This window comes from Stomoxys calcitrans, chromosome 4 (genome assembly GCF_963082655.1).
Source record: "Stomoxys calcitrans chromosome 4, idStoCalc2.1, whole genome shotgun sequence".
Lineage (NCBI taxonomy): Eukaryota > Metazoa > Arthropoda > Insecta > Diptera > Muscidae > Stomoxys > Stomoxys calcitrans.
In genome coordinates, this window is record NC_081555.1 from 158,121,713 (window position 1) to 158,265,891 (window position 144,179).

General features: G+C 37.7%; 7 protein-coding genes, 1 long non-coding RNA gene and 1 other non-coding gene across 12 annotated transcripts in view; 4 read left to right on the forward strand and 5 right to left on the reverse strand.

Moving 5' to 3' along the window:
• Window positions 1–3,685, forward strand: part of LOC106081979 (adenosylhomocysteinase) — a 5,889-nt gene extending 2,204 nt beyond the window's left edge. For both annotated transcript variants that reach the window (XM_013244267.2, XM_013244275.2), the window contains exons 4-5: window positions 2,374–2,715; window positions 2,813–3,685. In XM_013244267.2, coding sequence (XP_013099721.2) covers window positions 2,374–2,715; window positions 2,813–3,553 — 1,083 coding nt within the window. In that variant the 3' untranslated portion in view covers window positions 3,554–3,685. The remainder of the gene's footprint in view (window positions 1–2,373; window positions 2,716–2,812) is intronic.
• Window positions 3,686–7,651: 3,966 nt separating this feature from the next.
• LOC106081577 (P3 protein) lies at window positions 7,652–15,671 on the forward strand. 2 transcript variants are annotated; one of them, XM_013243640.2, is made up of 4 exons: window positions 7,652–7,749; window positions 14,299–14,663; window positions 14,726–15,208; window positions 15,268–15,671. In XM_013243640.2, the coding sequence occupies exons 1-4, from the start codon at window positions 7,722–7,724 to the stop codon at window positions 15,574–15,576; spliced, it is 1,185 nt and encodes a 394-aa protein (XP_013099094.1). In that variant the 5' UTR covers window positions 7,652–7,721; the 3' UTR covers window positions 15,577–15,671. The 2 variants fall into 2 exon arrangements, with proteins under 2 accessions (XP_013099094.1, XP_013099085.1); XM_013243631.2 differs by lacking the exon at window positions 7,652–7,749 and adding an exon at window positions 7,867–8,304.
• Window positions 15,672–19,418: 3,747 nt separating this feature from the next.
• LOC106081839 (P3 protein) lies at window positions 19,419–32,593 on the forward strand. Its single transcript, XM_013244060.2, has 4 exons — window positions 19,419–19,956; window positions 30,505–30,869; window positions 31,451–31,933; window positions 32,109–32,593. The coding sequence occupies exons 1-4, from the start codon at window positions 19,740–19,742 to the stop codon at window positions 32,424–32,426; spliced, it is 1,383 nt and encodes a 460-aa protein (XP_013099514.2). The 5' UTR covers window positions 19,419–19,739; the 3' UTR covers window positions 32,427–32,593.
• On the reverse strand, window positions 20,505–49,108 carry LOC106081831 (anaphase-promoting complex subunit 1). Of its 2 annotated transcripts, none has more exons than XR_009398030.1 (16): window positions 48,506–49,108; window positions 48,243–48,401; window positions 47,690–48,175; window positions 47,356–47,476; window positions 47,134–47,295; window positions 46,576–46,768; window positions 46,138–46,427; window positions 42,271–42,862; window positions 41,946–42,206; window positions 41,721–41,883; window positions 39,722–41,342; window positions 37,931–38,365; window positions 37,615–37,869; window positions 33,147–33,474; window positions 32,532–33,085; window positions 20,505–20,565 (listed from the first exon to the last, which is right to left on the reverse strand). XR_009398030.1 is itself a non-coding variant. In XM_059366904.1 (16 exons), exons 2-16 carry the CDS (start codon window positions 48,900–48,902, stop codon window positions 32,663–32,665), a joined length of 5,886 nt encoding a protein of 1,961 aa, XP_059222887.1. In that variant the 5' UTR covers window positions 48,903–48,948; window positions 49,002–49,094; the 3' UTR covers window positions 32,288–32,662. The 2 variants fall into 2 exon arrangements, 1 of the variants encoding a protein (XP_059222887.1); XM_059366904.1 differs by lacking the exon at window positions 20,505–20,565 and having other exon boundaries at window positions 32,288–33,085; window positions 48,506–48,948; window positions 49,002–49,094.
• A 2,033-nt stretch (window positions 49,109–51,141) lies between these two features.
• LOC106081945 (sorting nexin-25) lies at window positions 51,142–81,573 on the forward strand. Its single transcript, XM_013244227.2, has 11 exons — window positions 51,142–52,074; window positions 52,640–52,736; window positions 67,678–67,812; window positions 67,885–68,061; window positions 68,158–68,330; window positions 68,392–69,524; window positions 69,598–69,759; window positions 73,267–73,404; window positions 73,636–74,036; window positions 75,904–76,186; window positions 79,943–81,573. The coding sequence occupies exons 1-11, from the start codon at window positions 51,732–51,734 to the stop codon at window positions 80,270–80,272; spliced, it is 3,372 nt and encodes a 1,123-aa protein (XP_013099681.2). The 5' UTR covers window positions 51,142–51,731; the 3' UTR covers window positions 80,273–81,573.
• On the reverse strand, window positions 71,828–72,684 carry LOC131997379 (uncharacterized). Its single transcript, XR_009398227.1, has 3 exons — window positions 72,588–72,684; window positions 72,205–72,518; window positions 71,828–72,131 (listed from the first exon to the last, which is right to left on the reverse strand). It is a non-coding gene; the product is annotated as an uncharacterized LOC131997379 (long non-coding RNA).
• Window positions 72,938–73,010, reverse strand: Trnam-cau (transfer RNA methionine (anticodon CAU)). Its single transcript has one exon. It is a non-coding gene; the product is annotated as a tRNA-Met (tRNA).
• A 9,713-nt stretch (window positions 81,574–91,286) lies between the features above and the next one.
• Window positions 91,287–120,588, reverse strand: LOC106081568 (17-beta-hydroxysteroid dehydrogenase 13). Its single transcript, XM_013243602.2, has 5 exons — window positions 120,431–120,588; window positions 95,823–96,116; window positions 95,555–95,732; window positions 92,238–92,420; window positions 91,287–91,792 (listed from the first exon to the last, which is right to left on the reverse strand). Exons 1-5 carry the CDS (start codon window positions 120,454–120,456, stop codon window positions 91,532–91,534), a joined length of 942 nt encoding a protein of 313 aa, XP_013099056.1. The 5' UTR covers window positions 120,457–120,588; the 3' UTR covers window positions 91,287–91,531.
• Window positions 120,589–141,663: 21,075 nt separating this feature from the next.
• Window positions 141,664–144,179, reverse strand: part of LOC106081668 (calaxin) — an 8,508-nt gene continuing 5,992 nt past the window's right edge. The window contains exons 2-4 of the mRNA XM_059367330.1: window positions 142,772–142,889; window positions 142,354–142,713; window positions 141,664–142,279 (exon numbers count right to left, since the gene is read on the reverse strand). Of these exons, the coding sequence (XP_059223313.1) occupies window positions 142,160–142,279; window positions 142,354–142,713; window positions 142,772–142,889 (598 nt within the window). The 3' untranslated portion in view covers window positions 141,664–142,159. The remainder of the gene's footprint in view (window positions 142,280–142,353; window positions 142,714–142,771; window positions 142,890–144,179) is intronic.

Here is a 144,179-nt window from a genome sequence, read left to right on the forward strand (position 1 = left end):
CAACATGACATCTGAGCAACAACATGGAATCTGAGCATACAGGTCATTTCAGTTCGTCAAGCAGCATTCTGCTAGGTGAGGCTAGGAAGGTTGTCCTCGGCACGGGATAGCTGTGAGCACCACACAAGCTGGAACATTGAGGTCCGATCTGTGTGGTGTTCATTGCTGTCACGAGAAGCTTAGCTGCGAGCTACCGGGCGCGTTCACAGGTTACGAATAGTGGAGTGCTCCATCCGGAGTAGCTATAACGGCAGTCGCGGACAATCAGCGGTATCGAGCGGAGAGTCTCAGTGGGGTGGCACCGGATCTTGCACAAATACTGTGTGCCTACGATGCTCGATATGACAAAGCGATTTATTGGCGCCTTCAAATAACCAATGGCCACCATGTTTCCACGGCGATCGGTCCTTTAAACCGGAACGAGCTTGCTCACCTACAGGAGCTTGATGAGGATTGCCACCTCCACATGGTTGCAACAAGAACAACAAGATTGGATGGAAGAAAAATGGAACAGTCAACTCTCCTGGTGGCTGCTCAGGAGATACTGTTGAGGGAGAAACTCACCATGATTTGATCTCTTAACAGTATCTCCTGAGCCGGGACCTGGAGAACCAACCTCACTGAACTAGAACCCCCTCCGAGACAGACATGTCAAGAAGAGTATCTGGTTGTTTAGGGACGTGATCCGCCAACACCTTACCTCTCCACCCGCAACCTCCTCACACAACTGGGTTGCAGGATATTCATCGGGATACTATAACCAATGCGACTTGTTTGCATCAGCCGTATATAGTCCTTGGTGGACGAACACCACCAATAGCAGATGATGAGAAAGACATACCAAGAAAATCATGAGCTGCTCTGTCCCTATAAAGGTCCGAATGGTCCAGCAAACTGAACTCATCTCTTAAGGTTAGACGACACCATACCCATTATCTTTCCCAAATGCAACACAAGACCCCATGAAACCTATCTGCAGTCGCATACAATCAGCGGTATGGAATGGAGAGTTTCCTTGAGGACCTAAATACCTGAACGAGTTTGGCCAACTGTGTGAGATATACGAGGATCGCAACCACCAAATACCAATGTTTCTACAACACCACCAATCACCTTTTGACATGCCCGAAAAACTTATTAATCTGACTGCAGAATCACTATGGGCCTAGTCGGTAGCGGTTTCAGAATGAATTCTCCTCGCAATTAGGGGGAAAATACACAGGAGTTGATCGACCGTCTCCAACTCCACCCCATCATTGTAAATTGGCAAGTAAATTGAGGACCTTATTTCACAAATTGCAGTCGCATGTGTGGAACATCTATAAAGGCTTATAAAATGCTAAGGGACACTCGTTATAAGGACGTTTACGCTTGCAAACGTGCAATTGTGGCAGATATCTTCAATGATCGTCCGCATAATTCTAATGGATGATGTTGAATAGGGGATAGCTAGAGGTTAAACAATGCCGAAGATAACTCCCTGCTTTGGAGAATTCCTTTTTCATTAAAAGGGGGTTCGACTTCTTTCCTTTTATATCACTACGATCGGCGATTACAAAAGCAATTCGCGATCTATAATTGTATGCCTAGGCGGAGGAACTTGTTAGCGACGGCCTCAATAAAAGTGGCTTTACTGACCGTATCGGAAGACTTTGATAAAGCTTGACCTAAGAGTAACGTCCAATGTTAACGCCCATGAACTGGTCAAGACCTCGGCTAATATTTGCAGTAACGACAAATAAAACATTCGCCGTGCATTGTTATTTAAGACATCCAGGCGGATGCTCAACATTTTGGGAATTTTGTAAACAACAAGGCTCGGGAGAAGTTTTTCCCCTAGCGTCTTTGCTATTGGCGAAAGAAGAGAAATCGGTCTGTACGATCTGAAATACTTTCCAGACTTTAGTAACGGCCGGTTTGCCAAGTATCGGCTACTTTAAGAGGGACACGAATCACGGTACATCCAGTTGTTGAGATTTCGTTGGGGACCTTGGATTATTTGGCGCTGTGATTGAACAACCTGGCACGTCTTTTTGGATCAGCTTTTCGCCAAAAGAGCTATCATATCTTCTGCCGGAGTTTGTAGTACGTGCTTCAAGCGTCTGACCTACCTGTGAGAGACGGGAAATTGTTCGGTATGGTTCTCGCTTACTCGAATCCTTACCTACCTTCGTAGTAAGCAGATCCCTTCGTCTTCGCGTCCCCTTCTTCGTGTCCAGAGACAGATTAAGGATTCGAGTCAGCTATCCGACTCCGATTACACCATAATGTCTAACTCGGCGCCATTTTTAAAAGATATATGACCCTTCCCGAAATATCCTTGTTTGGCCATGTATGACTTATTCTTTGATTTTTTCTGTTATATTTTTTCAGGTTCAATGGTCCAGTTGTAATATTTTCAGTACCCAGGATCATGCTGCTGCAGCTATTGCTGCCACTGGTGTACCTGTGTATGCCTGGAAGGGTGAAACCGAAGAAGAATATCAATGGTGTATTGAACAAACTTTGGTCTTCCCCGATGGCCAGCCTTTGAATATGATTTTGGATGATGGTGGTGATTTGACAAATTTGGTACATGAGAAATACCCACAATTTTTGAAGGGCATCAAGGGTTTGTCCGAGGAAACCACCACAGGTGTGCACAATTTGTATAAGATGTTCAGAGAGGGTCGTTTGGGTGTACCAGCAATCAATGTCAACGACTCTGTTACCAAGGTAAAGCTAATAAAAAATAAAAAGCCCATTAAAAAAACTTTTAAACATTTCTATGTGCCTGTATATGTAAATATTTGTTTGTCTTATTTATTTCCAGAGCAAATTTGATAACTTGTATGGCTGCCGTGAATCTCTTATCGATGGCATTAAACGCGCCACCGATGTCATGATTGCTGGCAAAGTTTGTGTTGTTGCCGGCTATGGTGATGTAGGCAAGGGGTGTGCCCAAGCTTTGAAAGGCTTTGGAGGTCGTGTTATCATCACCGAAATCGATCCCATCAATGCCTTGCAAGCCGCTATGGAAGGCTATGAAGTTACCACCATGGAAGAGGCCAGCAAGGAAGCCACCATCTTTGTTACCACCACCGGCTGCATTGACATTATCCGTGGTGAACATTTCCTGAATATGAATGATGATGCTGTTGTTTGCAACATTGGTCATTTCGATTGTGAAATCGATGTGACCTGGCTCAATACCAATGCTGTGGAGAAAGTGAATGTCAAGCCCCAAGTTGATCGTTATACCCTGCCCAATGGTCGCCATATTATTGTCTTGGCCGAAGGACGTTTGGTTAATCTTGGCTGTGCCCATGGCCATCCCAGTTTTGTTATGTCCAATTCCTTTACCAATCAAGTTTTGGCTCAAATCGAATTGTGGACCAAATCGGGACAATATGCTGTTGGTGTACATGTTTTGCCTAAGCTCTTGGACGAAGAAGTTGCCAGTCTGCATTTGGAGAAATTGGGTGTAAAATTGACCAAGTTGACGGACAAGCAGGCCAAATATTTGGGCATTCCTCAAACTGGTCCCTTCAAACCTGATCATTATAGATACTAGATTTATGCAGATATTGTTTTAGTTTTATTTTGGAAATTTTTATTTTTTAAAAGTTTTTTTTCTTTTGCAGCTGGCAATTCTTTTCTTTTAAGTGAAAAAAAATATACAACAATAAAATATTTGGAAACTATATATGAATGATGTTTAAATGGTTATTGGTAGGATTTTCCATAGTAAGCAGGGCTTTTTTGTTTATGAATTTTTATTTTTTGCTCATAAATCGCTATGAGACTTCCAAAACCTTCGACATTTATTCTAATTTATATTAGAAAAAACACTTGTATTTACTTAACAGCAATGGTTTCATAAACTATGTACTTGACATAGTACAATTTGTTGTAGCCACATAGTTGTGCATGTGGAGGTTACGATCATTCGGTAAGGTGAAACTCTAATTCTAATTTTGTGGGCATGCCCATTTGATTTCAAAGGTTTTGTTGGATTTAAGTTTTTTTGTGGACCGCTGCAATCCAGGAAACAGAGCTGACAGCTTGCACAGTTGTTACGGATGACGTGTGGATTATACACGAAGTGGAAGTTGGGATCTGACTCACTCGATATACAGTTTCGTGCAAAAACCTATCTTGCCTACGACAAACTCTAGGGGCCCTTTCATTGAATGTACGTACGCATTAGTAAAGTCTGGGACTAGGTATATACTTTCGCTTCGTAGCATCAGTTGCCTGCTGTCCAACTTAAACCCCTTGGTACTAGACGACTTGCATGCGCATCATAGGTTATGGCAGTCTCTCCTAGGTAACGAACAAGGCTTATGTTCTTGCAGGAGCAGATAGATAGCTCCACATTTTGCACGGTAAATAAAAATGCTCCCGCCCAAAGGGTGATTACAACAGTTCGCCAGACATCTCTATTACGTGATGGTTGCTGTTGTAGCAGTTTATTGTGTTCTATCTTTCGTCTGCTTGATTCTGTTGAGAGTCAAGACCCAGAAACTCTGCGACTAAGATTGGGTTCGTCCACAGGGAATTGGGTCTGAGTCGGGTGGGTGTGGCTGGGCAGTTAAACAGGTGACGCGTATCGAGCGGACATTCATTTTGCACGTCGGCATCAATCCTTGCTCTGTAGGAGTCGAGGCGTCTGCATCTGCCGGAACGTAATTGAGCCAGAACTACTCTGGTTTGCCGGAGGTGCAATGGGAGGCGGTTGTTCTCCAAGGACTACATTCACCCGGTAGCCATTTACCGCATCTGCTACTGTGTCTGCAAGAATGTTGTCTAGACCTGATTGATATGCCGCTTGATCTAGATGTTCTCTCTTGTAGCGCTGAACCTCACGTTCTAGATCATGTAGATCTACCGTAAGGCTTCTGGGCAGTGGATATCTATCCACAAGATGATGATTTGGATGGTCTCTGCGATATCTGCCCAAAAGGTATTGCTTTGCACTGGTAGACTCTTTGTCTTCCACTGCGTATCACAAAGTTGACGAGACCACACTGACGCTGCATAACTTACCACAGACCGGCCAATTGGTTTGTACGTGATCAACAAGCTTTCTTTGTCTGCACCCCAAGTGCTGCCAGCAAGTGACTTGAGGACCTTGTTTCTACTTTTAACTTTATCGAAAATTGCTGTGGCATGTGGGCAGAATGTGTAAGAGCTGTCAAATGTGACGCCAAGTATTTGGGGCACTTGATGGTCGGAGTCATTTCTCCATCGACCATCATAGTCAGCTCTGTACTCACCTCTGTACTCAACCGCCTCCCATTGCACCTGGTTTGCCGGAGGTGCAATGGGAGGCGGTTGTTCTCCAAGGACTACATTCACCCGGTAGCCATTTACCGCATCTGCTACTGTGTCTGCAAGAATGTTGTCTAGACCTGATTGATATGCCGCTTGATCTAGATGTTCTCTCTTGTAGCGCTGAACCTCACGTTCTAGATCATGTAGATCTACCGTAAGGCTTCTGGGCAGTGGATATCTATCCACAAGATGATGATTTGGATGGTCTCTGCGATATCTGCCCAAAAGGTATTGCTTTGCACTGGTAGACTCTTTGTCTTCCACTGCGTATCACAAAGTTGACGAGACCACACTGACGCTGCATAACTTACCACAGACCGGCCAATTGGTTTGTACGTGATCAACAAGCTTTCTTTGTCTGCACCCCAAGTGCTGCCAGCAAGTGACTTGAGGACCTTGTTTCTACTTTTAACTTTATCGAAAATTGCTGTGGCATGTGGGCAGAATGTGTAAGAGCTGTCAAATGTGACGCCAAGTATTTGGGGCACTTGATGGTCGGAGTCATTTCTCCATCGACCATCATAGTCAGCTCTGTACTCACCTCACGCGTATTTGTGGTGAACAATGTGGCTGAAGATTTGGTGGCAGATATCTTCAGATTCTTGCAGCGAAATATGAGGCAAGTTCGTTGAGGTAGACGTTCAACCTTTTGCAGATGTCACCAATGATCGTACAATCGTCCGCATATGATACGATCTCTATGCCGTCTGGAGGGGGTGGAATGGAGGTTAAAAAGTGCCGGAGATATCCGCCCACCTTGGGGAACTCCCTGTTTCACTCTGCGGTGCTTCGACTTCGTATCCCTAAATTCCACAAATGACTAGCGACCACACAGATAATTCGCGACCCAGCGTTTCAGGCTTGGCTGGAGGGACGTGTTGGCGATGTTCTCAAATAATATGGCATGGCTGACCGTGTCGAATGCCTTCGATAGGTCCAGTGCCACGAGGACCGTCCTATCACATGGCCTGGGCTAATTGAAGCCACGGCAAATGTATGCGGTGATGGCATGCAAAGCTGTTGTTGTGCTATGCAGTCTTCGAAATCCATGTTATGCTCGGCGAATGTAAATTCTCCTATGAGGCTCGGGAGGAGTAATGCTTCAAGCGTCTTTGCTATTGGTAAGAGATCGGTCTGTACGACTCCCCCAAACTCGGGTCCTTTCCCGGCTTCCGTAGCGGGATCACTCTGCCCATTTTCCAGACATCGGGAACTATCAGAGTGTTCAAAGACAGGTTGAGTACAGTAGTAAGGTACTCAACTCCAGTTGAATCCATATTCTTCAACATCAATGTAGAGATTCCGTCGGGCCCAACGCCTTAGATGATTTGGCGCTACGCTAATTGTGATGGCTGTTCATCGGCTTGGAGACCACGAATACGGCGAATGGCTCTCCTCCTTGCCCTGTCACTCTCGGGATGCACAATAAATTGACTGTTGAACAACCTGATGCATCTCTTCGGATCAGTTACGGGTATTTCGCCAAAAGTGACTGAGGTCCTGTCAACCCGTCCACCGGGGTTCGAGAGTGATTTAACAGTAGACCACGCATTGTTGTCAAGACAACAAGACAACTTCACTTAGTTGATCGCCTGGGTTTTACCGCCCCTCGTACAAGCACAATTTCGTCTTTTCAACTGTTTTAGTGTGCCCATCACTGATCTAGAGCGTCAGGTTCGGCGCTACAGAGGTGGACCTTTAGAATCTACTCGACTTACAACAGATTTTACAAAATCTGTGGAGTTTCTAGGTCTGTATATAATATATTGTTACAACAACAACCCAATACCATGGCAGCCGGTTGTACGTACCGGATTGACCTGTTGAAGTCCTTCATCGGCAAGGGCTGCCGCGTCAGTATACAACGTACTGCTACAACAACCAGAAAGTCTCAAAATCCTATTGCTGCTAGAAAACGCCGGCACTTAAGTGGGGACACAATAACAGTCATGAACCAACTTAGGGGCGTGGTATGGAAAATAGTTAGGGATTTTGTAAGTTGCACGGAATTCCTGACTTAGGTTTCTTTTTTTCGAGGTTACTTTTTAGTTTTAGAGCGCACAACAAGCCGATTACTGGCTTAGGTGTATGTCCATAGTGGCATGGGGCGAATTAATACCCGCACTCTCTTTTCAACTTAACCTACTGCTGCTTCCATATATTCTTGATCTCATTCAACATAGAGGATTAAACTTAAAACGGTCTCAACTGTTCTGTTTAAAAATTCTTGTTGGCCACCCTATGCATACAAATGCCTGACTAGTTCTACAAAATAATAAAAGATTATGGCTATTTAATATTAATAATTTCAATTTTGTTTCGACATAATAATTTCGGTTATATGTTTGACATTAGCTACTGACTAAACCGTTACGGTTTAACTAACTAACTTCTAAAACATCAATATGCTAACATACTCTGAGAGCAAAGAGGGTGAGTCTGAGAGTCAAAATTGAATCATAACAAATAAACCCACCAACAACAAAATTACCTCTTTGCTTTATTAAGATGAGAGAGAGAGAGAGAGAGTAACACTCAATTTAGCTCTACGAAGTCGCAATAGTTGATTTTTGTTTGGTGGGTCGGTTGGTTTGTTTTGTTCAGTAAACTTTATTTTTGATCATAGTGTCGTTGATTGCCTTTTAATTCTAAAAAAAAACTATAAAAAGATAAATCAATTGGTGTACATGTAAAACAAATGCCGAAAAGCGCATAGAATTTGAAAAATCACCTGTGGTCAAAGATCAGCAAAAATGTACTTTCTAAAGAGTGCAGCCACAGCATTTACAACTACAACGTGGATGTTACTAACATTTCTGTCTACGTATTCGTTAATGGTTGCAGCAACACATGTTAATTCTCAATTACAGTCAACGGCTACAATTAGTTCGGCTTTTGCAGCGACACCGCACTGGCATGTACAATTCAAGCCGACTAATGTAACCGCTCATATGGACACGACAGTTAAGATTTTTGTGGAAATAACAAGTACGTTTGCTATTGAATTATAGTTTAAATCATTAAAATAGCTCGTGGGCAAAAACGCAAAATGCTTTAATGTTTGTTTAACCCTTTAAGGAGGAAGAACTTGCCGCTGTATAAAGTTTTGATTTTATTACATATGTTATTCATACTTAGAATGATTCTTTTTACAAAGTAAGGTGTCGCCAAAATGGTAAAAATGTTGCTACTTTTATGAAAAAAAAACACATGAGACATAAATATCCCATTCCCTTGTTGGTCATCTATTGATCAAATGCAATTTTTCGTAAATACAAAATGCAACATATATGTCCCATTTATCCTCAAAGGTTTAAAAACAATAAATACCGGTGTGTTTTGCAGTGTTTAAAAGAATGTAACAGTTTGCAACTTATGCAACAGACAAGAATGTCTACAGCATTTTAATTATATACTCAAAGAAATGTAATGAAAAATATCATGCAAACATTTTTAACACTACACTGAAAGAAAAATGTTCATGATATTAATGATTTTGTCATCACATTTATGAAACAAATAAAAGTGCGCTTAGTTCGGCCGGGCCGAATCTTGGGAAACCACCACCATGGATTCTGCTAAAAATTTATACGATATAAATTTAGTTGAAGGGCATAATTTCATTCTACATACTAAACTTCTGTCAAATCAGCAAAAATTAATGCCTCTAGGAATCGAACAAGGATGATCGGCTTCAGGGGCTCAAGAAGTCAAATCGGGAGATTGGTTTATATGGGATCTATATCAGATTATGGACCGATTTGGACCGTACTCGGCACAATTTTTGGTAGTCATAACAAAACACTACGTATGAAAATTGCTGCTTCCAGGGGCCCAGGAAGTCAAATCGGGAGATCAGTTTATTTGGGAGCTATATCTAAATCTGAACCGATATGCCGACATTTACAATCCCTAAAGTATCTGTGTAAAATTTCAAGCGGCTAGCTTTACGTCTTCGACCGCTATCGTGATTACGACTGACGGACATACCTAAATCGTCTTAGACCAATATTTCGAGGTGTTACAATCGGAATGACTAGATTAGTATACACCCATCTTATGGTATAAAAAATGTTAAAATACGTTTAAATGAAACTTTTCATAACATCTATGAAACACATTTCATAAATCTCAACTCAATGAAACATGTCATAATATTTATGAAAATCAAACATATAGTCTATGAAAAGTTGGCATATTACGAAAAACTTTCATAACATATATGAGTATTTTTCATAACGTTAAAAAAATATAAAATTTATAATTCTATTCATGAAAACCTTTTCTACTGTTTATAGAATGTTCTCATTACATTTATAAAAAAGAAAAATAAAACCAAAAGCTTGGCTATTTAGTTAAATTTATTGAGATAAAATTTTTACATAGATCTAGGTACTGTGTTGTTGTTGTGGAAGGGGGTAACGATTATTGACCTTGAAAAATGTTCATGATATTAATGATTTTGTCATCACATTTATGAGAAAAATGTTTTCATAAAATTTATGAAACACATTTATTTCATAAATCTCAATTCAATGAAACATGTCATAATGTTTATGAAATTCGAACATATATATTATGAAAATCAAACATGTAGTTTATGAAAAGTTATCATAACATTTATGAAAAGCTTTTATATCATTTATGAGTATTTTTCATAACATATAAGAAAAAAAATATGACATTTATAATAATATTGATTATATTCATGAAAACCTGTTCTGATGTTTATAAAATGTCTTCATTACATTTATAAAAAAGAAAAATAAAACCAAAAGCTTGGATATTTATTTAAATTTATTGAAATAAAATTTTTAAATAAATCTAGTTACTGTGTTGTTGTTGTGGAAGGGGTGTAACAATTCTTGACAAGCCTCTGGGAAAGCTTGATCGAAACGATACATAAAACGTACGCTGTACACGAAAACAAGTGTTCCACAGTTGAAAAAAAAATATTGCTTCACTGTTAGCTTTTTTGTGAAAATTTTGATGGTCTATCAATGGCTTCACTTGGCAAATTATGTACCAAGTTCTTACACTTCAATTTCTCGTACAGGCGATAGACAAAAGCTAAAAGTGTAAAAATGTGTTATTAGATTATGAAATTCTAATGAAATATCGCGTATCCTTGGGTTTATTTCATGTTGGAAAATTTATGACTCAAAAAACACTATATTACTGTATTATGTACTTACTTTTTAAAGTTTTCAAGTTAAAAACACCATATAGTATCAAGATGTTACGTATAATGAATGACGCAGAGATCTAACTGTGCGTGCTGTCATGTTGTGCATTGTTGTAATGTAAAGCATGCATGTGGGTATGCGTGTGTGTGTTTTTTCATTCATTCTTTTGCACACAGCAAAACCATGTGAGCAAAAATGGACAACAAACAAACGAGAAATAGCGACAAAATGCTGACCCTTAACAGTAAAAAGTGAAGCCATTGATAGATCATCAAAATGTAAACAAAAAAGGAAACCGCGAAGCAATCCAAAAGATTGGATATTTAAGCTTTTGGTTAAGGCATATTTTATAAATGGAATGAAAACATTTTATAAACAGCAGATAAAGGTTCGATGAATATAATAAATGCAAAATGCAAATTTTGCCCATGAACATACCGCTAAGGAACAGGGGCAAACTTCTCACTAATCCATGAGGGCAGTCCGATTCAAGTTTAAGCTCAATGATAAGGGGCCTCCTCCTTATAGTCGGGTCAGAACGGCGTGCCGCAGTGCGACACCTGTTTTGAGTTTTTACATGGAATAGTACCTTACAAATGTCGCCAGCATTAGGAGGGGATAACCACCGCTGAATATTTTATGATGGTCTCGCCAATAGTCAAACCCAGGCGATAAGCGTTATAGGCGGACATATTAAACTCTGCTCTTTGATATCATTATAAAATCACAAAAAAAAAAAAATATTGACCAATTTTTCTATGAAAATCAAATTCCGACGAAATTTTCTATAAAAATCAAATTTTGACCAAATTTTCTATCAAATTATAAAATCAAAAAAAAAAAATGTTGACCAATTTGTCTATGTAAATCAAATTTCGACAAAATTTTCTATGAAAATCAAATTTTGACCAAATTTTCTATAAAAATCAAATTCGACGAAATTTTCTATGAATATCCATTTTCGGTAGAAAATCAAAATTTGAAAAAATTTTCTATGAAAATCGAATATCGACGAAATTTTGTATAAAAGTATAATTTCGGCAAAAATTTCATGAAAATTATTTTTTGGAAAATTTTTTGCATTTTTTTAATTTACAATTGAAAAATAAATTTCAAAAAAATTTGCCAGAAAATAAAATTTTGACAAAATTTTTTATGAAGATTGAGTTTTAGAAAAAAATTCTGGAGAAATCAACTTTTGAAGAAATTTTTATGCAAATCAAATCGTTTATGGAAATAAAATGTTGACGAAATTTTTAATGACAATCAAATTTCCGCAAAATTTCGGAACAGGGGCAAACTTTTCACATATCAATGAGTGCAGTCCGATTCAAGTTTAAGCTCAATGATAAGGGGCCTCCTTCTTATAGCCGGGTCAGAACGGCGGGCCCCAGTGCGACACCTTTGTGGAGGGAAGTTGTACATGGCACTGTACCTCAAACATGTGTCAGCATTAGGAGGGGAATTCGGATTCGAACCCAGGCGTTCAGCGTCATAGGCGGACATGCCAACCCCTGCGCTACGGTGGCCTCCATAATAAATATTATTATAATTTTTATGAAATTTTTTCTTAAATGTTATGAAAAATACTCGTAAATATTATGAAAGTTTTTCATAAATGTTATGTAATTTTTTCATTAACTACAATATATGTTTGATTTTCATAAATATTATGACATGTTTCATTGAATTGAGATTTATGAAACGTTTTTCTAAATGTTATGAAAAGTTTCATTGGGACCTACTTAAAATTGTTTTTTCATAAATATTATGACATAATCATTAATATAATGAACATTTTTACTTTTGTATAGTTAAATCAAACCGATCAAAATGACCGGGTTAATTTTTAGCGACAAAATTTTAAGATTGAAACAATTTTCATACCCTCCACCATAGGATGGGGGTATACTAATTTCGTTATTCGATTTGTAACTCCTGGAAATATTTGCCTAAGACCTCATAAAGTATATATATTGTAGATCGTCATGACATATTAAGTCGATCTAGCCATGTCCTTCCGCCTGTCTGTCCGTCCGTCTGTCTGCCCGCGCGTCCGTCTGTCTGTCGAAAGCACGCTAACTTTCGAAGCAGTAAAGCTAACCGCTTGATATTTTGCACAAATACTTCTTATTAGTGTAGGTCGGTTGGGATTGTAAATGGGCCATATCGATCCATATTTTGATATAGCTGTCATATAAACCGATCTGGGGTCTTGACTTCGGGAGCCTCTAGAGGGCGTAATTCCCATCCGATTTAGCTGGAATTTAGCATGACGTGTTTCGTTATGACTTCCAACAACTGTGATAAGTATGGCTAAAATCGGTTCATAACATGATATAGCTGCCATATAAACCAATATTGAATCTTGACTTCTTGAACCACTAGAGGGTGCAATTCCTTTCCGATTCGGCTAAAATTTTGCATGACATGTTTTTTTGTTACTACTTTCCACAACTGTGGTAAGTATGGTTGAAATCGGTCAATAACCTGATAGAGCTGCCCTATAAACTGATCTGGGGTCTTGACTTCTTGAGCCACTAGAGGGCGCAATTCCTATCCGATTTGGATGAAATTTTGGACGACTTGTTTCGTTATGACTTCCAACAACTGTGGCAAATATTGTTCAAACCGGTCCATAACCTGATATATCTGACTTCTTCAGCCTCCAGAGGGCGCAATAATTTTCTGATTTAGCTGAAATTTTGTGCAACGGCTTCTTCCATGACCTTCAACATACATGTCAAATATGGTTTGAATCGGTTATAGCCTAATACAATTCCCCTATAAACCAATCTCCCTATTTTAATTTTTGAGCCCCTAAAGGGGGCACAATCTCTATTCGATTTGCCTGAAATTTTACACAATGACTTCTTTTATGGTTCCTAACACTCAATTCAATTATGGTCTGAATCGGACCATAACTTGATATAGCTTCAATAGCATAGCAATTCTTTTCTTTTATCCTTTGTTTGCCTTAAAAGAGATACCGGAAAAAAAACTCGACAAATGCCAACCATGGTTGAGGGTATATAAGATTCGGCCCGGCCGAACTTAGCACGCTTTTACTTGTTTTTATTAATTATGCTCCTTTATCAAAACTGAATATATTTCGGTTAAAAAAATATAGATGTATATATTTACAGAAAAATATATAGATTTTCTTTATAAAATTGTTTGTTTCGTATAGACCCAAAAATGGCTGAACAGACTTTCTTGAAATTTTCACAGATTGTGTAGGTTGGTCCAAAAGGAGAAATAAGCCATATAATTTTTTCATATCGGAAGGGGGGCGGACCCTCCCAAGTACCTTGGGAGCATCCCCAACCCCCAAATAGGCATATTGTACGATCATGTCAATATGGAACTCAAATGAAAGGTATACGGGAGTAAATTAAAAATATGACATTAAAAATGAGGTCCTAGTAATTGGGGCCGTCCCGCCCCAAAACCCCCTCCAAAAACTCCCAAATGGTAAAATTCCCCAATCATCTTTATATGGGGTTCAAATGGAAGCTATTTTGGAGTAGATTACGTATATAACAATAAAATGTATGTCCAAATATCTGAGGGCGTAGCGGAACGGGCAACTAGTACTCATATAAAAGATGTATTCTTACTAAATTTTTACATTTATAGAAAAATTAAATACCATTAAAATGTGCTTCGATTTGGGTTCCTATATAAATAATAAATTTTGAAAAATCGATCAAAATGACCGGTAGGTCTTTCTAGTTTTAAGTCTGTTTAAAAAAATTTATTTTATAAAAACACACCTCTCTTGCTTAAATTTCAGATATTGATGCAACCTATTTGAATGACATCAGTTTTCGTTTTTGCAGCGACAATAATCGCTTGGCTCAATCCAATGACCTTGTTTTGGGTTCACAAATAAATCCAGCAACTCGAAAATGGCAAGGAGACATTACCATCGATGCGAAACTTTTGGGTTATGCTCGTTTACATGTGGAGATGAGTAATAGCAGGGATAATACTAAGGAGATAAGCAGAGAATATTTAACATTGATAATAATCAGAAAGACACGTATAATAGATCATATATTTACGGGATCTGTGGCATTATTTGTTTCATTGTTGTACATTAATTTTGGAGCAGCACTGGACTTGTCGGTATTGAAGGGATTAATCATAAAACCAGTGGTAAGTTTTGGGCCAGAAATGTTGAACATTAAACATTTTAAATAAATTCCATTAAATTCCAGAGTGCTTCGATTGGCTTCTTGACACAATTCCTGCTGATGCCCCTCATAGGCTATGGTGTGGGTTACTTCTTATTTCCCGATAATGTGGAAATGCAATTGGGGCTGTTTTTCACTGGGGTGTCGCCCAGCGGAGGTGCCTCCAACATTTGGGCCGTACTTCTAGGCGGTAACATAAATTTATCCGTATTAATGACCACCATCAGTAATATTGCTGCATTTGCCATGATTCCTTTGTGGATTTTTACCTTGGGTCACTTAATATTCGCTAGGGGCCATATGACAATTCCCTATGCAAACATAGCCACTTTTGCTGTGGCCTTGGTGGTGCCGCTTACCATAGGTGTAATTATACAAAAATATTCACCACGCATGACAAGGATTTTGGTGAAACTGCTCAAGCCCATCTCCACCTGTTTGGTATTGTTTATAATCATATTTGCCACTGTGACCAATTTATATCTGTTTCAATTATTTTCATGGCAGGTAAGGTAAAACACCTTCTTCAATAAACAAATCATTAAGTAAATATTTTTTTCTTATAGATTATCTTAGCAGGACTATTACTACCCTGGCTGGGCTATATAATCGCTTGGAGTGTTGCTACTATCCTTAGACAAAATCCTGCAGATGCTTTAACTATAGCCATTGAGACGGGTATCCAGAATACCGGCATTGCTATATTTTTGTTACGAAGTTTGCCTCAACCTCAGGCTGATTTGACCACAGTTATTCCTGTGTCAGTGGCCATAATGACCCCCTTTCCTTTATTGTGTTTATATTTGTACAAAAAATGTAGTGAAAGAGAAATAAGATATGGTCTTTTAATAGATGATCGATCAACAGCATATTAGAAGTTATTTACATTTTTATAGTAAAAAATCGGTTTGTTATGTTTTTAAATGTAATTCGAAAACTATATATATATAAAATTAATTACAACACATTACTGTGGCATTATATTTATAAAGGACGTCTAGGAATTTTTATCAATCGGCCAGCCTAGTTCTTAAGGTCAAAATAGTCACATCAAGACGTAGATCGGTATTCACAAAACTTAATGCAACCTTAAAGTAGGTTTATTTGACAGCTCTATAAAGGAAATCTGTCAAATAAACCTACTTTAAAGCTGCAGTTTTTTGAATATGAGCAATAGACTGTAGAGTGACTTTTCATTTGAGCCCCATATTGCTATGCTCGGTAAATTTGTCCTCTTTGGGGGGTGCTTTGGTGGAGGGCAGGCTTTCCAAATGTGGGACACATTTGGATATCACATTCGTATTCTATTCTCAAATATCTCGTATTCTATTCTCAAATATCGTCAAAATGTTGGGGTTATGGCGGCCTGCATTGTTTTTTGTCCCTAACTTAGTTAAATCACACAGTATCTTGTTGTGTCATTATGATTGATCGACTGTTTTGGGATGAGGTGGTATCCCTAGATATATGGCCACAATAAATGTATAAAATTTGCAGTCTGCAACCTCTTTGAATTCCATATTGTCGTTTGGTGGGGAGAATCTACACCCTTATGCCACTTGAGCCCAAATTAGAATTGTCTTAATAGATCAATTAAAATATTTTTGGCGCTTTTAGAAAATCTAATCTACTCCCAAATACGTTTCCTTTGAATCTCACATAGCCATGATCGGCTAACATCCCCATTTGGGGGGCTTTTCGGGGGTGGCCCAATTACCTGGACCTCATATTTTAATTCATATTCGTAATCTACTCCCAAATACCTTTCATTTGAGTCCCATACTGATATGTACGTCCAATATGTTTGTTTGGGTGAGTTATGGGGTTGGGGTGGCCCCCGTGTCAATTGGACCCAATTTTAAATTCCTTATTCGTATTATACTCTCTAATACCCTTCATTTGAGACCCATATTGCCCTTATCGGTCAACCATAATTTTGGGTGGTGTTTTTGGGGTAACGGGGGAGGGTCTGCCCCTTCCGCTATCAATTAATTATAATTCCTCCTTCCAGACCATATTTGTAATCTACTCCCGAATACATTTCATTTGAGTTCCATATTGTCATGATCGTGCAATATGCCTATTTTAGAGGGTTTCGGGATTGGGGCTGCCCAAGTTACTTGGAATCAATTTTTATATCCACCACCATAGGATGGGGGTAGACTAATCTAGTCATTCCGTTTGTAACACCTTGAAATATTCGTCTAAGACCCCATAAAGTATATATATATTCTTGATCGTCTCGACGTTCGGAGTCGATCTAGCCATGTCCGTCCATCCGTCTGTCAAAATCACGATAGCGGTCTAACGCGTAAAGCTAACCGCTTGAAATTTTGCACAGATACCTAATGTCGATGTAGGTCGTTGGGGATTGCAAATGGGCCATTTCGGTTCAGATTTAGATAAAGCTCCCATATAAAACGATCTCCCGATTTGACTTCTTAAGCCCCTGGAAGCCACAATTTCCATCCCATTTATCCTAAATTTTGCACATGACGTTCTCTAATGACCTCCAACAATTGTGCCCAGTAAGGTCTAAATCGGTCTATAACCTGATTTGGCTCCCATATAAACCGATCTCCCGATTTGACTTCTTAAGCCCCTGGAAGCCACAATTTTCATCCAGTTTGGCCTAAATTTTGCACATAATGTTCTCTAATGACCTCCAATGAACTGTGCCAAGTAAGGTTCAAATCGGTCTACAACCTGGTATAGCTCCCATATAAACCGATCTCCTGATTTAACTTCTTGAGCCCTTACTTGCCGCAATTTTTGCCCCTGGAAGCCATAATATTTGTTCGATTTGGCTGAAATTTTGCACATACTTTTTTCTTATGACTTCTAACAACAGTGGCAAGTAAGGTCCAAATCGGCCTATAACTTGATATAGCTCCCATATAAACCGATCTCCCGATTGACTTCTTGAGCCCCTGGAAGCCTCAATTTTCATCCGATTTTGCTTAAATTTTTTACATAATACTCTCTTTTGACTTCTAACAACTGTGCCAAGTAAGGTCCAAATTGGTCTATGACCTGATATAGCTCCCATATAAACCGATCTCCCGATTTGATTTCTTGAGCCCCTGGAAGCCAAAATTTTCATCCGATTTTGCTTAAATTTTGCACATAATGTTCTCTAATGACTTCTAACAAATGTGCCAAGTAAGGTCTAAATTGGTCTATAACCTGATATAGATCCCATATAAACCGATCTCCCGATTTGACTTCTTGAGCCCCTGGAAGCCAAAATTTCCATACGATTTTGCTTAAATTTTGCACAAAGTGTTCTCTTATGACTTCTAACAACTTTTCCAAGTAAAGTCCATTTCGGTCTATAACCTGATATAGCTCCCATATAAACCGATCTCCCGATTTGACTTCTTGAGCCCCTGGAAGCCAAAATTTTTGACCGATTTGGCTGAAATTTTGCATGCGGTGTTCTATTTTAACTTTCAACAACTGTGCCTGATATAGCTCCCATACAAACCGGTCTCTCAATAATCCTTGTTCGGTTCGTAGAAGCTTTAATTTTGCTGGTTTGGCAGAAGTTTGGTATGTAGACTTAAATTTTGCCCTTCAACTAAATTTAGTTGAATAAATTTTTAGCAGATTTCATGGTGGCGGGTTCCCGATATTCGGCCCGGCCGAAGTTAGGAAGCTTTTACTTGTAATATATGTAGATTTAAAATTTTATTTTATTATTAATCACAATAAATTGGTATCATATTTGAATTTAATGGGTTTTTTTAAAATTATTATTGGGTTGCCCAAAAAGTAATTGCGGATTTTTCATATAGTCGGCGTTGACAAATTTTTTCACAGCTTGTGACTCTGTAATTGCATTCTTTCTTCTGTCAGTTATCAGCTGTTACTTTTAGCTTGCATTAGAAACAAAGTGTAAAAAAAGTATATTTGAGTAAAGTTCATTCTAAGTTTTATTAAAAATGCATTTACTTTCTTTTAAAAAATCCGCAATTACTTTTTGGGCAATCCAATATTATTGTTCTTTTTTAATTATGTTTTTTGACGATTATTATTATAATGGAGCTACTATTTGGTCCCACATTGGGATATCAGATTCGTATGCTACTCTCCAATATCTTTTTTTTAAGCCCGATATTGCCATGGTTGTTAAATATGTCCGACTTAGGGGTATTTTGGGGGGCTGGTCCTTCCCCCCCCCCCCCCCCCCCCCCTTCAATTTTTCATTTTCACCATGGAACCATTCTGCACCATATGCCAAATTCAAGAAATCGTTTTTTTTTAGTCTAAACGGAACATATAAACAAATAAACAAACCAACACAAATTAATTTTTATATATAAGACTAGCTCAGCCCGGCCCGCTTCGGTGCGCCTTTATCGTTCTTAGTCTATTTGTCTAGTCTAAAATTTGACATTTTATTTCTAAAGATTTTTATATCCACCCCCTTAGGTTTTTCTTTTTTTAATTCTGTTTTTTGACGATTTTCATAAATACTATAACGGAGCTTGTTGAAATTGCAAGTGAATGGACGGTCTTCTTATTAATTACATCAAAAAACGCATTGATCTTGCTCTCACTCCCAATCTCTTGCTCTCTCTCAAATCACTTTTAAACTCTCCCACACATTCACATTCACAACACACTTTCTCCACTCAAGTATTAAAGCATTTTTTTTTCTCCCAAACAAACAAGTAATTCAGATGTGAACAGTGACGATGGCGACGACACGATGAGACAGTAGAATCTCAATTGTTAAAACATTCGGTTGTGGTGTCTTATTTCATTCGCACGAGCATACATTTCAGTGGAATCAATTCGCCTGAAAAAATCCAATAAAATGTCTTAAAAATGTCTAAAACAATCCCCAAGTTTATGTGATAAGAATAAAAAAAGGTTTAATATCTATATTAAATCAAAATTTTTACAATGCAACTCAAACTTAAAATAATACAAAAGTGCCCACAGAATTAGAGAATTACGCATTGTGAATAGATTTTTCTATAACCTGTAATTAGCTCATTTAACATATTTCCGCCAATTTGAGCGAGCAGTCATGCATCACACAACAAAAAATGCATTCGATAGAACGTTTTTCATTCTCACAATGGCAATTTTGTTGACGCCGGCGTGTATGGAAATGACTTTGGGCGAGTCCCCTGTAGCAACTGCTGATCGAAATGAGGTCAATCCACTATGGCATGCGAACTTTACTCCAGCCAATATGACAGCACATATGGATAGCATGGTTACAATTAAGGTGGTAATAACGAGTGAGTTGAATGTAACCACAAATGTAATTGATATTGAAACTATCTGTTGAATAACCATTGCCATAGAGTTAGCATCGAAACATACCGGAGAAAAGTTTTCATTATTCAATCAATGAACTGAACTGAATAACTGAAAACACTACCTTTCTGCAGGGTAATAGAAATGTTTGCATTTTCCTGCAATAACATGAAATGAGTTATACCCATTGTTAAACATATTGATCGGAATAGCATAATGTGCCTCTATCTGTCCATGTATTGCTGACAGAAAGTGATATCAATTCAAACGACCACAATTTGCGTTTTTTTTTTTTTTGCGTAAAAATATTTTTTTATTGATTTAGACAAAAATATGTTTTCTAAAGTAGCAAGAAATCTTCATTTTATCCATTCACTTTTGCTCGATGTGATTACCTTTTGTCTTGACTATTGCTTTGAGTGATCAAAAAAAATTGCAAGCTGTACGAATCTAATCTGCCGGTATTTTAGTCCATTCCCGTACAATGACTTTTTTCAGTTCATCCTTACTGGCATTTAGAGAGCAACTCTATCTAAAATTATCCAAATAGGAAAGTCCATCGGTTTACCATTTGGCGAATTGGATAGCCACTGTGTGGAAGAAATAAAGTTCGCAACATAGTTGTAAGCCATTTTAGGTTTACACGGGCTTTATGTGACGGTGTCGTGTCTTGATCGATCAAAATATTGGGTTGCCCAAAAAGTAATTGAGGATTTTTCATATAGTCGGCGTTGAAAAATTTTTTCACAGCTTGTGACTCTGTAATTGCATTCTTTCTTCTGTCAGTTATCAGCTGTTACTTTTAGCTTGCTTTAGAAAAAAAGTGTAAAAAAAGTATATTTGATTAAGTTCATTCTAAGTTTTATTAAAAATGCATTTACTTTCTTTTAAAAAATCCGCAATTACTTTTTGGGCAACCAATATTTTCGTGTCAATGGCTCCAAAGCAACTTCCAAAATCTTTTCCCGATAAAAGGCCGCATTTACTTTGACGCCAGGCTCGATGAATACGGTTGGAGAGCGGTCATCGGCTGCCACAACCGCCCATACCATCACATAATGTAACAAGTAAAAAGACGTTAAGTTCGGCCGGGTCGAACTTTGGATACCCAACATCTCGGGTATATATGTAAACCACCTTTTGTCATAAATCTGTGAAAAATGCATAATTTATGCCCCCATAGCAGATTTATCGAAATATGGTTCGATTTGGACCAAATTCGACACGGATATTGAAAGGTGTAATAAGTGCAAGTCATTGTTCAATTTTGTAGAACAAAATATTAGTCTTTTGGGTAGCCATATCCAAATATAGACCGATCTGAACCATATACGACACGGATGTCGAAAAGTCTAACATAAATTACTGTGTCAAATTTCAGCGAAATCGTATCGGAGAGATCGGTCTATATGGCAGCTATATCCAAATTTGAACCGATCTAAGCCAAATTTAAGAAAAATGTCGAAGATTCTAACACAACTCACTGTCCCAAATTTCGGCGAAATTGGACAATAAATGCGCCTTTTATGGCCCCAAAACCTTAAATCGAGAGATCAGTCAGCTATATCCAAATCTGAACCGTTCTGGGTCACATTGAAAAAGGATGTCAAAGGGCGTAACATAACTCATGGTCCCAAATTTCGGCGAAAGCGGACAATAAATTCGCCTTTTTTTGGGCCAAAACCCTTATATCGAGAGATCGGTCTATATGGCAGCAATATCCAAATCTGGACCGATCTGAGCCAAATTAAAGAAGAATGTTGAAGGGTTTAACACAACTCACTGTCCCAAAATTTTGGCAAAATTAGACAATAAATTCTTATTTTATGTGCCCAAGTCCTTAAATCGAGAGATCGGTTTATATGGCAGCTATATCCAAATTTGGACCGATCTGTGTCATATTCCAGAAAGATGTCCAGGGGCCTAACTTAATTCACTGTCCCAAGTTTCGGCGACGTCGGACAATAAATACACCCTTTATAGGACCAAAACCTTAAATCGAGAGATCGGTCTATATGGCAGCTATATCCAAATCTGGACCGATCTGGACCAAGTTGAAGAAGGATGTCGATTGGCCTAACACAACTCACTGTCCCAAATTTTGGCAAAATCGGACAATAAATTCACCATTTATGGGCAGCTATATCCAAATCTGGACCGATCTGTGCCATATTCCAGAAAGATGTCGAGGGGCCTAACTTAACTCAAAGGCAAATTTTGCAATTTTTTCAATGAACATTCCACTAAGGAACAGGGGCAAACTTTTCACATACCAATGAGTGCAGTCCGATTCAAGTTTAAGCTCAATGATAAGGGGCCTCCTTTTTATAGCCGAGTTTGAACGGTGTGCCGAAATGCGACATCTATTTGGAGAGAAGTTTCAGCGTCATAGGCGTACATGCTAACCTCTGCGCTACGATGGCTTCCACTTAACTTAACTCACTGTCCCAAATTTCGGTGAGATCGGACATTAAATGTGCCTTTTATGGGCCCAAGACCTAAAATCGAGAGATCGGTCTGTATGGCAGCTTTATCCAAATCTGAACCGATCTGGGACAAATTGAAGAAGGATGTAGAAGGGCCTAACACAACACACTTTCCCAAATGTCAGCAAAATCGGATAATAAATGTGGCTTTTATGGGCCTAAGACCCTAAATCGGGGGATCGGTCTATATGGGGGCTATATCAGTATATAGCCCGATATAACCCATCTTCGAACTTAACCAGCTTATGAACAAAAAAAAGAACCTGTGCAAAGTTTCCGCTCAATATCCCTATTTTCGAAGAATGTAGCGTGATTTCAACAGACAGACGGACGGACATGGCAAGATCGTCTTAGATTTTTTCGCTGATCAAGAATATATTTATATACTTTATAGTGTCGGAAATGGATATTTCAATGTGTTGCATACGGAATGGCAAAATGAATATACCCCAATCCTTTAGTGGTGGGTATAAAAACGATCATTTTGGGATTTTGGGAATTGCTCAATTGGGAAATTCTTGTCATCAATAAACAGAATGTTCGTAAATTCAATACGAGTGTGCAAGCGCAGCAACTCCTTTGCCCTATCTAACCTAACTGTTTTTGGATTTAAAGGGTGATTTTTTTGAGGTTAGGATTTTCATGCATTAGTATTTGACAGATCACGTGGGATTTCAGACATGGTGTCAAAGAGAAAGATGCTCAGTATGCTTTGACATTTCATCATGAATAGACTTACTAACGAGCAACGCTTGCAAATCATTGAATTTTATTACCAAAATCAGTGTTCGGTTCGAAATGTGTTCATTCACCGTAACGTTGCGTCCAACAGCATCTTTGAAAAAATACGGTCCAATGATTCCACCAGCGTACAAACCACACCAAACAGTGCATTTTTCGGGATGCATGGGCAGTTCTTGAACGGCTTCTGGTTGCTCTTCACTCCAAATGCGGCAATTTTGCTTATTTACGTAGCCATTCAACCAGAAATGAGCCTCATCGCTGAACAAAATTTGTCAAAATTTGAACACATTTCGAACCGAACACTGATTTTGGTAATAAAATTCAATGATTTGCAAGCGTTGCTCGTTAGTAAGTCTATTCATGATGAAATGTCAAAGCATACTGAGCATCTTTCTCTTTGACACCATGTCTGAAATCCCACGTGATCTGTCAAATACTAATGCATGAAAATCCTAACCTCAAAAAAATCACCCTTTAGGTAAGGTGGTGTGCCTTTTGGCGCTTTTTGGGCTTTACCTTGAACTAATTTTTGTATATCCTTTTAGGAGATATTTATAGATTTTCAGCCATTTGATTGCCACTATGACGTGGATTACGTCGAAATCCAGGATTCACTTACCGACCATTTCAGTAGTTGTTGAAGATTTTTTGACAACCACCATGACGTTTGGCAATGCTACTACTAACGTTATAACGGTTTTTGGTGCGATACACATACATTTTGTTTACTTTGAGATGTTTGAATCCCCCAACAATAGCCGGTTGTATTTCTCCAGCCAAATACAACGTTTAAACACACGGTTGAACTATATCACGAATAACTTTTTTTAGAAATAAATTATATGCTTTTGGTGGCTTGTATACAATAGGTCTGTTCGCGTACTTTCCCAGTAAAAATTTGCTAGTAAAAATTTGTAGGAGAGTAAGGATAGACTTTTTTTTGACCTGACCATAACACGGTCCTACAGGCGGAGATCCGGGCGATCACGGAATGTGTGAAGTGGTGTGGTGCTAACGCGAGGACGTCGAGTGTGAACATCTTTACGAACAGTAACATGGTCATAAGGGCAATAACAAGCAGGAGGGTCAGGTCACGAACAGTCTTGCAGTGTAAGAAGGAGACTAACGCCTTCTCTGAGGATGGCAAAATCCGCATCGTTTGGGTGCCGGGCCATAACGCAGTAAGGGGGAATGAAAGACAGACGATTTGGCAGTGAAGGCCAGAGAACTGCCGTCGATAAACTTGGTTATCCCGAAGCCTTTCGGGTCGACGCAGTCCGATTTAAGGGAGTAGGCGGCAAACGAGCATGTAGCACTGTGGAACAGCGAAACAGTCGTTAGAACGGCGAAAATCCTATGGGGTGATCCAGATCGTGAGAGGACGAGGCTATTACGGAAAGGAAGTAAGAAGGAGGTCAATATAGCTGTTGGAGTCATAACGGGGCACATAGGACTACGAGTTCAGTTATGTAAAATCGGTGCGGCAAGTGATAGCATGTGGGCATGTGATGAGACGTTGGAGCATTTCCTATATTATTGCCCGGTTTTCGCGGCCAACAGACACCGGTACTTACGTGGGGACACGATACCACACATGAACCAACTTAGGGGTATGGGGAGTAGCACGGAATTCCTAACTTAAAATTTTCTTTTTCGAGGTTACTTTATAGTTTTTAAAGCGCACAACAAGCCGATTACTGGCTTAGATATATGTCCATGGGACGGATTAATATCTGCACCCTCTTTTCAACCTAACCTAACCTAAATGAAAATTAAAATAATTTCAATCACGATTGTTGTTGTTGTAGCAGTGTGTTGTACACCGAGGCGGCAGCCCTTGCCGATGAAGGGTTCCATCGGGTCAATCCGGTACGTACAACCGGCTGCCATGGGATTGTGATTGAAAATTGTTTCAGATTCAGTTAACAATTGTAAAAATTTCAATCAAAATTGTAATTAAAAAATGAAAAAATTCGGCAGAGCCCGGCCGGGATTCGAACCTGGTCACACGGATCAACAGTAAGAGCCGTTGCCGTTGTCTAGCGTTCGAAGCCATCAATACAACTTCCAACAGATGCACAAAATCATATGTACTACGGAAGAAGTGTAATTGTCACAGAAAAATAGACTGTCATTACACAAAAACACATGCATTGGGAAAAAGTACAGCTAATAGACAGGGTTGTCGAGCGTGGTTAATGTGGTAATTGTATCATAGATGCGTTTTCACAATTAATACGATTCAAATACAACATACCAACGCACGGCCCTTGAAGCCATCACACCTAATATGGTCTTCTAACCAAAGACGAAACGCGTTCTATAGTGGTTGGTGTGTGTTGCTATCTTTGGCTTTCCTTTTCCATTTGCAATCTCCGCTCATTAAGCTCGTCTCGAAAGGGAAACAAACAAAAATTGTAAAATTTAATGATCTTCGCCCTAACAGGCGTAAAAATTGAAAAATAGAAAAAAATTATATTCAATTAAAAAATGATTGAATCAATAAATTTTTTAACTGAAAACGAATTTATTTTCAATTGAAAATTTGTTATCGATGTTATTAGTTTCAATTGTGGAGAAAATTGTTAAAAAATTTAAATGAAGAAAACAATGGGAGAAATTTATTCCGAAAATAAAAATCATATGTAATTGTCAGAAATATTTCATAAAAAAAAATTAAAATTTGGAAAAAAAAATTATTCAGAGAAAATTTTTTTTGAAAACCAAATTTTGAAAAATTATCGATATTGAAGATATGGAAACAGTGTGAGATTGTGGTTTTTTCAATGTTTGCAATGAAACGTTTGTAAACTACAGATGAAAATTGGCCATTCCAGCTAAAGTTTGTAACATCATGATATAAAAATATTGATTTTGATATAGCAGTGTAAATTTGCAATCAGATGAGTCTTTAAAAACTTACTCAACCATATAATCTAGTCATGCGATGTTAGTTAAGAAGATTTTTGATGTATTTACGTTGCCTATATGGAATGCACGTTCATGTGGTGTTACTGATATGCTCGTACGAGTATAAGTTTCCTTCAAATGCAATAAAATATAGATAATGCATTATCTCAGATAAAGAGGTGTTATCCAAACGTACATAAGAAACTATTAGCACTTGTTTAAGTGAAAACATTTTTTTTAACTCTCATTCAAAAGTAAGTTCCCTTAAGGTAGGTAAGATAGTAGCAATGATTCATGCTTACATTGTTTTTACTCTACATATATCTTAAAGAGACATTTTCTTATCAGTTATAATCTAAAGATGACACTGAATGAGTCAACGTCATTCAATTGCTCTTCAGATGTATACACAAAAAAAAATTCAAAATTACATTCAATTAAGAAATTTTTACATTCAATTAAAAATTTTGCTGAAATCGATCCTATAAAGGAATTTGTGTTATTGATTAATAATTTTGCAATTTGCTCAAAAATCCAATTAAAGTGGTTATTAACTCATAAACTTGTTATTTGAAAGTTGCGCAAATTTTTTACTGTTTTAATAAAAATAAGTAATTGATATTTTTCCCATAGAATAAAAAACTTTTAATCTCATTTGATTAGATTGTTTATAAAACATGAAATATATTGCCTAACAATTACCACTCTGTTCCCGCGGCGATCGGTTCTTTTGACCGGAACGAGCTTGCTCACACACAGGAACTTGACGAGGATCGCCTCCAAAGGAAAATGTGGTTACAACAACAACAATAACAGGATTACTTTGAATTACGTCATAAGTAGAAGAAATGGGTTGCTCATTTTATGTGTAAACAAGTAAAAGCGTGCTAAGTTCAGCCGGGCCGAATCTTATATACCCTCCACCATGGATCGCATTTGTCGAGTTCTTTTCCCGGCATCTCTTATTAGGCAAAAAAAAAAGGATAAAAGAAAAGATTTGCTCTCCTATTAGAGCGAAATCAAGATATGGTCCGGTTCGGACCACAATTAAATTATATGTTGGGGACCTGTGTAAAATGTCAGCCAATTCGAATAAGAATTGCGCCCTTTGGGGGCTCAAGAAGTAAAATAGACAGATCGATTTATATGGGAGCTGTATCAGGCTATAGACCGATTCAGACCATAATAAATACGTATGTTGATGGTCATGAGATGATCCGTCGTACGAAATTTCAGGCAAATCGGGTAATAACTGCGACCTCTAGAGGATCAAGAAGTCAAGATCCCAGATCGGTGTATATTGCAGCTATATCAGGTTATAAACCGATTTGAACCTTATTTGGCACAGTTGTTGAATATCGTAACAAATACTTAGTGCAAAATTGCATTCAAATCGGATAAGAATTGCGCCCTCTAGTGGCTCAGGGAGTCAAGATTCAAGATCGGTTTATATGGGAGCTATATCAGGTTATTGACCGATTTGAACCTTATTTGGCAAAGTTGTTGAAAGTCAAAAAAAATACGTCATGCAAAAATTCAGCCAAGTCGAATAGGAATTGCGCCCTCTAGAAGCTCAAGAAGTCAAGATCCTAGATCGGTTTATATGACAGCTGTATTAGGTTATGAACTGATTTGAACCTTATTTGGCACAGTTGTTGGATATCGTAACAAAATACTTAGTGCAAAATTGCATTCAAATCGGATATGAATTGCGCCCTCTAGTGGCTCAGGGAGTCAAGATTCAAGATCGGTTTATATGGGAGCTATATCAGGTTATTGACCGATTTGAACCTAACTTAGCACAGTTGTTGAAAGTCATAGCGAAACACGTCGCGCAAAATTTCATTCAAATCGGATAAGAATTGCGCCCTCTAGTGACTCAAGAAGTCAAGACCCAAGATCGGTTTATATGGCAGCTATATCAGGTTATGGACCGATTTAAACCATACTTGGCACAGTTTTAATATCACAACAAAACACGTCGTGCAAAATTTCACTCCAATCGGATAAGAATTGCGCCCTCTACTGGCTCAAGGAGTCAAGATTCAAGATTGGTTTATATGGGAGCTAAATATATCAGGTTATTGACCGATTTGAACCTAACTTAGCACAGTTGTTGAATATCATAACAAAATACTTCGTGCAAAATTTCATTCCAATCGGATAAGAATTGCGCCCTCTAGAGGCTCAAGAAGTCAAGACCCATTATTGGTTTATAAGGCAGCTATATCAAAACATGGACCGATATGGCCCATTTACAATCACAACCGACCTACACTACCAAGAAGTATTTGTGCAAAATTTCAAGCGACTAGCTTTACTTCTTTGAAAGTTAGCGTGCTTTCGACAAACGGACGGACATGGTTAGATCGACATAAAATGTCACGACGATCAAGAATATATATAAAGGGTGATTTTTTTGAGGTTAGGATTTTCATGCATTAGTATTTGACAGATCACGTGGGATTTCAGACATGGTGTCAAAGAGAAAGATGCTCAGTATGCTTTGACATTTCATCATGAATAGACTTACTAACGAGCAACGCTTGCAAATCATTGAATTTTATTACCAAAATCAGTGTTCGGTTCGAAAAAGATTCCTTAACTCTCGTACCAGTTACAGTCAATATCAGAACTTACACCCTTTTTACCGAAATTTAAAATAATGAGACTCCTTGTAACTGTATGTGGTCTCTCGACATCCATTGTTTTGTTCTGCACTCTTAACAAATATGCAGAAACGACAAGAAGTGAAGTAATTTTGAGTTATCCCCAGCGATTTTTTCAATAATTAATTTGGTATTTATTTTTGTTTGGAAAAACCTACCAAAAATTGAGGTCAGTCTACCAACCTACCAAGAGAATTAAAACCTAACTGATTTGGTAGGAACCTACCAAAAATGGCAGTACTGCTGCTTTTGATGGAAAATAACGTGAACCAGGTGGCGTATGACGTATGGTATATAAAGGCATAATTATCGCATAGCAAACATACGCACCCATGTTCAATAATTTTAATAAAGCATTTTAGTGGTATTGTGTCAGAGTTTTGCGCCAATTCATGGGAGTTACGAATTTTAACTTTTAAACTTGACCATAATTTGGGATATACCACGCATTTCTGACACAATATGAGGAAATCATTACTTGTCCCTATGACCAGAATTTTAAATAGAAACACTAAAAAATCGGAGCATTACTGTTACTCTATATATTTGGTAGAATTTCCAGATTACATTTTGGACATCTCAATTCGGTCACTTTCACATCTTTCCATTTCTCTCTTCGTCCTGTGGAATAGATATTTCTCAGCTTCCTTTTTTTGTCAAGACCCAACGTAAGCGGAGGGTCCGCCCCCTTGCGAAATCAAAAAATTATATAGCCTATGTTTCCTTCCAGACCAATCTACACAATCTGTGAAAATTTCTAGGTAATCGGTTCAGCCGTTTTTGAGTCTGTACGGAACAAACAAACCGACAAACAAACAAACACAAATTCAATTTTATATATAAAGAATTTTATTTGAAGAGAATTTGATTTTCATTAAAAATTTTGGCAAATTAATTTTCTACAAAATTTTGGAGAAATTCAACTTTCTAGAAATTTTCGTCAAAATTTTATTTCATAGAAAATTCCATTGGCATTAATATTATAGAAAATTTGTTCAAACTTGATTTTAATAAAAAATTTCCTCAAAAAAATGATTTTCATAGAAAATTTTGTCAAGTTTGATTTTGATACAAAATTTCTTCAAAAATTGTTTTTCCCAGAAAATTTTGTGGAAAGTTTTGCTAAAATTCGATTTTTATGAAAAATTTTGCCAAAATTTTAATTTCTGGCACATTTTTTAGAAAAAAATTTTGTCAAAATTTAATTCTCAAAAAAACGTCAAAAAATTTGATTTGTATAGAAAATTTTGTCGAAATTTGATTTTTTTAGAAAATTTTGTCGAAATTTGATTTTTTAGAAAAATTTTTCAAAATTTGATTTTCATAGAAAATTTTATTTAATTTTATTTATTTCATACAATGTCCAAAATTCTCTAGACCTAATTTCGTATTACAATCCGCGAACAAATTTCTTCAATATTCGATTTTCATAGAAAATTTGACCAAAATTTGATTTTCATGGAAAATTTTGTTTAAAGTTGATTTTCATACAAAATTTGGACAAAATTTGATTTTCATAGAAAATTTCGTCCATTTGATTCCCATGGAAAATTTCATCGAAATTGGATTTTCATACAAATTTTCATCGATATTTGATTTTCCAGAAATTTTCGTTAAAGTTAGATTTTCATAATAACTTTCCTCGGAATTTGATTTTCATAGAAAATTTCGTTGCAATTAGATTTTTTTAATTCAAAACCATTTTTGTTTTACTTTACAGATATCAGTGTTGCCAACTTAAATGAGGTTAATTTTCGATTTCACAGCAAAAATGAACATCTGGCCCAAGTAGATGATTTAGTTCTGGGCACAGAGATAGATAAAAATACACATTCGTGGCAGGGGAATATCACCATCGATGTGAAATTTTTGGGATTTACACAAATTCAAGTGCAGATGATCAATGAAAAGGATAACACCACAGAGATTGGTAAAGAATTATTGCCGTTGATTATAATACGAAAGAAGCGAGTAATCGATCATGTATTTACGGGCTCTGTGGCCCTGTTGGTATCCTTATTGTATATCAATTTTGGGGCAGCCTTGGATTTGACGGTGCTAAAGGGACTCATAATAAAACCGGTGGTAAGTGTGTTATTAATAGGTCTTTTCGTGTACTTTTCCAATTCTAATTTACAGGAGAGTAAGCACAGACTTTGCTCTTTTTTGCCATTTAATTGAATTAAGCAGCTAGTATTCCTTAAACAGCTGTTCGATGCTGGTAATTTCTGCTGGCAAAAACACCTCCAGTAGACATTTGCAAGCTCTCAATTATCAATCATATATTGGGTTGGCCAAAAAGTAATTGCGGATTTTTTAAAAGAAAGTAAATGCATTTTTAATAAAACTTAGAATGAACTTTAATCAAATATACTTTTTTACACTTTTTTTCTAAAGCAAGCTAAAAGTAACAGCTGATAACTGACAGAAGAAAGAATGCAATTACAGAGTCACAAGCTGTGAAAAAATTTGTCAACGCCGACTATATGAAAAATCCGCAATTACTTTTTGGGCAACCCAATATTATATGTGTTTTAGGAAAACCTGCTGCTTTAATCCCAAAAAAAATATCAAAAGATAATAAAGTCTGAGCTTACTCTCCTGCAAACACACCTAATGTTAATTATAAAAATTTAAAAACTTTAAACCATATCTCTTTTTTCCAGGGCCCCTCAATTGGCTTTGCTTCCCAGTTTTTGCTTATGCCTCTGACAAGTTTCGCTATTGGCCTTTTTGTATTCCCTCATAACGTTGAAATGCAATTGGGTCTCTTCTTCACAGGAGTTTCTCCCAGTGGTGGTGCTTCCAACATATGGTCGGTGTTACTGGGAGGAAATATCAACTTATCGGTGCTGATGACTACGGTCAGCAATATTGCAGCCTTTGCCATGATGCCTTTGTGGATTTTCTCTTTGGGCAGTTTGATATTTGCTCGAGGAAATATGGAAATTCCTTATGGAAATATAGCCACCTATGCGGTTGCGTTAGTGGTGCCCTTGGCCATTGGTATAGCCATACAAAAATGTTCGCCACGCTTGACAAGGATTTTGGTGCGCTTCCTTAAGCCCATATCAACGTGCCTGATATTGTTTATAATTATATTTGCAATAGTAACAAATTTGTATATGTTTCAACTGTTCTCATGGCAGGTAAGTTTGGTTGAAAAACTAAAATTTAAATTCCATAGCAGCATACTATCCGGTTATAGACCTATTTCTATTAAAAGAATAATACAACTTTTTATAATTTCTTCTACACTGTAAATAATTTTTGTTTTTTTCTTTTTGTTAAACTTCTAATTTGTTTCGTATTTTTATCTTTAAGATTATTTTGGGTGGTTTATTGCTTCCCTGGCTGGGTTATTTATTTGCCTGGACTTTGGCCAAGACCCTGAAACAAAACCCTTCCGATGCTTTGACCATAGCCATTGAAACGGGTATACAAAATACAGGAATATCAATTTTTCTTCTACGCAGTTTGCCACAACCGCAGGCGGATTTGACTACTGTAATACCTGTTGCGGTGGCCATTATGACACCGTTTCCTTTATTAGCTTTATATTTGTATCAGAAATTTACAGGCCATGTCATAAAGGGCGACAACTCACTACAGGAGGAACACGAAAATATGAGGACATCGTAAAAATCTACACTCCATTAAGGGTTGAATTGTTTTGTCATGCCTTGCATGTAACTCTACCAAATGCAAATCTGTATATATACCAAGTGCACATATGTACATACATACCTTTTTCTAAATGTATTTTGTTTTCTTGTTAATAAATTATATTTCTTTTGAGTTTGTCTTCATTTGTAATTGTTTGTTTTCTTATATCATAAATGTTGTGCTGTCTGGGTGTGAGTCATTCATTGTACATCTCAGGCACTGGTGGCTTGTAGAATCTTTAACAAACATTGTGTGGTATTTGCCTCCAAATCCAGTTTTCTGAATTCCTTTATGTAGCCCACATAATTTGTAGGTGCTTGCACCAAACTGTTTAACAGATTTGGTGTTAGCTGATAGTAAATGACCACAGCCACTAAATGGGCCAAGTCCTGTTGTGTTAGATTTGCTATAACATGAGATTCGAAATCATGTGAACTTAAAAATTGTCTTAGCGGTGCCGATAGCTTTTGCCGGCAAGTCTCCATAAAAACTTTAAATTGTTCAATATAAGAGGATATAAGTTCCTTCGGGAATAATATATGCGGATGGGAATACTGATCGAGATAACAATTTAATAATTTCAATTGCCAGACATCATTGAAATTGGACTCTTGGGTGGTGAGGCGTAAAATATGCTATACGAAGAAAGGAGCTTTAAATAAAGTTTTAAATTGTAATTCCATGGCAAACACTTACATTATAGGTGGCCATAAATATGGGCAGCACATGCATTTTATCCTTGACCACTGCATTGTAGAATAGCATGGTCAAATGCTGCTTCAAAGCCAATTCGGTATTGGACGATTCAGGCTCATCTAAGTGTAGAAAACGATCTGTAAAACCTATAACATAAGGTTCATTGGAAAATCGCTCCAATGTCTTCGGATCAATCTCCCAGCAAATGTATTGCTCTGTGGTCAATGTTTGCGAAAATAAACTCTTCAGACGATCAGGATCCTCTAGGTGAGATAGGCAGCCAGAGCGTTTCTTTATCTCAATGCAGGCGGAGTTTTCCAAGGCTTTGCTAAAAAAGAAATAAAATAAAATATTTTCAGTAATGTTTAAGGCAATGAAATGTCTGAGAAAAAATGACTCCTGCCAGGCCAAATATTAAGGCTCCAGAGGGCGATGGGTTGCCATCTGAACTATGATAGCCGTTGTAAGTGGGCCCTAGACCTCGTACATCTGCAATCGACCAAATGATAACACTACTACATCACATCATGGAAATGACCCCTGAGAAACATGGACACCTTCCATTTATTTACTGAATACAAGGCACCTTTTGATAGTCTCATATCTTTAAACACATTCCAAACCATGTCTGTTGCAACACTGAGTTAGCTGTGTTTTCATCCTTAGTTTTTTAGGTAAAATGCAAATTTGTTCATGAACATTCCATTAAGGAACAGGGTCAAACTTCTCACATATCTATGAGTGCTGCCCGATTCAAGTTTAAGGTCAATAATAAGGGGCCTCCTTTCTATAGCAGAGTCCGAATGGCGTACCGCAGTGCGACACCTCTTTGGGGAGTTGCTTTGACATGACATAGTACGCAACAAATGTTGCCAGCACTAAGAAGGGATGACCACCACTGAAAAAAAATCTGAGGTTTTCGCCAGGATTCGCTATCCTCTGCGCTACGTTAGCATTTGTTAGCTGGGTTCTGTTACATATTCAGATCTAGGGGCAGTGCAACTCGATACGTTTGCCAAATCCTCGATACGTTTGCCAAATCATCTAAATTAGCTTTTTTTCTCTAATAAATCAGCTGATTTCGTTGAGTGGCGAACGAATCGTGTGACAAAATGTTATTTGTCCTGGCTGTTTGTTGTTAGTCGAGTAGAAAAGGACTGGCAAGTAAACAGGGACCTAATTGTCACATCCGTTATCAAGCGAGTTTTTTTGAAGATTAATTCCGTTCCGTAAATACAAATTGAATTATGGCTTACAAACGATGTTTGTCTTAAAGTTATCGATTTTGGAGCAGAGAAATCGATAAAAGGTAATCAAAGCAAATTGCGGTTGTTTAAAAAAGTTATTACAGGTAACAAAATATGTTTTCGCGTATTTAAAAATTTGTGCAAATTTGCACAACTTGTTACTGAAAGTCGTTCGCGTTCTTTATTTGCCAGCAGAAGAATACGTGAGAGTGAGGGCAATGATGAGTGTTTTGGTAATTGAGAACTTGCAAATTTCTGGACCAAATATATGGATATATTGTAAATATTGTTTTATTTTACAAAATAAATACTTCCATGTCCTTTTATTACCCAATTTATTGAAAACAGTCGAAAATTGGTTGTTTACATTAGGTAAACTGCTGCGGGCAAAAACTTGCACATATCTATTCGAAGTTTCAAATAGAATTAATCGATAATGGATGCCATCATCCAAAACATGGAATAATCGATCGCAATAAGTCGATTGCGTATGTGAGAATTAGGCTCCAGATGTCGCTTGTTACGATACAAAAGGAACACACATCCAGAATGTTGGCAAAAATCCCAACCCAAGAAAATGGAAGATGGCGTCATCTACCGAAACATAGTTGAGCAAACTATCCTGGTTTGCCAAAGTAGATTAACTTCACCATAAGGGAGAAGAATGATCTACAAAAAATGTCCATAAAGATAAAGTTAACATTAACTAGCAGAGACACCAACCCATTCACCTAGCAGCGCTCTGTTACGAGCATAACAGAAAAGAACAAAAGATAAAAAATAATAACAAAAAGAACACTAAAGAGGCCACAAATATTTCGAATTTTGTAAAAAATTAAGTTACAATGTAAAGAATGCATAACGGACAGACCTAAAACACTTAAAGTCCAAACCGATGAATGCAAAAACTGGGAGGGATGCGAGGATGATCTCGATGCCTACAATATAAATCAAAAAGCAGAATATCAAAAAAAAACAGTATTTGAGATATTTGGCATTTAAAGTTTACAGTCGAATTCGACTAACGTGACACCAAAAATGTAAACGAATTTTCGTCGTTTGACAACCATAATACCATTTGGTAACAATTTCGAAATTCGTCTACGCCATCGCCAGACGGAGTAAGGGGAACTATGTGTTTTGATTTTATTTTTTGACATTTCATGTTAGATTGTTAGAATAGCTCTGCTAAGCTCGTAACAGAGCACTGTTAAGTGAATGGGTTTGTATCGCTGCTAGTTAAAGTTCACTTTATCTTCACAGATATTCCAAAAACTGCATTCAAATGGCAAGTTCAATATCATTTGAATCAGTCTTTTAGTCGGATTGGTGTAGAAGCTAAACTTCTTGGTTCTAGAACATGAAGATCCAACCTGACGTCTCTGGCCAGTGATGGTCTCCTGATGGAGGAGGTTAACATGATAAATACGGAGACAGCTTGTTTCTGGTGGTAGACCGCTCCGCTTTCTATGTAGTTAACAATGTGGCACACAATAAGCGTCAAGATTGGTGAGAAAGACGGTCATTACCTAGAAGAGACTGCCAAAACTCGTGATGGGCAGTTTAGCATTTTGACCATTCAGTCAGCCATGATTTTCATCTACTTGCTATCAGCTATAATCTCAAATACCTTTTAATTTTGAGGCGATGACCTTGAGACCTGACTCCAAAATATCTTTCATCTGAGTCCTATATTGTCCTGATCGGTTTATTTTTTCCATTAGTCTTCACGGGAAAGAACTGCCGCAAGACTGAGCATGACCGAGGTCAGAAGGTAGCCAGCTCCGGAGGGGATTGAACCAGATGGGTGGATCGTCACATTAATTAAATGGAGGTCCCTTGTCACGCAACTTAAACTTGAATCGGACAGCACTCATTGATATGTGAAAACTTTGCCCCCTGCTCCTAAATGGAATGTTTGAGGGCCAATTTGCAATTGTACGTTTTCTACAATGACCGCGCTAATGAGACATTGGATGGTGTTGTAGGTTGCAGGGTGGCAAATGTCCTTTGACAGAGTATTTCGCTAAACACGACATCACTTATGCTTTGGTTGGGGAAGAGTTCTGACTGATCATTTTAACACAGGCGGATTTTTCCATGGTAAGTGATGACGAGGAAAATTTAGAGGCGGTCGTGCAACTTTTGCGTCCCGGCACGAGATAACTAAGAGCGCCCTACGGGCTGAACGTTTGAGATGCGATCTGTGTGGTATTCATCCTCATCAAGACAAGCTTAGCTGAGAGCTACCAGTCGCGTCCACGTGTTGCGGAAAGTTGAATGCTCCTTACGGAGCAACTGCAATTGCAGTAGCGGACAATCATCCGTATTGTGGGAAAGGATCTCAGTGAGAGGCCGGATGACTATGGCTCTTGCTTAAATATTGAGTGCCTATGATACTCGATATGACAAGGCAAACTATTAGCGCTTGTTCACCTGCAGGAGCTTAACGAGGATCGCTACTTCTACATGCAAATATGGCTACAACAACATCAACCTTTTTTTTTTGTCACTGCCCAGAAAATTCAGGGAGAACACATAGCCCATGTGGTCACATATTTCCACCCTGGCCGTTGTAGAATACATCAGGTCATCCCGGCGCATAGAAAGGCTGCTATGGGATTGTTTGTTTTTCTTTGTTCTATCTGGTAGCGGCCATGTGGAGTTATGCTGGGAATACGAACACGGTAAGCAAGTAAGCTTGAACCTATACTGTCACCCATCCTCCAAAAGCCTTTCAAAGCTTATGATCTGACTTCAGTAAATCTTGTGCTCAATGTTGTTGTGGTATCCTTTAGTCTTTTAGTTTGTGTCGAAAAAGAACAAACTAAAAGACTAAAGGATACCACAACACTAACCATGGTCATCATTAAAAACCTTTAGGTGTATATATTTCAGGGTATACACAACGTCTGTACATCGTTTGTGTAGATGGCTTTGACGACGGTTACCTCAGGAACACGAATCAGAAGTAAAAAAAAAACTCTTGGGGGAAATTGACCAACATAAGCAATAAGGGTATAAAATGAAAGATATTGTCGCGTAGGTTTGCCCAGGAGCCTTTACCCCAAAAACGGACTTCAGATTCGTGTTCCTGGGGTCAAAATTAGGGTGGGTGCAAAAAATGAAAAAGATCGGGGGTACGCCCTGTAAAGTCAATTTTTCCTCAATTTCTTCTTTTTCTAGACGAGCTACATAATCGAGATCTTAATTATACTTACATTAATTGATTCCAATTGCGTTCCTTCTCAAATGAAACTGGCCAATAGTTTGGATCATCCACCACAACCTTTTGCAAAGAACTCAATTCAGGCAACATACAAGGGGCCATGGGTAAACGTCTCAGTTCCTTAGAGCCCACCTCTAATACGGAAATGTTGCACAAACACAACTTTTGGGTATCAATATCACGAGGCAAAAATAGGCGAGGTTCCACAGCCAAAACATATAAATGGCGAAAAGCTTGAAGATGATATCTACAAGAAAAATAAACCTCCAATAAATAGTCAAAAAATGTGTTTGTCACTTCTTTCTTACCTGTTGTCATTACTGTGCGTGGGAAACTTTGGAAATAGTGCACACACTAAAGCGGCCACTGCCTCGGGAGTTTTCGAAATGGTAAAACGTCCAGCTCCTAAAAACAAAAAGCCCAATGACATATGTATGGCCATGTGTGAGCCATAAGTAACATGAGGATGTTGAGAGCCAATGCGAGATCTAAGGTAACGTATAATACGTAGAATTTCCAAATCACCAGAACCAGCAAACACCAAGGAAATGGCCAGCAATATGACCATAAGGCTATTTTCAATTGTTGTGCGTCCAGCAAATTCTCCAACATATTTTCCAGGAAATCCCAGGAATAGTTTAATGGCACGCCTAAGAGTCTTGAAGGCTGTGGGATTTTCAGAGCCAGCATACTTTAAGCCTATGCAGAAGGCAGCACCAGCAATAATGTTGCAGTAAGCTTGACTGTAAAAAACAAAAACAAACAAATACGAAAAATTATTCGAAAAATATAAAAATTTGTTAATTTGAAAGAGCCGAGCACATAGTCCCTAGAAGCTTAAAAATGTTGTTGGCGGCCTCAAACACCCCAAAGTGAACAAAATGTTTGTGTAACGCACCATGAATCGTTAAAATGATTCTGGTAGCGTTGCCAAATATGACAATACCTGAAATGTATATATATACTTGATCGTCACAACATTTTAAGTCGATCTAGCCATGTCTGTCTATCTGTCCGTCCGTCCGTCTGCCGGTCGAAAGCACGCTAACTTTCGAAGGAGTAAAGCTAGGCGCTTGAAATTTAGCACAAATACTTTTTATTAGTGTAGGTCGGTTGGGATTGTAAATGGTCTTAATCGGCCCATGTTTTGATATAGCTGCCATATAAACCGATCTTGGGTCTTGACTTCTTAAGCCTATAGAGGGAGCAATTCTTGTCCGATTTGACTTTGAATTTTGCACGTGGTATTTTGGTTTCACTTCCAACAACTGTGCTAAGTGTGTTTCAAATCGGATCATAACCTGATATAGGTGCCATAAATACAGATCTTGGGTCTTGACTTCTTCATCTTTTAGGGGGAGCAATTATTATTCGATTAGGCTGTAATTTTGCACGTGGTGTTTTGGTATCACTTTCAACAACTACACTAACTATGGTTCAAATCGGTTCATAACCTGGTATAGCTGCCCTATAAACCGATATTGGATCTTGACTTCTTGAGCAGCTAGAGGGCGCAATTCTCATCGGATTTGGCTGATATTTTGCATGAATTGTTTTGTTATGACTTCCATCAACTGTGCTTAGTATGACGCAAATCGGTACATAACCTGATACAGCTGCCATATAAACCGATCTGGTATCTTGACTTTTTGAGCCTCTAGAGGGCGCAATTCTCATCCGATTTGGCAGAAATTTTGGACAACGGCTTCTCCCATGACCTTCAACATACGGGTTCAATATGAATCGAATCAATCTATAGCTTGATACAGCTCCCATATAAATCGATCTCCCGATTTTGCTACTTGAGCCCCTACAAGGGACAATTCTTATACGAATGGACTGGCATATTACACAATTACTTTTACAATGTTCAGCATTCAGTTTATTAATGGTCTGAATCGGACTATAACTTGATATAGCTTCAATAGCATAATAGTTCTTATTCATTACACTTTGTTTGTCTAAAAAGAGATAACGCCCAAAGACTCGACAATTGCGATCCATGGTGGAGGGTATATACGATTCGGCCCGGCCGAACTTAGTACACTCTTACATGTTTACACTTCGTATCAGCTAGCCTGTATCATAAAACTACTTACGTTATAGCCTCATGATCAATATCCTCATTGTCATTCACTTGAGCACCCTTCTCGACATCAAAACGCAAGTTCGCTGGAAACTGCTGGTGTAGCCACTCTTCGTCGGCTTTAATTTCGGACCACATAATCAGGCCATGAGCAATGGTGCGCAGTAGCAATAGATCTGGTCTAACTAAATCCAATAAATATCTGGTATTGGGAGGATTCATCCATTCCGCTACTGCTTTATTGTCTGTATTGAAGAACATTAAACCCAGTGCCAGAGTAGCTCCCGGCGCAGTGACATCAATGTTAACCTGTTCACCTTCGCGAACTTGGAATGAAGGTAGTTTATACTTCTCTTTCTGTGAACCAGTCAGCAACCGTTTATTGCCTCCCACCATATAATAATGTAAAGTGTCAGGCAATTGTAAATCTCTAAGGCCTGCCGGAGATTCGCCCTGCCCAAGTGTTACTAAACCCAAAGCCAGACCAGCTGTCAGGGCATATGATTCACGTTCTATACTATTTTCCATTTCTGGTCCGGGAGGCCGCCCAACTTCTTGCAGCAAAACCTCAGCTATGTGACGCTTGGCCGTTCCCTGATACAATAGGCCAATGCCCATTAGAGCAGCTACTTGTATATTCTGAGGAATATCCAGCTCCAAAGCAGTGGCCGGCAATAAGGCCTCTATATGCACACTTAGCAATTTTGTGGTAGTATTATTCATGGTGCCTCTGTGTGTGGCGGAAAATCCCAGTAGCAAGCCCACACTAGTCATTTCATCACATTTCACCAGATACTCATAAATGCTCATGAAGGACAAAGTCTTAAGATGGCCATTTAGGCCCAAAGCCATAAGAAAACCAGCATGCTCGGTGGAAATATCCGCCTGACCCTTGGGCTTATTGTAAACTATCCATGTAGAATCTACGTCGCGGGCATTGGGTGAAATTTTAAGGCCAGCTGCTACCCCATTGTGAAATGTGGGCCAAAGGCTCATATTTTGGGGAAATTCAATTTGCTGCATTTCCACGGTGGCACCCTTAATGGGTTCTTTGCCGGTCAAACACAGCTTGGGTATGGGCATAGATTCGGTAGGTGTGGGTATTGAGGTTCGCAAAGTAAACATGCCTCTACCCAAAGGCAGAGTCATAGTTCTGGTGCATAGCGTAAATAATTGCTTCTCTTGTTCCTCTATAAACTCATGATCTGAAGTGCCCGGTGATTGTGTTATATCGATGATAACCGGTTCTGAAGATGACAGCAGCCTTCTTACCTCAGCCACACGCATATCATCGGGAAATCGCAGACTCAATAGTTTCGTATCGATGTTGTCCATACCGTCATCGAGAGCTGCTTCCATTTGAGAAATTCCATTTTTCGATGGTGGACAACGGGCCGACAAGGAATCTTCTGTATCGATATTTACCTTTTGCAGATATCCAGAGTTATGATTAAGCGATTGGGTAAAATTATGATTTTGTAATTTAGCATGGGCCACTAAATCGGAACGCAATATCAATTCATATGTTGTGGGCGAACAGCCAATGGGTGGTTCAAGTCTTGAATACTCTAGGCATTCTGCAATACATAGATGTATGCCTACCGGTAGACGCTCAATATCCTTGCGAGTCATTTCTATCAATGGAAAGGATGTAAAGAAAGATAAGATAAAAAAAAATCAGTATTTTAAATCAAAAATTGTTTCACGATTTTTAATAAAATGCAAATTTGCCCATGAACATGCCATTAATCAGTGCTGTCCGATTCAATTTTAGGCTCTATGATAAGGGACCTCCTTTTATAGCCGAGTCCGAACGGCGTGCCGCAGAGCGATACCTCTTTGGCAAAGTACCTAACAAATGTCGCCAGCATTAAGAGGGGATAACTACCGCTGAAAATTTTTCTGATGTTCTTGCCAGGATTCGAACTCAGCCGTTCAGCGTCATAGGCGCACATGCTAACCTATGCGTTACGGTGGCCTCCGTAAAAACGAAATTAAAATTTACAACTTACCCATGTTTATTAACATTTGTATGACTTGCTCCGATCGCGAAACATTCACCGAAATAAAACGTTTGGGTTTCTTGGGAAAATGCGACTGTACAGACTCGGGAAATTCCAAAAGCTTAATCCATTTTTTAATTTTCTCATGGCCATGTATTATCAGGGATACCACCTATTATTAGGAGAAGAAATTTAATGTAAATCATCCAAGGTGTTTTGCTAAAAACCATATACCTGCAGCACATTACGACTTAAATCATTTATGCCATCCACATAGTTATAGGGTATATTGTCCTTATCCTTAAGTATAAACTCCATTTGTTGGAAAACATTTGGTGCGGCAACCTGCAAAAGTTCTTTGTGCAACATTTGAGCACCATGTTGTTCTGTGAGAATGCAGGTTTTGGATGCATTCTTAATCAGAAAAGGAAAATCAAGCGAGTAATGGAAAGTATAGGACTGCAATTGCATATCAAAGGCCAATTGATGAAGGAACTGTAAAGAGTTAAAAAAAACACATGAACAATAACATGATTTACGCTAGTATTTTTGTAATCACCTTTGCCAAGGGCCTTAAATGTTGATGCATGGATTCATCCAATTTAAAATCTTCATAGAGCAAATGAAAACTATAGAATATGGCCGGTATGGTATTGAATAATATCGCCGAGGTTTCAATATTATTACACATTTGCTGACTTTGAGACTTTCCAACATTTTCCATGCCAACATTACCATCTAGAATATTTAGCATAAACTGCCAATCCTCTTCGGTGCCCGAATGAATCTCATCATTTTTCTTTCGTTTTTTTGGTTCCTCGGCATAAAATGAAGTAGCTGTGCCACTGCTAACATCATGCATGGTCGCTGAATAGCCCATGAGATCTAACAACACATTGCGAAATATATCCCATTCTTGCTCGATACAATAGTCACTGGACCCAGGCGGATTACGTGCCCCATACCATTTTGTTATCATGTGTATAAATTGATCCCTTTTCAGGACTTGCTTCAATGCACCAATGCAGCGTGATACCAATTTTGTCTCATTAATGAGGGGTAATGTTATGCGTAACATTTTTCCCGAGCTATAAGTTAAAGTTAAACGATTGCCGGCAGGATCTCTAAGACCTAGACATACGTTATTGGATCTGAAAGTGAAGGTTACAAATTTATGAAGCATATATTATTACTCCTTCTTCTATTATTACTCCTTCTATTATTCTATTATTATTATTACTCCTTCTTCTATACAATTACCACTAATTATTGTAAGAGTATCGTTTAGTTTAGTTGGACATAAAATAAACCAAAACATAGTTATTCACTCTGCTTTTAAACCTTTTGCGATTTACTTACTACACACATATCAGCGAAGAGTAATGTGATAAAGCTTAGTGCATCCCAAATTTAATATCAAAGTGTATCCGTCAGATTAACATTACCGTTAGTCATTAGCGATAACAATTGTTATTGTCAGTTGTCATTAGAGTTGCCAATTTCCATCAGTGTTGTTAATCAAAGACATCCATTATGTAAATATACAGTTTTTCACCTTTTGGACACCAGATGCCGTTAGTAAAAAATGGGCCCAACCTTTCAGTTATTTTTTAGTTACAAGTAGTAGTCAACAGATGTCGTTGGTCAAAATGGACCCAACCTTTTTTAGCGATTTTTCTAAAATTGGATATTTTAACCGTAATTTTGCAACAGTGAGCACTAGGCTAGTATTTATACACTGGGCTAGTATTTATACCCTTTTCATAGAATGCGTTCAAAATTATGCCTTATCGACTCTTCCAAATGCGGTATCTTATTGTATTATAGGTATTTGTGTCAATTATCATTAGTGTTGCTAATTGTCACTAGAGTCGTCAATCAAAGACGCAACTACTAAAATCAATTGCACCTTTTGAATGCCAGATGTCGTTAGTAAAAATGGCCCCATCTTTTAGTTATACGAGGGTTGCCTTTTATGTTTCAGGATTAGAGAACACTAAAACAAATATTAATCATCGAAAATTGCTTTATTGTTTTTTTTTGGCGCCTCTTTTCATGTGTATTGGTTTCTTTATTTTAACTTGTTTCATCTTTTTTTCGAATACATTTGGTTTTAATGTCATTTACCAAACATAAAGAATGACTCGATTGTCCGATAATCGGTTCACATTTTTCGTCGGGGTCTTTTGTATTTTGGGTGACTCCCTTCAGAATCACCGACTCGATTGTCCGATAATCGGTTCACTTATTTCGTCGGGGTCTTTTGTACTTTGGTTGGCTCCCTTCAGACGCTTGGCCCCAAATTTCTATGTCAAATTCGTACTCTGCTCTCAAAGTCTTTTCGTAATCCATGTTGATCCGAACGAGATGCATATCCATGCGAACTCGCAGATCTTTGTTTATGAATTCCATATAAACACAAACGTGGCGGAACAGATTTTCCGAAAATAATCACAGATGTTGCAAAACGGTCCCATGCTAAAATAGGGTACTTAATTCTTTGATGTATGATGGGGGCGGACCCTCCCCATTACTCTAATTTTCAAAAGCACCAGATCTCAGAGATATTTGTGGCGATTCACGCGAAATTTTGTTAGCACTTTAATAGTAACCTAAAAATTTAAATTTGGTATACAAATTTGGGGGAACTGCCCAACAGCTCCAAAACACGCCAAAGGGATGCAAAAACCAATCATGAAAATATGGGACCCAAATGAAAACAAATCTGATATCCAATTTTGGGCCTAAGTGTTTGGGGGACCAAACAGTCCAGAGAGAGCCATAGCGATATGGAGCTCAAATGAAAGATATTTGGGAGTAGAGTACGCATCTGGCGTCCACTTGCGAAACCAAGTATCGCAAAACACCCCTAAATGGCACATATTTAACGACCATGGTTATATGAGGCTCAAATAAAAGATATTTCGGAAACTTAAATAATTTCAAGGCCAAGATTCTGCTTGGCTACCCCATCCCCAAAATATACCCCAAACCGGACATACTTACCGACCATGGCAATGCAAATTGCAAATTTGCCCATGAACATTCCATTAAGAAACTAGGGCAAACTTCCCACAGATCAATGAGTGCTGTCCGATTCAATTTTAAGCTCAATGATAAGGGGGCTCCTTTTTATAGCCGAGTACGAACGGAGTGCAGTGACACCTCTTTGGGGAGAAGTTTTTACATGGCAAAGTACCTCACAAATGTCGCCAGCATTAGGAGGGGATAACCACCGCTTAAATTTGTTTGTGACGTTCCTGCCAGGATTCGAATCCAGGCTCAGCGTCATAGGCGGACATGCTAACCTCTGCGCTGCGGTGGCCTCAACCGACCATGGCCATATGGGGGCTTAAATGTCTGAGGGCCCATCCCATCCCCAAAAATACGCCCAAACAGGAATTATTTACCGACACTAGCAATCGATACAGGGCTAAAATAAAATTTTAGAGAATGAAAGAAGGCGCAGCGGAGTGGGACCAGTTCAGCTTATATCAAATAAACGATCGTTGAGTTTAAAGTATAAATATTCACACCTTGTACATCTTTCATTTGCAAGTTACCCCAATGATCGTGTCTTTGCACTGAAACTAACTACAACAACCGTTTATTTTAATCCTATACTGTCCCAATCGGGGAGGCCACCGTAGCGCTGAACGCCTAGGTTCGAATCCTGGCGAGACCATCAGTAGAAATTTTCAGCGGTGGATTTCCCCTCCTAATGCTGGCAACATTTGTGGGGTACTATGCCATGTAAAACTTCTCTCCAAAGAGGTGTCACACTGCAGCACGCCGTTCGGACTCGTCTATAAAAAGAAGGCCCCTTATCATTGAACTTAAACTTGAATCATGGGCAAAATTTGCATTTGCATTGTCCCAATCGGTCTATATGTCCGCCTTGTAGGTATTTGTGTGTTGCCCTACACCCGTTTCCTTGGGCTCAAATATTTATATCAGATTTGTACTCCTTTTTAAAAACCATGTACGCTTTGTTTCCTTATGGGGCTGTTCCTCATCTCAATCGCAGGATATCAGATTCGTACTATACCACTAAATGCATTTTGTATGACACCTAGAGACATCGTCCAAGGTTATTTGCATGCAAAATTTTGTTACCAGATTCAGGGTTTTGAGGTTGCCCATAATGGCGCAAACAAAATATCGCTTAATTCACTTCAGCCTTTCCAGAGGTCGACGCTTTTTTACCAAAAAAAAAGGCATTTTGACTTGTTCCAAACCTGTTGGTTTTATTCAAACACATACTCGATCAGTGTTCGCTATGTATGTTTTGTAGTGGCATCAACTATCTATCATTAATATGTAATATACATACAAAGGTCTATGTTTTGTCTGTCCACCAAAAATTTGTTAACATTTGAACTGCAGGCTGAATTTATAGCTGTTTTGTTCTTTTGTTCAAACTCACCTGCTAAATAGTTGCGGCTGTAGGGGATGAACGGGAGACAACATATGAAGTTCATCTTCGAATGTTGTATCGCCAGGCTTTTGTGCTGAAGGCAATAAACTACTCCGTCTAGGAAATGAAGTATTTGGAGATTTGCTTGGATGATTAGAAGCTGTATTCGGGGCAGCCTTTGAAGCAGACGAAGTATTGCCCGCTAGAGTATTAGGAATATGAACTTTTGACACCAGAACTCCTCCAGTATAAAGTATTAATGTTCCAGCAGGATCTAAAACTGCAATCATATTCATGCGCTAAAAATAAAACAAAAACAAAAAATATTTAATTTTATTTGTTTGTGGCTTTGCGAAGGGAAGCAGTCGTTGGCTAGGAGTGATTCAGGACCGATCTCAGTGCGCAAGCTGGGGAAGTGGGTCGATTTTAATATGGAAAAAAATTTACCTCCAAAGGCACAGCATCCTTTGCCACAATCGATGTGCATTTGGTTGCAATTTGCAAATTCTTGCTGTCATAATTATTCAATTGAACCATTTGCAGTTTGCATGACCTAGGCAACAGGTAGCACAAATAGGTTTGCCCCACCAAATCGGTATGTATGAAGGCTTTTGAAGACATTTCACCAAATTCACGATTGCTAAAATAGAAATTAATGAAAGATGTATATATATTAATACTTTTTCCTAAGATTATGTAATATCCAAAGAAAATAATGTACTGATTATACACCCGGGAATAATGAAAATTGTTAAAAAAAAAATGTTTGTTTCGTAATTTCATTCAACATTTCACTTGCAGACGATTATGAGATTGCTAATCCCGCTGCTCGTATGTCAAGATAAACCAAACAACATTTACGGGTATATGTTTTTTTTGGTATATGTTGTAGTTGTTGTTGTTGTAGGAGTGTGCAATACCCTGAGTTGGCAGCCCTTGCCGATGAAGGACTCCATCAGATCAATCCGGTGCATACAACCGGCTGCCATGGGATTGCTTACTTACTTGCCATAGGTATTTTCAGTCCATATATGTTCCAAACACAATTCCGGTACTATCGGCTTGGATGGTTGAGATTGGCCACACTTACGTATATCCTGTACCGATATGGAATGTTGACCAATAGTTGATTGTAAATTACTTAAGGGTGATGCAGGTGTAGAACGACTATGCAATGGAAATTTAAAATTTTATTTAAAATTTACAATTCTTCTTCTCAATACCTACTTAAAATTGCCAAAAGCTCCACTTAGCGAATGGGCACTGTTCAAAAATTTGCTTATGTGTGTTGTATAGTTTGAAGTTCCCAAACTGGTGCGTCCCAAATGAGCAGTGCTATTTTTTTGAGCTATAGTAAGCAGAAACATGGTTAAATAAGTTAAAAGATTAAAAAAATCTAAAAAAGCTACTAAATTGATACGCTAGACGGCTTGTTGTTGGTCACATAAAAAAATTTTGTTGTCTAAAATCTTGAATTTTTCGTAAAACAACGATCATGTGTTCCTTTTTGACATGCTTGACTAAAGTGTGGATCAACAATTTGTACCAAACTCTTACTTACCTCCAGTAAATTTCATGCTACTCTGTGAAAAACTTCCCTGACCACCGACAGTTACACCCAAATTCGGTTTATGCACACTAAACTGATGACTGCTACCCAAAACAGTTTCATTTTGTGTTCCAATATATTGTATTTCCTCTGTCGAAGCCTTACGCAGACGTGCTATAAAATGTTTTCCAATTTTTGTATCGCATAAAAGTAACAAATCTGAATTCTCATCAGAAAATATAATCTTATAATCCGATTCGATGAGATACGATATGACATTGGTTGCTGATTTGTTAAGTACAGGGCAAATCTCATCCAAAGGGTGTCCCAAAGAGAAAAGTCTAGGCATGGAAATTGAGTGATTTTGTATGACAGTAGTAGAGGACACTTTCTCCAGTAAAATGCCAAAACGTGTTGGCCAAACACTGGAAATGGGAAATTCAAGATTGGACAAAAAATCTTCACCATTGCTGCAGTAAACTCTAAGGGAGTTTTGATCTGTAATAACATAACAGAGTAAATAAATAGGTCTAGGATCTTGAAAATGTAATATATGATTAACAACCTATTAAACATATTGATGTTATATTTTGTTCATCTTCCTCCGGCGATGATTTCTCTTTAGAGGCACCTATGAATGCCTTGTTGCAGAAAAAGGCAAATTTTATAGGAGTCTCACAAGTAAAGCACAAACGAGGAAGGACACAGCGTTCATCGGATATACCTAGTAGAAAGTAAACAAGTCATAAAGAGTAAATGATAAAGAGAATTTAATTAGATTGGGTCTCAATCTAAATAAGAAACAAATATTCTACATATTCATCTCACCTCTAGTCCATACAGCTGTATGCTTTTTAACATACAATTCCTCCTCCGAATTGACAACATATTCGCACATATACTCAGGTGGACCATGGCGCAATTCCGATTTCTTTTCACCGGCACATAACGATGATGCCATTCCCTTCTTGTTACCATTGTGTCCTTTACTGCTATTCTTTGTTGTTGTTGTCTTTTGACAGCATTCTTCATAAATTTCACGAACACACCAATACTCATTGTATTCATCCTTGGCCGATATATTCACATTTTGCAGGCGTAACAACAATATATTCTCAGATGGTAGGTGAGGGTGCTGTTTTATCTCAGTGGGTCCGGGATGCTCATCGACCGCCAGTCGACCTCGTGGAATATATTCCAATAGAGGTTCTGATACGGCGATCATCACTTCAGTTTCATCCAGATTTGCAGGTATTTTTCTTTATTTCAAGCTATAACATTCAATAATAAAGAGCAATGTGTGCCGGATAATTGTATCAGTCACCAAAAAAGCAGCATTAAGAATCCCGGCTAGGGATCAGGATCTGGAATTCTAACTACGAGTATATGTGCGTGTTTGTGTGTGTTTTGTTTTGGTTCTATGCAAAACTGTCGATAACTCGATTTTAGATTCGATTCTTTTTGCATTTGCCGGTAATTCGCAATAGGGTTGCTGCTCTAAATAACTAATTCATAAAACTGCTCTTATTGAAGACTAATCAGTGACTGCGTAACGTGGCTAATGTCGCAATCCTTGATTGGGACAATATAGGACCCCGTTTCTACTGCTTTTTAAATACGGATTTAATGGCTCGAAGATCTGTTTTCCCTTTATAAAATCAGTTGACGAGAGCTTTAAATCCGCATTTAATGAACAGTGTAAACTCTAATAAAAGAGTTTTGTTGTAGTTAATCCCACATGCAAATATGTGCGTGTGGGGGTAACGATCCTTGGCAAGCTGACATAGGACACCAAGGTCCATCGGGTGCGCGTCCACAGGTTGCGTAGACCAGAGAGCTGCAACGAGTATCAAAATTTTGAACCACAATTTTTCATTGACTCGATTTATGTTGATGTTTCTGTTTGGATGTATGAAAGAAAGTGATTGATTTCGTATTTGCTCGAACCGAACATTCAGTTCGAATCGCTTCATCGGTAATCAAAAATTAATGTTCGTACTCGTTCGTTTCATTCAGTTACAAGGGATGATCGAACAACTTATCTGGAATTGAATAACGTTTCTGCTTTCATTCTGCATTTCATATGTTTTGGATTAATTAATTGCCAGGTAATGTATCGTTAACAGCTGAGAACAATTCTTTCTCGAGAAGTACACTATCTGCCAAGTTTGGTTGTTGTGTGTATTAGAGAAGAAGCATAACCACCACACACAACGAAAAATGGCGCGGACTAGTAACATACTCAAAATCGAGTTGCACTAATCACTGATTTTGACAGATAGTGCACTCAATATTTTGTTGTTGGGCAACTGCCACTACCTGTGTCTATTCCATGGTTGAATTAAGAAGGCTGGATCACCTGCCCAACAACAACGAAATCGACCACGTGAACCCTAGTCTATTCAGTGCTACGTTTGGTTAGGCAAAAACAAAGAAGGAGCGCCTTTATCATTGATGGATATGTTTTTGTAACGCCAATCAGCAACTGTTTAATTGACGCCCACACGACACTAGGCTGGCGCTGAACCAAGCAGCCAACGTCGGACAACGGTAAGTACAAATATTATCCTCTTGGAGTACTTTCCAAGATCTCCTATGATCCTTTTCTGATGCTTGTTGGAATGCCTACCCTGGTCCTCTAGCTATTCAATAAAACCCTAGCATACCTTGATCACATTCTCTTGCCTTAGATTTCCTGCTCGTCCTTGAGTACTTACTAAGGGCTCTCGGCGTAGGTTTCCTCCTCGCCCTTGCTTGAGTACTTACTAAGGTCTCTTGCCGCAGAATCCCTACTCGTCCTTACTTGAGTACTTAATCGTTTTTCAAAACAGATGATCAAGCCTACACAATCATATTCGTTGCAGCTCTGTGCTCCAGAGGAGCTTCAACTGCAGTCACCGGATTCGATTTGAGAAACTCAGTATCAGTCTTGAGGTGCTTGAATACATATTGATGAGGGTCGAGGATATTAGATTTGACGAGAAGAGTTGTTGTCGTCTTTAAAAAACCAACAGCCTTGTTTTTTCCGTTATTTTTTTCACATTTTTAGGGCTGTGTATATTAAGCACAATTTAGGCTTTTACTTGGGCTCGAATGCTTTGAATGACTCGTTTTTGTGGCAAACAAGTCGTTTTTCCCTTATAAATTGTAAAAGAAAAATGAGTCGTTTTAAGAGCATTAGGGAAAACGAGTCGTTTGCTCAAAACAGCTTTGGTTTGAACATAGTATAACACTGCTCATTGAATGCGCTATAATATAATGCTCATGTCAGCTGATTTCATAAAGGAAGGAACAGATGGTAAACTTGCTTTCATTTATGACGTCAAAATTGACAAAACTGGATCTAACAATCGATTATTAAATTTTTTTACCCACTTAAAATCGACTTCAAGTTCTTCACACAAAAAGCGATAACGTTATCGATAACGATTTTATCAGCTAATTGTGTGTGTTTGTGCTTTATTTTGTATACAATAATTTCGGCCGTCAAAGGGATAGAACGGAAAAACGGAAATAAAACAATTAAAAAATAATTACTGTGAAAGTTAATAAGTTTCTGTGTGTGCGTATGCATTACTTGGCTGTTGGAGAAAACAAAGCTGACCAATTTCCCACAAGTCAGTGGGTGCGTGTGTGTTTGTGCTACATTTTGTATACAAAAAGAAATTGTAAAGAGGAAAAATATCCTTGAGGTTGTTTTGAAAGAAATTTTCAAGAATTTATCATTGGTAGATTATTTGGTTTTATGTAACAACTTGTTGCCTGCTATCTGTAATAAAAGGACGATAAGTTTATACGAAAAATAAATCTCCTTATGTGAACGACGTAAATATTGATTTTCATATTGAATATTGAATATACCTGCTGTAAAACCACCCCCGCCCAACACATACTCGTAGTCAAAACTAATAACACAGCGCATAGAATGTGGGCATCGCGTATAAAAATAAAATGTGAATAACATCGTTGGTCATAGCCCCAATAGCAGTAGCAGCAACAGCAGCGGGGGTGAGGGTGCAGTAGCACTATTAGCCCAGGAGGAAAGCGGCAACTGATGAAGGACAACGAAAGGAAGTGCCCAAAGCTTAATAGTCATTCTAAGAAAATGCCTGCAATTGATGCCATAGAAAACTTTCCACATCAACGTCCTCTTTTCCCCTTGGATCATACGCCCCACGAGAATGGTGGCAGCAGCAGTCACGGTAGCTCCAAAAACTCCTCCACCTCCTCCTCCTCCAAACTGAGGACATGGTCGGCACTGCTGCGTGTTATACAACTTAATTGGAAAATATTTTTGTCCGCCTTGGCAGTGACATTGCTGGCCATCATATGGTATTATCCCATATTCTTTCTGTTCATACTGTTTGTTTTGTATTCGCTGCTTCTGGTTGTTGCCGGTAAGTATCAATATGCATGTACATAATGTGAGCATCCACATCGTCATCATAATCACCACCATTACCATCGCATTCATTATTATTCTTCTTTTTATCGTTATTGTCATGAGGCAGGCTTTGCAAAGCAAAGTTTGTCGTTCACATTAGGTCAGAGTGAAGTATTATGCAAAAAATGCGTTTAATTTTCCTTGTTTCTTTGTTATTAAATTACGCCCTATTTTACATCATCATCACCATCCTCTCACCCCTATCTTCCCAACTCGTTTAAAACACTCTGCTGCCGTATGGTATTTAATTTCATTGATATTTACTGCCACATGAGCTTATCATTCTATGATTTTTTTTTTTAATTTTTTTTCTTAATCACGGCCTCTTTTCCGTTTCAATTTAATTGGCATTGGAAAAGAAATGTAATCGTATTTATTATTTTGGTCAATTAAATTAATTTCTTATCTTCCCATATATCCTATAACCACCACTTGACTTTGGAGTAATTCCGTAATGCCTTATCTTAAGATTTTGTTTATTTGATTATTAATTAACTGATTTTGGGCCTTTCTTTCAGCTGTGGCTGGGACAGTTTACATTCATTACTTGTTTACCACAAAGGAGCCGCCAAAGCCAAACCGCGAACCACTAAATGTTCTATACAATGCCACACAGTAAGTAATCACAAAAAAAAAAACATGAAAGCAATCACTACTTACTACACGTTTCAGTTGATTGGAAAGTATTAGTCACCAAATCGTGTAGAGTTTTAATAGGATACTAGTTTCAAATACATACGAAATAAAAAAGGTTCAAATTCCACAATGGAATGCCTAGACAAATAAATTACGGTTTACAGCTTGTTGTTGTTGTTTGGATATAACAGTCTATCGCTATATCTATTATCGTATGACTGACAAACAAAACCGAAAACGTTTAAATTGAATTTGGATATTCTATGAAATTCCAATTTGGGCCTTATCAGCCAATATCTGTGTGACTAAAGCCCGTTGGGATAACGTTGCATTGACTTTTATGCATAGTTTATGAACATCTTTTAAACAAAGAGAATTATCAACGCTAGATATCAATAGTGAAAGGTATCTACTCAAATTGAGGTTTTTATTTTAGAATTGGAAAATACTGAAGATCTTAGCGAAACTTTATCCATATAATATATCATCTCACTTTTTATAAGGGATTATGGTATTCGTTGAAAGTTCGTCTGCCCGGATGTTCAATAATAGGTTTAGGTTAAATGGGTAGTCTTGAAAGGTGAGTTCACTCGGAGGCCAGTCTGGTCCATTGTGATACCCTAGTGTGTGGGTAAAAGGTAGTGAAAGTGTGTAAAATATGCGAAAAATAGGAAGAAAGGGTCTATACGGCACACCTACACGTATGTGCATGCCTCCATAAGATTGAAAGCATGTTCCCCTGTAGACACAGCCACGAGCAGTGTAAGTCTTTCATCGCCCCCTTCTGATCATGACAGCTTCTGCTTCAATCATTATGCAGCGGAAATCCCCATGTAAAGCAAATAATGCAAATTCAATTTAAAAAGTTAAAAATGTATAAAAAGGCTTCATGTAAAAAAAGGTTTATGTACATACACTCGCACATACATAAAAGTGCATCCCTAATCTATTATCCCAGACAGCAGCTAGACAGCGACCAGATAGAAATGCGCAGGCGTATGTGTGAAAGGGCATGCTTGCATTTAGATTGGAAGGCAGGAAATAAATAGATTTGAGATGTTGCACAAAAGCAATAACAGCAGCCAAACCGAACAGGGCCGGACTTGCGGTTAACATTGGTCTAGAACCTTCCAATAAGGAACAGGGGCAAACTTCTCACATACCAATGAGGTATAGACATTCCATTAAAGAACAGGGACAAACTTCTTACATACCAATGAGGTCTAGAACATTCCATTAAGGAACAGAGGCAAACTTCTCACATACCAATGAGGCTGTCCGATTAAAGTTGAAGCTTAATGATAAGAAACCTTCTTTTTATAGCCGAGACCGAACGGCGTGCCGAAGTGCGACAACCCTTTGGGGTGAAGTGGTTCCTTTGCATGGCATAGTTCCTAAAAAATATCATTAGGAGGGGAAAACAACCGCTGGAATCTGTGGTATGTGCTCGCCAGGATTCGAACTCAGACGTTCAGCGTTACGGTTATCGCCAATATAGCCAAACGTATAGTGCCCAGTTTTATCTGCTTTAATAGTACTTAGTGACCACTTGTCAAAGGCTTGCCGTCCCTTTGTCCTCATCCGGTTGTCTGTTCTGGCAGTTTGGCATACTTGAACTGCCTCCCACCCAGTGAACAAAGCTGAACCAATAACAACAGGTCGAGCGCCTCAGCCGTTATCATCTGTTTGTGTGGCTTAGATTGAGCCAAAATCAACGAATTTTTCTTCTTTCTTTGAATATTTTTCGACCAAAAATATTCAAGGATTAATCGTCTAGAGTTATAATTTATACAGACGTAATTTTGAATCAGCGCAGTCAACGAGCCCCGGCCGCCGAACAAGATTTTGGCCAAGCCACCAAGCCACCTAGCGACCACCCCGATCACCCTCTCTACAAAACTAAGGAGTTCGACAAATAGCAACTATACATCTCCGGCGACTGTTTCACTCTCATTGAAGGAGCTCTTCCTATCATATTCATCCGCCATTTTGTTTCCCGGAATATCATCATGTCCGGGAGGCAAAGTTAGAGCTATGTCATGAGCCTGGAGTCTATTCAGGAATTCTAAAATCCGTCACGCTCACTGTTCTCCATTCCAAGGCCTTAGGGGCCGCCATACTGTACACATAAATCCTGAGTTTCCCATCCCAGAACTTCTTTTAAAGGTATTTTTATGACATAGTCCTAGGATAGGCTGTTGACGAGTGAGCCGTATCACCGACATACCAATGTAAAGTGACTCGGAGTATATCCCCAGTCGAGTCCCTGAATCCATCTTGGAGCCATTTCTGAAGACCGATGTCTCATTCTCTTCCAACACCCTGCACCTTCTCTCTTCTGGGAAACTGAATGCCGAAGATCAATTCTCGAATCGGTGTGGTTGTTGTAGCAGTGTGTTGTGTTCTATCTATAAGATGGGGTGCACCCAAAGGTATCTGGGTCTAAGACGAGTGGGTCGGGCTGGGCAGTTAAACAGGTGACGTGTGATCCCTGGTCACAATTGGGACATACATCCTGCACGTTGGCATCAATCCTTGCTCTGTAGGAGATGAGGCGGCTGCATGTGCTTCTGCTCTGGTTTGCCAGGGAAGGTCAATTTATCCAGGTGCATTGAGAAGCGGTCGTTCTCTAAGGACCATATTCACCCGGTAGCTATTTATTGCATCTGATACAGTGTCTGCATGAATGTTGTCTAGGACCGCTTGATACGCCGCTTGATCTAGTTGTTGTTGTTGTTGTTGTTGTAGCAGTGTGTTGTACACTGAGGCGGCAGCCCTTGCCGATGGATAACTCCATCGGGTCAATCCGGTACGTACAACCGGCTGCCATGGGCACCGCTTGATCTAGTGGTTCTCTCTTGTGGCGCTGGGCCTCACGCTCCAGATCATGTAGATCTACCTTAAGGCTTCTGGGCCGTGAATACCTATCCATATGATGATGATTTGAATGGTCTCTGCGACAGTCCAGAGGATATTGCTTAGACAGCACATAGTAAAGTCTTCGCACGTATAGGATCTTCGTCTCCTGATGGAGGTGGTCCACATGAGAACTGGGGACACAGCCCGTCACAATTCGAAAGGTGGTATTCTGACAGATCTGTATATTAATCCACTGCGTGTCTCAAAGCTGTCACGTCTTCATAATTGGTATCGACATCTTTTTTGGCCTAGAGACGAAGCCTATTGAAATTCGAAAAAATCAGTTCAGATTTGGATATAGGTCCCATATATATGTCCATCCGATTTTGAGTAATATTTCAATTATGGGGTCATTTGTTAACCGATTCTTCGAAACTTGGCAGGAAGGATTTTCATACGACTCTTAATACTACTGATGAATTTCATACAAATCGGTTTCGATTAAGATATAGCTCTCATTTATATATTTCCCCCAATTTTCACTTCTAGAGCCACTCAACAATCTTTCCAACAGTTTGTTGAACGCTTTTCTCGACAGCAACTACAATAACTAAGAAGTTTGCTCGAAATCAGTTCAGATTTAGATATAGCTCCCATATTTAAGTTCGTCTGATTTTGAGAAATATTGCAATAAAGTGCTCATTTGTCATACAATTCTCTCGAAATTTGGCAGAAAGTGTTTTTTTAGGACTCTCGACATTACTGGTTTATTTCATAGCTGCCGTACATGTATTGGGTTGCCCAAAAAGTAATTGCGGATTTTTCATATAGTCGGCGTTGACGAATTTTTTCACAGCTTGTGACTCTGTAATTGCATTCTTTCTTCTGTCGGTTATCAGCTGTTAATTTTAGCTTGCTTTAGAAAAAAAGTGTAAAAAAAGTATATTTGATCAAAGTTCATTCTAAGCTTTATTAAAAATGCATTTACTTTCTTTTAAAAAATCTGCAACTACTTTTTGGGCAACCCAATATATCGCCCGATTTTCACTTCTACAGCCGCTGCTAGCACATTTATCGACAAATCTTGCCAAAAAATTTGCACAACGCATTCCTCGACGACTACCACAATATTAAAGTTTGGTCGAACTCGGTATAGATTTAGATATATGTAGCTCTCATATATATGTTCCCCAGATTTTGGGCAATTTGCAATGCAAACGGATTGTTTAAAAACCCATCTAAAAACATCCACCGAGGTCCATCAAAATTGGTTCACAATTGGATATGGCTTTGAACTTATAGGGTAGGTGTAGGGTATTATAGCGGGATCGCCCGACTTTTGCCTTTCCTTACTGTTTTTTTTTTTGAGTATTTTCTCAAATAAATGAAAAAGAAATATGAAAAATTACCATTAGTTAATTTTTTTAATAAAAATGTTTTACCCCAGTATACCTATTTGGTTTTTACGACATATTTTCCTGCACTTTGTCTTCGTACTACTCTAAAAAGGCAACGAATACTTAGCGAATGGCAGGAGTGGTTTATTATTTTTGGTGTGACATCTGTCATTTACTTGCTTGAGATGTAACGGTATTACAAATAAAGTTCGTCAAAAAGCATCAAAGACAATGAATGAAGGCAACAGTCAAGGCGTATTTATGAGTTGGCCGCATCGACGAATTGCTAAAACAAATCATCTTTTTTGGGAACTTGATATGTCAAAATTTGTAAACAGGGCGAAGAAAATTCAATTCGCCGTGACATTTAAAAACTACGACCAATCAGAGCAAGAATAAAGAAGTTTATTAATTTTTGAGTGTCAAATAAAAAAAAATAAAAATTTCCTATTAGCTCGAGACAAAATCATCAAGATAGCAGGTTTAAATAGCTTTCACTAGGTTGTTGTAGCGGTAAACTAGCTGCTTATAGCTAAATAGAGTGCATTTAACCTTCCACAGTAGACCAGGGTACCCTGGGATTGATTCCAACATCATAGACATTTGCCTCTATTGTAAGGAGGGGCCACACATCACATGTGTCAAATGCACGACATGAGGATTCCTCCTGAATTGAGTTCATACGATGTTGATGGCCAGGATATTAGCGTACCATTAGCAAAGGGCTCCAATAAGAATATTGTGACTACAGCTCAAGGACGGTTTTTGTAACCCTTTTAGGGCTTTTTGCATAATTTTGGGATTTTTAAGGTCATTTGAAAATGAGGGGGCTAAAGTTTGTTGGCTACGAAGATGACGTTTTCATCTTAGTATGTCGCCGTTCAGAGAGCTATAGTATGCTGCCAATGGGTTTTGCAGCCCTCCTGTCCTACCATTATTGTCATGCATGTTGGGTCCTTATCTTCTTCATTATAATATCTGGGATTGTACCGCTGTAAATTTTGTATTTATTCTTCAACGTTTTTTGAATCTATTTCGGGGGCGACGCAATAAACCCAAGTTCCCTGAGTGAAGCTGATAGCGATTGAGGTAGTTAGAGACGTACCATTATATAACCTAAGTTTAAAAATCAAAAGAGCAGCAAACACAAAAATCAATTTATAAATTATTTATTTTGAAGATTAAATTTGTATAAGGCGAATTCAAAAATGATTTGACATATCAAATTCCATCAGCTGTGCTGATGCGGCCACCTTATTAAATTCGCCTTGGCAACATCAGTAGTTGCTGTTTGATTGAATGCAAGTGAAAAGCAATGAACTTATTCATGCTTAATACAAGTGAATGGTTTCATTCTTTTCTCCAAAGTACACTGTTCCTTGGCAACCGACTCTACAACCGAACTGACACGATCCCAACTGCAAACTGTGTTTTTGATGTTCCTGCCAGTAACCGAATCCATGCGGTTGGTGACTTAGGTGGACACGATGAGATCAATTGTCAATATGTTGTATTTGATATTTTTGAGTATGACATTGCTGGCCTAGGTTTTTAGCTTTTCACTTTCATAGTGTGTAAGATAATCCGTTTCGATTCTGACACATTTATTCGATCATCTCAAAGACTACAAAAAAAATTGTAACCTTAGCTACAATTATAACATTTATGTAGCGTAAGTATTTCATCATCTACACTGCACTAAAATATAATAAAAAATTTATTAAAATACCTATGAAATAGACAAATATTTTGTGCATTTATGCATGCCATCTGTGTTATAGGATATCAAACGTATGCTTGGCCCCAGTATATTGCCTGCTTTTTTAAGTGTTACATTTAATATCTCAATTACGATTTTTCAATAGCTTTAAATAATCAAAGTTCAATTATTATGAGCATTTGTAAAAAAAAAACTTGGTAGGTCAAAAATGAGCTACCAGTTCAGTATAAAAAACTGGTTTACATTTTTTTTTTGTAAATTTTAATTCTGATTTTCAGTTAAACAATGTGAATTGTTAATCGATTTGCTTGTGTACATTATTTGTATGGTGTATTTAGAATTAAAATGGCTTTAAATATTTGTAGCCAAATGCGTTTAATATTCAAGGCAGCATCTTAATCTGGCTTTCCATACAAAAAACATATTTGTGACTTTTTTCACGCTTTTTACGTGTATTACTCAGCCAAGCTAACATCGCAAACGTTATGCTGAATAGGGCGATAATCAAACTTGGCATTAGTCAAATTGTATGAAGCTTTAACAGCATCAACACGGATTTTGTTATGTTCTAAATACGACACCGCCATGAACATACAAACAAATTTCGTTCTATATTGAAGATGTGACGGGGATGATGGTTTAGATTTGACTGCGGGTAATAGCATGGATGAGTTGTTAAAAAACGACTTTACCGAATTCATTTGAAACAAATTGCAAAACCCGTACAACTCTCCATAATGGATCCATCCGTTGAAAAACTTTGAAGTGATTTTCTTTTACTGTGCCATATTCTCCTCTTAGTACTTCATAATAGTCGTTGTTGTAGCAGTGTGTTGTACATTGAGGCGGCAGCCCTTGCCGATGAAGGATTCCATCTGGTCAATCCGGCACGTACAACCGGCTGCCATGGGATTGTAACTATTTGTGTTATATCGTCTGATTCGATGTCAAAAATGTCGCCGAATATCCGTGCTACCGTTCCGTAACCAGTAGCATGTTATCTTCCTTAAAGTATGTATGAGCGGATATGTGCTGGTGTCCATCTAGGATCTAAAGGCACATTCAGCAAACAATGTTTTTTATAAGTCAGAATCCAAGAAGCTTTTTTTCAATAGTGTTGTGTCACAATTTTTGTGTATCCGGAATTGGGATAGGCTGCGCGGATGAACAATTTACTTGTGGAGAAAACTGCACTTTGGCGCAACCTCAATTTTTTTTTATTTTTTGCACCCTCCCTAATTTTGACCCCAGGAACACGAATCTGAAGTCCGTTTTTGGGGCTAAGGCTCCCGTGAAAGTGGTCCAACCCAGGTAATATAGGTATCAAATGAAAGGTATTGTCAAGTAGAAAACTTGGACCCGGGAAACACCTAAGGGGTCTTGAAATTTTTATCTTGGATCAAATAAAAGGTAGTTCGTTTAGAGGTTAATTATTTTTTTTTTCATATCTATCGTAATCTACTCCTTCGTACCTGTCATTTGATACCCATATTGCCTACGTTAACAAAGTGAAAAATACTCAAGACCCCATAGGTCCTTTCCGGGTCCAATTTTTAGACATGTTTTTGCATATTCGGAATCTATTCGACAATACCTTTCATTTGATTCCATTTTGCCTTGGTAGGGCCACTTTGCCTCTAGGGGCCCGAGGGCCTTTGTCCCAAAAAAGGACTTCGGATTCGTGTTCCTGGGATCAACCCACATCTTCCCACTAAATTTCAATGAAAACGGATGTACGCCCTATAAAGCTCAATTTTGTCGTTTATTCGCACTAAGTTGTTTTAGCCACATTTGCATGTGGAGATGGCGATCCTCTTCAAGCGAGCAAGTTCTTTCCGGTTTATACGACTTCGCCGCGGGTACATGATGGCCATTGGCTATTCAAAGGCGCTAATATCTTTGTCGTAACATGCATCGTAGGCACTTAGTATTTAAGCAAGAGCCGGTGCCGTCCTCTCACTGAGACTCCACTCGATACTGCTGATTGCCCGCGTCTGCAGTTCTAGCTACTCCGCAACCTGTGGATGCACCCAGTAGCTCCCTGCTAAGCTTCTCGTGATAACGAAAAACACCACACAGATGATCATAGCTATCCCGTGCCGGGATAACCATACCAAGTAGGGTCTCAATGAATGGTCCCTTAATAAAGGGTTTTCCAAGAGGGACTTGATTTATTTATTGATTTATTTGTAAGTAATCAATCAAACTCCCTTAGTGGAATATACATTAATAGGATGGAAGTTTCATTACACAAAATAAAAAAGGTATATATAAAAATTTAGAATTTAAACACATGAATATATTGGGTTGCCCAAAAAGTAATTGCGGATTTTTCATATAGTCGGCGTTGACAAATTTTTTCACAGCTTTTGACTCTGTAATTGCATTCTTTCTTCTGTCAGTTATCAGCTGTTACTTTTAGCTTGCTTTAGAAAAAAAGTGTAAAAAAAGTATATTTGATTAAAGTTCATTCTAAGTTTTATTAAAAATGCATTTACTTTCTTTTAAAAAATCCGCAATTACTTTTTGGGCAACCCAATACAATGAAACTGACGACAAAATTGAATGTAATTTGTGAACGCTCTCTTACACTAATCACTGAAATGTCACTGCCAATTTATACAGTAAACTAAACATTTTCGTCATGTCAAAGTACACGAAAGAACAACGTTTGCAAATCGAGAAAATTTACTACCGAAATTCGGAGTCGGTGACCGCTACTTTAAGAACAAAATTCTCTCCAGTGACGAAGCTCATGTTTTGGCTTAATGGGTTCGTCAATAAGCTAAATATGCGTTATTGGTCGGGTGAAAATCCACATGTGCTTCACGAATCAAAACTTCATTCACAAACAATAACTGTTTGGTGCGATTTGCATTCCGGCGGCGTCATTGGACCATACTTCTTCTGCTACAGTATCATGCTCACTGTTTATTTTTGGTCTGAATTGGACAATATTGATTTGGACGACATGTTGTTTCAACAGGACGGCGCCACAAGCCACACAGCACACGCTACAATCGATTTATGGACGAGTAAGTTTGATGTTATCCCAAGAAATGACCCATTCGATTGGCCGGCTCGTTCATGTGATTTTACGCCTCTAGATCATTTTCTTTGGAGCTCAAATCATTGATTTATGGCTACAAACGATGTTGGGGAGCACAGAGCCAACATTGAACAGGAAATAGCGACCGTTTCAATTGAAATGTATCGGGAAAACATGATACATGGTAGAAGGAGTTTGCGCCCTGACCATTTTTACGCGTAGCAACGCAATATTTTAAGTTCCCGAAAAATCTTCAGGCTCATGACATAGCAATGACAAGGACATGTCAAACTACTGCACATAGTAGAAAAGATGGCAGGTGCAGATTCGGTGTCGGTGGAAGCCGAACGGACACCACACTTTGGTCCAACGTCGATAGTCCATAAGGTGGCGTACATAGGGAGTTCAATATGCGTTAGTGTTGGAAAGTACGAAGTAGTCACAACCATTATTTGTATTGCAACACTGTGTTCTCTATTCCCTTTTGTGTATATTAGTTTTTACTATTCCTTTTTGATATTTCATTCTTTATTGTATTCGCTATTACATTGTACTCATATTCAAATTTACCAGTCAGTCTGGAATAAACTACAAATGAATTAACAACAGGTTATGGGCCCAGGCTCCGTTTTCAAGAAGACGCGTAAAGAATTAAATCGATTTTTATTTGCGAAGAGTACGGTTATGAAAAATAAATATGTCGGGCAACGTAATACGGATTGAGCCTTTAAATTCCCAGAATTACGATACATGGAAATTGCAAATTCGTGCAATTCTTATAAAAAATGACTTGTGGGCATATGTCAGTGGCGCATCACAATGCCCGTTAGCTGAAGCTGCCGAAATCGAGAAATGGAAGATCGCCGACCAGAAAGCTAGCGCGGATATTTTGTTATCAATGGCACCATCGGAATTGGGGCTCATATCCGAGTGTAAAACATCTAGGGATATATGGCTGAAATTGGAGTCCACATTCCAGTCGAAGGGGCCTGCCAGGAAGGCAACGTTACTAAAGCGTGTTGCTTTGGCACGTATGAAGGAGGGTGAGAGTGCTCGCGATCATATGAACGAATTCTTCGACGCAGTGACCAAACTCAAAGAAATCAATGTAACCATCGGAGATGATTTACTGGCCATTTTGCTTCTGTACAGCTTGCCAGACTCGTTCGAGACATTTCGATGTGCATTGGAGACAAGGGATGCACTGCCAACGCCCGATGTGTTGAGAGTGAAAATACTCGAAGAGGACCAATCACGTAAAGCAAAAACAGAACGAGATGAGCAAAATGCAATGTATGTAAGGCCAAAGAAAAACAACGTCAACGGAAGATTTGAAAGAGTAGCGAGAGAGGATAAAGTCGAAAATGCAAAGGCACAAAAGCAAAGGCAAAAACAGGGTTGTTTCAAATGTGGAAGATTTGGGCATTATGCCAGAAACTGCAGATCAAACGCAAACCATGCTGAGGAGAGCGAGGGCAGAAAAGAGAAGTCGCTGTTTAATTGTGTTGATGTGACATTAAATTGTTTTGACATCTCTAGCGAATGGTGTTTGGATAGCGGCTGCACCTCTCATATGAGCGCATACAAAGAAGGGTTTGTTAAAATGAAAAGCATAAGGAAAAGCTTATGTTTGGCAAACGGTGAGATGAGCGAAATATCTGGTATTGGTGACGTCAAAATAAAAGTTGCTAACAAAGGGCAAATGCAACCTTTTATAATAAGAGACGTAATGTATGTTAAAGATTTACGCACCAATTTGCTGTCCATCTCAAAACTGACGAATAAGGGATACCAGGTGCACTTCCATAGGGATGAAGCCTTTATAATGGACGGTAAAAATGAAGTTTGCAGAGCAACTCGTAAAGGTAATCTTTACTTTATAAACTCGATTGACTCTGTTAATTCAGCTGAAGAGAAAATAGGTGAGATCGACCTGTGGCACCAGAAATTAGGCCATCTTAATGAACATGATTTGAAATTGCTTGCCGATACTAAGGGCGCACATGGGATTGAAATCAAGAAAGGCCAACGATTGTCAACATGTGCGGTGTGCTTGAGTGAGAAACAGACACGAAATAGTTTCAGCAGTCGAGGTGATAATCGTACCAGTGAATTATTGGAAGTGGTTCATAGTGATGTCTGTGGCCCCATGAGAGTTAATTCACATTCGAACGCAAGGTACTTTGTCACTTTCATCGACGACTATTCTCGATACTGTGAAGTCCATTTCTTGAAGCAGAAATCTGACGTGCTGGGTGCTTTTAAGAAATTTAAGAGTTCATCGGAACTATTAACTGGCAAAAAGATTAAATTTCTCCAATCGGATAACGGCACCGAATATCTAAATAAAGAATTCAATGATTACCTGGAAAAGGCCGGCATTAGACGAAGGTTGACGGCACCTCATACGCCGCAACAAAATGGCGTGTCGGAGAGGAAAAACCGGACGTTGCTAGAGATGGCTAGGTGCATGATGAAACAGGCAGGAGTACCTCCGGTATTTTGGGCGGAGGCCGTAAACACCGCTAATTATTTAAGAAATCGATGTCCCACTAGATCATTGAATGGAAAATTACCAATAAAAATTTGGACAGGTAAGACTCCATCGATTAAACACTTGAGAACTTTTGGCACCCGGGCATACGTTTTGATCAAGGATAAGACGAATGGGAAATTGGATTCGCGTTCTGATGAGTGTATTTTGGTGGGTTACTCTGAAGAGGCGAAAGCATATCGTTTGTGGTCGCCAAAGAAACGTCATGTAATTATTAGCCGTGACGTCAAGTTTACAGAAGACTTTTATGGAGAAGCGTTTGAGCCAATAATCAGAGAAGACTTGGAGCCACAATACGAGTATGAAATGCCAATAGGAGAACAGGAGTACCCGGAACAGCGAGAACGACAGTCCCAGACATCATCTCAAAACGCGAATGATGCATTTCAGACCCAGAACACAAATGCTGACGCCATAGAGGATAGTGAAGAGGACATGGATGATTTCGAGGGGTTTGAAGATTGCGAATTCATTAATGCCGTTTTTAACGACGAACCTACTACCTGTGGCGAGGCGATGAATTCCCCAGATGGTCTCAAATGGCGACTGGCAATTGAAGACGAATTTTTAGCACAGATATTAAATGGTACTTGGGAAATTACCGAACGACCAGATGACAAGAGGGTGATTGCCAATAGATTCGTTTTTCGCACTAAAATGGACGATAAGAAGAAAGCTCGTCTAGTCGCAAAAGGGTGCTCCCAACGGCCAGGGGAGGATTTTTCGGACACCTACTCACCCGTCGTTCGATCGTCGACCATTCGACTAATGTCTGCTGTAGCTGTCGAAAATGACCTGGAAATCCATCAGATGGATTTTGTGACAGCATACCTGAATGGAGATCTTAAGGAAAGAGTCTTCATGCATGTACCTGATTATTTGGAGGAAGTCTTGCACAAATTGTCACGAGGAGAAACGGTTGGAACAAGCAAGGAGAAGAATCAGAAAGCCGTTGAAATTGCGGAAGCGTGGCTCAGGAATTTGAAGAAATATAAAAATCCAGTATGCAGACTCGTCAAGGCAATATATGGTCTACGACAATCAGGCCTACTGTGGTACCAGAAACTGAGTCACAGATTACAACAACTTGGATTAATACCATCGAAACAGGACCCTTGCTTATTCATAAACAGGAAAGGTGAGAAGATCACGCTAGTCACTGTTTACGTTGATGATTTATTAATAGCCACGGACGATAAGGAACAGCTATGCCACATAAAGAAGTCTTTGGCAGAATCCTTTGAGATGAAGGACCTTGGGAGGGTCAGCAGATGTTTGGGCATAGAATTTGACCAGGATTTGGAGAATGGTCAAATGTCATTAAAGCAGAAGGAATATACCGAATCCGTTCTTGCACGTTTCAACATGCAAAATTGCAAACCGGTTGTGACACCTTTAGAACAACAATGTAAATTGGATAAGCCTTTAGAACCTGATGCGACAATAATGCGAAGACATCCCTACCAAAGCTTGATCGGTGCCCTTATGTATTTAGCAGTCAGCACTCGGCCTGATATAGCGTACGCTGTAAATTTCTTAAGCCAGTTTAATTCGAATTACAATACTGAACATTGGAAGGCCGCCAAGAGGGTATTACGCTATCTTAAAGGGACGATCGATCATGGACTAAAGTATACCAAAGGCAACATTCAATTGTATGCGGTTGTGGACGCTGATTGGGGTTCCAATCTCTCCGATAGACGCTCCTACTCAGGATTTGCCTTCATAATGTCTTCCGGAGCAATCAGTTGGGAAGCTCGAAAACAGAGGACCGTGGCTTTATCGAGCACAGAAGCAGAGCTCCTTGCTATTACAGAGGCTTCAAAGGAGGCCTTGTATCTTCGACGAATCTTTGAGGAAATCAGACTGCCGAAAAACTGCATTACGATCTTCAACGACAGTCAGAGTGCCCAGAAATTGATACAAAGCGTCGGATACCACTCTCGTACCAAGCATATCGACGTCCGACATCAGTTTTTGCAACAGTACCGAAATTCTGGTTATATTAAATTGGAGTACAAGAGGACCGAAGATATGACAGCTGACGTACTCACGAAGGGCCTTGGTTCCAGTAAGCATCAACAACATATTCGAGAACTGGGCGTGGCCGAGATTCTATAGAGGACGTCCTACTTCGAGGGGAGGTGTTGGAAAGTACGAAGTAGTCACAACCATTATTTGTATTGCAACACTGTGTTCTCTATTCCCTTTTGTGTATATTAGTTTTTACTATTCCTTTTTGATATTTCATTCTTTATTGTATTCGCTATTACATTGTACTCATATTCAAATTTACCAGTCAGTCTGGAATAAACTACAAATGAATTAACAACAGTTAGACCCGCAGGACCTCTGGTTGGCACATACCGAGTAGACTTTTAGTTGGGTGTCGCTTGCTTCCTACTCTCTTCTTATACATCTCCATCTTTCTATCTCGTGTCTGGGTCTAATCTAGGGGCCAACACCTTTTCTTTACTTTCTCACCTTAATTTTTTCTCCATTAGTTATTACAATGGGCAAACCGGCCTCGTTGCTATGTTCAACTTGCTTAACCTGCCTCTTTAAAAAAATTGATTTTAATTTAAAGAAGTAAAAGCGTGCTAAGTTCGGCCGGGACGAATCTCATATACCGGTATCTCTTTATAGGCAAACAAACAATAATGGATAAAAATTGCCATGCTATTGGAGCCATATCAAGTTGTGGACCCATTCGATTCAGACCATATTTGGCACATATATTGAAGTTTATAGCAGAGGTCGTTGTACAAAATTTCAGCCAAATCGGAAAAGAATGGCGCCCTCTAGAGGCTTAAGAAGTATAATCGGGAGATTGGTTTATATGGGAGCTATATCAGGTAATAAACTGATTTAGACCATACTTGGCATAGTTGGTGCTGGACAAAACAAAACACCTTGTGCAAAATTTCAGCCAAATTGGATAAGAATTGCGCCCTCTAGTGGCTAAAGAATTCAAGATCACAGATCGGTTTATATGGCAGCTATATCAGTTTATCGACCGATTTGAATCATACTTAGCACAGTTGTTGAAAGTCATAACAAGAATCGGATAAGAATCTAGTGGCTCAAGAAGTCAAGATCCAAGATCGGTTTATATGGCAGCTATATCAAAACATGGGCTGATATGGCTTATTTACAATCCCATGCGACCTATACTAATAGGAAGTATTTGTGCAAAATTGCAAGCGCCTAGATTTACTTCTTCGAAAGGAGTCCTCAACAGTCCGTTCTGTTCGTCAGACTGTGCAACTTATATATGCAACTATTATTATTATGATGTTTTTGTTTTTTTTTTTAATGTTTAATTTGTTGTCTCTTTACAGAAATAGTCTCTTTGATCTCCCCAAACCCATTAAGAATGCCACAAATTTACCATTGATATTTGGCAAAACTGTGGATTTGCAAATTCAACAAATTATTGAATATGTTTTAAGAGATTTTATGACGCCATGGCTGGGGTATGAGTATTGCATTCATATTATAAGACAAAAATTTGTTACAAAATCACCTCTCTTCTATTTTTTTCCCAGATATGTGGTGACCAAACCCAAACTCATGAATGATATTGTCCGCGAGGACCTATGGAATGCCATACAGAAAATGCATGAAAGGGCCAAGAAAATGGATGCACCGAAGCTTATAGCAGTCGATATGATTAACAGAGTTACAGTTCATTTGGAAAAGATACGAATATCTGAAGCTAGGGCGTAAGTTAGAAGGGGATGGAAGAAACCAAAAAAAAAAAAAAAATTATGGCCCAATGAATTCTAGCCTCCATTCAAAAACAATTTTTATTCTTTCAGAGCTGAAATGAATGTAGCTCCAGTATTTTCAACCAATTCCTATTTGGCCAACGAAGAGAAGGAAATGGAGTTTCTAAGAAAATTGTGTGAGATTATGGTTATACTGCTGCTTCCACGCGGCTATTCATTACCACCGCTAAAAGTGCTGTTAAGTGAAATTCTATCCTACAAAAGTTAGTACGCCTTAGAAAAAATCATAAAAAAATCCAGTTAATTTTTCTTTATTTTCTGTAGTATTTTTTCCCATGATCAAAATGTTAACATCACCCGACTATATCAACCAGAAAGTTGTACAAAACATTGAGGGTCGTTTGGCCGCAGCTGCCATCAGTAAACGCAGCTATGAATATGCTGCCAGTTTTGAGGATTTTCTCAAAGTAATCAACAATTGTGGCAATCTTGAGGAATTGTCTCTAATACGAAAAAGTATTGTCAACGATTTGATGCATGCAACCACAGTACAAAATCTCCAACGTGCCAAAGGTATTGATCCCGACAATGATCCGGACCACAATCTCTCCAAATCGGAAGTATCGGCTGCTATGCGTTTGAAACGTTATGTGGCCCAGTTAACCTATGCCAAGAATATGTGCGAAAAGAACTTGGAGAAATTTGGTTGGAATGGTAACTATTCGAGTGATTTGGATTTGTCGCTAGTGGAAATACTCAACACAGCCATAGGAAGGCGTTATTTTACCATATTTTTGGAGCCCCTTAAAGCCAGTGCTTTGGTGGGCTTCTACATGGCCGTTGAGGAAATGAAACATGCCCCCAAAAATGCAGCCCATCAATTGGGCACCGAAATCTTCTATACCTACATACGAGTACCAAAGTCCGAAATACAATTTGACAAACACGAACGTAAACTAATAGAAACATTCCTACTGGGCGATTCGGGACCAGAAATATTCTATGACTTGCAGAAACAAATTCTGAAAACCCTGGAAGAAAAGTACTATCCCCCTTTTGTATTGAGCGAACAATATCGTTTGCTAAAGGAAGCCCTAGACTCCGATGACTACAAAGATCCCACCTTAATAATAGGCTCATTAAGTGATAATCACGAGGATGTTGCTGTCGCTTTAGATGGTCTGGAAGTTGGTGCAACGGGCACCATCGATGTGGCAGCTCATACATCATATGCGCGTAAGAAACTAGAACAAATACAGGAACGTATAGATAAGAAAAATCAAGCTTTGGATGCTTTAAAATATTCCGTTAAACCCGACTCAAAAGTACTACAAATTTTGGAAAAAGAAATGGAATGGCTGAAGAATGTGAAGCGACAAACTGAGGCACATTTACGTCGTACCGATGCATGGACTGAACATTTGGGTCGCTGGAAAGCCACGCTACAAAGTGTGGAGGTGGGTGAAACATTCAATTCAATGACTTAAGTGTACTGTAAATGAAATATTTTTATTCTTATTTCGTTTGCAGATTTCCGATGAAAAGGAATCCCTACAATTTATGATTCTAGTACATGTAGACGAGGACATTAATACACCGCCTTCGCTAAAGCATTCGTCAGGAAGAGTCGAAGCTAGACCCGGTAGCATATCAAGTGGCTGGGTTGTAATGAGATCATTGAACCAAGTTCATGTAAGTTTTGTCGAAATATTTGAATGAGAGACTTTATGGCGATTTTAAATTTAAAGCACCCATGATCTTGAGTATTTTTTTTATCAAAATTTCATGTCTATAGGAAATATTGTCAAAACTTAATTTCTCTAGGAAATTTTGTCCAAATTTCAAATTTCTAGGAAATTTTGTCAAAATTTCGTTTTTATAGAAATTTTGTCAAATTTTCATTTCTAAAGAAAATTTTGTCAAAATTTCATATCATAGGAAATTTTGTCAAAATTCCATTTCTCTAGGAAATTTTGTCAAAATTCCATTTCTCTAGGACATTTTGTCAAAATTTCATTTCTATAGGAAATTTTGTCAAAATTTCATTTCTATAGGAAATTCTGTCAAAATTTCATTTCTATAGGAATTTTTGTCAAAATTTTATTTCTATAGGAATTTTTGTCAAAATTTCATTTCTATAGGAAATTATGTCAAAATTTCATTTCTATAGGAATTTTTGTCAAAATTTCATTTCTATAGGAAATTTTGTCAAAATTTCAGTTCTATAGGAAATTTTTTCACAATTTCAGTTCTATAGGAAGTTTTTTCACAATTTCATTTCTACAGGAAATTCTGTCAAAATTTCATTTCTATAGGAAATTTTGTCAAAATTTCATTGCTATAGGAAATTTTGTCAAAATTTCATTGCTATAGGAAATTTTGTCAAAATTTTATTTCTACAGGAAATTTTGTCAAAATTTCGTTTCTACAGGAAATTTTGTCAAAATTTCATTTCTATAGGAAATTTTGTCAAAATTTCATTTCTATAGGAATTTTTGTCAAAATTTCATTTCTATAGGAATTTTGTCAAAATTTCATTTCTATAGGAAATTTTGTCAAAATTTCATTTCTATAGGAAATTTTGTCAAAATTTCATTTCTATAGGAAATTTTGTCAAAATTTCATTTCTATAGGAAATTTTGTCAAAATTTCATTTCTATAGGAAATTTTGTCAAAATTTCATTTCTATAGGAAATTTTGTCAAAATTTCATTTCTATAGGAAATTTTGTCAAAATTTCATTTCTATAGGAAATTTTGTCAAAATTTCATTTCTATAGGAAATTTTGTCAAAATTTCATTTCTATAGGAAATTTTGTCAAAATTTCATTTCTATAGGAAATTTTGTCAAAATTTCATTTCTATAGGAAATTTTGTCAAAATTTCATTTCTATAGGAAATTTTGTCAAAATTTCATTTCTATAGGAAATTTTGTCAAAATTTCATTTCTATAGGAAATTTTGTCAAAACTTTATTTCTATAGGAAATATTTTCAAAATCTCATTTTATGTGAAATTTTTCAAAATTTAATTTTTCTAAGAAATTTTTTCAAAATTTTATTTCTATAGGAAATTTTGTCAAAATTTCATTTCTATAGGAAATTTTGTCAAAATTTCATTTCTATAGGACCTAACCCTAAGATTGTAACCTAAGTAACCCTAAGATTAACCACCGCTGAATATTTTTTCTAGGATTAGAACAGGATTAGGATTAGAACACAGGCTCTTGTTGTGCTGAACTTCTCACTCTCGAGATTAATCTCGCATCTTTTTAGATCAATCACTGCTTAGTCCCTAAAAGGGATTGAGGTCATATCATCCTTTCTGCCAGGTTACGAGAGTGACTTGACAGCAGTTACCAATATCGGCTTTTCATTAACTGCTGCAAGTACTATATGCATGTTGTTGTTGTTGCAGTGTGTGGTACACTGCGGCGGGAGCCCTTGTCGAGAAGGACTTCATAGGGTCAATCCGGTACGTACTGCTGGCTGCCATGGGATTGGTTGGTGGTACATCCATAAATTCTGCCTTTTGTTCGTTGACCATTTATTGATTTCTAGAATTAGTTACCTGATTCTATGCTCACTAGGATTAAAATGACGAATTGCATAAAGTTGTCTTCGCCATGAAATTTTGTCCCTCTTGGGATATTCGAATGAATTACTTTATACGCGAACGAGTTAAATAGTTGAAAATCTATTGTGAATTATATATTTATTGAAAGACAAATTTTGAAAACGCACGTATGCGATAATTCGCCGCCAGCTGTTATAAAGCGGGCTGTTAATGGACTATTTTTTTCTAATCCCACTGTGCGTCAATTGTTTAACTGCCCAGCTAGACCCACTCAATCTTCCCTCCTTAACAAATTCAAAGGAACGGTGTTGGTTTCATTGTAGCTTCCCGATGTGGATGATTCCATCGAAACACTAAAGAAACCGATAATTGCTCTTTTCTTGGTGTCTGGAAGCAATGTTTGAATTTTTCAAGATTTTCCAAATAATCCTCCAAATGTTGCACTCATTTGTTGGGTTTTCTGTATCTGAACACTAGCTGTTGCCATGAATCTTCATTAAAAGTAAATGAAAATGAAACAAATTTAATAATTACCAACAAACAATATTTTTATTTTTTACTTACCTCTGCCTTTTTGATACATTTTGGCGTAAGCTTTTGTATTTTCATGTAACAGCTGCTTTTCATAAAACTGACCTTTACAAATCATCTGTTGCAAAGATGCAAATTTCTGCTGGTAAAAAAAAATTGTAGGTTCTCTATTTTCTGTCAAAATTTGCTCCCTCTCTCGCTCTCTTCTGCTGGCAAATAAAGTACGCGAACGACTTTCAGCAAAAATTTGTGCAAATTTGTCCAAGTTTTTGAGTTCCCGAACACAACTAATAATTGCTCGAAACTGTCTTTAAGAAACACTCACATATGAGGGAGGTAATAGTTCACTGAAGAGGGGGATTGGTATATTTTCTGAAGCTATTCCAATAGGCTTTTTAATAAGTTAAAGCTCATACCTTCTATAACATTTCGTGCTTGTTCAAAGGCCAACAAATTTCTTATGTACTTTTTTAAGTTGTCTCATCTCATTCGAAAATGACCACTAACTCGACGATACTGGCTAATGAAAGTAAACACGCATCAATGTACTTCTAAAATTAATCACTTTTTTAAGCCACTTAGCAACAACATAGTCATGTATGTTGTTGCTAAGTGGCACTGACATATTGTCACCAATGTGTGTTTCTAAATATGGGAAATTACTTTTCATTTATAAATTTTTTTATGTTAAATATACTATCATGTTTATGTTAAAAGTGAAAATATTTAAAAGAAAAAAGTTTTTAATTAAAAAAAAAGTATTTCATGCCCCGGGTGAGGCTCGAACTCACGACCTTAAGATTATGAGACTTACGCGCTGCCTACTGCGCCACCGAGGCATGTTTGCCGCGAGCTTACTTTCTGGCAATAATAACACAAACCTATCCATTAAAAAGAGCGTACACACATACACACACAAGCAAACACAACCAAGAAAAAATTCTAAATTGAGAAATTGCAAAAACAAAAAGTCATGGGATTCAAGCTAACCACCATAATTCGTTGTTGTTATTTATTACCAACAACAATTTTTTGAACGATAAATCCAAGCCACTAGAATAAATGCTAATCTCTTTTTTTCTTTCTTCATTTTAGGAATTACAAAGAAAGCTGAGACATGTTAGTGCCAATCTAAAGTCATTTGACCTGCCAACAAATTTTAAGTTTTTCTTTTTGAAAAACGATAAGCACGCTTTGGAGAAGGCTAAACTGCAAATACAGAAATTCATCAATGTAAGTAATTTGCTAAGTTGCGAAGTAAATAATTTTTCTCATTGTTTTTAAAGCATTGGATGTACCCGGATCGCCATGGTTTTGCCATATGGCAATGCAATAAATTTTCCCGCCTTTTTATAGTTTTCTCACAGTAAAATTGCAGTAGTTTGAAGTGGGCGATAAGCTAAATTTTGTTTTATAGTCATTTAATAGTTTTCTTTACTCACATTTTTTCTTACTTAATCCCAGCTCATATTAGAGGATGATCATCTCAATGGAAGTGAAGCCATTTACACTTTTCTTAGTCCCAGTTCGGATCATTTGAAACAATCGTTACCTTCTCCGAAAAAATCCAAATTTTCTCTATCCACGCTGTTTAAAACGGAAACAGGCAAATCATCAGAATCTTCTTCGAAAGCATCGGATCCTTTTTGGGGTTTACAACGTGATGACGAAGACATATCTACATATTTGGAAGGTGTTCCTACCGGTGATAATAAACTAATGGCTGATTTGGATAGCAAAGATTCCATAGCGGAACCTTTGTATGCGCTAATGGGAGAAATATTCGATATGGGTGGCGTTTTTAAATGGCTACGCAAAAGTCTAATTTCATTTGTACAAATAACATATGGTCGAACTATTAATAGGTAAGTTAACGTAAGCAGTTAATGGTAAGACACAGTTATTTTGACAGAAAAAAAACTAGTAAATATCTGCCATTTGAGAACGGGTAGAAAAAACTCATTGAAATTTTGAATAGTTAAGGCTGGCATTAGCGAGGTTTTTCATGACTACTTTTTTAGATAATGAATTTTGAACCAAAAAAAATTGCTGATTTCATTAAGTAGGACATTCCCTTATTAAGCTGAGTATTCTGTTCAGCTTTTCAGGCGGAATGCTGTCAAATCCATATAAAAAATACGTCGGCGAAACGTTGGCTAAAGCTGAGTATTCTGTTCAGCTTTTCAAGCGAAATGCTATCAAACCCAATATAAAAAAGTCGGCAAAGCGTTGGCTAAAAATAGGCGGAAAAGTAGTACTTTGCTTTTGTGAGGAAAATGGAAAAAAAACTATTATAGTGGCAACATTTGCCAAATATTGCCATCATTTTTGTTTTATTGGTTTCAATAGTTCGCTTTTCTTTATTTATTTGAGAAAAATATATATAAAATAGAGAAAATAATCAGTGCAGATAAAGAAGCGTGTTTTAGTATGGAAATAAAAACATTTGATTGCTGTCAAATTCCTCTCGCGGAACAAATAAAAATTCCGCGACTATTCCGAAAGCAAAATAGATTACCAACCCTAAAAATAGGCGGAAAAATAGTGCTATGCTTATAGTGAGCAAAATGGCAAAAAAACAACACATCACAAGTGGCAACACTCGAAACCATTGCCGGCATCATTTTTGTTTGCTTTATTGGTTTCAGTGGTTTGTTTTTCCTTATTTATATGAGAAAAAGTATATAAAATAGAGAAAACAATAAGTGCAGATAAAGAAACGTGTTTTGCTTTGGAAACAAAAACATTTGATTGGTGTCAAATTTCGCTCGCGAAACAATTAAAAATTTTAGCGGCTATTCCGAATGCAGAATACCAACCTTTACTTATGAAAAATTGTTCATTAAAGTATTATGTTGCCACTAAGACTTGTGTAGTGTTTCAAAAAAGTAGCCGTAAAAAACATGTGTTTTCACCTGTGAAAAACGAATATAGTAACAGCCTTTTGACGTAGGGATGCCAACTTAGTGCTTTTCGCAATAGATTTAATACTTTTTAGGCCGCCACACCTCGAAAAGGTACCAGATTGTGCTAACCGAAAAAAAAATTAAGTGGACGCTTTTTGCATTTTTAGTTAGTGCTTTTAACCTTTTTGTAAATTGGCTGTCGCTTTTTGTCACTGGGAGCATTATATTTAATTTTAACATACATTTTCCCACAAATATTCCATAAAGGAATAAGAGATATTTCTCTCATATCAATGATTGCAGTCCGATTAAAGTTTTAGCTCAAATATCAGGGGGTACTTTTTGCTGAGTCCGAACTAGGATGCCCTTAAAGGGTGAGACCATGCGAACAGCTGAGTACAATTTTTTCTTTGTTTTGATTTTACAGTTAATCTAAATTAAATGGCTAAATACATCACTAATAAGAGGAAAACTACAGCTGAATGAAGGGGAAACCACTACTGATATTTTCTGAGGTTCTAACGAGCTAACAAAAGTTTACTCGTTTTTACAAATTTTTTTACGCTTTTTGCTGGTAAATTGTTGGCATCACTGGTTTAAGGAACTAGGTGGTCCTCTTGGCAAGCCCTTAAAGTAGGTCACCTCGGCCTTTAGAATATTAATTTGTGATCCGATTTGACAAAAACATTTTTATTGACTGGATATTGGCAATAATAATTACAATGAATTATTTAGACAAAATTTGCCAGAATGTTCTATACATTTTCTATATTAACTGTAGTCATTTTTATTTTTTTCTCAACTGCTTTTATTTTATTATTTATAGGCAAATTCGTGAATCTGTATCATATTTGTTCGAGGAATCTATGCTTCACTATTACTTTTCGGCCATTTTGAAATCATTTTGGCCTGGTGGAGTTCTAGCATCGGCATATCCCGTCAGATCAGACGATATGAAGGAAATGACAACAAATGCGGCCAAGGCTCTACTTATGGATAATATACCAGAGGTTTTATGTAATTTGGTTGGAGCCCAAGCTGCTAAACGTGGTATACTGAAAGTATTTGATGCTCTACAAAATCCCGTCTATAATAAGCAATTATTTTATGTAAGTATGATAAAATTTAAACAATAAATAATGTTATAATAATAATACCTGGCATGTGTCTTGAAACCATAAAAGTTATATTTTTTATCTGATTTCGCTTAAATTGTAGTATAAAATTGTATCAGACCTCTCTACTTCCTTGGCGAATATGATTAAGATGTGATGATAGTTAGATAAAGAAGTTATGTAGACCTATCTCTTGATCGAAGTACTTAAAGTGATTAAACACCGTTTTTACCTTATTGCGCTTAAAAATATTTATTTTAATATATTTTATTTAAATATTACAATAGTCTTATACCACCTTCTGAATAAATTTCTGCTATTTATTTTTGCTCTCCATGTTCATATTTCGCTAAATGTAACGGGCGTTACTAAAAACAGACGTTTCTTATAATTAGTATAAAGTTGTTCAAAAATATACACCGTAATTGGATACCATAATGATATCTTCTTATTTCCTGAAATTTGTCAAATAATTAAGGTAGATCGTTTGAAAAAAAAAATGTTATTTTTCAGTAACCGGCGTTACACTAGAGCTGACATATCGATATCGATAATCGCAACATTCGATATTTTCGATTGTTTTAATAATAAATATAGATAGTATCGATACTATCGTTTTTTCCATATCACCTATATTTCAAACGCAAATGAGCAGTAAAAATCAGGAGATCGATTCATATAGCAGCAATATCAATGCACAGACCAAATAAAACCAAGGTTAATAAAGACGAATGGAAGTCATTGTACAAAATGTTAGCCTTATCGGATGAAAATTGCGCCCTCTATGGGCGCGGTGTATCTTAAAGGATACATTCAGTGTCGGATTGTTTATTTTAGTTTAGTTTTGCAAAAAATTTAACTTTTGCGATAGTATCCATCGTAAAAATATCAATCGATATTCAGTAAAAAAGTTAAATATCGATAGTATCGATAGTGCCATCGATATTTGCCAGCTCTACTTTACACACTTGAACCTCCAAATAAAAGTGATTGCACTGACTAGTATTGAAAAACTCAACTTAACGCAAATACCCTATTTTTCAAAGCTTAAAGGCGTTATTGGAAGGATTTTACCCTTTTTGAGAAACAATGATGTCAATCCAACCTATTTTTTCAGCCGGTATTACTTACATGAAAAGGGACCATTTTTGGGACTTTTCCAACTAGGTTATTAATTTTTTACTGAAATAATTGCTTTCGCTTCTAAGGCCACCATTAGGTATACATTTATTTATAACTTTTTAATTTTAATATTTGATAACTGGGAACATTTTCTTGGAATTGCCCGTATATATTTTAAATTTCTTATTTCGATATAAAAATAGAAACTAAATAAAAGTTTGGCCATTCCTTTTTTAATAATTTTTTTTATATTTTTATACCCACCACCAAAAGATGGGGGTTTATAATATATATATATTCATAATATCCATTTCCGACCCTAAAAAGTATATATATTCTTGATCATCGTAAAAAAGACGATCTAGCCATGTCCGTCCGCCCGTCTGTCTGTTGAAATCACTCTACAGTCTTAAACAATAGAGATATTGAGCTGAAACTTTTTTTGTCCATTGGCAGGTAAAGAAAATGGTTATATCAGAATATATCTTGATATATCCCCCCTATAGACCGATCTCTCGATTTAGAGTCTTGCGTCCATTAGAGGCGCATTTATTGTCCAATTTTGCTGAATTTGGGACGGGCTCATAATAGGCGCATTTACCGTACGATTTCGCAGAAATTTAGTATAGCGAGTTGTTTAAGGCTCCTCGACGTCCCTATTCAATATGCCCCAAATTGGAAATATTGGGTTGCCCAAAAAGTGATTGCGGATTTTTCATATAGTCGGCGTTGACAAATTTTTTCACAGCTTGTGACTCTGTAATTGCCATCTTTCTTCTGTCAGTTATCAGCTGTTACTTGTAGCTTGCTTTAGAAAAAAGTGTAAAAAAAGTATATTTGATTAAAGTTCATTCTAAGTTTTATTAAAAATGCATTTACTTTCTTTTAAAAAATCCGCAATTACTTTTTGGGCAACCCAATAGCTGCCATATATACCGACCCATTTAAAGGGGAATTAATTAATTGATATTGCTGAAATAAGACACAACGAGTTGCGTTAGGACCCTTGACATTCGTACCGAGTATGGTCAATATCGTGCTAAAGCTGCCATATGGTACCGATCTTCCGATTTAAGTTCTTGGAACAATAAAATCACGTTTATTACCCGATTTCGCTGAAATTTTACACATCCTCCACCATAGAATGGGGTGACACCTCGAAATATGCGTCTAAGACCCCATAAAGTATATATATTCTTGATCGTCATGACATTTTAAGTCGATCTAGCCATGTCCGCCCGTGTGTCCGTCCGTCCGTCCGTCTGTCGAAATCACGCTAACTTTCAATGGAGTAAAACTAGGTGCTTGAAATTTTGCACAAATACTTCTTATTATTGTAGGTCGGTTGGGATTGTAAATGGGCCAAATCGGTCCATGTTGTGATATAGCTGCCATATAAACGTACCTTGGGTATTGACTTCTAGAGTGCGCAATTCTTATCCGATTTGGCTGAAATTTTGCACGTGGTGTTGGTATGGTGTTGGTATGACTCCCAACAACTGTGCCAAGTATAGTCTTAATCAGTCCATAACCTGATATAGCCGCCATATAAACCAATGTTCCAATTAGACTTCTTGAGCCTCTAGAGGGCGCAATTCCTATCCGATTTGATTGAAATTTTGCATGACGTGTTTCGTTATGACTTTTAACAAATGTGCTAAGTATGGTTTAAATCGGTCCATAACCTGATACAGCTGCCATATAAACCAATGTCCCGATTAGACTTCTTGAGCCTCTAGAGGGCGCAATTCCTATCCGATTTGACTGAAATTTTGCGTGACGTGTTTCGTTATGACTTTTAACAACAGTGCTAGGCATGATTTAAATCGGTCCATAACCTGATATAGCTGCTATATAAACCGATCTTGGGTCTTGACTTCTAGAGCATCTAGAGTGCGCAATTCTTATCCAATTTGGCTGAAATTTTGCACGTAGTATTTTGGAATCACTTCCGACAACTGTGCCAGGTACCGTCGAATCGGTTGATAATCTGATATAGCTGCCATATAAACCGATCTTGGGTCTTGACTTCTTGAGCTACTAGACGGCGCAATTCTTGTCCGATTTAGCCGAAATTTTGCGTGAAGTGTTTTGTTTTGACTTCCAACAACTGTGTCAATTATGGTCTAAATCTGTATATATCCTGATATAGCCGCTATATAAACCGATCTGCCGATTAGACTTCTTGGGCTTCTAGAGAGCGCAATTCTTATCCAACATGGTTGAAATTTTGCATATGTCGTTTTAGCATGACTTCCAACAGCTGTTTCAAGTATGGTCTAAATCGGTATATAACCTAATATAGCTGCCATATAAACCGATCTCCCAGTTTGACTTTGATCCTCTATTATTACTCTATTTGCCTCAAATTTTGGAGGTGGTGTTTTTCTATTACTGATGTTTTTCTATTTGAAAATGTCATTCAAAGAACTAGACAAATGCGATCCAAGGTGAAGGGTATATAAGATTCGGCCGAACTTAGCACGCTTTTACTTGTTTTTTATTCTTACAGTAAAAATAATTTAATTATTATAGTTTATATTAATTTATTTTTAATATTTGTTTTTTTTTTTTCTATTTTATATACTTTTTTAATTCTTAATTTTTTCATCTTCTTAATTTTTTCAGGAACTTTTGGAAATCCTTATGATGGAATTCTTTCCCGAAATAAAACAATTAAAAATCCATACACCCATAACAAGCATACAAACATCTCAACATTCCTCGGGAGTTAGTGGTAGCGGTGGTGGTGGTGGTGGTGGTGCCAGCAGCAACAGCGGTACCGGCATTACTGGAAGCAGTGCCAACATTAGCGTTTCAACAAATAAATCACAAAATAATAATCAGAACGACAAATATCCTTTGGATAAACACAATACCCACCATAGCAGTGATAAGCATTCAAACAATCATCATCATCACCATCATCATCAGCATCATCTCACTACAGGAAAGTAAAACTTATATAGAATTTCGTAACGAAACCCACAACGTTATTAGGTGCTAAAATTGTATTGTATTATGTGTATCATATATATATATGAATATATATTTAATTTAAAAAAAAATGTGTAAAACATGCCATTTGTATATGTGGGCACTATTGAACCTAACTCGAATTAACATTTCCTTTTTTGCAAAATGTTTTAATTTTTAATTCCATTTTAATTTCAGACTTGATACTAAATGGGGTTTTTACATAGATTTACATGAATGTGATGTTGTTTCTATTGTTATAATTAATTATTATTATTAATTTATTGTTATAAAATCTATATAATTTTGAAATATATTGTATTATTTCAATGCAATCACTAAAATAAGAGTATGAACCAAAATTATTGGTAACATGATATTTCAGGGTATACCAAGTCAAAAGTAGTGGCAACAAAAACCAATGCTGTTACTTTGATATGTTGGTTTTTTTTAGACTTTTCTCTTTGACTTGGCCTATTATGGATTCATGTTATCCTAGCAAGCAATTTAAATATTCTGATTGAAAAATTTAAGAAAATGCAGTATTAAAAACCAGCATAAAAGTTACAAAATTTTAGTTCAGAAATTTATATAAAACATTCCAAAGATTTGTATAGTATCACAATAATACCATGACTGTTTGATATTGATTTGAATTTTAAAGCTTGTCACTAATTTCTAGTAATAATACCTATTACTTTGGGTATATTTGGACCTGATGAACCATACAATAAATAGTTTTTAATATACACATTTTATTTAAACTCCTTTGACTTTATGACTTATAAAAAACTAGCTGAACACTGGGGTGTTTCTCTACTCCCTAAAAAGACATTTCCAACTCAAAAGTGTGATATACTTAAATTGCCCTCACTAGTTGTCCTCCCAAGGCAGCCGGTTGTACGTACCTTATTGACCCGATAAAGTCCTTCATCGGCAAGGACTGCCGCCTCAGTGTTTAATACACTGCTACAACAACAATAACTAGTTGTCCTCCCAAGGCAGCCGGTTGTACGTACCTGATTGACCCCATGAAGTCCTTCATCGGCAAGTGCTGCCGCCTTAGTGTACAACAAACTGCTACAACAACAACTAGTTGTGGGTATTTAGAATACTTATGCAGAATAAGTTGGAGGTCACTTGAGTAGCAACCTTGGTTACTAGCCATGTCGTCGGAGACTTTGGGTCCACTGTCTGAACTCAGAGATACACCATAGCGCATTGTAAGACATCGAAAACGAAAAAATAATAAAACCAACGCATAAAACAAAAAAAAAACGAAAAAAACACCGACCGATGTCAAATTTTCTACGGAATCGTTCTGTCAAGAACGTACATAACTTGGAAAGAAGAAAAAGTTTTTGAAGGGAATACAATCCTGGAAAAAAATGTTTACCCATTGTATTGTGTGTTCTACTCGCAGTTGAGGGGTGCTCGACCGCCCCTGACTCCTTCTTGTTATCACGCACTGCAGATATCTACCTCCGACTGCGCCCAGCGCGACGTCAAAAGAGTGAATTTGCAATTATCCGTATCTTTTACTTTGCTTTTAATTGGCTATGACAGAACATTTGTTCCGTTAGACGAACTTAGAATAGCGTTCCAAGCGTCTTGATCTTCTCCGCCTTATCTAAAATGTCTGACACCAAGTTTCCAGATGTCTTTCACCACTTGGTCTTTCCATCGGATTTTGGGTCGTCCCGGTTTGCGTGTACCACCGTAATCGCCTTCAAAAGACTTACCCTTATCAGCAGTCCGAAATCAAGCTTCCCCAGCCTCAGGATAAGCGACGTACTATTCCGCGAATTACTCGTCAACATTTGCCAACTTGCAACGCTAAGCACCAGCCTACTCCACATAGAAGGCATCCACCTAACCAAGAAGCTTGCGTAGGGGAGGGCTCATTGACTTCGTAGCGCGATCTGTGTTAATCAACGATCCGTCCCGGTGCCTCCATCCAATTTAGACCCATTCCTGTATACTAGGGTGTACACTCGATTAATCGTTATTCGATTATTCGTGAGAAATATTCGAAGGATAAAATCTCAAAAAATTAATTTAGACACATAAATCGATTAATCGACAAATCGTTGAGACTGAATGAGAGGTCGGGTGGCACCGGCTCTGGGCACAAATACTGAGTGCCTATGATGCTCGATATAACCAGGCGAGTTATTGTCGTCTTCAAATAACCAATGGCCACTCTGCTACCGCGACGAAAGGTCCTTTGGACCGGAACGAGCTTGCTCACCTACAGGAGCCTGATGAGGATCGCCACATCCACATCAATATGTGGCTACAACAACAGCAACTAATAAATATACACCCTACTGTATAAAGAAGGTCCCGCGAAGGGCAGGGTATCTCTAGTCCAGAGATCCCTTTTCGGGAAACGAGACCAATCTATCAAAAATGATGAAGTTCCTTGGAATTCATAAATGCTTTTTTTTATTAACTTAAAATCTTTCTTTGAAAAAAATGATGCCACGCTTTATCGTAACGGCATACTATATGCTGAGTGCTAGTTACTTGAATCCCTCAATGTTTTGGCGATCTTTTTAGCCTCACACCCAACATTTTCAAGCGTCTCTCGTGGCACTACTCCGATGTGATACACTGTACCTTCTCGGTAATATTGCGGAGGGCACAGTTGTCAAGAGCCATATGCCACACAAGACATCCAAAAGTGAGAATCGAACGAAGAACTACCGTAAACATCCTGTGTACCGTTCCCGGCCTTAGCCCCCCAACTCCTTCCCATCGACTTTTGACCGAAGAAGAGCATATTTAGTCCCCTTTTGACCCTTTCCTCGAAGTACTTTCTCAAGCTTAGTACTTTTCCCTCAGAGAAAGCGACAGCTCTATTCCATCTAGGAGAGGTCTCTTGACAGCCAGCCAGATATTTGTCTCCAAATTTGGATCTGATCAGATCGGTGCCATATTCCCGAAATCCTTTCATTTGAATCAAGGTCCGACCGGACTACAGGTTTGTATGTAGGAGGGGCGGCTCCCAAACATTTACCTCAAATATCGATGACAGAGTCCCAAATTGTCTCGATCGGTCAACATATCCTCAGTACTATAGGTTAGCTGGTTAGTCTAGGCGGATTTAAAAAGGTGGTCTCACGCAAACAGCTGTTAACAGCCTGCCAGGTTTGACGGTATTAAGTTGTCACATTTTTGTTTTCATACTCTTTGTTGTTATCTTCTTTCTCACATATTCTCTGCTCATGTACGCACACGAATAGACATAAATGTGTATGTGTGTGTTGTCAAAACGTTGATTAGCTTGATGGCAGATTGCACCATATGGTTTGTGTTTGTTGTAGAAATGAGACCACCTTTAATTGTTTCGCCATGGGGGTTAGGCATCAGTCGAATTGTATAGGCTAAGGGGTTCAAAATTTTCAAGACCCCCCATAGGTCCTTCCGGGGTCCAGGCGTTAATACCTTTCCTTTGATATCCATATGGCCTAGGTTGGAGCATATCCCAACGGAGTAGTTTTTTGGGGTTCACTGGTCTTTTGCCCAAAAACAAGTTGGAGATTCGTGTTCCTGGGGTCAACCCACATCTACATACCAAATTTCAGCAAAATCGGAGGTGCTAAAGTGTGCCCGATTACATAAAATCGATAACTTGCATCAGCTGTTTTCTTCAAATGAAAAAAAGTTATCAGACTACGCCGCAAAAAGTACCTCCAAAACCACTTGTCACTCGATTTGTTCGCTAATCTTTCAAAGCCAACTGTTTTTCCTTTATAAAATCAGCTGATTTTGAAGAATTGGTAAACGAATCGGGTAACAAAAAGTTTGTGGTTTTGGCCGGTAAATTTTAGGCACATGATTTACCATAAAAAATGGAAATTTTGCCCATGAACATTCCACTAAGGAACAGGGGCAAACTTCTCAGATATCAATGAGTGCAGTCCGATTCAAATTTAAGCTCAATGATAAGTAGCTGAGTCCTAACGGTGTGCCGCAATGCGACACCTCTTTTACATTACATTTTGGTGTCTATCGAATACTAAATTAAATTGACAAATATTTATTTACCCTCTGAAACTCCACTTTTTATTTGTTTTACACCACTTGCGACGTTGCAAGAACCTTCCTGGAAGAAAGCTTAGGTAGTTTCTTTTATTTCTGAACTTAACAAATATCGGAAAAATCTTGTTAGAGTTTATCAGGATGTAACAAATAATAAGTGTGTTCGTTTAAAATTTGTGCAAATTCGCACAAATTGTTACTGGAAGTCGTTCGCATACCTTATTTGCCAGCAGAAGAGTGCGGCATAGTGCGTGAGAGCGAGCTATATTTTGAGAGTTTGCTAATTGAGAGCTTTCAAATTTCTACTAGAGTTTTTTTTTCTTAGCAGAAATTTGCAGCATCGAACAGCTGTTTTATGAAAAATTGTTGCAGGAACTCTTTCGCCCACTTTATTTGCCAGCAGAAGACAGTTGGAGAGTGCGTAAGAGCGAAATCATTTGGAGAGCTTGCAAATTTCTACTGGAAATATTTTCCCCAGCAGAAATTCGCAGCATCGAACAGCTGTTTTCTGAAACCAGATGTTTTATGAAACCAGCTGTTTTATGAAAACCAGCCGTTTAATTCAAATAAATAGCAAAAGAGAGTATAGGCTGTATACTCTTTACTGGAGAAATACGCGAACAGACTTAGTATTACCGTTCTTAATAATATGAACTCAAAAACAATTGAAAACTTTGTCATTTAATAACTAATGTTGTCTATGGCAGTTAGTTCACAATGTAGTTTCAAAACACGTTGTTTTACTTTGAAAAGAAAAAATCCACCATTACCAAAATCCATCATCATCTTTTTAATCGTATCATCTGTGATTGTCTTATTTTTTCATTACCATCATCATTTCATTTTTCCTGATACACTTTGTTTATTTATGGAAAAACTTTGGTATAACACAATTGTATGTACTTTAATTTAGAAAATGTGATAAATAAATATACAATTAAAAATATTAATAAAAATGCTGATTAATGTTTTTGTATAAGATGATAAAGTAAAACATGACGATGTATAATGATTTGTTTAATCAGTATAATTGTTGTTTTAGCCACATTTTCATGTGGTGGTGGCCATCCTCGTCTAGCTTCTGTTCGTTCCGGTCCAAAGGTCTGATCGCCGCGGGAACATTATGGCCAATGTTTATTTAAAAGCGCCAATAACTCGCCTTGTCATATCGAGCATTATATACTCTCCGCTAGATACCGCTGATTGTCCGTGACTGCCGTTGCAACTACTCCGTATGGAGCATTCCACTATCCGCAACCTGTGGACGCGCAAGTATCCTTCTCGTGGCAGCATTGAACACCACACAGATCGGACCTCAATGTTTCAACATGTGGTACATCCCGTGCCGGGATTAGTAGTAGGTTAGGTTAGATTAATAGTTTAAGTTAGGTTAGGTTGAAAAGAGGGTGCGTATATTAATCCGTCCCATGCCACTATGGACATATACCTAAGCCAGTAATCGGCCTGTTGTGCACTCTAAGACCTCGAAAAGGAAAATCTAAGTTAGGAATTCCGTGCTACTTACAAAATCGTTAATTGTTTTCCATACCACGCCCCTAAGTTGGCTCACGTCTGGTATTGTGTCCCCACCTATGTACCGGTGTCTGTTAGCCGCGACAGTCGGTCAACGACTTAGGAAATTAGAAAATTATGGATATTTCTCATACGAGATATGTTCAAGTTCTCATTCAATAGTAAGGCACCTCCTTTTTATAGACGAATCCGAAGGGGTGTCGCAGGGTGACACCTCTTTGGTGAGATGGCTGCTACGCCATGCAAGCATGGAATTTTGCCAAAATTTGGCTTGAAACACCTTTGAACATATATGAATGTCAAAAGCGGCTTTGTAGTCGAAGAAAATATGGTAAGTGTCGACCTCTGTCTGTTCTTTACCAGGATTTGGCGTAGTGTATCAAGTCTATGGTGCGTTTATCAAGTCTAGAGCCGCTATGATAGAATTCAATTATATCGTGGACTTTAAATTATAATCTTTTACACAGTTCGCTCGGCGGTATCTTTTATGCGTTGGGAAGAGGACTTATTCTTCGGCAGTTGGCGAATATTGCCTTGTAACCTTTCTTGTATACTATATAAAGCATACTAAGGTTAAAATCATTGGTTATGCGTTATTCCAGCCAAATTAAGCAGAAGAGGTGACGCCTCAGCTGCGTATCGCCTCCGGTCTTAAATGCCAATCTTCTGCGATGACTGCGCAATAAGGCGTGGATTGGTACTGTATGTTGTCAAAGGTCCTGTGGCCAAGTATTTTGTGAAACAGGACGTCTAAGAAAGGGGCTTAGAAATCATGACCTAGGACTGCCAATAGAATTACTGACTGGTCATTGCATCGTCAGGTCTATGACGTCGCGCTGGGCGCCAGGAGAGGCAAACTTCTGCAGGATATGTATGACGAGGAGTAGTTGGAGACGGTCGAGCACCTGTTTTGTCACTGTCCCGCAATTGCGAGAAGACATAGTATAGTGAATGAACACCTCTTTGTTTATTTCTTTTCCTACACTCTTGTTATTCTGGAGTTCTGTAGAGGCCTGAATTGGCTAACAGGATCATACTCCCGACGGTGAGTATGCGCTAGTTTCGTTTTTCTGTCCTTATTTGCTGTCTTATGTCGTTCTACGTAGAGCTGGCAAACTATCGATATTCGTAACATTCGATATTTTCGATATTTCTAATAATAAATATCGTTAGTATCGATGCTATCGTTTATTTTCTATCACCTACATTTATATCGAAAATGAGAAGTACAAATCAGGACATCGGTTTATATAGAAGCAATTTCAACACATACACCGATTAAAACCGAATTTAATTAAATTTAAACAAAATTTTAGCCCAAGCAGAAGAAAATTGCGCCATCTAAAGTCTCAATAGGTAAAATCGGGAGATGTTGTAACGAAACTATATCTGTTAATAGGTCGATTCGAACAATACTTGAAATACATAACAAGAAGGACGATTGAAAAATGTACGATTGGTATACATTCAAGATCTGATCGCTAATTTTTTGTTCAATTTAGCAAATAGTCGAACTTTGCCGATAGTATCGATAGGAAAAATATAATTCGATATTCAGCTAAAAACTAAAATATCGATAGTATCGATATTTTGCCAGCTCTAGTTCTATGGTGTATGTTTATCTGTTTTTTCTCCTTCCTCTTCTTTAACTTTCTTCTTGGGTGAACACAATGCACCTAATGTCTTGGAGTAAAGCGAGGTTTTGTCTCGTGCCCTCTAACCCAACCTAAGACTTTACCTTGAGCTTGCTTTTTCAATATATGCTGCATTCATTCACGCATATTTTTAGCCTTTCGAGCATTTACTCGTCAAAACATTTGAGGTGTTATTGCAGTCTATTTTGGCCACCATATAGAGCTGGCAAAATATCGATGGCAATATCGATACTATCGTTTTTTAATTTTTTGACTAAATAACGATTTATATTTTTCCGATGGATACTATCGGAAATGCAAAATGATTTTTTGTACAATGATTTTCTCTCATGCCTTCCAATTGACTTTATTCATCTTGGTTCATTTTGTGTGCATTGATTTTGCTTTTATATATATCGATCTCCTGATTTTTAGTTCTCATTTTGGTTTAAAATAAAGGAAAATGGGAAAATAACGGTAGTATCGGTACTATCGTTATTTATTATTAACTATCGAAAATATCGAATGTTGCTTTTATCGATATTTTGCCAGCCATAGCGTTTGGCAATGTAACCATTATCATTATAAGGATTTATGTTCACTTTGAGGTGTTTGATTTAGCCCACAATAGCCGGTAGTAATTTTCCATATTTCGCAATCACACTAAATTCTATCACGAATAAATTTCTTTTAAATTAACTCAGAAGCAAATGCTTTTGGCAACTTGTAAACACTATATTGAGCTGTCAATAAAATACTTACCTTGTAACTATCATTTCTACGTTGACAGATATATATATATATACCCATGTGCACTTGGTGGCATTTCGTGTCAGCTACCCTGTAATGTTTCAATTTCCTTGGGAAAGTTCTTTGGAAACTAAGTACGGATTTCGCTACATTTTCCATAGACTGAGCTAATGTTTGGCATTGCACTGCTGTATCATCGGTATGCTCTCTTTAAGCAAATGGGTTATTTGATTGGAATAAGCCATTTCGGTATATTGCATTTGTAGCTTTTCGAGCCAAGATCTTTGCTGCCATAACAAAATCCTTCTTGGCAAACTGTTTTTCGCGTATCAATTTCTACCTTATGCCTAGCACTGACTTCATTGGCACGAAAATTGTCTATTAATTGATTGCGAATTATGCTGCATTCTATTGGACGACATAACACAAACAAAAATCATACAACGACACACAACAATAGCAACTACATTGATAAAGAGTTGTTTGTGACCAAGTTCGTGTGCAATTTATTACATTTGCAATTGATTGAAGCGAAATTTGTATAACGCTGCGACGTGTCGCTGCTATTTTGCTCATAGAACTCAGTACCACTTTGCGAAATGTGTTCACATTTTCTTCGTCACACATTTTTTTTTATAAAGCCTAGTACTGACTTCTTACGAAACTTACGAAATTCGACGGAATCTATTCATCGCCAGAAAACAAACAAAAGCCTAACAACAAAACGCAACAAAGACAACAGTTGCCGTGATTTATTTACCCAATAAGCGGATTTTCTCGCTTAGTTTGTATGGAGAAAAAAGCTATGCCCGATTAGCTAAAAGGCTGATCTTATCATATACAACAACCACATATCATATCACATACAACAACAACAAATCATGCAATACGCCATCTTGCCATCAAGCTGATCAAAGTTTTGCCAACACAGAAAGACATTTGTGTGCGTGTATGTATACGTTTGCGTACATGAGCAGAGAATATGGGAGAAAGAAGATAACAACAAAGAGAATACAAACAAAAACCTGACATGTTAATACCATTAAACCTGATAGGCTGTTAACGGCAGTTCGCATGCGACCACTTTTTTAAACCCGCCTTACTATCGCCGTTTATTAAAGTGTCATCATTCAATCTGAATAACAAAACTAAAAGAGGAAGAACGCAACATATTTATTCAATGATAGAACGTTCTGAAATAGCAAAATTGTTTAGGATTTTAATAAAATTACATTTATGAACTCGGAGAAACATTTATTCAAAGTTAAAATTACTTGCTTTCTTTGTTTTGTTGACATTTGACCCCCGGATTTAACTTCTTGAGTCTTTAGAAGCCCCAATTTTCATCCGATTTAGCTGAAATTTGGAATAAAGACTTGAGTTATGATAGCCGCGGGAACAAGGTTGCCAATGGTTACTTAAAGGCGCCTTGCCATATCGAGCATCATAGGCACTCAGTGCAAGACACTTGTGCAAGACTTAGAGCCGCCCCGCCTCTTTCTGAGACTCTCAGCTCGATAACGCTGGTTGTCCTCGACTGCCGTTGCAGCTACTACGTATGGAGGATTGCACTATCCGCAACCTGTGGACGCGTCCGTTAACACGCAACTAATCTTCTCGTGACAGCATTGAACACCACACAGATCGGACCTCAATGTTTTATGCCAAGTGTGATCCGAATCAGTCTATAAACAGATATGCAAATGCAAATTTGCATTAAGGAACAGGGACAAACTTCTCACATATCATATCATACCGATTCAAGTTTTTAAACTCAATAAAAAGGGGCTTCTTGTTATAGCCGAGTCCGAAACGGAGTGCCACAGTGCGACACCTCTTTGGAGAGAAGTTTTACATGGCATAGTACCTCACAAATGTTACCAGCATTAGGAGAGGAAAACCACCGCTGAAAATTTTTTCTGATAGTCTCGCCAGGATTCGAACCCCGGCGTTCAGCGTCAGAGGCGAACAAGCTAACCTCTGCGCCACGGTGGCCTTTAACGAAATTTATGTTGTATTAATTTTTAGCAGAATCCATGCTGGTGGAGAAGTTTTTCACATGGTTGCCATACCAAATGGTACAGTACCTCCTAAATATCGCCAGCATTAGGAGGGGATAACCACTGCTGAAAATTTTCATGATGTTCTCGCAAGGATTCTAACCAAGGCGTTCAGCGTCATAGGCGGACATGCTAGCCTCTGCGCTACGGTGGCCTCCATAAACAGATATAGCCCCATATAAACCGATACCCGGATTTGACTTTTTGAGCCCTTAGAGACCTCAATTTTTATCCGATTTGGTTGAAACTTGGAACAACATCAGTGCCAAGTTTGATCCTCAACGGCCAATAGGCTGATATAGGCCCCTAAATGCGGACATCCCAATACAACTTCTTAAGACCAAAATAATTCAAATACAAACTCAGTTAAAAAGGGTACATTTTTAGCGGAATCCATGGTGGTGGGCACGGGCACGAACTAAGCACGCTTTTACTTGTTTTGTAATGCGTTTTGACAGTTCATCTTGCGAAAAGCCGAAGTCTGTACTAGGCCAAATGTGTTTTAAAAGTTGTTCGCGCGAATAGTCGAAGTCAGTACTAGGCTTAATGCATTTTGACAGTTGTTCGTGCGAAAAGCCAAAGTCAGTGCAAGGCTTTATTTCTTAAACTTCTTAGTAATTTTAAAAATTTGTATAACAAAATTGGAATGTTTTAAGTTGAACACAGACGTTATCATTACCATGAGCTTTCTTTTTTTAATTAAATTAAATTTTGTAAATGTGTTTAACCAAAATAAAATGAAACTGTTCTATAACTTGTTGCATAACACAATAACAATTAACAAAAAAAAAACTAAATCTAGTTAATACCAAATATATACACAAAATCCTATTTGAGAAACCAAAAAGAAGATATTTGTAAATATATTTATAAAAAAAAAAAAAACAAATAAATGAAAAAATAAACTATTTATGTACACCTTCCTAAAAAACGAAAATGAAAAAATACTTCTAAAGCAAAACAAGACATGTGTTTTCTTTGTTATTTTTTTTATAAAAAATTCTTTTTATTTTAAATATAAAAAAATCATAATAATTAAATTATTTGTTTAAGTAAATTTTTGTTTCAGTTTTTTTGTTTTGTTTTGGGGTTTCCCCAGGAAATCCGGGTTTTTGTGACTTAATCAAACATTCTTTGGGACAAAAAGCCTCTCTCTCTTTCTTTTTCTAAAGGATTTGGAACAGAGCAGCTGGTGAGGGGTAAACAGATAAAGACAATTATTTCTTATCCGATTCTACATAGGCATCAACAAAATCATTGGCCACACGCATAGCTTTGCGGGGCCACAGGCGGCCAATCTTTTCCAGATATATGTAATGGCGAGGAATGCTGACCTCCTCGAGGCCAGTACGTTGAGCATAAATGATGGCACTAGCAGCTTCCTTAGGTTCAACCATTTTCATCCACGAGAAACGGAAATGAGGATTCTTGCAAAGGCCAGTATCAACCATATAGGGATAGATGGTGGTGAATTTAATCTAGAATAAATATTGGAAAAAAATTGTTAAATTTAAAAAAGATTAAAAATGAAAAACTAAAAAAATAAACATTTTTTAAAAGAAAATTACATATTAACCCATGGCGAAACAATTAAAGGTGGTCTCATTCATTCATTCTACAACAACCACAAATCATATGGTGCAATCCGCCATTTTGCCATCAAGCTGATCGACAGTTTGTCAGCACACATAAAAAATTTGTGTGCGTGTGCGTACACGAGCAGAGGATATGCGAGAGAGAAGATGACAACAAAGAGAATCCAAACACAAATCTGACATCTTAATACCGTCAAATCTGATCGGCTGCTAACAGCTTTTCGTGTGAGTCCACCTTGTTAAATTCGCCTTGATATTAACCAACAATCCATAATAATTCAAATTCTTGAACTGCTTTTGTGTTTTTTTTTGTCTTGTTGCTACTTACATTGTTTTGCTTGTTGAGACGACGCAATTCCTCATTCATAGATTGCATTATACCGCGCACAGCGAATTTAGTTCCGCAATAAGGCACCAAATTGGGCAAACCGAATAAACCAGCACATGAGGACATGGCAACAATGTGACCCTTGTTTTTGGAAATCATTTGGGGCAAGAAGGCTTGAAGGATCTGAAAAAAAAACAATAATTTTTTATATAGCAAATATGAGAAACTTTTTAAATTGGGACCATTTTTAGGAGAAATTTGATTTTGTAAGATTTTTTTTATAAAATAAGATACATAGATACACTATAGTTTAGGTTAGCAACTGACCAGAACTCTGGTGAGAAACAAGCCCTCTATATCCTAAACTTCTTTAAATATTATCAAGCCGCTGCCCATGGGTCCATCTTGGATCCTCATTAACATACTTTATTTGTTTAACACACATATTGTGGTTCATTTTAAGTCTTGCCAAATTTGGATGCATTATTTGTACTCTACTCTCAACGTCCTTTCATTTGAGATCCATTTTGGCCGATCGGCCAGCATGTCGGCTTGAGGGGTTTTTGACGGGGCCTCAGGTGGCGCATCCTCCACACACTTCGTCCCGAATTTGCATGCGAAATTCTTAACCTACTTCCGAAAACTTTTCAAATGAGTCCCATATTACCTGGTTAGATTACTTTTCCGTTTCGACGTGTTTTTCGTATTCTACTCCAAAATACCATTCGTTCGAGTCTCATACTATCCCGGTGGGTCCGCTCCCATGCGATATGATAATTATATAGACTTTAATACCTTTCATATCATCCTTAAGAAAATCGGTTCAGCCTTATGGGGGACGAAGGATATTTAGCTAACATGTGGCTTCAAATCAACAAATTTTAAACGATTATCCTCAAATACAATATTTACAGATTGTAGAGTTTGACTACCAGGTGAGTTTGGGACAATATGGATATCAAATGAAGAGTACTGAATGCAGTCGAGGAAGAGTAAAGTACACCCCAACCCCCAAAAAACCCCAACATGATATGTTTACTTTATTTAAGTCAAAAGGCATTGAGGGGCCAAGATCTTAGATCGAGAGATCGGTCTATATGGCAGCTATATCTAAATCTGCACCGATATGGCCATCTTCAAAAAGGATATCGAGGGGCCTAATACAACCCACTGTCCTAAATTTCAGCGAAATCGGACAGAAAATGAGCTTTTTTATGAGCCCAATACCTCAAATCGAGAGATCGGTCTATATGGGTGATATATCCAAATCTGGACCGATCTGGGCCATCTTCAAATAGGATACCGACAAAACCCTCTGTCCTAAATTTGAGCGAAATCGGACAAAAAATGCGCCTTTCTATGGGCCCAAGAACTTAAATCGAGGGATCGGTCTATATGGCAGCTATATCCAAATGTGGACCGATCTGAGCCATCTTCAAGAGGAGCCAACAAGAACTTAAATCGAGGGATCGGTCTATATGGCAGCTATATCCAAATGTGGACCGATCTGAGCCATCTTCAAGAGGAGCCAACAACTGTCCTAAATTTCAGCGAAGTCGGACAGAAAATGGGCCCAAGGCCTTAAATCGAGAGATCGGTCTATATGGCAGCAATACCCAAATCTGGATCGATCTGGTCCAAATTGAAAACATTGTCGAAGGGCCTAACACAACTCTCAAATTTTCCAAAGTGTCCCAAATTTCAGCGAAATCGGACAATAAATGCGCCTTTTTTGGGTCCAATACCTTAAATCGCGAGATCAGTCTATATGGCAGCTATATCCATATCTGGATAGGGTAATATAACTTGGGGGGACGCCCCATCATAAAATCCACACGAACGGACATGTTTAACGATTGCTACAATCTGGGTATCAAATGAAAGGTATTTATGAGTAGAGTACGAACTTGGTAAAAAATGTCACCATAAGTGTTCGGTGGGGGTCCCTCATCCCCAAAAAAACCCCCAAACAGGACACTTTCACCGCTTTGGGCAATATGGGTATCAAATGAAAGGTATTTAAGAGTAGAGTACGAACTTCAAATTTCACCCAAAGGGTTCGAGGGGGTCCCCCACCCACGAAAAACCCCCAACCGGACACTTCACCGCTTTAGGCAATATGGGTATTAAATGAAAGGTGTTTGGAAGTTGAGAACACATCTGTTATAAGAATTTGGTCCGAGGTGTCTACGGGGTCTCACCAAGCCCAAAACAGGCAAGAATGTCCAACGTCACAAAATGAGTATCAAATGAAAGGTCTTTGGGAGTTGACTACGAATCTGGTATACACTTTTGGGACAGAGTCCGGGACCAGTCAACTCACTAAATACCCTTCAATAGGACGTGTAGTTCGGGCATTTTAAACGAAATTTAGTTTGTTTCCAAAGCCCGCCAAATGGAAATATAAACGAATAATGACAAATAGGGCTCAAATGAAAGGTATTTTTGACTAGAGCAAGCACGAATCTGATATATGACCCCCATGCCGGCAGCCCTAGCTATAAAGGCCAAGTAGAGAAAGACCTATTGAGAAGCGCAGAAGGACGAGCCGCCAAGAAATCTATTGAGAGTTCAACTAATAGCTCAAACTATGTACGTCATTCCATTTTTAATATACCAAAACATTTGTCTAAAACAACACAAAGTACATGTTTTCTAGTTCGTCCAGAAATGTGAATTCCATCTAACCATGTCCTACCGTCGCTCGGTATGTAGTCTTTCAAATGCATATAGACATACGAACGAGTAATGCTCGAAATGTTGCACAAATGCTTTTTATTGGTATAGGTCGGTTGGGATTAAAAATGAGCCAAATCGGTCCATGTTTAGGTATGCAAATGCAAATTTTGACCATGAACATTCCACTTAGGAACAGGGGCAAACTTCTCACATATCAATGCAGTGCAGTCCGATTAAAGTTTAAGCTCAATGAAAAGGGGCTTCCTTTTTATAGCCGAGTCCGAACGGCGTGCCGCAGTGCGACACCTCTTTGGAGAGAAGTTTTACATGGCATAGTACCTCACAAATGTCGCCAGCATTATGAGGGGAAAACCACCGGTGAAAATTTTTGTTTTATGGTCTCGCCAGAATTCGAACTCAGGCGTTCAGCGTCATAGTCTGCTTAACTTATCGATCTCCTTGCTTAACTTATCTGCATATGTTGTTTTGTTATGATTTTTTAACATTCATTCTAAGTATTGTCCAAATTTACACATAATCTGATATAGCTCCCATTTAAGCCGATCTTCCGGCTTGAATTCTTGAGTCCTTTTCTATTCTCCCCTTTGCCTCCTTCTGATTTTGTCCTTTTAACTTACCCAGAAATGAGCCATCACATTTACATCGTACATCAAACGAATCTCTTGTTCGGTTTGCTCCAACAAGGGACGGCAAGGCATAATACCGGCATTGTTGACAATGATTTCAATAAAGCCATGTTCCTGTTGCACTTTTTCAGCCAATTCAAAGATGGCTTGGCGATTTGTTACATCACAGCTAAAATGAAAAAAAAAATTAAATCAAATGAATATCACATTTACCACTACTACCCCCCCTGTCCTTTCAATTCAAATCTTCAAAACTTACGTATAGCCAAAAGCAGAACCTCCACCTTGCTTGATTTCCTTGACAGTCTGTGTGTTGTTCTTTTCGTTGACATCGACGCATATGATTTTAGCACCCAGACCAGCATACTGTTGGGCCATGTATTTGCCCATGCCATGACCGGTGCCGGTGATGAAGACAAATTTGCCTCTAACATCGACTTCTTCTTTGGGCAAGAAAGAACGCACTATACCCTCGAAGGTGGCAAACCAGAATTTGATGTGGAAAACGATTACTTCTAAGATCGTTTGTAGGATGGCCGCATAATCGGGAGAGCTGAAAATATAAGAAAAGGAGAGAAAATTAATCTTTACTGGTTAAACAAAACATAATCTTGATGTTTAGCTTGCTAGTCTATATTCACATTTTGATAAAGAACAAAAATCTATCTAATCCCATTGGGACGACCTTTCTCAATTTTGACAACCTAAATCCCTAGAAGCCTAAATCATTCGCCTATTTATTTTGTTTAAAATAAACTATTAATAGACACATTAATTACACAGGGAAACTGGCGCAAAGTTTTGTAGCACATTTACATTGAAATTTTTATGATCTGGATTTAACTAAATCCAAAAACAAATCCTGTCTGTTAACACTGTGTTCGAAAACACCAAAAAATCCGAATTTAATGGCCTATGTAAACGTACTTTTAGCACGTTTTTACTTGTTAAAATCTATAGTGTGATTACAAAGGACAGATGACATCGATATCATGGATTGGTCACCGGAGGTAGTAACTGCAGCCTTTGAAAAAATCGAAAGAGAGTAAGTGAAAATGGGTCTGGCAGTAAATGGAGATAAGACGAAATGGATGGTTTCAACTTCCAAAAAGCCTTGTAAAACCGATAAGAGAAAGAAATTGGAGAGAGTTGGGAACAACAACTTTGAAATAGTCAGCAACTTTATCTACCTCGTCACCGCCGTAACTGAAACGAATGACACCAGTTTTGAGATAAAGCGAAGAATAATACTGACAAACACAGATGCTGCTGTGGATAAAGTAAGCAGTTGGGAAACAAGGCCCCTCTCGACAGACGAAGATTACACTATACAAGACACTGATACTACCCGTGTCGTTATATGGTTCTGAGGCATGGGTACTTGTGAAAGCAGACGAGGCAGTGTTTAAAGTGTTTGCGAGAAAGATTCTGCGTAAAATATATGGACCCGTTTGCGTTAATGGAGAATATAGGCGTCGTATGAACCACGAACTGTATGGCAACGATAGCATAGTTAAACGTATCAAAATACAACGGTTGCGTCGGCTTGTCAGAGTGGATGAAGAAGCTCCAACAAAATAGTCTTTTGAAGGCAAACACGCAAACCGGGACGACCAAAAGCCCGATAGAAAGATCAAGTGGTGGGAGACACTTCGAGACTTGGTGTCAGAGATTATAAAATGAGCGCAGAAGATCGACTAAAAACTACTTTCAAAAGAGTTATATTGCACTGCGGCACACCGTTCGGACCCGGGTATAAAAAGGAGGCCCCTTATCATTGAGATTGAACTTGAATCAGACTGCAGTCATTGACATCTGAGAAGTTTGCCCCCATTCCTTAGTGGAATGTTCATGAGCAAAATTTGGATTCCTTCGGTAGTGGGTATAAAAATATGCCAGTATAGATGCGCTGACGAGACCGATTGTTCGGGAATGGGTCAAAATATCGGTAAAATTTATTCGCACAGCTGGACCGACTCAAAGTAAAAGTCAAGTCAAAAGGTGATCATATCAAGCAAAAGTCAACGGATTCTGATATTATTGGCATTTAAATAAACAAAAATTATTTAAAAAAATGTGGTCGTTTGGAACGATGTGTCAACCATTTATTAGCAAATCTGTTTTTGTTATAATTCATGGAAAGCTGATTCAGTATCTTTGATGTATGCTGTAAAAATATTATTTCGTACGAATTATAAAAATGGTACAATACGAATGTGGTTTTGATTTTTCTTTTAAAACTTTATATTTATATCATTAAGCAAGAAAATATTCAATAATCATATATTCTACATGATACAATGTAATGACTGATGTAATTCGTTATTCTGAATACAGCTGGCAATGGTACTATCGATTTTTTAATTTTTGATTGAATATCGATTGATATTTTTCCGATAGATACTATCGGAAAAGTAAATTTTTTTGCAAAATTAAACAAAAATAAGCGATGCGACACTAAATGTATCCTTGCATTGCGCCTATAGAGGGCGGAATTTTCATCCGATTAGGCTAACATTTTGTACAATGATTTCTCTCATAACTTCCAACTGACTTTGTTAATCCTTGGTTTTATTTGGTCTGTGTATTGATATTGCTTTTATATAAATAAAGGAGATGGGAAAAAAACGATAGTATCGATACAATCGATATTTATAAATATGATAGTTTGCCACCTCTAATTCTGAATGCATTTTATCCCTAAATATAAGTTCGTCCGTATCGAATCTTATCATTTACTGCACCGATGATTGCATTTCTCTAGTTCTTTAAACGAAAAGTCATAAAAACAAGTCCGCGTGAAGTTTTTACCCTTCACTGTATTAAGGAGTATTTGTGCAAACGAACGAATAGCTTTACTCCTTTGAATTCAGCGTGCTATCGACAGACCGACGAAAGGACCTCGCCAGATCGACCTAAAAAATTTTGACGATGAACAATGTACAAGCATATCGATGGCTTAATACAAAAAGGACCAACTCAAATTTGTTCAAAATGGAGTTTTTTGTTTATACTGCAAAACAAATGTCAGTTGCACCTCGCCTCCAAATTTCAGGTGGATGCAATTACAAATGTAAATTTGCCATGAACATTCCCTTGAAGTATAGGGGCAAACTTTTCACATATCAATGAGTACTGTCCGATTCAAAATTAAGCTCAATGATAAGGGGCCTCATTTTTATAGCCAAGTCCGAAGGGGCGGGCAGAAGTGCGACACCTCTTTGGGGAGAATTTTTTACATGGCGTAGTACCTCACAAATGTCGCCAGCATTAGAAGGCGGTAAGCTGAAAAAAAGTTTGTTCTGCTGTTCTCGTCAGCATTCGAACTCAGGCGTTCGACGTCATAGGCGAATATGCAAACCTCTGCGCTACGGTGGCCTACAAATACATTACAAGTTTGTAACGATTTCAAAAATAGAACTAAGCCAAATTTTTTCTTCTCCTGCAAGGTAAGAAAAATTCGAGTCAAGCACTTTTTATATTAAGCCAGGGCCTTAGACCAATATTTCGAGGTGTTATGAATGGAATGACTTTAGTATACCCTCATCCTATGGTTTAGGCAGGATTCACTCAACAAGGTTAAGCCAAGCGGTCAGCCGACATACAATTTTTATACCCTACACCACTACTGTGGTACAGGGTATTATAACTTAGTGCATTTGTTTGTAAAGGAAGAGAGATAGACCCATTGATAAGTATACTGATCGACCCAGAATCACCTTCTTATTCGATTTAGCTATGTCCGCCTGTCCGTCTGTCCATGTTAATTTGTGTACAAAGTACTTGTCGCAGTTTTCATCTGATCATCTTAAAATATGGTGCAGGTATGTTTTTCGGTCTAGAGACGAAGCCTATTGAAATTGGGAAAAATCGGTTCAAATTTGGATATAGCTCCTATATATATATCGCTAGATTTTCACTCCTAGAGCCACTGCAAGTGCATTTATTGACCAATCTTCCCAAAATTTTGTATAACGCTTTCATTGACGACTTTCTCAATGTCTGTAAAGTTTGCTCGAAATCGTTTAAGATTTAGATATAGCTCCCACATATATGTTCGTCCGATTTGCAGTAATATTGCAATAAAATGATCATTTATTAATCGATTCTCTCGAAATTTGGCAGGAAGGATTTTCTCTTGAGTCTCGACATTACTTGTACTTTTATGAAAATCGGTTCAGATTTAGGTATACCTCTTATATATATATTGTCCGATTTTAACTCCTATATAGTCACAGCAAGCGCATTTATTGATCCACCTTGCCAAAATTTTGCTAAAGGCTTGCCTCGACGTCTGCCACAGTATCTGAAATCGGTTCGGTTCAGATTTAGGTATAGCTCCCATATACATGTTCGTCCGATTTTGAGAAATATTGCACGAAAGTGCTAATTTTTAAACCGATTCTTTCGAAGTTTGGCAGGATTTTCTTATGACTCTCAACATTGACCTGGTGAATTCCATAAAATATATATATATATATATATATATATATATATATATATATATATATATATATATATATATATATATATATATATATATATATATATATATATATATATATATATATATATATATAAATATATATATATATATATATATATATATATATATATATATATATATATATATATATAAATATATATATATATATATATATATATATATATACAGGGTGGCTGATGAATATTGCTACAATGATGAATATTGCTACATTTTTTTTTCGGTGTATGGAATACATTTTTCTTTTATTCATGTTAAATTAAATTATTAAATTAATTATTAAATTATTATTAATTAAATTAATTAATTAATTAATTAAATTAATTATTAAATTATTATTATTAAATAGAAAAAAAGTTATTACATTTTTTTTTGGTAGCGGCTTTCATCAGCCACCCTGTATATATATATATATATATATATATATATATATATATATATATATATATATATATGACAGCTATATCTAAATCCACGCCGAATTTTATGGAATTCACCAGGTCAATGTTGAGAGTCATAAGAAAATCCTTCCTGCCAAACTTCGAAAGAATCGGTTTAAAAATTAGCACTTTCGTGCAATATTTCTCAAAATCGGACGAACATGTATATGGGAGCTATACCTAAATCTGAACCGATTTCGAGCAAACTTCTCAGATACTGTGGCAGACGTCGAGGCAAGCGTTTAGCAAAATTTATATATATATATCGCCCGATTTTCACTTCTAGGGTCACTTCAAGCGCATTTATTGACCAATATTACCAACGTTTTGCAATCGGCGCCTACCAAATTTTCTTAGAAGTTTGCTCGAAATCGGTTCAGAATTGGATATAGCTCGAAATTTGATACGGATTGTTTAATATCCCATCTGTACACATCCGCCGAGGTCTATCAAAGTTGGTTCTGAATTGGATATAGCTCACACATTGTACTTATAGGGTAGGTGTAGGGTATTATATGGTTGGCACCGCCCTACTTTTGCCCTTCCTTACTGGTTTGAATTGTTTTTACGTTTTTCTCATTTGCTTGCAAAAACATTTCAAGCCGTTTTGGAAAAGATGTGAAATATTAAGAAAAAAATGCGTGGTTGTGCATTATGCTGCATCTTGTGAGGGAAAAAATTTTACTGACATTTGTTAACATTCACAATAGGCCGATTTTGACAATCTTAAAGATGTTCATGGGGCCTATTCACTTTATGTTTTTGTAAGTAACCCTACCTTCTATTAGTGAATCCTGTGGATTGGGATACAAAACATTAAGCCAATTAAACTTTTTATTACACGTGTTGCCGTTTAGTTTTTAATCATCAGCACATTTATCTCAATTGTTATTGAATAGTTGTTTCGATCGCAGTAGCCGATAACATTTGGTGCAAAACAAACACGTTTGTTCATTTTAAAGTTAAGTTAGCTTTTTTATGGCGCATATTACGCATTGGTATAACAAACAATAGATATCTCCGTTTATGATAATCTGATGTTGCTAGGGCCCTTGTAATGAACGTGATGCCTTTTTGATAGCTAATATCATGATGCTCTAAAAGTTTAATGCCATCGCATGTCAAGTAAATTCGTGTAATCGAATTCGGTAGGGGTGGTGACTAATACACAATGGCAATTGTAATGGTGATCCACAACGTTTAGAATTGAATTCAAAAACAAACAAAAAATAAACCATTCCTCATTCATATCAGAAAAAATATATAATAAAAAAGACAGACAAGTCATAGACAAATATAAAATAAAGCAAATGAACTTTGACACCAGATTTTATAATCATTTTGAGATAAACTTCGGTTAAATATGAAAAAAAAACACATTTAGAATTTTTAAAAGAACACGTATGTATTGGTTATTAACTATAGGTTTTAAACCGAAAAAAAACATTGTTGCATCTATCGTGAACTGTTACATTTTAGGTCAAAATTTCTACATTGTTGCGTTCAAGTTTTTACTGTATTTATTAAATGTATTCTTCGCGTGTTCCACTACTCGTTGAGATCACGTTACTTACACAATGAATTGTTAGCTGTTACATTCCATTATACTTTGCTGGCAATTATTTTTATACCCACCTGCAAAATCATTTTAAGCTGTAAGGGTTGGTATTCTATTCTGCTTTCGGAATAGCCGTTGAAATTTGCAATTGTTTGGCGAGCGAAATTTGACAGCAATCAAATGTTTTTATTTCCATACCAAAACACGTTTCTTTATCTGCACTTATTGTTCTCTCTTCTTAATTAAAGAAATGCGAACCATTGAAACCAATGAAACAAACTAAAATGACGCCGGCAATAGTTTCAAGTGTTGCCACTATATTAGTTTTTTTGCCATTTTACTCACCGATTTTCAGCCAACGTTTCGCCGACTTTCTTTTTTATATGGAGTTTGACAGCATTCCGCTCGAAAAACTGAACAGAATACTTAGCTTAAGGTTGAAGGATGTATCATTTTTCACACTCATGTTATCTGTGTTTTTTCGAGCACTGAGACAGATAAAGTCGATCCATAGTTGAAAGTTATAGTTATAAGCATTGAATGTTTTCTTGGTCTCGTCCTTCAACTTGAAATTATGTTTCAGGGTTTGCTTGGCTTCAGATGCCACCTTTAATCTTCGCTCGAAAACCTTAATTATATTGTATTTGATGTGATTATTAGTGTCCGGATTTTTATGCAAAATCAAACCTTTAATCTTCGCTCGAAAACCTTGATTATATTGTTTTTGATGTGATTATTAGTGTCCGGATTTTTATGCAAAATCTCAATTTTTAATATCTATTATTTTGCAAATGCGGTGGTATTTTCCAATCCAATTTTTCCTGTAAACTTATATTGACTTCATAACTTCAATACCGCTGCTAAATATGAAAATACCAACGCATTTGCTAAATAATAGATTGAAAAATTTCGATTTTGCAGAAAAATCCGGACTCTAGTGATTATACCAGGATTCACTAATAGAAGGTTAAGTCACTTGCAAAATCATTAAGTGGATAGGCCCCATTAACATCACAAAGGATGTTAAGTTTGTCGATTGAAAATGTCATCATATGGGAGAAAACATAAACAAAGAATGAATGTAAAAAAGAACAAGTTGACATCCTCAATGCCAAGTACTGCCACAAAAAGTGAAAAGGCCCCCCATTGTCATTGGCAAGTATTCCGATTCAAAATGTCACCGAATATAAGAAATTAGACAAATGGTCACTAAAAAACAATTTGAAAGATTAATTAGAAAATACTGTAAAATAATCACCACCATAGCTCTGAAGTTAGATGTCCATCTTTGGCACTGAAAGCCTGAAACACCAGAAAAAAGTGTCAGCGGTGCTCATCCTCTAGTAGTACTGGCAACAATTGTGAGGTAATTACTAAGGTAAAATTAATAAGGTAGAGCCACTTGCCCAATAACAAATTAATTTGCGTTACAACCATAAAGGCCTGGTTATGCTCTCGTAAACATACCGTAAATGTAGAAAAACGTGTCAGCTGTTTTGTTTTGGCTTATAAATACAAATGATTGCCGAACGTTTGCCGACCATAACCGGAAAGTAGAATTCAGTAGAAACAAAATTTTACGTTCCGTTTTCGTGTCAGCTGACAATATTTGAAGTCTGAACAAATTTCAAAGTCAAAAATTTAATTTGGAAAACTGTTTTTCTGCTATTTTATGATTTCTCTGTGGAATTTATCACAATATATTGTTAATAGTTTAGGTTGAATGGATAGCCCACCATGAAAAGGTAAGTTCACTCGGTGGCCAGTCTGACCTGTGGTGAAAAGAAATTGAAAAGTATGTGATAAAAAGAAATTGCAAGAAGGGAGTAGGGGTAAGCGTCAATACGACGCCCTCGTATGCGCTAATGCATGTTAGCACTATGTCGTAAAACTGTAGTCTATTCAGGGATTCCACAGGATTCCTAGAACCCCACGGCTTTGAGTGTCGCCATATATGTATACTGATTTCGAAAACTGTAAATCCCTTCCCAGAATACCGTTTGTGGCTATCGTTATGGCACAGAGCTCTGCATGAAAGAACATACACTCGCAGAAAGAACATACATACGCTGAATATGGCCCCAATCCAGTCCCTGTCTTCATCTTGGAGCTATCTACAAAGACCGATGTATCATTCTCTTCAAACACAGTATTCGCTTCCCATTCCTCCCTTTGGGGAAAGCGAATCCCAAGAACACCCCACCCTTAAGTAGTTCCCCTTACCTCCCGACTTCTGACTACATTATCTCCGCAGTGCGCGCTGATAGGCCTGTCACGTAGCATACAGTCACACTGGGAGAAACTCAGTTTGACCCCCGTGCGGTTCAGGGCGGTGACTGTCGACTCATCTCCTCGTTATTTACCACTTCAAATCGAGATTAGGTCACATAATTTTGGAATGCTCACAGCCCCTTATTTGTGACCATCTATCATTCCTTGTCCTTCGGACCTGATCCTGAAAACCTAGCTTACATGTCGCTAGACGCATACCCACAGATTCCAGTTTACCCGGAATGTGTAAGGTAGTTCCTAGTCTTGCAAGCTCGTCCGCTTTGCAATTGTCTGGGATATCTCTGTGGCCCGGTACCCAGAATGGGTGGATTTTGAACTATTCAGCCATCTTGTTGAGGGATCTGCGACAGTCGGGGTGGTTTTTGTGTTCAGGAATACATTCTCCAGGGATTTAATGGCTGTCGAAGCAGATATTTATGCCAATCGTCGTAATGACATTATATGTTAGCCATTTCACCACTTCCTTAATAGCAAGGATCTCCGCTTGCTACACACGGCAGTGGTAGGGTAATCTTTTCGATATGACCAGTTCTAGATCTTTAGGAGTATATTAAGGCAGGGTGTAATGTACATAGCATGGAATTCAGTGCGGCAGATGGTGTCGCCCTCAGTGTGGATGTGATGTATGCCTTGGGATCCGTTTGACCAGGACCATAACACCATATAGCATTATATGTCTGAAAACTGCAGTATATACCCAGTGCATGACACGCGGCTTAAACCCCCAACTTTTGCCAAAAGCTCTCTTGCAGGTATATAGGGCAAGAGTTGCATCTTCGCATATGCCGACGACCTTTGCAAAGTCTTCATCCATGCAAAATTTCTTGAAAAAGATGACTCAGTTATAAAAATAAGGTCTCCTATTATTGCGCTGGGAACTGGAACCAAACAGCGCTCTTTGATATGAGAGAAGTCTACATGCCTTTACTTTTTGAGATTTTCGAGTGAAAAAAAAAATTGAAATTTGACTTGCATATGTTGTCATAGTTTTTTAAATTTTAAAAATTGATCATTTGCCACATTTTATGTTACTAACGGCAAAAATAATCTTTTTAATGCGTACACAAGCCCATGTTCAATTTCTGATAAGAAAAAAAAGCACTTGTCTGATTATAAATAATGCTATGCAACGTATAGAATGCCATTTGTGAATATTTTTTATATACAGGAACAATTTTAGACTAATAAAAATAAATTTAGAATTTGGTTTCACCATCATGGATTCTGCTACAAATTTTCAGACATGTGTTCCCTAGTGAATAGTGTGTCATGTCTGTTCACACCTGCATCTTATATAATCTTCTCCAGCGGGATATTAAGGAGTTCACACTATAAGCAGTCTCCCTGTTAGAAATTTTGGGTTGGTATTGAACGTTTTTTTCTATACTAACTGAAGCTACCCTACGGAAAATGGGACAGGGACAGGTCCTCTTGTGGTAGGGACCGGTCCCAGTTCTCGTCCCCTTGTAAACCACCTTTCGTCATAGTCCGCTGAAAAATGCATAATGTATGCCCCCATCGCAGCTATATCGAAATATGGTCCTATTTGGACCAAATAAAGCACGGACATTGAGTGGTCTAATAAGTACAAGTCATTGTTCAATTTTGTAGAACAAAATATTGGTCTTTTTGGTAGCTATATCCAAATAAAGACCGATCTGAACCATATACGACACAGATGTCGAAAAGCCTTACATAAGTCACTATGTCAAATTTCAGCGAAATTGAATTATAAAAGCACTTTTTATAATGTCAAGACTTTAAATCGAGAGATCGGTCTATGTGGCAACTATATCCAAATCTGAACAGCTATATCCAAATTGTCCCAAATTTCGGCGAAATCGGACAATAAATGCGCCTTTTATGGCCCCAAAACCTTAAATCGGGAGATCGGTCTATATGGCTGCTATATCCAAATCTGTACCGATCTGACCCAAATTGAAGAAGAATGTCGAAGGGCCCAAATTTGGGCGACATCGGACAATAAATGCGCCTTTTATGGGCGCAAAACCTTAAATAGAGAGATCGGTCTATATGGCAGCTATATTCTAATCTGAACCGATCTCGGTCAAATTGAAGAAGGATTTCGAAAGTTTTAACACAACTCACTGTCCCTAATTTCGGCGACATCGGACAATAAATGCGCGTTTTATGGGCCCAAAACCTTAAATCGAGAGATCGGTCTATGTGGCAGCTATATCCAAATCTGAACCGATCGGGGCCAAATTGAAGAAGAATGTCGAACGTCCTAACACAACTAACTGTCCCAAATTTTTGCAAAATCGGACAATAAATGAGCCTTTTATGGGCCCAAGAACTTAAATTGAGAGATCGGTCTATGTGACAGCTATATCCAAATCTGGACCGATCGGGGCCAAATTGAAGAAGGATATCGACTGGCCTAACTCAAGCCATTGTCCCAAATTTCAGCAAAATCGTATAAAAAATGTTGCTTTTATGGGCGATTTAGGGTCTTACCCTAAATCGGCCGATCGGTCTATATGGGGGCTATATCAAGATATACTCCGATTTCGCATATGTTCGAACTTAACCTGCTTATGGACAAATCGTATAAAAAATGTGGTTTTTATACGATTTTTTGATTGTCCGATTTTGGTCGAACTTAACCTGCTTATGGACAAGAAAAGAATCTGTGCAAAGTTTCAGCTTAATATCTCTATTTTTTTCAGCGTGTTATGTTTTTTTAGGCAAACAAAGAATAATGAATAAGAACTGTTGTGCTATTGGAGCTATATCAAGTTATAGTTCGATTCGGACCATAAATGATTTGAATGCTGACCATTGTAGAAGTCATTGTGTAATATTTAAGTTCATTCGGATAAGAATTACGCCTCGTAGGGGCTCAAGAATCTAAATCGGGAGATCGGTTTATATGGGAGCTGTATCAAGATTTAGATCAATTCAGATTCAGTCCGTCCGTCTGTCTGTCTGTCAAAAGCACGCTAGCTTTCAAACGAGTAAAGATAGGCGCTTGAAATTTTGCGCAAATGCTTTTTACTAGTGTAGGTTGGTTGGGATTGTAAATATAAACCGATTTTGGGTCCTGACTTCTTCAGCTTTTAGAGGGCGCAATTCTTATCCGATTTGGCTGTAATTTTGCACGTGGTATTTTGGTATCACTTCCAACAACTGTGCGCAGTATGGCGCAAATCGATATATAACCTGATATAGCTGCCATACAAAGTGATCTTGGATCTCGACTTCTGGAGCCGCTAGAGGGCGCAATTCTTATGCGATTTGGATGAAATTTAACATGACGTGTTCTGTTATAACTTCCAAGTACCGTGCTTAGTATGGCGCAAATCAGTCCATAACCCTATAAACCGATCTGGGATCTTCATTTCTTGAGCCTCTAGAGGGCGCAGTTATCATACAATTTGGCTAAAATTTTGTCCAACGACTTCTCCCACGACCGTCAACATGCGTGTCCAATATGGCCTGAATCGATCTATAGCTTGATACAGCTCCCATATAAACCGATCTTCCGATTTTGCTCCTTGAGTCCCTTTTAGGAGCAATTCTTATCCGAATGGACTGAAATATTACATAATGACTTCTACAATGTTTAGCATTCAATTCATTTATGGTTCGAATCGAACTATAACTTGATATAGCTCCCATAGCATAACAGTCCTTATTCATTATTCTTTGTTTGTCTTAAAAGAGATACCGCGTAAAGAACTCGACAAATGCTGTCCATGGTGGAGGGTATATAAGATTCGGTCCGGCCAAACTGAGCACGCTCCTACTTGTTTTTTGTTTGTAAGACTGCAAAGTATACGGTTTTGCAATCAACGAATCCATCGCATTTCCCGTAAAGTGGTAATGTCGGTGCAAAGTGCAAATTTTGCACATGAACATTCCACTAAGGAACTAGAGCAAACTTCTCACATAGATTGGAAGGGTGTGGTATATTTTGAGCTGCTTCCAAGGAACCAAACGATTAATTCGGATGTTTACTGTCAACAATTGGGCAAACTGAATACAGCCATCAAGGAGAAGCGACCAGAATTGGTCAATCGTAAAGGTGTCTTATTCCACCAGGACAACACTAGACCGCACACTTCTTTGGTCACTCGCCAAAAACTGAGTGAGCTTGGCTGGGAACTTTTGATGCATCCACCATATAGCCCTGACCTTGCACCATCAGACTACCATTTATTTCGATCTTTGCAGAACTCCTTAAATGGTAAAACTTTCGGCAATGATGAGGCTATAAAATCGCACTTGGTTCATTTTTTTGCAGATAAAGGCCAGAAGTTCTATGAGCGTGGAATACTAAATTTGCCAGGAAGATGGCAAAAGGTTATCGAACAAAATGGCAATTATACATTTGATTAAAGTTCATTCTAAGTTTTATTAAAAATGCATTTACTTTCTTTTAAAAAGAAACCGCAATTACTTTTTGGGCAACCCTAGATCCCTCCCGTCCTTTTTAACACTTCTTAACTTCTAAATAATTTTTTTAATGCAAATATTTTTGTTGTGTTTACGAGCATATAGAGGCCATATAATATGAAATTTGCTGTAAGCTGTTGGCAGTTGGCAGTTACTCAAACAACAAATATCATTTTATATGGCTTCGCTTTGAATAAATTGGCATGAACAAATTGATGCATGAATAATGGCTTTCAATATGAATGCAATAAAATCTGTCAAACATCTTAGAACAACAATGTAGATAACGAGTATGTTGTAACTATTTAACAGAGTGATTAGTAATTAGTGTGAAATTATCAATACAATTATTATAAGTCATTTCAATATTCGTAAATATACGTGTAATTATCATATTAAGATGTAATTACTTGACCAGTTGTATAAAAATATCAAAGAACTGCGTTATATACAATGTGTTAATAATTAGAGTGGGGGGGGGACCTCAAAATCCCTTCCAAATAAACCCAACTTCCGATTAGACTTCTTGAGCACTCAGCTAATTTAATTCATAAATGATTGGCCTAAGTACGAGGTCGTGAGTTAAGTATTGGGTTGCACAAAAAGTAATTGCTGATTATTTTAAAAGAAAGTAAATGCATTTTTAATAAAATTTTGAATGAACTTTAATCAAATATACTTTTTTTACACTTTTTTTCTAAAGCAAGCTAAAAGTAATAGCTGATAACTGACAGAAGAAGGAATGCAATTACAGAGTCACAAGCTGTGAAAAAATTTGTCAACGCCTACTATATGAAAAATCCGCAATTACTTTTTGGGCAACCCAATATGATCCATTTTCGCTTTTTTATACCCACCATCATATGAGAGGGGCTATATTCATTTAGTCATTCCGTTTGCAACACATCGATATCAATTTTCGATCCTACAAAGTGTATATATTTCGGATCGTCGTAAAATTCTAAAACGATTTAACGACGTCCGTGTTTCTGTCCGTCCGCCTGTTGTAATCACTCTACAGGCTTCAAAAATTGAGATATTGAGCTGAAATTTGGCACAGATACGTCTTTTTGATGCACGCTGGTTAAGTTCTTGATCGGGCCAAATCGGACCATATTTAGATATAGCTGCCATATAGACCGATATGCCGCTTAAGGGTCTAAAGCCCATAAAGGGTCTAATACCCATAAAGGGTCTAAGGCCCATAAAGGGTCTAAGGCCCATAAAGGGTCTAAGGCCCATAAAGGTTCTAAGGCCCATAAAGGGTCTAAGGCCCATAAAGGGTCTAAGGCCCATAAAGGGTCTAAGGCCCATAAAGGGTCTAAGGCCCATAAAGGGTCTAAGGCCCATAAAGGATCTAAGGCCCATAAAGGGTCTAAGGTCCATAAAGGGTCTAAGGCCCATAAAGGGTCTAAGGCCCATTTATTATCCGATTTCGTTGAAACGTAAATCTGTGAGTAATTCTAAGCATCTACTGTATTTAGATATATCTGCCATATAGACCGATTTGCCGATAAAGGGTCTGAAGCCCATAAAAGCTTTACTTATTATCCGATTTTGCTGAAATTTGAAGCAGTGAGTTATTTTAAGACTGCCGACATCCGACCTAAATGTGGTTTAGATCGGACTAAATTTGGATATAGCTGTCATATAGACCAACCTCCCGATAAAGGGTCTGAAGCCCATAAATACTTTATTTTTTAACCGATTTTGCTGAAATTTTAAACAATGAGTAGTTTTAGGCCTCCCAACATCCGATAAAAATATGGTTCAGATTGGACTAAATTTGGATATAGCTGCCATAGGACCGATCTCCTGACAGAGGGTCCAAAGACCATAAAAGCTTAATTTTTTAACCGATTTCGCTGAAATTTAAAACAATGAGTAGTTTTAGGCCTCCCAACATTCGATAAAAATATGGTTCAGATCGAACTAAATTTGGATATAGCTGCCATATAGACCGATCTCCCGATAAAGGGTCTGAAGCCCATAAAAGCTTCATTTTTTAGCCCATTTCGCTGAAATTTAAAACAGTAAAAAGTTTTAGGCCTCCCAAGGTCCGACTCGAATATGGTTCAGATCGGACTATATTTAGATATAGCTGCCATTTAGACCGATCTCCTGATAAAGGGTCTGAAGCCCATAAAAGCTTAATTTTGTAACCGATTTCGCTGAAATTTGAAACAGTAAATAGTTCAGTAATATAGTTAAGATCGGACTATATTTAGATAGAGCTGTCATTTAGACCGAACTGCCGTTTAAGGGTCTGGAACCCATTAAAGCTGCATTTATTACCCAATTTCTCTGAAATGTGAATCAGTGTGTTGTTTTAAGCCACCCATCATCTGACCCAAATGTGATAAAGATCGGTTTAGGTATAACTGTCATATAGACCGATATGCCGATTATGGGTCTGCAGCTCATAAAGGCTTGGAAGGGGACAAGATAGTTAGTATAGCATTGGAATAGTATAGCACGTTGTGTTCTTTTCTGCATTTAAATTATAAACTAGTTTCTTAATAATCATTGCAAGATTAATTTATGTTTTTAACTATTATTGGCGTCAACTCGTTACAATTAGCACTATGAATAGCACTTTGAACCCATAGACAGTTAACTTGTACTCTGATCTATAACAAAACCCTGAACCTTTTAACATCAACGTAGTTAATAAGTTGTAATAGTGAATAATAGTTATGAATCTTAAAGAGACCAATTACACCGTATAGTTATTTTTATTTTATTTCATAAATAAATGCATTTGCTCGCTAAAATGGATTTCCTTAAGTACTAGTCTTATGACGGAAAATGCACATTAGCCCATTTCTCTCACATCAACAAAAGAACTGTCCGATTCAAATCAATGATAGATAAGGTTTAAAAGAGGTCAGAGATCGGCTTGTTTTGCGCTCTTAATACTAAACAAGTAAGAGCGTGCTAAGTTCGGCCGGTGTGCGGTATCTCTTTTTAGGCTAACATAGAAAACTGTTATGCTATAGGAGCTATATCAAGTTATAGTCCGATTCGGACCACAAATGAATTGAGTGCTGAACATTGTAGAAGTCATTGCGTAATATTTCAGTCCATTGGGATAAGAATTGCGCCTTGCGGCTTAAGAAGCAATATCGGGAGATCGGTTAATATGGAAGCTGTTTGAAGCTATAGATCGATTCAGCCCATATTGGACACGTATGTTGAAGATCATGGAAGAAGGGGTTGTTTAAAATTTCTGCCAAATCGGATAAGAATTGCGCCCTTTAGCGGCTCGAGAAGTCAAGAACCCAAGTCGATTTAAATGGCAGGTATATCATATTATGTACCGATTTGCGCCATTCTTAGTACAGTGATTGGAAGTCATAACAAAACATCTCGTGCAAAATTTCAACCAAATCGGATGAGAACTGCGCCCTCTAGCGGCTCAAGGAGTCGAGATCCAAGATCATTTTATATGGCAGCTCTACCAGGTTGTAGACCGATTTCGACCATACGCACAGTTGTTTGCGCCATACTTAGCACAGTTATTGAAAGTGATAACAAAACATCTTGTGCAAAATTTCAAACAAATCGGATGAGAACTACACCCTCTAGCGGCTCAAGAAGTCGAGATCCAAGATCATTTTATATGGCAGCTCTACCAGTTTGTAGACCGATTTCGACCATACGCACAGTTGTTTGCAAGTAAAGGGTGATTTTTTTTAGGTTAGGATTTTCATGCATTAGTATTTGACAGATCACGTGGGATTTCAGACATGGTGTCAAAGAGAAAGATGCTCAGTATGCTTTGACATTTCATCATGAATAGACTTACTAACGAGCAACGCTTGCAAATCATTGAATTTTATTACCAAAATCAGTGTTCGGTTCGAAATGTGTTCATTCACCGTAACGTTGCGACCAACAGCATCTTTGAAAAAATACGGTCCAATGATTCCACCAGCGTACAAACCACACCAAACAGTGCATTTTTCGGGATGCATGGGCAGTTCTTGAACGGCTTCTGGTTGCTCTTCACTCCAAATGCGGCAATTTTGCTTATTTACGTAGCCATTCAACCAGAAATGAGCCTCATCGCTGAACAAAATTTGTCAAAATTTGAACACATTTCGAACCGAACACTGATTTTGGTAATAAAATTCAATGATTTGCAAGCGTTGCTCGTTAGTAAGTCTATTCATGATGAAATGTCAAAGCATACTGAGCATCTTTCTCTTTGACACCATGTCTGAAATCCCACGTGATCTGTCAAATACTAATGCATGAAAATCATAACCTCAAAAAAATCACCCTTTAATAACAAAATACTTCATGCAAAATTTCAGCCTAATAGGATAAGAATTGCGCCCTCTAGAGGCTCAAGAAGTCAAGATCCAAGATCGGTTTATATGGCAGCTATATCAGGTAATGAACCAATTTAAAACATACTTAGCACAGTTGTTGGAAATAATACCAAAATATCACGTGCAAAATTTCATCCAAATCGAATAAGAATTGCGCCCTCTAAAAGCTCAAGAAGTCAAGACCCAAGATCGGTTTATATGGCAGCTATATCAGGTTATGAACCGATTTGATCCATAGGTTAGGTTAGGTTGAGGTTGAGGGTGAAGATATTAATCCGCGCCATGACACTATGGACATACACCTAAGCCAATAATCGGCTTGTTGTGCGCTCTAAAAACTATAAAGTAACCTCTAAAAAGAAAATTTTAAGCTGGGAATTCCATGCTACTTACAAAATCCTTAATTGTTTTCAATACCACTCCCCTAAGTTGGTTCATGTCTGATATTGTGTCTCTACCTAAGTACCGGTATCTGTTGGACGCGAAAGCCGGACAATGACAAAGGAAATGCTCCAACGTCTCCTCATCTTCCCCGCATGCCCTACACATGCTATCACTTGCCACATCGTAGTCCTATGTATCCCGTAATGATACCAATAGGTATACTGACCTCCTTCTTGCTTCCTTTCTGTAATAGCCTCGTCTTATCACGATCTGGATCCCCCCATAGGTTTCGGGCAATGACATAGGAAATGGTTCCCTATATACCCTACACACGTTATCATTAGCCGCACCTATTCTGTGAGTGCACCCGTAGGCCAATGTAACCCATAATGATACCGATTCTTTTTATACCCACCACAGAAGGTGGGTCCAATCCGGCTCTAAATACTAAAAAAGTAACCTCGAAAAAGAAAATCTAAATTAGGAATTCCGTGCTTAAAAAATCTTGTATTGTTTTCCTTGCCACGCCCCTATGATCCATGATACCACCTAAGTGTCGGCATCTGTAAGCCGCGAAGGCCGGGCAATGACATAGGACATGCTCCAACGTCTCATCAGCTTTCCCGCATGCCCTACAGATGCTTTCACTTGCCGCACTGATTTTACATAAGTGAGCTCGTAGTCCTATGTGTCCCGTTATGATACCGAAAGCTATACTGATATACTTCTTACTTTCTTTCAGTAATAGTCTCGTCTTCTTACGATCTGGATATCTCCATGAGATTTTCGCCGTACTACCGACAGTTTCGCTGTTCCACAATGTCGCCCACTCCCTTAACTCGGATTGCGTCGAACCGTTCGAGGATGGCCTATACGGACTATATCTTGATATAGCCTCCATATATACCCACTTGACGATTTAAGGTCTTAGGTCCATCAAAGGCACATTTATTATCCGATTTCTGAGACATGGATACTTGTAAAAGCAGACGAGACAGTGCTTGGAGTGTTTGAGAGAAAGATTCTTCGTAAAATTTTTGGACCATTTTGCATTGATGGAGAGTGTCGGCGTCATATGAGTCACGAACCGTATGAGCTGTATGACGGACACCACCGTAGCGCAGAGGTTAGCATGTCCGCCTATGACGCTGAACGCCTGGGTTCGAATCCTGGCAAGACCATCAGAAAAAATGTTCAGCTGTGGTTTTCCCCTCCTAAAGCTGGCAACTATGGCATGTAAAACGTCTCTCCAAAAAGGTGTCGCACTGCGGCACGCCGTTCGGACTCGACTATAAAAAGGAGGTACCCTTTTCATTGAGCTTAAACTTGAATTGGACTGCACTCATTGATATGTGAGAAGTTTGCCCCTGTGACGGCCAAGAGCCCAATGGAAGGATCAAATGGTGAGAGACACCTCGAAACTTGGTGTCAGAGATTATAGATTATAGCACAGAAGATTGAGGCGCTTGGAAACCTATGGTTCCGGTCCTCACATCCTTTGAAGCCCTCTCGATGTCAATGCATATGGCCAATGCACAGTGGGATAGAAACATTAAAAAAACTAGCAACAAATCTGCCGTTAGGGGACATATATATTTTCGCATGAACATTCCATTAAGGAACAGGGGATGCATCTCTCATATCAAGGTGTGCTGTTCATGTTTTAACTCAACTATATGGGCCTCCTTTTTTATGCCAAGTCCGAGCGGCGTGCCGCATAACGACACCTCTTGTTTAAAAAGTATTAACATGGGTGGAAACCTTACAAATGCCGCCTGCAATTGTAAGGACATAACTACAGCTGAAAATTGATGTTCAGACGGACATGCGCCACGTCGCACAGTGGGGCGGTTAGAAAGATAAGTGAATGATTTAAACGGCATATGACAGGTAAGTGTTCAGCCTATAAAATTAATGTTTGAAAAGGGTGCTTCTCCTTTTAGGTGCTTATCAAAGTCAAAATATGTAAAAAAATGGTAACTAAGTGGACTATTTTTTTTAAATTTTTGATTTTTCTGCTACCAAAACTTAAAATTTTTTTTAAAAATTTTCGTTATTCTGTTTGTTACTCCTCGAAATATTCGTCTTAGTCCCCTTAAAATATAAATATTCTTGATCGTCATGATGTTTTGGCATCACATCCAACAACTTTGTCAAGTATGGTTTAAATCTGTTTATAACCTGATATAGCTGCCAAATAAACATATCTTGGGTCTTGACTTCTTAAGCCTCTAGAGGGCGCAATTCTTATCCGAATTGGCTGACATTTTGGATGAGGTGTTCTGATGTGACTTTCACAAAATGTGATGAGCATGACGCAAATCGGTACGTAACCTGGTATAGGTGCCATATAAACCGATCTGGGGTCTTGACTTCTGGAGCCTCTAGATGGCTCAATTTCCATCCGTTTTGCATGACGTGTTTCGTTATGACTTCCAACAACTGTGCTAAGTATGGTTGAAATCGGTCCATAACCTGATATAGATGTCATATAAACTGATCTGCGTGTTTCGCAACGACTTCCAACAATTGTGGCAAATATGGTTCAAATCGGTTTATAACCTGATACAGCTGACTTCTTCACCCTCTAGAGTTCGCAATAATTTTACGATTTAGCTACAATTTTGTACAACGGTTTCTTCTATGACCTTCAAAATACGTGTAAATATGGCCTGAATCGGTTTTAGCCTGATACACCTCTCCTATAAACCAATCTCCCTTTTTTACTTCGTGAGCCCCTAAAGGGCGCAAATTCCTATTCGTTTTGGCGGAAATTTTACAAAATGACTTTTTCTATGGTCTCTAACATTCAATTCAATTATGGTCTGAATCGGACCTTAACTTTATATAGCTTCAATAGCATAGCAATTCTTTTCTTTTATCCTTTGTTTGTCTAAAAAGAGATACCGGGAAAAGAACTCGACAAATGCGATCCATGATGGAGAGTATATAAGATTCGGCCCGGCCGAAGTTAAGTATATCCTTTTATGGACAAAATAAAAAATTACAATTAAAATTATTTAATAGTTTTCGAGATATAACACTTGCAAACGAACGATATTACCTTAAAACTGTGTTTTTTTTTGAAAATCAAATAGAGTTTAGCTTTGAATGACCGTATCTCTTAAACTAAAAATTTTTGTGGGTACCATTTTTGAAATCGTTGAAATGTTTCACATAAGATAGGTTCTTTCAAAATTGCAAAAAATTACAATTAAAATTATTTAATAGTTTTCGAGATATAACACTTGCAAACGAACGATATTACCTTAAAACTGTGTTTTTTTTTTTTTTGAAAATCAAATAGAGTTTAGCTTTGAATGACCGTATCTCTTAAACTAAAAATTTTTGTGGGTACCATTTTTGAAATCGTTGAAATGTTTCACATAAGATAGGTTCTTTCAAAATTGCAAAGGCGCACATGAAAATTTTGTTTTTGCCAACTGTTTCACCTGCCCGAGCCACAGTGCGTCGGCCGTTTGAGGAAGGGTGGTTTTAAGCACAATTTTCGAAAATTTTCGAAACTTTCGAGGAGCCCCCCTAGAGGCACCCTGAACACCTAGAGTTAAGAATTTTTCCACATGATCTCGTTAAGACCTCAGTTCCAACCATTCATAATATCAAAGAGTTATCACTAACTTTTCTCATACGGCTTTACTAGTTATTTTTCTATTATATCCCTATGTGCAACGTGTAAATCGAAAGACTCTTCTATTTTGTGCACCACTTTACGTTGCTGTCAAACAAAACACCACCCTAGCCTTCCTACAAGCCTTCGGAGTGTACGCATGTCCTAGGTACCTTGCGAATATAGCGGCCCGATGAAGAGCCAAGTAATCCACCTCCTTTTGTAGTAACGCCGTAAATCATCAGGTCCTGTTGACTGAAATGGTTGAAAGTTCCTCAGGGCTTCCTTAAGCTCTAATTTCATAATGAAGAGCCCCGATAAACTTCATTGCCTCAGAATTCGGGTGGGTTTGTGTGCCCTTGGTATTCCGTGGAAAATGCGTTTTCATTAGAAGCCAGGTGAAAGTTCCTCAGGGCTTCCTTAAGCTCTAATTTCATAATGAAGAGCCCCGATAAACTTCATTGCCTCAGAATTCGGGTGGGTTTGTGTGCCCTTGGTATTACGTGGAAAATGCGTTTTCATCAAAAGCCAGCGAAGTAAGTAAGTATCGAATTATCCTTTTGAGCATCTTTTCCGAAGGCTTTCATAATCTATTCCAATTTAGATATATGGTCCATATAGTGATAACGACTAATGTAAACTTGTATTGTAGGTTTTTGTAAAGTCGGCACACAAATTTTGTGAAAACACGTAAGGGAAGGCAAAGTCGCCTTCCCTTACGTGTTTTCACAAAATTTTTTAATTCATTAACATATTTAGCATGTCCTGCTAACGACTACCTTAAAACGTCAATCAATCATACTTATCAACAGTTGTTTGGTTTTATTTCATTCTGAAGTGACATTACCATTTAAGGTGGCTGTTCAGTTTTTACATTTATATCTAGATGAGGGTATGACACACACACACACACATAAAATTTCTATGTTTCTATGACAAAAATTCTAATAATTTTTTCCAAATTCTTTTTAGTGTAATACAAAATCCATTACAGTATTTCAACAAGTAAAAAGGCATTAAGTTTGGCCGGGCCGAACTTTGGATACCCACCACCTCGGGTATATATGTGAACCACCTTTCGTCAAAATCCGATGAAAAATGCATACCTTATGCCCCATAGTAGATACATCGAAATATGTTCCGATTTGGACAAAATACTAATAAGTACAAGTCATTGTTCAATTGTGTATAACAAAATATTGATTTTTTTAGTAGTTATATCTAAAAATAAACCGATCTGAACCACATACGACACGGATGTCGAAAAGCCTAACATAAGTCACCGTGTCAAATTTCAGTGAATTCGGATTATAAATGCGTCTTTTATGGGGCCAGGACTTTAAATCGAGATATCGGTCTATATGGCAGCTATATCCAAATCTGAACCAATTTGGGACGAGTTGCTGAAAAATGTCGAAGAGCCTATCACTGTTCCGAATTTCGGATCGAAATCGGACAATAAATGCGCCTTGTATAGCCCAAAAACCCTAAATCGAGAGATCGGTCTATATGGCAGCTATATCCAAATCTAGACTGATTTTGTCCAAATTTCAGAAAAATGTCGAAGAGCCGGCGAAATCGGACAATAAATGCTCCTTTTATGGCCCAAAAGCCTTAAACCGAGAGATCGGTCTATATGGCAGCTATATGCAAATCTGGACCGATCTAAGCCAAATTGAAGAAGGATATCGAAAGGCATAACACAACTCAATGTTCCGAATTTCGGCGAAATCGGACAATAAATGCGCCTTTAATGGCCCAAAAGCCTTAAATCGAGAGATCGGTCTATATGGCAGTTATATCCAAATCTGGACCGATCTGCGCCAAATTGAAGAAGGATGTCGAAAGACATAACACAACTCACTGTCCCAAATTTCAGTGAAATCGAATAATAAATGCACCTTTTGTAGGCTCAAAGCCTTAAATCGAGAGATCGGTCTATATGCCAGCCATATCCAAATCTCTACCGATCTGGGCCAAATTGACGTAGGATGTCGAAGGGGCTAACACAACTTACTGTCCCAAATTTCAGTGAAATCGGATAATAAATGTGGCTTTTAAGGGCCTAAGACCCTAAATCGCCAGATCTTTCTATATGGCAGCTATATCCGAATATGGACCGATATGGGCTAAATTGAAGACGAACGTCGATGGCCCTAACGCAACTCACTGTCCCAAATTTCAGCAAAATCGGATAATAAATGTGACTTTTATGAGCCTAAGACCCCAAATCGGCGGATCGGTCTATATGGCGGCTAAAACTAAATCTGGATCGATCTAGGTCAAATTAAAGAAAGATGTCAAAGGGCCTAACGCAACTCACTGTCCCAAATTTTGGCAAAATCGGATAATAAATGTGGCTTTTATGGGCCTAAGACCCTAAATCGGCAGATCTGTTTATATGGCAGCTATATCCAAATCTGGACCGATCTGGGCCAAATTAAAGAAGGATGTCGAAGGAGCAAACACAACTCACTGCCCCAAATTTCGGCGAAATCAGATAATAAATGTGGCTTTTATGGGCCCAAGACCCTAAATCGGCGGATCGGTCTATATGGGGGCTATACCAAGATATAATCCGATATAGCCCATCTTCGAACTTCACCTGCCCATGAACAAAAAAAGAATCTGTGCAAAGTTTCAGCTCAATGGTTCTATTTTTAAAGACTGTAGCGTGATTTCAACACACAGACGGATGGACAAACGGACGGGCATGGCTAGATCGTCTTAGATTTTTCCGCTGATCAAGAATATATATATATATATAATTTATAGGGTTGGAAATGGATATTTCGATGTGTTGCAAACGGAATGACAAAACGAATATACATCCATCCTTCGGTGATGGGTATGAAAAAAATTCTAGTTGTTAAATTATTGAACAACAAAACAAATGTTTCATCATTTTTGTGTGGCAATTACGAATGGCCAATAGCCAGCCATTAATAAATGATAACACCACTCATATCATATTTTCTTCTTGGCAATTGGTCAATACCAGCCACGTATGTCTTTGGAAAATTGTATCGATTATATTGCAAAACACACACCATAAGGATTCGTGTCAAAAGTCAAAAGGGAAAAACTTGCAAAACGGCTGTAGCAATTCCCATAATTTCACAATTAAGGTATATTATTTCCAATTATAGCCATTTACCATAGGCATTGCAGCAAAAAACTCACTCAAAGTGTTCAAGGATATAGGTGCCTACAAAGTTTTTTTTTATTTTTTTATATCCTTTTAGGGTATTAACACCAATTTTGTCGATTTTTCACTTTGTTTTGCATTTTTAAACCAATTTTACCTGCTGTTGTCTGATCTGTTAGCCATTTTTGCCTAAATTTGTTTATTGCCGTTACTTTTTTAACTTTGGCGCCTTGACAAACACAAGAAAAGCAACAAATAAAGCGTTTCAATTTTAAACCACCGACTACCGTTTCTCAATATAAACTGAAATAGGGAATATAACTGAAATGGGAAAAAGTGAATGTTTTGTGAGAAGAGACAAATACACCGTATAGTAATATTATTTTAGTGTGTGTGTGTGTGTTTGTGTATTAAATAGCATTTTTAATACAAAAAACAACAACAAACAATGAGACACGGTACTAGAGCTTTTTTTAGTTATCCGTTGCTGTTGTTGTTGTCGCTTTTGTTTGATTTCATTCCGAGTTGTATTCTATTCACTACGGGGCTATTGTTTTTGCATTCTGCGTTTGTTACAAATAAAAATAAAAAAAAAACGGCATCAATTGTTGGGTGTCACACAACTGCCTCTCGCCAGCTGATAACAGTAAAATGTTGAAAAAAGGCGCGTGTGATATGCCTGTCATTGGCCGTCTCGGCGTAATTTATGGTTAAACAAAAAGAGAACGAAAAAATCTCTCTGCTCTCTCACACACCACATAGAATTTGCTAATCTTAGTCAAAGTTGCTGAGAGTTCTTTCAAGTGTAATAATGCAATGATCGCTACTGGGCGTTGATGTCGTCGTTGCTTATCTCTCTCCATAGATCTTGAACTAATTCATTCGCGTGTTTCTAATCTCATTTCAAATGTGAAACAAGAAAACTAGAAGCGATATTAAATAAAAAATTCTCACCAAAGTTTGTTGTTCATACATAGAAACTCTGCTACGATAATAACTAGGCCATAAAAAAGCTTTTCTTTTTATTTTGGAAATTGTAAAAAAATAGAAATTTAAAAATGATTAATTGGAATTACAATGAAATATCCACAACAACAAAATACAATGACACTAGGCAACACATTTTTTTTTAAATACTTTATTGACAATTTTATAATAAAACTTAATTTGTGTTTGTATATTCCATTAAAAAACATAAGTAAAAATACTCTCAAATCAATTCCTCTATTTCTATTCTGTTAATAGCCAAGTCTGAATGGTGTGTTCTTGAATGAAATCTGGTCGTTGTGAAATTTTACATGGCTAAAAGCCTCACAAATGTCGTCAGTATAAGTGACGGCTGAAAAATGCTGATAAATAATGTTTTCTATATGCTTGTCAATATCCGAACTCAGGCGTTTAGCACCATAGACCGACATGCTTACCTCTGCACGATTAGAGTACGAATCTGTCATACAAAATTAGGAACAGGTGTTGGTACAATTTGTTTAATGGGGCCAACCCAGCACCAAAACCAGTAGAAGAGCGTTAAATTAGGCCGGGCCGAATCTTACATACCCGTCATCGCATTTGACACGTTCTTTGCAATTGCTTAAAAAAGTCATATTAAAATAGCACGTTCAAAATTCTATCCAAATAATAGCGCCCCCTACACACAAAAAAATAATTCATTGGCCATAAACGAATTTTTCGACAAATAATTTTATTTTTAATGAAAACGTTGGGTCTTTGTTTACGATGAAATCCAACAAATTATGATGAATACAAAGAATGGAAAAAAAATATGCTGTGTAAGAACGGATAGAAGTATTTTTTTTGAAATTTAGGATTGTTAGAACTGAGGTATTAGCGAGATGTGGACATTTACGTGTGATTTTTTTTACAACTTTCGAGGTGGACTATCTCAACAACAGTGCATCGATGAACTTAATTCAATTTTTGGCGATGAAGCTCCATATAGGACCAGTGTTTATCGATGGTATGATGAATTCAACCGAGGTCGTAGTTCACTCCAAGACGATTCTCGTGAAGGTCTACCAAAATCAGTTGTTGATCCAAAAACCATTGATGCTGTGCGCCAACTGATATTGCAAGATCGTCATGTGACCTATCGTGAGAATAAGACAACCTTAGGCATTAGTGGGCCCAGCATATATTCAAAATTACATGAACATTTGACCGTCAAAAAAATTTGTTCGCGTTGGATCCCACTCAATTTGTCAATCGTTCAAAAAAAGGCTCATGTCGATTGGTTGAAAGAAATGCTCCAAAAATACGAAATTGAGCACTCAAAACATCGATTTGATGAGTCCTCCGCCATATAGTCCCGACTTTGAAACGAACGACTTCCTTTTATTCCCGTACATAAAAAATAAAATAAGAGGTCAACGTTTCTTGACACCTGGAGAAGCGGTTAATGCGTCCAGAATGCATGTTTTGGAGATACTTCAATCAGAGTGGCAAAAGTGTTTAGACAAGTGTATAGGTCTTAAGTAGGGAATATTTTGAAAAACAATAAAGCTATTTTCGATAATTAATATTTGTTTTTGTGTTCTCTAATCCAGATATATAAAAGGCACCACTCGTATATATACTCTTGGTCGTCTCGATGCTCTGAGTCAATCTAGCCAAGTCCGTATGCCCGTCCGTCTAAATCACGATAGCGATCGAACGCGTAAAGCTAGCCGCTTGAAATTTTGCACAGATACTTCTTATCGAAGTAGGTCGATGGGAATTGCAAATGGGCCATATGGGTTCAGATTTAGATATAGCTCCCATATAAACCGCTATCGATTTGACTTCTTGAGCCCCTGGAAGCCGCGGAGGCTGTTAGATTTTGCTGAAATTTTGAATGTAGTGTTCTGTTATGACTTCCGACAACTGTGCCAAGTATAGTCTAAATCGGTGTATAACCTAATATGGCTTCCATATAAATCGATCTCCTGATTTGACTTCTTGAGCCCATGGAAGCCGCAACTTTTGTCCGATTTGGCTGAAATTTTGCACATGGTTTTTCATTATGACTTCTTACAATTGTGCTTAGTACAGTTCGAATCGGTCTATAACCTGATGTAGCTCCCATATAAACCAATCTCCAATCTCAGCTATAAAAAAGGTCCCTTATCGTTGATAAACTCAACTTGAATCGGAAAGCACTCATTGATGTGTGAAAAGTTTGCCTGCCCGGTTCCTGGGAAAATTTTTACTCTACTCCCAAGTGCTTTTTTTTTTTGAGTCTCATATTACGGTATTGGTAAATATTTCGAGTTTAGGGGTATTTCGGGGGTGATCACTTGGCCATTAAAGTAAATATAAGATTCGTGCTCTACTTTCAAAAACATTTCATATGAGTCCCATAATGGCATGATTGGTAAATAAGTTGTGTTTGACGGTGGGGTGGACCCCGAAAATTAATATAAATTTCACGAAAATCAATAAATTTCCACCCCAAATAGCTTTAATATAAAAGGGGGTATTTTGTGGTGGGGTGGCTCCCCAAACAAATGGCTCTATATTGCACCCGTCCACATCAATAGAAACCTTGTTTTTTGGTGACTGTTGGAGCGCAAAAAATTTCGAACTAATCGCATTACCAATCTCCGAGATCTGGTATTTTTGATGTCAGGGTAATGAGAAATGTTTTTAAGTGTATACATTTCGACTCAAATATGAATATCAAATTCGTGTCCACTCCCAAATCCCTTTACTTTCAGCGCCATATTATCATGGTCGGTAAGAATGAACCGTTTGGTGTGTGTTTTGGGGCTGGGACGGCCACCGGCACTTTGCCCTGAAAATATATATGAAAATCGTTTTTATCTCCCAAATACCGTTGATTTGAGCTCCATATTGCTATAGTCGGAAACAAAGTTCAGTTTATGGGGTGATTTATGGCGTACCCGCAAAATTGGATATCAAATTCGTTTTCTGCTCTCAAATATTTTTCATATGAGTACCATATTGCCATAATGGGTCAATTTACCTATCCGACGTATTTTTAGGAGGAAAAGCGCCTCCATTCCATTTTTAAAATATACTGCCGGATATTTTTCATTTGAGTCCCATATTGACAGGAACGTCGAATATATCTGTTTAGAGGAGTTTTGGAGTTGAGGCAGCCCGCTGGGTACTTGAACCATAATTTTAATACAATATTCGTTTTCTAGTCTCCAATACCTTTCATTCGATACCCATCAATCCTCTTTTGGTTTTGGTTGGCATTTTTTTTGAAAGGGGGAGGGTCAGCCACCATCCGATATCTAAAAATTAAATAATCTATGTTTCCTTGTTTGATTCTTCGGAACATATGCCCATTTGGAGCGTTTTTGGGGGGGTGGGGTGACCCCGTACACTTCGATCTGATTTTGTATGCCAGATTCGTAATCTACTCCCGGATACCTTTCATTTAAGCTCCACATAGATATGGACCACCAATTTGTCTGCCTTTAGATATTTTGGGGTTAGGGCGACTTCCTGGGTACTTGGACCCAATTTTTATACCCTCCACCATAAGATGGGGGGTATACTAATTTCGTCATTCTGTTTGTAACTACTCGAAATATTCGTCTGAGACCCCATAAAGTATATATATTCTTGATCGTCGTGACATTTTATGTCGATCTAGCCATGTCCGTCCGTCTGTCCGTCCGTCCGTCCGTCTGTCTGTCGAAAGCACGCTAACTTCCGAAGGAGTAAAGCTAGCCGCTTGAAATTTTGCACAAATACTTCTTATTAGTGTAGGTCGGTTGGTATTGTAAATGGGCCATATCGGTCCATGTTTTGATATAGCTGCCATATAAACCGATCTTGGGTCTTGACTTCTTGAGCCTCTAGAGAGCGCAATTCTTATCCGATTGGAATGAAATTTTTGCACGACGTGTTTCGTTATGATATCCAACATCTGTGCCAAGTATAGTTCAAATCGGTCCATAACCTGATATAGCTGCCATATAAACCGATCTTGGGTCTTGACTTCTTGAGCCTCTAGAGTGCGCAATTCTTATCCGATCAGAATGTTTGATTTTGTCGTGATACCCAACAACTGTGCCAAATATGGTTCAAATCGGTTCATAACCTGATATAGCTGCCATATAAACCGATCTGGGGTCTTGACTTCTTGAGCCTCTAGAGAGCGCAATTCTTATCCGATTGGAATGAAATTTTGCACGACGTGTTTTGTAACGATACCCAACAACTGTGCCAAATATGGTTCAAATCGGTTTATAACCTGATATAGCTGCCATATAAACCGATCTTGGGTCTTGACTTCTTGAGCCTCTAGAGAGCGCAATTCTTATCCGATTGGAATGAAATTTTGCACGACGTGTTTCGTTATGATACCCAACAACTGTGCCAAATATGGTTCAAATCGGTTCATAACCTGATATAGCTGCCATATAAACCGATCTGGGGTCTTGACTTCTTGAGCCTCTAGAGGGCACAATTCTTATCCGATTTGAATGAATTTTGCCACGAAGTATTTCGTTATGATATCCAACAACTGTGCCAAGTATGGTTGAAATCGGTCCATAACCTGACATAGCTGTCATATAAACAGATCTGGGGATTTGACTTCTTGAGCTTCTAGAGGACGCAATTCCTATCCGATTTGGCTGAAATTTTGCATGACGTATTTTATTTTTACTTTCAACAACTGTGTCAAATAAGGTTCAAATCGGTTCATAACCTGATATAGCTGCCATATAAACCGATCTGGGATCTTGACTTCTTGACCCCTAGAGGTCGCAATTATTATCCAATATGCTTGAAATTTTGTTTGACGGATCCTCTCATGACCATCAACAAACGTGTTTATTATGGTCTGAATCGGTCTATAGCCCGATACAGATCCCATATAAATCGTTCTCTCTATTTTAATTCGTGAGCCCCAATGGGCGCAATTCTTATTCGAATTGGCTGAAATTTTACACAGGTCTCCAACATATAATTTAATTGTGGTCCGAACCGGACCATATCTTGATATCGTTTTAATAGCAGAGCAACTCTTTTCTTATATCCTTTTTAGCCTAAGAAGAGATGCCGGGAAAACAACTCGACGAATGCGATCCATGGTGGAGGGTATATAAGATTCGGCCCGGCCGAACTTAGCACGCTTTTACTTGTTTTATATAAGATACATTTTTTGCAGAGTCCATGGTGGTGGGTTCCCAAGATTCGGCCCGGCCGAACTTAGCATGCTTTTACTTGATATATATTCAAGAGAGAGAGAGAGAGAGAGAGATAACAACTCCCTCACAAAAATGCGACTACTTTACCGCTACAGGTAGATGTTGTTTACATCATGCAAAAATTAACAAAAACAATTTCATTGTTTCATTACTTGTTTTTACGAAAATACAGTTATTCTTGAAAATAAAGACAAAAGAAACCAAAGGAATAGGAGCCCAGTTGAAAATTGGTGTTTGCCGCATTAATTTACACCTGTCTTTATTGAGGTGAACCCATTTAATTCAAGTTATGGTGAAAATAAACCAATGAAGTGACAAACCTAACCTAAGTCAAAGGCACCAATTACAATGACCGTTGCTTATGAATGCTATTCATCCATCGCCAAATGGCATGTTTTTTCCCGCACTGAGACTGAAGCGATAGAAAATGTTTGCAGGGTTTAAACAAAAACTGCCAGCTCAGAATTGGCAGCGAATACATGTAAAACGAAAAGCAGATCTGCATCGATGCTCACACACATACATTCATAAATCTTTAGGTCGATCAATAACACCAGACAACTGAATTTTTGTTTGTGCAAATCATGGTGATTCTAACCCTCCAAACATTTTCTATCGTGCGAGTCACTAAATCTGCACTCAAGGAAGTTGAAAACAATCTCAGGCGATATCATTTTTTACTCTAATTAGTGTCTCGGTACGGGAGAAAACGTGCCACTTGGCGATATATACCCATGAGTGACTAAATAGGGACTAAAAAATGTGTAAAATTCGATTATCAACGTCATTTATAAAAATAAATTTTTATTTGCCAAATGCTTTTTTTTTACCTTTTAGAGTGAGGCTAATTTTTATTTCTCTTTCTAATTTATTTCTTTTCCAAATCAAGATTAATAATCGAAGATTTTATTTGCAATGATTTTCCCCGACTGGGATTTGAACAGCCAACCTTACGATTGTGAGGCGTATTCTATCCCTCTGTGCTACCGGCCTTTCTTTATTACAGAAGGCTAAGTTAACATACATTCTCTTGTTTGAGGTTTTTTGAGTTAGCGTCCAAAACAACAACAAAAAATCTATTTTTAAATTTGCAGCAACAACAGTTGATTATGAGAAACTAATTAGCGAAACATGAATGATAGAATTCCGACTGTAATGTATTTTGTTGTTGTAAATCTTGAAATCTCTACAAACTATCATACAAAAGGACCTAAAAAGTGACTATTCTGGGAGGGAGTGAGAAAGTCACTTCCAAATGTTTGGAGGGAAGAGCCGAATATATCATATCCGAATGTCATTTAAAATCTATCATCTCTGTATTAGGTCCTGGTTCTGCTCTCGTAAATGTATCGTAAGTGTAAAGAGGACATTATGCTTATTACAAAACGTAGCATTTGACATTTCAAACAAAACAATTTTTTTTTAACAAAAAGACCTGAAGTTGAGTGTTGGTCTGACGACGGAGAACTTCAGGCATAACTCAAGGGCAGGTCAGGGAAGACGGCCCTGCATGCGAGATGTTGAGACATTTCTCTAACTAAAGAAGTACGCAATGGCGGCCTTCTTGAATATTGAGAAGATTGGTCGACAGTCACCGCTCTGAGCCTCACGGGGAGACAGAATACGGCCAAGGTTCCCTTATGAACATTATGGATCCGTGGGCAAACTATGGAGGGTTTCGGGAGACAGGGACTGGATTGGGGCGACACACACAACATTTCAGGCAAACCTATGTGGCATAACGATATACGCAAAAGAAATTCTGGGAAGGGATTTGCAGTTTTCGAAATCGAATCTGCACAACTACGAGGGAATCGTTGTGCAGAATTTTGGCACGATTGGTCAATAAATGCGCTTGCTGTGACTCTAAAAGTTAAAATCGGACGATATGAACCGATTTCCATAAAATTTACCAGTTATATTGAGAGTTATAAGAAAATCCTTCCTGCCAAATTTCGAGAGAATCGGTTAACAAATGACGTCCAAATTGGACGAACATATATATGAGAGCTATATCTGAATATGAACCGATTTCGAGAAAATTTTATGGATATTGTGGAAGTCGTCGAGGGAATCGTTGTATAAAGTTTTGGCAAGATTGACCAATAAATGCGCTTGCTGTGACTCTAAAAGTTAAAATCGGACGATATATATATATATATATATATATATATGAGAGCAATATCTAAATCTGAACCGATTTCAATGAAATTCGCCAGTAATGTTGAGAGTTATAAAATCCTTCCTGCAAAATTTCGAGAGAATCGGTTAACAAATGACCATTTTATTGCAATATTAGTGCAAATTGGACTAACATATATATGGGAGCTATATCTAAATCTGAACCAATTTCGAGCAAACATCTCAGATATTGTGGAAGTCTTCAAGGAAATCGTTGTGCAAAATTTTGGCAAGGTTGGTTAATAAATGCGCTTGCTGTGACTCTAAAAGATAAAATCGGACGATATATATATATATGAGAGCTATATCTAAATCTGAACCGATTTCCATGAAATTCACCAACAATATTGAGAGTTATAAGAAAATCCTTCCTGCCAAGTTTCGAGAGAACGGGCTAACAAATGACCATTTTATTGCATTATTACTGCAAATCGGACGAAAATATATGTGGGAGCTATATCCAAATCTGAACCGATTTCTAGCAAACTTCTAAGATATTGTGGAAGTCTTCGGGGAGTCTTCGTTGTAGAAAGTTTTGGGAAGATTGACGAATAAATGCGCTTGCTGTGACTCTGAAAGATAAAATCGGACGATATATATATATGAGAGCTATATCTAAAACTGAACCGATTTTTTCCAATTTCAATAGGCTTTGCCTCTAGGCCGAAAAGCATGTCTGTACCAAATTTTAAGACGATCGGATGAAAATTGCGATATGTGCTTTGTACGCAAATTAACATGGACTGACGGACGGACAGACAGACGAGCTATGTCCGTCCATCGAATGAGAAAGTGATTCCGAGTCGATTGATATACTTATCAATGGGTCTATCTCTCTTTTTTCTGGGTGTTACAAACAAATCCACCAAGTTATAATACCCTGTACCACACTAGTGGTGTAAAAATTTCACAGAGAAATCATAGAACAGGAGAATAGCAGTTTTCTTAGCATAAATTTTTGGTTTTGAAATTTCTTCAAACTCTAAATTTTATCACCTGAGACAAAAACGGAACGCAAAAATTTGGTTTTTACTGGAGTCTGTTTTCCGATTATGGTCGACTGACGTTCGGTAATAATTTGCATGTGTTTCCACAAAGCAAAACAAAACAGCCAGCACGTTTTCCTACATTTAGGGTATGTTTACGAGAGCATAACCAGGCCTTTAAAACAGAAACATTTAAGGCACTACTTTGCTTACATTTTCTTTGCCTTGTTGTTGTCATTTTCTGTTTTTTTGTTTTGTTTTTGTTTTTGTCATTTTCTGTCAATAGACAGACAATGGGGTACTATGGACGTATGAGTTATGCTAATGCTTTAACAAATAAAAAAACTCATGCTGACCGACACTAAAAATTAAAGTTCATCCCAAGCAATTTTTTTTAACACCACGGTGATGGGCAACTTTTATGGTGATAAGATTAGCATGTCCACTTATAACGTTTGAGGGGTGGATTTGAATGCTGGCGAGACCATTAAAAATATTTTTGCAGCCGTGGTTATACCCACATTAATGCTGAAGCCCTAAGCCATGCACTACCTTTTTACAAAGTAGTTTCATTGAAGGGCCCGCCTTTCGGATTTTTAAGAGTTTCTTTAGATCATTGAGCTAAAACTTGAATCGCACAGCATTTAAGGTAATACTTGGGTTTAACTGCAACTATAGTCAGGTATGAACAATAGTAACTAACCAAATAAAATTTAAAATATTTTATCACCCTCTTGTCAACACCTTGTCAAAAATATCGCTCGGCAAAAGCTCTTCATTCGACCATAACACTGATTCCATTTGATATGGTTTCAAGATCAAGAACAGTCGTTGTACCCAACTGCAAAATATCAGGTGTAGTTTTTTTGTTTTTGTTTGGGTAATTTATCTAATCGTGCAAAGAAAAAAAAAAAAGATTGTTTAACTCGTTTTTCATTTCAATTTCATTTTCTTTGAATGTGACCACAAGTGTTGGCGTTAGCTGTAGGTTGGATTTCATGTTTATTTTGGTTCAATTCCGTTCAATTTTGTTTTATTACTTAATGCGGCTTAAGTGCACTATAAACATATATCACATGGACTTTGCTTGTCTACATTTTTGTATTTTATAAAAAAAATCATAATCTCTGCTATTATCTTGTACATATTTGATAGGTCCACCCAGGCAGCCAGAGTACAATTGGGGTGAAATTGAATAAGTATTGGTAATATTAGTTAAAATAGCAATAAAGCAATTGACTGGGGTAAATTGCCTTCATATGGGATTCTCTTAAATCATATAACACACCCTTTCGCATGAGTGTTGTGAAAAACTATGGGTGAACAGCTGTCATGCATTAAAAACATGCATGCATAGCTCTGTATAATGGGTCATACATTTTGCAAAAAATAAAACTTTGGTAAAGTATTGAGACTGTCCTCCCTTTACCTGATCAGCGAAATGTCATGCTGCTAAAATGGAGATTTTAAGAGAATATATTAATCCAAGAATGTTATATATAACAAATCCAAGAAAGTTATATATCACACGTAAGAGATGGCAAAAGTCGGCAAAATGTATAATATTTGTTGCCCAAAAAGTAATTGCGGATTTTTCATATAGTCGGCTTTGACAAATTTTTTCACAGCTTGTGACTCTGTAATTGCATTCTTTCTTCTGTCAGTTAACAGCTGTTACTTTTAGCTTGCTTTAGAAAAAAAGTGTAAAAAAAGTATATTTGATTAAAGTTCATTCTAAGTTTTATTAAAAATGCATTTACTTTCTTTTAAAAAATCCGCAATTACTTTTTGGGCAACCCAATAATAAAGGGTGATTTTTTTGAGGTTAGGATTTTCATGCATTAGTATTTGACAGATCACGTGGGATTTCAGACATGGTGTCAAAGAGAAAGATGCTCAGTATGCTTTGACATTTCATCATGAATAGACTTACTAACGAGCAACGCTTGCAAATCATTGAATTTTATTACCAAAATCAGTGTTCGGTTCGAAATGTGTTCATTCACCGTAACGTTGCGTCCAACAGCATCTTTGAAAAAATACGGTCCAATGATTCCACCAGCGTACAAACCACACCAAACAGTGCATTTTTCGGGATGCATGGGCAGTTCTTGAACGGCTTCTGGTTGCTCTTCACTCCAAATGCGGCAATTTTGCTTATTTACTTAGCCATTCAACCAGAAATGAGCCTCATCGCTGAACGGTGAATGAACACATTTCGAACCGAACACTGATTTTGGTAATAAAATTCAATGATTTGCATGATGAAATGTCAAAGCATACTGAGCATCTTTCTCTTTGACACCATGTCTGAAATCCCACGTGATCTGTCAAATACTAATGCATGAAAATCCTAACCTCAAAAAAATCACCCTATACCTTAAACCTACACTGAAAGAAAAAATTTATATATAACGGTATTGATAGTACATTACCCTCGCTTATTTTTGCTGTGCTTTATATACGTACTGAATAGACAAGCCGTGAAGGGCAAAATTTAAGCGCAAAAAAATATTTCCAGCGCAAGTCTGTTTGTTTACCATGAGGTGGTAACGCCATTTGCCAACCTGTCAAAACAAAACGTGAAAAATGTGAAAACAAGTAAAAGGGTGCTAAGTTCGGCGGGGCCGAATCTTATATCCCCTCCGCCACGGATCGCATTTGTCGAGTTCTTTTCCAGGTATCACTTTTTAGGCAAACATATGATAAAAAAGAAAGAGTTGCTATGATATTGTAGCTATAATATCAAGTTATCGTCCGATTTGGACCACAATTGAACTGAATGTTGGAGACCATAGTAGAAGTCGTTGTGTAAAATTTCAGCCAATTCGAATAAAAATGACGCCCTTAAGAGGCTCAAGAAGTAAAATAGGCAGATCGGTTTATATGGGAGCTGTATTAGGCTATAGACCGATTCTGACCATAATTGACATGAATGTTGTAGTTCATGAGAGAAGTCTTTGTACAAAATGTCAATCGAATAAAACTTGAGCCCTCTAGTGGCTCAAGAAGTCAAGACCCCAGATCGGTTTATATGGCAGCTATATCAGGTTATGAACCGATATGAACAATATTTGGCACAGCTATTGGAAGTCATTACAATACACGTAATGCAAAATTTCAGTCAAATCGGATGAGAATTGCGCTCTCTAGTGGCTCAAGAAGTCAAGATTCAAGATCGGTTTATATGGCAGCTACATCAGATTATGGACCAATTAAAACCATATTCGGCACAGTTGTTGGAAGTCATAACAAAACACCTCTTGCAAAATTTCAGCCAAATCCGTTAATAAATGCGCCCTCTTGCGGCTAAATAAATCAAGATTCAAGATTGGTTTATATGGCAGCTATATCAGATTATGGACCAATTAAAACCATTTTTGGCACAGTTGTTGGAAGTCATAACAAAACACTTCTTGCAACATTTCAGCCAAATCGGATGATAATTGCGCTCTCTAGTGGCTCAAGAAGTCAAGATTCAAGATTGGTTTATATGGCAGCTATATCAGGTTACGGAACGATTTAAACAATACTGAGTACACTTGTTGGAAGCCATAAAAAAACACTTCATGCTAAATTTTAGCCAAATCGGATAAGAATTGCGCCCTCTAGTGCCTCAAGAAATCAAGATTCAAAATCGGATATTGACTTCTATATCAGGTTATTGACCGTTTTTAACCATACTTAGCACGACTGTTGGAAGTCACAACAAAACACCTCATGCAAAATTTCAGCCAAATCGACGAAGATTTGCGTCCTCTAGAAGAAGTCAAAACCCAAGATCGGTTTATGTGGCAGCTATAGACCGATTTAGACCATACTTTATACACTTGTTGGAAGTCATATTAAAATAGTTCATGCATTGCGTCCTCTAGAAGCTTGAGAAGTCAAGACCCAAGATCGGTTTATATGGCAGCTATACCAGGTTATAGACCGATTTAGAACATACTTTTTACACTTGTTGCAAGTCATATCAAAATATTTCATGCACAATTTCAGCCAAATCGGATATGAATTACGCCCTCTAGAGGCTTAAGAAGTCAAGATCCCAGATCGGTTTATATGGCAGCTATATCAGGTTATGGACCGATTAAAACCATACAGAGTTCACTTGTTGGAAGTCATAAAAAAACACTTCATGCTAAATTTTAGCCAAATCGGATAAGAATTGCGCCCTCTAGTGCCTCAAGAAGTCAAGATCCCAGATCGGTTTATATGGCAGCTATATCATATGTGATAAATATGATTCAACCGATTTGAATCATATTTATCACAGTTATTGGAAGTCACAACAAAACACCTCGTGCAAAATTTCAGCCAAATCGGATAAGAATTGCGCCCTGTAGAAGCTCAAGAAGTCAAGACCCAGGATCGGTTTAGATGGCAGCTATATCAAAACATGGACCGATTTGGCCCTTTCACAATCCCAACCGACCTACACTAATTAAAAGTAATTCTGCATAATTTCAAGCGGATAGCTTTACTTCATCGAAAGTTAGCGTGGATGGACAGGCGGATGGACAGGCGGATGGACAAGCGGAAATGGCTAGATCGACGTAAAATGTCATGATGATCAAGAATATATACACTTTATGGGGTCTTAGATGATTATTTCGAGGTTTTACAAACAGAATGACTAGATTAGTATACCACCATCTTAAGGTGGAGGGTATAAAAACAAATCCTGTTCGTTTATACTGCGTTTTTGGGAATTAAAGTGATATACACAAGAGTACATGCGTAAACAAGACACAGACCGATCTGAACCATATTCGACGCAGATGTTGGGGATTTTAACACAAATCATTGTGCTACATTTCAGCCAAATCGGATAATAAATACAACTTTTATGAGCCTAAGGCTCTTAATCTGGAGATCGGTCTATATGAGTGCTATATGAAGATATAGTCGGATACAGCCCATCTTCGAACTTAACCTGCCTATAACAAGCAAAAAGGCGTTAAGTTCGGCGGGGCCGAACTTTGGATACCCATCACCTCGGGTATATATCTAAACCACCTTTCGTCATAATCCAGTGAAAAATTTATGCCGACATAGCAGCTCTGTCGAAATAGATCCGATTTGGGCCAAATTCGACATGGATATTGAGTGGTCTTACTGGCCTAACACAAATCATTGTCCCAAATTTCAGCAAAATCGTATAAAAAATGTGGCTTTTATGGGCCTAAGACCCTAAATCGACGGATTGGTCTATATGGTGGCTAAATCAAGATATAGTCCGATATAGCCTATCTTCCAACTTAACCTGCTTATGGACAAAAAAAAAAGAATCTGTGCAAATTTTCAGCTCAATATCTCTATTTTTAAAGACTGCAGCGTGATTTCAACAGACAGACGGACGAAAATGGCTAGATCGTATTAGATTTTCACGGTGATCAAGAATATATATACTTTATAGGGTCGGAAATGGATTTTTTCATGTGTTGCAAACGGAATGACAAAATGAATATACCCCCATCCTTCGGTGGTGGGTATACAAATTTTCGACTTCTATAAAAAATCTATGGGGTTTTCTTATAAATCATACTCTTTTAATTTCCGCCTATAAAGGGAAACCACGCAAAGAACTCATTCATGGTGGAGGGTATATACGATTCGTCCCAGCCCAACTTAACACTCTTGTACTTGACCCAGCCCAACTTAACACCCTTGTAGCTGACAAACTATCGATATTCGAAACATTCGATGTTATCGCTGTTTTTAATAATAAATATCGATAGTATCGATCGTTAATCGTAAATTTTCCATCACCTATATTTCAAATGTAAATGAGAAGTAAAAATCAAGAGATTGAATTATATAGAAGCTATATCAATGCACAGAACGAATAAAACCAAATTTAATGAAGTCAGTTGGAAGTCATGAGAGGAATAATTTTACAAAATCTAAGCCCATCGGATGAAAATATTGCCCTCTATTGGCGCAATGTGTCTTATAGGATAAATTTATTTTTTATAAATTTTGAAAAAAATTTACTTTGCCGATAGTATCGATGGGAAAAATATCAATCGATATGCAGATAAAAAATAAAATATTGATAGTATCGATAGAGCTATCGGTATTTTGCCAGCTCTAGCTCAGAGCCGGGAAAGCACAGGATTTGAAAAAATGCAATTTAAAGTCCTCCCTTAAGATGCAGAGAATACTATCTTCGTCTTTCTTTTCATAACACCACGAGATATAGGTCTAGGTCCCTGGCAAGACAATTTAAGTCGATCCAATCAGATCCGTCCGTCTGACGAAAGCCTACTAACATTCAAAAGAGTGCTATATTCGTGACGCTTGACAGTTTGCATTAACATATCGTATTGGTGTAGACCCTATAAATGGGCCAAGTTGGTATATACAGCATTCATATAGACCGAACTCCAGTTTTGACTTCTTAAGTCCATAGAAAACGCAATTCTTGTGCGATATGGCTTTTAATTATTCATTTATTGTTTCTTCATATCTAAACTATGGCTCAGATAATTCAAGTAAACTTTGATAGTACAAACAAACGTACGACAAATTAGTACATTTTATGACTATTTAGAGTGCACAGTCATACTTTTCAACCCTTCCAGGCATGAGTTATTGAATGGGCAGAATAATAAGATAAGATAATTATACAAGGGCTAAAAAAGATCAAAGATCACTATATGATAACAATTCGTAAACGGTTCTTTTTCAGTTGTTATTTTCCATTGAAATGGCTATTAACCAACAAACCGAAAACTCACAGCCAGTGATCCAATTCGAATCAATGCACCGGAGAGATGTAATCGAAAATTTTAAAAATTTAAAAACATTAGTAAATAGTGCCCTCTATAGGCACTGGATGGAATTTATATAACAGATAGACCGATGGCTTTTAACGTTGGTCATATCGCCCTTGCGAAATTTTGTTTAAACGGGGAGTAATAATTCGTTAATGGAATATAGAAACTAATCTACCTCGCATTCTACGGAAGTGCATATAAAACGCAAAAACATATTTGAAAGTATTTATTTGTTATGGGATTCCACGCAGGATATTCGTTCATCCATGTAACAGAAGTCTAATAAATAACTTTAATACCTTTGCATATCTTTCAACTTTTATTGCCGTGAAAAAGAGGCAAATTAAACATACCTTTGGTTCCCTCTTATCAATGGGTGTTCATAAGTTACCACCATTACATTTATTAATCAAGAGATAACGACCATTAAAAAAAAAAAACAACAAATTGCTTGCAAAACATTTAATGCATACTTCTCACTGACGTGTGTGTTTTATTGCTTTTTAAAGTAAAAAGGAAAAACAAATACAAGAGCCAGTTTCTCATTATCCTGTTATAATTTACGGTATCGATATTTGTTTTTCTGATTATACCCGTATGCTTATCGATAAAACTTAACACGCAAATCAGTGCCGGTTAGTGACTTATCGACTCGATAAATCGAAACAGATATAAAAATACAATCAGCCGTTTATTAGCGGACATGATTCGATCGACTAATATCCCTATTTTAGCGTGATGCGTTTCCCAAATTAAAAACTACTTGTCAGTAAAATAATAAAAGCTCGAAAACATCCGAATACTTAAAAAAAAAAAAACTTCTTAATGCATCAAAAGATACCAAATCGGGGTCGGGGGTACAACGGTACTCTTCGGGTGGAAAAAGTACTGATTTCCCGATTCCTCCTTTCAATACAAATTTGTGCAAATTTTTGAGTACTCAAACACTTTTATTGCTGATTGCTGCGTAATATTGCCATATGTTCCAAATTACCTTAAAAGTGTACAAAAAAACAAAATTTGTTTACATGAGATTTATCCTCTCGTTAATTTAATGTACCGTTTAGTTATCACGAACTTTATTTTGTTCTCCGAGAAACCGGGCCTGAATAGCACAGTGCGGCAACTTTTATTTCAATTAGCGATACCAAAAGAACAAAATGTAAAAAAAATAAAAAAGGTTTTTTTTGATCATAAAACTATATTGAGTACAAAAAAAAGAAGCCCAAAATAAATTTAAACGAGTAAAAGCGTGTTAAGTTCGGCTGGGCCAAATCTTATGTTCCCTTCATCTATGTATGGCTCAACTATTTAAAAGATGTGTATGAGCTGTACGACGGTATGTATGTGCTATACGACGACAATAGATAGATAGCATAGATACACGCAACAAAATACAACGGCTGCGTTGGCTAGGTCATGCTGTCAGAATGAACGAAGAAGCTCCAGCAAAGATGTCTTTTGAAGGCTAACACGGTGGAAAACCGGGAAGACCAATAGCCCGATGGAAAGATCAATTGGTGGGAGACACCTCGAAACTTGGTGTCAGAGATTTTAGAATGAGCGCAGAAGATCGAGGCGCATGGAACGCTATTCTACGTTCGGCTAGTGGAACAAATGTTCTGTCATAGCCAATTAAAGTAAAGTAAGTCTCACGCGAACAGCTGTAAGCAGCCGGTAAGATTTGACGGTATTAGGTAAGGTTGAACAGAGGGTGCAGATATTAATCCGCCCCATGCCACTATGGGTATACACCTAAGCCAGTAATCAGCTTCTTGTGCGATCTAAATACTACCCAGTAAGAAAAGGCAAAAGTCGGTCGGAGCCGATTATATAATACCCTACACCACCTAGCCTACGAACTACTTTTAATATATAGAACTTATCTCCAAATCTAGTCTGGCTTTAATTTTGCATACCTATTGAAATATCGAATAGAACCTTGTGAGTTTATCTTATGATAGGACAATAATTGTGGATTTCTGTAGCAGATAAAGATATATATGGAAGCAAAAGAAAGCCCAATATTGTAGAGATCTGACCAATATTGTGGCTTTTACTACCTTAAACTTTTACTACATTTAAAATCTTGAGTCTCCAGAGGGTGCAATTATTATCCGATATGGCTGAAATTTTTCACAATGTCTTCGGCTATGACTTTAAAAAACTCCGCCTAAATATGGCCTAAATCGGTCTATAACTAAAGCTGGCAAACTATCGATAATCGCAACATTCGATAGTTTTAATATTAAAGATCGATAGTATGGATACTATTGTTAATTTCCCATCACCTATATTTCAAACGAAATTGAGTAGTTAAAATCAGGAGATCAATTTATATAGAAGTAATATCAATGCACTGGCCAAATTAAACCAAGGTTAATAAAGTCAGTTGGAAGTCATGAGGGAAATCATTGTACAAAATGTTAATCTAATCGAATGATAATTTCGCCCTCTATAGGCGCCATGTGTCTTTAAGGACACATTCAGCGTCGGATTGCTTATTTTTGTTCAGTTTTGCAAAAAATTTAACTTTGGCGATAGTATCCATCGGAAAAATATTAATCGATATTCGGTCAAAAAATTAAATGTCGATAGTATCGATAGAGCCATCGATATTTTGTCAGCTCTATCTATTACCTGATATAGCTTCCATATAAACCGATCTCCCGGTTTAACATATTGAGTCTCCAGAGCAATTATTATCCGATTTGGCTGAAATCATCTTAATATGAGTTCTTAAGCCTATAGAGGGCGTTTTTTAACTTACGACTTTATACCTGAATTGTGTTTTCCGCTTTCCGGTGTTAATATTAAGTTTTAGGTTTTGGCGTATTCAGGGGACTATAGTAGAATTTTCCGGCTAACATTTAAAGGAGTTTTTAACTCTGTTTCCAAAAAGGAGCCGAAAAATCATTTTTTTGCAAAATAATCCGAAATATTGAATTAGTTCAAGTTCGTGCAGCTGTAGTTTAGCTTTTTTGATTCAGGACACTTCGCTGAAGAACACTGAAAATGAATTAGGTAGGTCCAAGTTACCTAAAGTTTAAATTTGATTGCTTTATTTTTGCCTCTAATTTAAAACTTAGGGTACTAACCATATGTTCATGTCTGTGACACCTGCTGTTGATAAATGGGCTTTCAGTTATATCCTCTTTAAAGGCCTAAACAGAATGAGTGCGTTGGTGAGCGTCGCGTTGAAAAATGCAACTCTGCAAACAAATGGTAAAAAAGCAACTCGCAAAAGTTAAGGAATTTTTAAATTTGTGGACTAAAAACAAACAAAGAAAACAAATTTGACGTGGGGCAACACACAAAGACGCTCGCTTTCAAACGTCAAAGTTGAAATTTAAGTTTTTTCAACTTTAAAATGCATTCCACGAAAGCAATGCAGGAATTTGTGTGCAGAGTTCAATTTTTGCTTAAACCCAAATCTCAACGCGCTCGTTCTTTTTTGGCCTTTAGATCATATTTTGTTTGGTATTTTAGTTGCAACAAGTAAAAAGGCATTAAGTTCGGCCGGGCCAAACTTGTATACCCACCACCACCGGTATATATGAAAACCCCCATTCGTCACAATCCGGTGAAAATTGGATAACTTATGCACCCAAATTACTCACGGACATTGAGTGGTCTAATAAATATTAGTCACTGTTGAATTTCGTATTTCAATTTTCACCTAAATCGGGTAGTAAATAAAGCTTCTATGACCTTCAGATCCTTAATCGGCATATCGGTCTATATGACAGCTATATCTAAATACAATCCGATCTTTACCACGATTGGGTCAGATGTCGGGTGGCCTCAAACTTCAGCGAAATCGGATAAAAAATAAATCTTTTATGAACTTCAGACCCTTTATCGAGATATCGGTCTATATGGCGGCTATATCTAAATATAGTCCGATCCGAACCATATTTGGGACGGATGTCGGGAGACCTAAAACTACGAACTCAACCATATTTGGCTCGGATATCGGGAAGCTCAAAACAACTCACTGTTTCAACATTCAGCGAAATCGGTTAAAAAATAAAGCTTTTATGGGCTTCAGACCCTTTATCGGCAGATCGGTCTATACGGCAGCTATATCTAAATATAGTCCGATCTGAACTAATTTAATTCGGATGTTGGGAGGCCTAAAACTACTCACCGTTTCAAATTTCAGCGAAATCGGTTAAAAAAATAAAGCTTACGCGCTTCGGACCCTTTATCGGCAAATCGATCTATATGGCAGCTTTGTCTAAATATAGTCCGATCTGAACCATATTTGGGTAGGATATCAGGCTTTTATGGGCATCAGACCCTTTATCAGTACATCGATATATATTACAGCTATATCTAAATATAGCCCGATCTGAACCATATTTAGGTCAGTTGTCGCGAAGCCTTAAACTGCTCACTGTTTAAAATTTCATCAAAATCGGATGAAAAATAAAGTTTTTATGGTCATTAGCCCCTTTATCGGCAGATCGGTCTATATAGCAGCTATATCCAAATAGGGTCCGATTTGGCCCGTTCAAGAACTTAACCAGCGTGCATCAAAGAGACGTATCTGTCCCAAATTTCAGCTCAATATCTCAATTTTTTAAGGCTGTAGAGGGATTACAACAGACAAACGGGCGGACAGACACACGGACATCGTTAAATCGTCTTAGAATTTTACGACGATACGAAATATATGTACTTTGTAGGGTCGGAAACTGATATTTCGATGGGTTGCAAACGTAATGACTAAATGAATATACCCCCTATCCTACGGTGGTGAGTATAAATCCATTTTGCCTATATAAACAAAACTTTTATTTTTTGGGACAAAATATGTGGCATTCATTTGTTAAAAAACCATTGCACGACAACATCGATTAGTCTTTTTATTTGCAGAGTTTTTAAAAGATAAGCAAAAAATTTCATAAAAATTTTCATTTTTGTTTTTTTGCATTTTTGTCCACCGGGCAACACTGTGCGCCGTACGGACTCGGCTATAAAAAGGAGGTCCCTTATCATTGCGTTTAAACTCGCATTGGACAGCGCTCATTGATATGTAAGAAGTTTGCTCCTTAATGAAATGTTCATGGGCAAATTTGCAGATCGGGTAATGTGGCAGATATATCAGGTTATAGGCGCAGTTGTTGGAAATCATAACGAAAAATTTTTTGCGAAGATTTATATAAGCCTTATACTAGAAAATTGATTGATTTATATAATTTTTTTCTTTATTTCCTACTTTTTATTTACGAATATATTAGTTTATAATACAAAATGTTTACATTGTTAGCTTTAATCGAAATCATGCCACTGTGCAAGATCGTTAGGGTTAACTAGATGAGAGGGACCCACTTGGCCTACCCAGTGGAATGACTTATACAAAAAAAAAAATAAATAATGGTAAGTCAGTTACAAACATGAAAGACAAACTTACTGTGTCCACATGAGTAGTAGGTACGACAAGCAGCTAATAAATAATAACACCACACACATACCACTACATTTAAAATGTAAACATAATACTTGGTTGACAGTAACGGTCACAAACGCTGCCGCTGCCGCTGCCTGCACCTCAACCACATCACAATTGCTTATATTGCTATTAGAATTTTCATAAATATTAGAACAGTTTCCATTACTTAAAGCCTTCTCTATTAGGCACTTGTTGTTGTTATTGTTGTTATTTCTCTCTCTCCCTCTCTCTCTTGCTGTTGATTCTGCTGCTTGTGGTTAGTGGGTGCGAATGATTAACACAAATTTCGCGCTAAACCTGTAAAGTAGAGAAAAACGAAACAATTGCACTGTCCGTGGGCAGACATTGACCAAATGCTTCGATTAACAATGGTTGAGCGGCCACCGTTGCCATAAAGTCTTCCAAAGAAACCTGAAAAAATAAAGTAGTTCGCTGCCTGAATGAATGTTCTCTTTGTAATAAGTTAGGGGTAAGCTTATAAATACCTTGCCATCTTTGTCTATGTCAAATTTCTTTAAAACAATTTCCACCAAATCTTTGACACCCTCATCCGGATCTTCATCTTGTGGCTGTTTGATTAGACAGTTTCTTAGCAGGGTAAACATTTCATCTTTGGTTATAAAACCATCATTATTTAAATCATAGACTCGAAAGCAAAAGGCAGCTCGTTCAATGGGATTACCCCTTAAGAAGATGGATAGACCAATGAGCCAACCCTCCAGGCGTATGGGTAATCCTTCGTGCGCCTTATCCCAGCTGCAGAAGATGCGTTCCATAAGAATTTCCTCGGTGACAATATCAAAGGTGCTGTGCAGCAATTCGCGGAAAACAATGCGATCAATGCCCTTAGCAAAAAAATTAAAACATAAGAATTTTTAGCACAAAAGCTGTACGTTTAATTACCTCTTGAGTTTGTGGTTTCGCTATAGCTCCAGCTGGTCCAGAGGCCAACGATTTGGCGGCATATTGATTGTTCGATACTAGTTTCCGATAGATACGAAAAAGGGCTTCGATTTCATCTCTATAAGTAAAAAGGGGAAATTATTAAATTAAAACAAGAAGTCAAATCGAGAGATCCGTTTATATGGGAGCTATATCATGTTCTTGACCGATTTGAACCGTTCTTGGCACAGTTTTCGGGAGTCTTAGAACACAGAACACCATGTAAAAAACTTCAGCCAAATCGGATGAGAATTGCGGCTTCCAGGAACTCAAAAACTCAAATCGGGAGATCGGTTTATATGGGATCTATATTGGGTTATACACAGATTTAAGCCTTGGGCTCAAGAAATCAAATCGGGAGATCGGTTTATATGAGAGCTATATCCAAATCTGAACCGATATGGCCCATTTGCAATCCCCAATAACCTACATTAATATTAAGTATCAGTGCCAAATTTCAAGCGGATAGCTCTACGCGTTCGACCGCTATCGTGATTTCGACAGACAGACGGACGGACATGGCAAGTTCGAGTCAGAATTTTGAAACGATCAAGAATAAATACTTTATGGGGTCCTAGATCAATATTTTGAGGTGTTACAAACGGAAAGACTGAGTTAGTATACTCCCATCCCACGGTGGTGGGTATAAAGATGTAAAGCCAAGTACTGAGTACTGAGGCCTAGTACTGAGTTCGATTTTTTGCCCCAACAACTGTCAAAACAGACAACACAATACAAAGAGGGTGAAGAAAAGAATACAGAGATCTTATGCAGGGGTAGTACTGAGTTCCATGATCAAAATATCAGCGACATGTCGCTGCGCCATCACAAATTTCACATCAATTAAGTGTGAATGAACTTAGTACTGGGACCAAACTAAAAATTTTAACAATTGACAAGACCGACCGAATCATATTTTGCATAAATCCCATTGGTAAGTTCTTTGAACGATTTTTATACCCTACACCACTACTGTGGTATAGGGTACTAAAACTTAGTGAATTTGTTTGTAGCACTCAGAAGAAAAAGAGGTAGACCCATTGATAAGTATTCCGATCGACTCAGAATCACTTTCTTATTCGATTTAGTTATGTCCGTCTGTCTGCCGATGTTATTGGGTTGCCCAAAAAGTAATTGCGGATTTTTTAAAAGAAAGTAAATGCATTTTTAATAAAACTTAGAATGAACTTTAATCAAATATACTTTTTTACACTTTTTTTCTAAAACAAGCTTAAAGTAACATCTGATAACTGACAGAAGAAAAAATGCAATTACAGAGTCACAAGCTGTGAAAAAATTTGTCAACGCCGACTATATGAAAAATCCGCAATTACTTTTTGGGCAACCATAATTTGTGTACAAACTACAG

Coding starts and splice junctions, on each gene's coding strand:
- LOC106081568 (XM_013243602.2), bottom strand. CDS start 120,456: ATGGCTAACAGATCAGACAACAGCAG. Junction 96,117..120,430: donor AACAGATCAGACAACAGCAG/GTAAAATTGGTT, acceptor TTATATTTTCAG/CTCTCCCGATTATGCGGCCA. Junction 95,733..95,822: donor GGTTCTGCTTTTGGCTATAC/GTAAGTTTTGAA, acceptor TTTTCATTTTAG/CTGTGATGTAACAAATCGCC.
- LOC106081831 (XM_059366904.1), bottom strand. CDS start 48,902: ATGATCGCCGTATCAGAACCTCTATTGGAATATATTCCACGAGGTCGA. Junction 48,176..48,242: donor AACATCAATATGTTTAATAG/GTTGTTAATCAT, acceptor ATGTTATTACAG/ATCAAAACTCCCTTAGAGTT. Junction 46,428..46,575: donor AGGATGCTGTGCCTTTGGAG/GTAAATTTTTTT, acceptor TTTTATTTTTAG/CGCATGAATATGATTGCAGT.
- LOC106081839 (XM_013244060.2), top strand. CDS start 19,740: ATGCATCACACAACAAAAAATGCATTCGATAGAACGTTTTTCATTCTC. Junction 19,957..30,504: donor AATTAAGGTGGTAATAACGA/GTGAGTTGAATG, acceptor TTTACTTTACAG/ATATCAGTGTTGCCAACTTA. Junction 31,934..32,108: donor TTCAACTGTTCTCATGGCAG/GTAAGTTTGGTT, acceptor TTTATCTTTAAG/ATTATTTTGGGTGGTTTATT.
- LOC106081577 (XM_013243631.2), top strand. CDS start 8,070: ATGTACTTTCTAAAGAGTGCAGCCACAGCATTTACAACTACAACGTGG. Junction 14,664..14,725: donor GATTAATCATAAAACCAGTG/GTAAGTTTTGGG, acceptor ATTAAATTCCAG/AGTGCTTCGATTGGCTTCTT. Junction 15,209..15,267: donor TTCAATTATTTTCATGGCAG/GTAAGGTAAAAC, acceptor TTTTTCTTATAG/ATTATCTTAGCAGGACTATT.
- LOC106081945 (XM_013244227.2), top strand. CDS start 51,732: ATGAAGGACAACGAAAGGAAGTGCCCAAAGCTTAATAGTCATTCTAAG. Junction 67,813..67,884: donor TTTATGACGCCATGGCTGGG/GTATGAGTATTG, acceptor TTTTTTTCCCAG/ATATGTGGTGACCAAACCCA. Junction 74,037..75,903: donor TATGGTCGAACTATTAATAG/GTAAGTTAACGT, acceptor TATTATTTATAG/GCAAATTCGTGAATCTGTAT.